The sequence below is a fragment of the Budorcas taxicolor genome, chromosome 6 (assembly GCF_023091745.1).
Source record: "Budorcas taxicolor isolate Tak-1 chromosome 6, Takin1.1, whole genome shotgun sequence".
Taxonomy (NCBI): Eukaryota; Metazoa; Chordata; class Mammalia; order Artiodactyla; family Bovidae; genus Budorcas; species Budorcas taxicolor.
Genome location: NC_068915.1, coordinates 91,096,730 through 91,209,544, shown reverse-complemented (window position 1 = coordinate 91,209,544; position 112,815 = coordinate 91,096,730). Strand labels below are relative to the sequence as shown.

At 43.2% G+C, this 112,815-nt stretch overlaps 1 protein-coding gene and 1 pseudogene across 1 annotated transcript; one reads left to right on the top strand and one right to left on the bottom strand.

Annotated features, from left to right (window-relative positions):
• Positions 1-32,738: 32,738 nt before the first annotated feature.
• SCARB2 (scavenger receptor class B member 2) lies at positions 32,739-109,363 on the top strand. Its single transcript, XM_052641635.1, has 12 exons — positions 32,739-33,104; positions 58,289-58,446; positions 74,062-74,209; positions 75,785-75,973; positions 82,076-82,167; positions 87,567-87,686; positions 91,602-91,771; positions 95,917-96,035; positions 99,203-99,276; positions 101,548-101,599; positions 105,023-105,181; positions 106,630-109,363. The coding sequence occupies exons 1-12, from the start codon at positions 32,988-32,990 to the stop codon at positions 106,666-106,668; spliced, it is 1,437 nt and encodes a 478-aa protein (XP_052497595.1). The 5' UTR covers positions 32,739-32,987; the 3' UTR covers positions 106,669-109,363.
• On the bottom strand, positions 40,288-41,045 carry LOC128049416 (40S ribosomal protein S6-like; annotated as a pseudogene).
• Positions 109,364-112,815: the final 3,452 nt, after the last annotated feature.

The following is a 112,815-nucleotide window of genomic DNA, read 5'->3' as shown; positions in this document are numbered from 1 at the left end:
TCTGAGTGTTCCTGATTTAAATAGTAAGCCTTGCTTCTAGAGGAAATAGCAGCAAAACATTCTCTTCCAAAAATATTGCAATGGTTAAATTGTGTCTGTTATGGTGGGATACTTTTTGCGGCCATTTAAAGATGAGTCCTCCTCAAACTCTTCGGGAATAAATTAGCGTTACATTTCGGCACCTGTTAAATATCTGGATGGTAATAAAGATGCCCCAGCTGTCTCTAATTTCAGCATCTTCACCTGCTGTGTGTGTTCAACGGTCTTTTCTGGGCACAGTGAATGCCTTGGAGTCCCACCACTTGAGATAACCCAGGACTCTGCTGTTTAATAGTTATGCATACAAGGACTCCCCACCCCAATGCCTAAGACTCTGCATACCCAACACTGGGGGGCCAGTTTGCATCCCTGGTCGGGGAATTAGCTCCCTCATGCTGCAACTACGATCCACTGCAGCCAAATAAATAAAGGAATATTTTTTAATGAGTTCTTTAAAAAATTATGCACACACATACACCACTCCCTGGTAGAGTTGCTTAAATTTGTTTTAGTTTCATTGATTTTTCTAGCGGGAAAATAAAAGGATATAAGAAGTAATAACTTATAGGGTTATTGGGAAATTCAGTGAGATGATGAATGTAAAGCATTTAATGCAGTGCTGGGAAGTAGGAATCCCTCAAGAATTACTGAGTATGATTATTATCTCTGGGCCTCCCTGGTGGCTCAGATGGTGTGAACTGGGGATGATAATATTTGCCCAGCTACTTCCCAGGGTTGCTATAAGAGTTAATGTAGAAAACTACAAATGTAATCATGATAAGGGGTCCTCTTAGTTGTTTTTATCATCTTTGATAATACCTTTAATATTGTTGGATTGCAAATTCAAACTTTTTTACTTTGAGGAAATAGGATTTCTCCCTAGGACTGAGGATTAGAGTCATGCCCACCTTGCCTTTTGTACTGTGCATGGCACAGAGTAGGTCATCACTCAACAGATATTGTCTGTTATGGCCTTCCTAGGCACTGGGGATGCAATGGGGAGTAAAACAGCCTTGGTGTTTGTCATCCTGTTACTTAGTTTGTAGTGTTGTGTGAATAAGAAATCACCCGTTTTTCATGACTCTTGCATTCTCACAAGTTGATATTTGCTTCATGTAGCAATTTTGATTTCATATCTGCTCAGTTCAGTTCAGTTGCTGAGTCGTGTCCTACTCTTTTTGACCCCATGCATGGACTGCAGCACACCAGGCTTCCCCTGTCCATCACCAACTCCCAGAGCTTGCTCAAACTCATATTCATCAAGTCGGTGGTGTCATCCAACCATCTCATCCTCTGTTGTCGCTTTCTCCTCCTGCTCTCAATCTTTCCAAGCATCAGGGTCTTTTCCAATGACTCAGTTCTTCACATCAGGTGGCCAAAGGATTGGAGTTTCAGGTTCAGCATCAGTCCTTCCAATGAATATTCAGGACTGATTTCCTTGAGGATTGACTGGTTGAATCTCCTTGCTGTCCAAGGGGCTCTCAAGAGTTTTCTCCAACACCACAGTTCTAAAGCATCAGTTCTTTCTTTATGGTCCAACTCTCACATCCATATGTGACTACTGGAAAAACCATAGCTTTGACTAGACAGAATTTTGTAGGCAAAGTAATGTCTCTGCTTTTTAACATGCTATCTAGATTGGTCATAGCTTTTCTTCCAAGGAGCAAGCGTCTTTTAATTTCATGGCTATAGTCACATCTGCACTCATCTCACATGCTAGTAAAGTAATGCTCAAAATTCTCCAAGCCAAGCTTCAGCAATACGTGAACCATGAACTTCCTGATGTTCAAGCTGGTTTTAGAAAAGGCAGAGGAACCAGAGATCAAATTGCCAACATCTGCTGGATCATGGAAAAATCAAGGGAGTTCCAGAAAAACATCTATTTCTGCTTTATTGACTATGCCAAAGCCTTTGACTGTGTGGACCACAATAAACTGTGGAAAATTCTGAGAGAGGTGGGAATACCAGACCACCTGACCTGCCTCTTGAGAAATCCGTATACAGGTCAGGAAGCAACAGTTAGAACTGGACATGGAACAACAGACTGGTTCCAAATAGGAAAAGAAGTACATCAAGGCTGTATATTGTCACCCTGCTTATTTAACTCAGATGCAGAGTACATCATGAGAAACGCTGGACTGGAAGAAACACAAGCTGGAATCAAGATTGCCGGGAGAAATATCAATAATTTCAGATATGCAGATGACGCCACCCTTATGGCAGAAAGTGAAGAGAAACTAAAAAGCCTCTTGATGAAAGTGAAAGAGGAGAGTGAAAAAGTTGACTGAAAGCTCAACATTCAGAAAACGAAGATCATGGCATCTGGTCCCATCACTTCATGGGAAATAGACGGGGAAACAGTGAAAACAGTGTCAGACTTTATTTTTTTGGGCTCCAAAATCACTGCAGATGGTGACTGCAGCCATGAAATTAAAAGACGCTTACTCCGTGGAAGGAAAGTTATGATCAACCTAGACAGCATATTCAAAAGCAGGGACATTACTTTGCCGACTAAGGTCCGTCTAGTTAAGGCTATGGTTTTTCCTGTGGTCATGTATGGATGTGAGAGTTGGACTGTGAAGAAGGCTGAGCGCCAAAGAATTGATGCTTTTGAACTGTGATGTTGGAGAAGACTCTTGAGAGTCCCTTGGACTGCAAGGAGATCCAACCAGTCCATTCTGAAGGAGATCAACCCTGGGATTTCTTTGGAGGGAATGATGCTGAACCTGAAACTCCAGTACTTTGGCCACCTCATGTGAAGAGTTGACTCATTGGAAAAGACTCTGATGCTGGAAGGGATTGGGGGCAGTAGGAGAAAGGGACGACCAAGGATGAGATGGCTGGATGGCATCACGGACTCGATGGACATGAGTCTGAGTGAACTCCGGGAGATGGTGATGAACACGGAGGCCTGGCGTGCTGCGATTCATGGGGTCTCAAAGAGTCGGACATGACTGAGCGACTTAACTGAACTGAACTGAGTCACATCTGCAGTGATTTTGGAGCCCAAGAAAATAAAGTCTCTCACTGTTTTCACTGTTTCCCCATCTATTTGCCATGAAGTGATGGGACTAGATGCACTAAGTTTCTTTTTATTTCACCACATCCCATGCCTTCATTATAGTCATCACTCTGGGAATCTCTCATTCATTCTCTTCCCTTCTTTCCCTTTTGCACCACAAAGGAAAAATGTGTTACATATAGTAATCTAACTAGATGTTTTTTAAGAGGAAGGATGGAGACGTCCCTGGTGGTCCAATGGTCAGGACTCCTTGGTCTCAGTGCAGGGAGGCCAAGCTCAATCCCTGGTCAGAGATCTAGATCCCCCTGCCACAACTTAAGATCCTGCCTGAACTTCCCTCGTGGTCCAGTGGTTAAGAATCCTCCTGCCAATGCAAGGGACACAGGTTCCATCCCTGGTTCAGGAAGATGCCACATGCTGTGGAACAACTTAGCCCACGCTCCACAGCTACTGAGTCTGCACTCGAGAGCCCCCACACCCGCTGCAACTACTGAGGCTTGTAAGCCTAGAGCCTGGGCTCTGCAACAAGAAGCCAGGGCAATGAGAAGTCCACGCACCGCAACTAGAGAATAGCCCTCACTTGTCGCAACTAGAGAAAGCCCACGCACAGCAACAAAGACCCGGTGCAGGTACAATAAATACAAACATAAACAAATAGATGAAATTCTAAAAACTAGTTAAAAATGGGTATTTGGAAATAGAAAGATCATACTATCAGCCAATAAGGCAAGAAAAAAACACCATCATCCTCACTTTTTTTTAAAATTTGGCTGCACCAGATCTTCATTGCAGCATGTGCAGGTAATGAAGAGAGAAAACAGTCCACAGAATGGGAGAAAATATTTACAAATTATATATCTGATAAGAGTATAACATCTAGAATATTAAAAAAGCTTCTACCACTCAATAACAAAAAGACAAATTAAAAAATAGGCAAAGGACGTGAATAGATATTTTCCTAAAGATACACAAATGGCCAGTAAGCCCATTAAAAGATGCTCAAAATCATTAGTCATTGGTGAAATATAAATCAAAGCTACAATGAGATACTACTTCATGCCAACTAGGATGGCTATAAAAACAAAGAAAATTACATAGATTAGCAATGATGTGGAGAAATTGGAACATTTGTGATTACTGCTAGGAATGTAAAATGATGCAGCCAATTTGAAAACAGTTGGGCAGTTCTAACATAGACTTACTATGGGCTTCCCAGCCGGTGCAGTGGTAGAGTCCACCTGCCAATGCCTGAGGCTCAAGAGATGCCGCTTTGATCCCTGGGTCAGGAATATCCTGGAGGAGGAAATGGCAATCTACTCCAGTATTCTGGGCTAGAAAATTCCATGGACAACATAGCCTGATGGGCTACAGTCCGTGGGGTCATAAAGAGTGAGACATAAATGCGTGACTGAGCATGCACCACCCACAAGACTCACCATATGACCCAGCAACTCCACACCTGGGTATATACCCAAAAGAGTTAAAAACAGGGACTCAGATATTTGTGCAAAATGTTCATGCACCATTATTCACAGTAACCAAAAGACAGAAACATCTCAAGTGTCCATCAACAAGTAATGGATAAAAAAAATGTGATATATACATGCAATGGGATACTATAAAACCACAAAAAGAAGGAAATTCTGATACTGCTACAATATGCATGTACCTTGAAAACATCATGTTACATGAAATAAGCCAAGTGCAAAAGGATACATATTGTATAACTCTACTTATATGAAATATCTGGAATAAGTAAATTCCCTGAGACAGGAATAGAGGTTACAAGAACTCAAGGGGAAGAGGAATGGGGAGTTATCCCTTAACGAATATGAAATTTCTGTTTGGGGTGAGGAAAAATTTTGGAAATAATCTTGATGGTTGTACAACATTAGGAGTGTAATTAATGCCACTGAATCATACAGTTTAAAATGGTTAAAATTGAAAATTTTATGTTGTATGTATTTTGCCACAATTTTAAAAAATTGTTTTAAAAAATACAAAAAAAGAGAAGAAAGGTTGAAATTAGTGAGCTAAGACTCCAATTTAACAATTTGGGGAAATAGCCAAATAAAATATAAAAGTAGTACATTTTTCACACTGAGAAAAAGAAACCAGACTCAAAAGACTATGTACTCTTTGCTTCCATTTACGGGAAGTTTTATGACAGGCAGAATTAAGTTATAGTGATAGATGTTGGTATTGTGGTTATTTGGGGTAATTGATGGAAAGGAGACAGAAGGGAGCCCGCTGGGAGGCTGAAAATGTTCTATATCTTGATCTGGTGGAAGATACACGGGTGCACACATGTAAACATTCGATGAGCTGTACCCTGCAGCCATGTCCAGTGTATTGTGTGTGCTGTAAATGACTAGAGAAGCAAAAAAGATGGAGTGTTTTCTATCAAGAATATAATCCTGGAGAATTCTCTCCGCCATCATCACACAAAGAAGCCAGGATCTTGGGACTCATAGAACACAAAAGTCTGCAGACTTTTCCCTGCACGTCTTCTGTGATACTCCTTCGTGGGGGAGGGTATTTTAAATATTTAACAACCAGTAAGGCTTCCCAGGTGGCACTAGTGGTAAAGAACCCACCTGCCAATGCAGGAGACATAAGAGATGGGGGTTCAATCCCTGGGTCAGGAAGATCCCCTGGAGGAGGGCGTGGCACCCCACTCCAGTATTCTTGCCTGGAGAATCCCCATGGACAGAGGAGCCTGGAGGGCTACAACCCATGGGGTCACAACCCATGACAGTGCACACATGCACACACACAAGGCATATGCAAGAACCAATCAGGGGACTTCCCTGGCAGTAAAGACTTCACCTTCCAGTCCAGGGGCTGTGGGTTCAATCCCTGATCTGGGAGCTAAGATCCCACATGCCTCCTGGCCAAAAGTCAAAACATAAAACAGAGGCAAAATTGTGACAAATTCAATAAAGACTTTTTTAAATGGTCCACATTAAAAAAAAAAAAGAAAGAAAGAAAGAAAGACGAAAGAACCTATCAGGAAAGTGGCAGCCAGGTTGCAACAGCAGGGTTCTAGAGTCCCTGTCCAGGCCAGGCATATATATCCCTTTAGTTGTTGATTTTGGTTGGAAGGATGGCTCCAAGGAAGTGGCTGAGGCAGTCAGGGCACAGCGGTTACTAGGGACGGCTCAGAGCAGAAACTATTGACCAACCAACTCAGTGCTTTGACAACCATCACAGTCTTAAACTGTGTTTGCTGGCTGAATATCAATTCTCTCCTTCACCCACAGGATCTCCCTAGAGATTTCCCTCCACAATTTCACAAGTGGTTTCTTGAAAACTGCCACCAATTGAGTCTGCAAGCCAAATCATAATGAAAAGGGGTAAGGCATGACTAAACCACTTTATCACTTGGTCAGCGGCGTTGAGTATAATGACAAGCAGGGGCTTACAAATAAAACAGATGAGGTTGCTGCCCTCAAGAGGCTATGGCTTAAAAATAAAGTAAAAAAGAGGCTATGGCCAGATGGATGGATGGCCTCTGAGCTCCAGGAGGCTGCTAGATTTAAGGAGATATCTGAGGCATCTACAATAGGCTAGACACATTCTAAGGAAGATGGGAGAGATGTCTACTTTTTGGAGTATGGAGAAGGAAATGGTAACTCACTCCAATATTCTTGCCTGGGAAATCCCATGGACAGAGGAGTCTGGCAGGTTAGAGTCCACGGGGCTGCAAAGGAGTCAGACAAGACTTAGCAACTAAGCAGCAACAGCAGCAGACCATAAAGGGCAGACGGTACTTGGGGACATGCTGCTGGAGGATGTACCTGGTGCTAGTTATTATGGAGAGCAGTCTAGCACAACTGTCAAATCAAATGTGTGGTGTGCTCACAACCCTCTGCCTATTTGTTCCTCACCTGTCCCTGCTCTGTGCTGAAAGCTGCAGGATGCATTTGGGAATGTAGCAGACAGCCCTGATAGGAATGGGGGAAGGGAAAAGTTCAGCTATTTCTCTTTCCCTCTGTCTCCAAGAGGGTACAGTATCTCTATATATTTTTCCTCCTCTTTCAGCTTCCACTGGTCAACCCTGATATGATTCCAGCTTCCTTCAAACTCAGGCTCCCATGCAAGTAATTCCTGCAGTTTGGATGTGGCAGGAGCATTCCTGCTTTTGCTAATGTCTCAGTTACCTCATTGTCTCTGTGACATGTTCTTTGCATTAAAGTCCCTTGGTATTACATGCTTAGAGTAGCTTCTGTTTTCCTGGTCGGACCCAGACTGATACATATATTACCTACACACGAGCATTTCTGCCACCAGGTATTACTGTTCTGTAGGAATGCAGAGAGATTCTCACCTGCAAGGGAAGATGTATGAGGATGTTCGTCACAGCATATATTATCAGTATCAGTGAGTTGAGGGCAATGTGCATGTCCATCTCTGTGATATGGATGGGTAAAATGGATGGATAACTAGGTCCCAAATGCAACAGTATAGATTTTACTCAACTACATGGTTAGATTTCTAAAAAATGCAATACTGGGTAAAGAAAGAGAGTTTTGTGTGTGTGTGTTTTTTTTTTTTTACTATAAGATGATTTATATAAATTTAAAATGTATGCATACAGGACTTCCTTGGTAGAACAGTGGATGAGAACCTGCCCACCAATGCAGAGAACATGGATTTGATCCCTGGTCTGGAAGGATTCCACATGCCACAGGGCAGCTAAAGCCCCTGTGCCACAGCTACTGAACCCGTGAGCACGAGAGCCCAGGAGCCACAACTAATCAGCTGAGTGCTGCAATGACTGAAGCCCATGTGCCTAGGGCCTGTGCTCACAAAAAGAGAAGCCTCTGCAGTGAGAAGCCCGTGCACCGCAATGAAGAGCAGTCATAGCTTGCCGCGACTAGAGAGAGCCCAAGAGCAGCAATGAAGACCCAGTGCAACTAAAAATAAATGAATAAATTTAAAAATTAAAGTTAGTACAAAAAACATATGCATACAAAACAAAGTAGACATTTTACAGAACGCACATAGTGAGCAGGATATACTTAAATACTCAAGAATGGTTGCTTATGGAGAGGGCAGAGGAATAGTGAAAAATGGAGAAGAAAAGGAGTATATGAATGAATGGTTAAGAGAGAGGCTTGTACACCCAAATGCTAATAGAATACCATGAATTAAAGATTAACCAATGTGCTATACCTGAAGCTGAAAAAAGTTGCCAGAAAATAGTTACTAGGTGATACTGAGACATAATTTCCAAGAATGCACTGTGACTTGTGGAATGTGGAAACAAAATCCGCTCTGAAGCCAAGTTGCTGCTGCTGCTGCTGCTGCTGTTAAGTCGCTTCAGTCGTGTCCGACTCTGTGCGACCCCATAGACGGGAGCCCATAGGCTCCCCCGTCCCTGGGATTCTCCAGGCAAGAACACTGGAGTGGGTTGCCATTTCCTTCTCCAATGCATGAAAGTGAAAAGTGAAAGTGAAGTCGCTCGATCGTGTCTGACTCTCAGTGACCTCATGAACTGTAGCCCACCAGGCTGCTCCATCCATGGAATTTTCCAGGCAAGAGCAATGGAGTGGGGAGCCATTGCCTTCTCTGAAAGCCAAGTTAGCTTCAGTAATAAAAACAACACAGGACAGATGGTGAAGCAAAGAGATAGTGACAAGTACTGGAGAAAGTGGGGGTGCTGTCAAAATTCCGTGATAAATTTATGTGAGCCTAGCCCAAAGAGAATTCTGGGTCTGAAATTTTTGTCAGTTGTACTCAAGCATGCGCAGAGATTATGACTTGGAGTCTCACAGCTAAATATAAATGATACCAAAAATTTCTCCTTCATGCTTTTAAAAAAAATTTATTTATTTGGCTGTGATTTATCTTAGTTGTGGCACACAAGATTTTCACTGCAGCACACTGGATCTTTTAGTTGTTGCATATGAAGTCTTACTTGTAGCGTGTGGGATCTAATTCCCTGACCAGGAAGCAAACCCAGGCACCCTGAATTGGGAGCATGCAGTTTTAGCCACTGGAGAAGGCAATGGCACCCCACTCCAGTACTCTTGCCTGGAAAATCCTATGGATGGAGGAGCCTGGTAGGCTGCAGTCCATGGGGTCACTAAGAGTCGGATACGACTGAGCGACTTCACTTTCACTTTTCACTTTCATGCATTGGAGAAGGAAATGGCAACCCACTCCAGTGTTCTTGCCTGGAGAATCCCAGGGACGGGGGAGCCTGGTGGGCTGCTGTCTATGGGGTCACACAGAGTCGGACACGACTGAAGCGACTTAGCAGCAGCAGCAGTCTTAGCCACTGGACCACCAAGGAAGTCCCTCTCTGACATGCTTTTAAGGATCAACTATGGCCTTGAAAAGTGAGCTGCTTTCTCAAATGGGGCTCAAATTATGATCAATATATGCACTAGAAAATTGGAAACAAGAAACATTTGGAATATCTTAACAGAGGGCATGAAATCTTACCAATGTAATTAAAATCTGGGATTTCCCAGGAGGCTCAGTGGTGAAGAATCTGCCTGCCAGTGCAGGAGATGTGGGTCTGATCCCTGGGTGGGAGAGATTCCCTGCAGGTGGAAATGGCAACCCACTCCAGTATTCTTGCCTGGGAAATCCCATGGACAGAGGAGTCTGGCAGACAACAGTCCATGGGGTTGCAAAGAGTCGGCCACAACTGAAGCGATTTGGCATGCACCAGTCCCCTCCTTTCTGGATTTCCTCCCCATTTAGGTCACCACAGAGCATTGAGTAGAGTTCCCTGAGCTCTACAGTAGGGTCAATACCAATCTCCCAAATCATCCCACCATGCCCCCTTGGCCTCTTGGGCTCCAGACATTTGTTCTTTAGGACTTTGTCTCTGTTTCTGCTTTGCAAATAAGTAACTGGAAAAGTTAAATTGTATTTTTCTCATTCATTCTGGTGTTACTCCAAATATAATTAACTCCCTCTCAGGAATTAACATATTTGATGGTGCTTATTTGGGCTTTTACACAATTGCGCATAGCGATGCTAAGGAGATGTTTGTTAAGCTGAACTAAATCTTTGTTTCCATAGACTGTGAAGCCAAAGAAGTGATTCAAATAAAACAATAATGCATTATGGACTTATTAGATTTATTAGGCTCATGGCTAATGACATGAAGAGATGAAGATAATCACTCAAGCTCATGCAAGCAATTAGTGGGGGCAAACACATCCTAACCCAGAGTTCTACACTTGAGACACCCAGAAAAATATTGACTCATAAAGCAAGCTGAAGAAGCAATTTAATATAGTGACTAAGACCAACCCAGGTTTGAATCACAACTCCACCATTTAACCATGCTGGGCAAATCTCTTGCAGTTTCTATGCCTCAGCAGTTTCTTCTTCAATAAATAGACCTAGTAATAGTCTATGTTGTAAGGCTGTTGTGAGGATGCAGAATGGAAATGATCTAAAGCTGTGTTCTCCAACAGAAATACAATGCAAGCCACAAATGTGAGCCATTTATGTAACTAAATTTTCTAGTAGTCATAAAGTAAAAAAAAAAAAACCAGATAAAATTAACTTGAATAACATATCTTATTTATTCCAGTGTATCAAAATATTATTTTAACAGGCAATCAGTGTAAAAATATTAATGAGATATTTTACATTCTTTTTTTTCTTACTGTCTTTGAAATTTAAGCACATTTCAGTTTGGACCAGCCACATTTCTATTGCTCAGGCCACATGTGGCTGGTGACTATCTATTGGGCAAGACAAATGTTAAAGTAGTATCATTCGCTCAGTCATGTCCTATTCCTTGTGATCCCATGGACTATAGCCCTCCAGGTTTCTCTGTCCATGGGGATTCTCCAGGCAAGAATACTGAAGTGGGTAGTCATTCCCTTCTCCAGGGGATCTTCCCGACCCAGGGATCCAACCCGGGTCTTCTGCATTGCAGGCGGGTTCTTTACTGTCTGAGTCACCAGGGAAGCCCAAGACAAATATTGAGTATGTAGCCAAGTTCCTGGTACAAAGGCAGCACTCAGAGTACTGACTCAGAAACATTCCCCGGGCTTATCCACAGATTGGTTGCATTCCTTACTCTATTATAAGCATAGAAAATATTTCTTAGTCACATAAGCTTGAAATCATGTACTTCCTCCATTTCCGTTATTCTTGTACTGTTTACTCCAGGGAATGTTTCCTTTTCTTCCTTCTGACGTGAGCAGAGGGTGGTTAGCTCTGTTAGCTTTTTCAGATTAGGGACTTTCCCTGAGAACCAAGAGGAAGAGTGTAGCCTCCATAAAGGATTTCACAGGACTTTGTCCTTTTAAACAAACTGCATTCAGCTGGGTAGGTATTTAATATGCTTTTATTACCACTGGTATATGCCTGGAGTCAAAATTATATTATAAAATTTATTTCTTTGAACCTGACATGGGTAAACACCTTCCTTTTATCCTTCTCATTATATTTCTCCTAGACTGTCTTGGTAATCTGGCTCCCAAAGCTACAATTAATTCATCTAAAATGCCTCTTTTATGTCTGCTTATGGTGTCATTTAAAGAGGAGGGCATGGCAACCCACTCCACTATTCTTGCCTGGAGAGGAGCCCCCAGCTCCCATCAACAGAGGAGCCTGGCAAGATACAGTCCATAGAACTGCACAAAGTCAGACACAATTGAAACACCTCAGCACATGGTGTCATTGTTGCCTTCCCCTGCTGAATGCCTTCAGCGCCTGGTGATCAGTAGGCTGAGCTAGGAACCCTCCCTTCTGCTAGTGGCTAGCCCAGAGATAAATGTAGAATGAGGAGCCAGACTCGCCATAGCCCTGGCCAGATCTCTTAGAAAGCCCACAAGGCAGTATTCAGCTGTCTTAGAAAGATGGCACATTTGTAGAATGGTAGAAACAGATTCCTCAGGCAAGATCAAAATGAGACAGCAAAGGAAAGTCTGTCCCTAGTCCCTTAAGGCTGAGTCAGGCTTGGAAACACCAGCCTAAGCCAGGGTGACCTGGAGACACTCAGCCTGAGTTAGGTCAGTCTGGATACAGAAAAATCTTCAGTCTTGGCAAACACAGACTAATAATGCCATAACCTTCCTTAAGGCTTCTCAGGTTGACAGTCTGTGGCTAAGTCGCTTCAGTCATGTCCGACTCTGTGCGACCCCATAGACGGCAGCCCACCAGGCTCCCCTGTCCCTGGGATTCTCCAGGCAAGAACACTGGAGTGGGTTGCCATTTTCTTCTCCAATGCATGAAAGTGAAAAGTAAAAGTGAAGTCACTCAGTCGTGTCTGACTCTTCTAGATACCATGGACTGCAGCCTTCCAAGTTTCTCTATCCATGGAATTCTCCAGGCAAGAGTACTGGAGTGGGTTGCCATTTCCTACTCCAGAGGATATTCCCAACCCAGGGATCAAACTCGTGTCTCCTGCATTGGCAGGAGAATTCTTTACCAACTGTGCCACTTGGGAAGCCCCTGTTCTAATGGTACCCTTTACCTAAAAATCCCTCAGTAGTTGGTCTCCATCACCATCTTTCAATTCCCAACTCTAACCATACGTGTTTCCAGAGACGGAATCTTTCCTTCCCTCTTCTACCTCCAATAGAGCTCCCTTGATACTCCCTTCTATTGAGTATCAAGCATTTAGTGTTTTTAGTGGACACTACACACACTACCCCTTCCCCATTATGTAGCAGTCACTCATTTGCAGAGAATGACTGCACCCAGCTCTAATGATTGATACATTGCTAGAAACTACTTTAGTTGAATTTTTATTAAGATAGATTGCTAGGAACTACTGTAATTGAATTTGACTTATGACTGGTTCAAGTATGGACAGCTACCCAGCCCAAGTCCATCAGTGCATGGCATTCCATCAAGGTCTGGTTCAGCTCGATCCAGTATTTGATGTAAATTCAGTGGCTGGGGGAAAAAAAAGACTTTTCTCACACCCTCAGTGATATTTATCATCATAATTTTTTATAGAAGTATAGTTGACTTACATATTGTATTAGTTTCAGATGTGTATCAAAGTGATTCAGTTATTTTTTCAGATTATTTTCCATTGTAGATTATTATAAGATACTGAATATTATTTATTGCATTATATATATAGTAAATCTTTGCTGCTTATCCCTTTATAATTTCTATCCTTAGAATGACTGGACTTTACTTTCTGTGATACTGACAGTATATGAAACAAGATTGAGACAGAGAGGCATCTAAAGGACTAAAGTTTACCCTGAGTCATACACACCTTCGCTGTTGTTCGTACTAGGTCAAGCCAACTTTTAGCTAAATGTGGACTCTACCAGGCTGTAGCAGTTTCTGTGTTCTCACTTCACCTTTGATCATCTAATTACATGAAATAAAGATAATGGAGCAAAGGTCCAGACTTGGTCAGGTCAAGGTCCCAACACATCTAGATTGCTACAGAGAATAAGGAATATTTATAATTGTGTTTACACTGGGGTGAACCATCTAAGTTCTGTTTGTTGTCACTGTTTTCCTTTACTATTCTTGTGAAAGCTAGAAAGTGACTTCACCTGAATAACCAGCCTGACAGGTTTCTGTCAGTTTGCCACTTTACATGTATACAACATTCAAACTGAATATTCCACTTTGTCTCAGTGTCAGAGCTTATATAGAAGAGTGCTGAGAGCCTGAACACTAGTGCCAGGCTCTACTGTTTCCTGGAGAAGGCGATGGCACCCACTCCAGTGCTCTTGCCTGGAGAATCCATGGACGGGGCAGCCTGGTGGGCTGCAGTCCACGGGGTTGCTGAGGGTCGGACACGACTGAGTGACTTCACTTTCACTTTTCACTTTCCTGCGGAGAAGGAAATGGCAACCCACTCCAGTGTTCTTGCCTGGAGAATCCCAGGGATTCTGGTGGGCTGCCGTCTATGGGGTCGCACAGAGTCGGACATGACTGAAGTGACTTAGCAGCAGCAGCAGCAACTGTTTCCTAGCTGACAAGTTCAGGAAAGTTACCTAAACTCTCTATACCTCAGTGTTGTCATCTGTGAAAATGAGACCAGTACCAGCACTGACCTCATTGGATTTTTTGAGGGTTAAAGGAGTTACTATGTATAAAATGCCTGACAACTTCCCTGGTGGTGCAGTGGTTAAAAATCCACCTGCCAGTGCAGGGGACACAGGTTCAATCCCTGGCCCAGCAAGATCCTACATGCCACGCGGCGACTAACCCTGAGCACCACAACTGCTGAGCCCATGCTCTAGACCCCAAGTTCCACAACAAGAGAAGCCCTGAAAGGTTGCTGTTGAATCATCACGCCAGGATTCTTGGCTCCCAGAGGAGAAGAATTCAATCCGGGGCCAGAGACGAGGCTTGATTGCTCAGAGCTTTTGTGTAATAAAGTTTTATTAAAGTATAAAGGAGATAGAGAAAGCTTCTGACATAGGCATCAGAAGGGGGCAGAAAGAGTACCCCCTTGTTAGTGTTAGCAATGAAGTTATATACTCTCCAATGAATCCAAAGAATGTCTGGAGGTTGTAAAGTCCTCACCAGACCTACTCCCATAATTTACATTTTACGATAACAGAATTAGCCAGAAAGTTTAATCCAGAGACTGTCCTCAGGCAGAATACATTGTTGTTATATAATCCTTGTAAAGAGCAGGTCTACTCCCATAATTTACAGAATTAGCCAGAAGGTTTAATCCAGAGACTATCCTCAGGCAGGATACATTATTGTCTAAGGAATGTAGAGAAGGAAAAAAAAGTTTGTCCTTTCCTCCTCCCTGAGAATTCCAGACCCCTCTCTCCTTGTGGACCCCTAGATTTCTTATCAACCTGCCTAGGAAATGACTCTCTCAGCCCCCGCACGGCAACTAGAGAGCAGCAGCCTGGCTCGCCGAAACTAGAGAAAGGCCGCACATAGCAATGAAGACCTAGAGCAGCCAAAAATTAATTCATTAATATTTTTTAATTGCCTGAAACAGTGCCTAGCATGTAATTAAGCTTCCAGTAAATATTAGGGCTGTAATTCAGAGGATTTCTGAAACGTGGACTTTAAATAGAACCAACCAGTGAGTTGCAATGATCTGTGAATCTGGAGAGCCCCAGAGCAGCTTTATTAAACAGCAGGGCATGGTAACAAAGAGGGTGACATGAAAATCAAAACCACTTTCTTTTCCCTCAAGAGGCTGACGGGCTCTCTTGAGCCCTGCACTAAGAACCCATAGCTGTGCCCAGTGACTAGCTTCATAGTCTTGGGCAGATTCTTTGAACTCTCTGCGATTTCCCTGGAATTTTTTCAAATTTAAAATTGGGATATAATCGTTCCCTCAAGGGAGTACTGGAAAGGAAGGGAAACTGTGGAGACTGCTGCCCTCTGTCCCCGGTGCAAGTGGAGACGTGGTCCTCCTCGTGACCACCTTAAGCTTATCCAGGATCGATAGCTTGAAATTCTATTTTAAAACGATTTCCCCAAAATGAAATTGTTCTTCATTTAATTTTACTGTTTGAATCAGCCACAAGACAATTCTAAAGACAGACTAACATTAGGCCAAATGAAATAATGATGGGGGATCATTTAAACAATTTCCAGTGGTTTAAAATAATAACCTAGTAATTGTTAATAAGTATAATAATTATTATAATATATAATAATATAAATATATAATAATAATTAAATAGTAATTTAAACAAATTCCAGTAGTTCATGGGAGTTTTCACCATGTGAAAACTATTTACACAGATACACACACACAAAGATTTGAACTATTGTTTAATTGACTTTATAATTTAACATTTTAAAAGAAAGTCTCTAAGTTATTTCATTTGTACCTATTCAGCATTTCTGTCTGTTAACTTTCTAAAGAGGCATAAAAACAATTTGTCTGGGACTTCTTGGTGGGCCAGTGGTTAAGACTCCACACTGCCCCTGTAGGGGAGTTAGGACCCCGTGTGCCGTGTGATCATGGCATCCGATCCCATCACTTCATGGTGAATGGAAGGGGAAAAAGCGGAAACAATGATAGACTTTATTTTCTTGGGCTCCAAAATCACAGTGGACAGTAGCCATGAAATTAAAAGACACTTTCTCCTTGGAAGAAAAGCTATGACAAACCTAGACAGCATATTAAAAAGCAGAGACATCACTTTGCCAACAAAGATCCATATAGTCAAAGCTATGTTTTTTCCAGTAGTCCTGTATGGATGTGAGAGTTGGACCATAAAGAAGGCTGAGTGCCAAAGAATTGTTGCTTTTGAACTGTGGTGCTGGAGACGACTCTTGAGAGTCCCTTGGACAGCAAGGAGATCCAACCAGTCAATCTTAAAGGAAATCAGTCCTGAATATTCATTGGAAGGACTGTTGCTGAAGCTCCAATACCTTGGCTGCCTGATGAGAAGAGCCAACTCATTGGAAAAGATCTTCATGCTGGGAAAGAGTGAAGGCAAAAGAAGAAAGAGGAGGCAGAGGATGTGAATCTGAGCAAACTCCAGGAGATAGTGGAGGACACAGGAGCCTGGCATGCTAAGACCTTGGGGTCACAAAGAGTTGGACACAACTCAGAGACTCAACAACCATGACAACAACAGTACTGCATGGCACGGCCGAAAAAAACAAACCAAAACAAACAGAAGAAACAATCTGTCTTATCTGAGTGAAGCTTCTTGACTTTTGTAAAGTGTCAGATGAGAGCATCAGCAAGTTTTATCCCTCCTTGTAAACCTAAGTTCTACCCTATGGTAATAACATTTACTGAACAGTTATATAGGACCAGGAACTTTATGTGCTTCATCTCATTTAATCCTTAAAACATCTCCATCAGGTAAGTACTATATATTATTCCATTTTATAGATGGCACACAGAGAGGGTAAGTAATTTGCTTAAGGTCACGGGGCTACTAGACAATGAAAGTAGAAATCAAACATAAATGGCCTTCAGTGTCTACTGACCATGTTGAACTTTATCTGAACCCTGCGCTCCAAAAAAGCAATTGAGATATCTCCTGGACTTTCTACATTCCAGCTAATCTCAAAGTATCACCCTGCCTATGGCAAATAAGATTTATCATCACCCTTCCTCAGGACTCTCTTGTTTACCTGTCTCTATAAAACTCTAGACCTTCTTTTTTTTTTTTTTTTTTTTTTGAGACATTAATCTGTTCTTAATGAGCATTTTCCCCCTTATAATAGCCTGAAGAAGAGGATATCTTTACTTTTCCACTGTGTTTTGTCTTCACATCACAAATCTACCCACTCAGGACAAGACCCCCAATACCTGAGAAAATAAAATCCAGTTTGAAGAGTCCTCAACTTGCAGTCAGGTAGTTAATGCCTTTGCTGGCAAAGTGGCCCACACACATTTCATCCAGCCTGTCATAATCAATTCAGAATTCTTTACCAAAGGGAAGAGAAGACAGATCCCTGGGAAGATGGGAGGTAAGCTTATTTTATAGAAAATGAAGACTGCTCAAGTTGTCTGCTGTTGTTAAAAGAGTGTAAACAGATTTGAAGTTTTGAAATCAGATCTCCTTTCCCCAAATCACTTTCTCTCCACTGCCCCCTTTTCTCCCTTCCAAAATGTCACCCAAATGCAAAAGTTCTCAATAGAAAGCTTTAGTAAAATTCTTGCGCAGCATTTACTAGCATCCATTATGTACCACTGTACTACATTCTTCCCTGGTGGCTCAGAGGTTAAAACGTCTGCCTGCAATGTGGGAGACCTGGGTTCGATCCCTGGGTAGGGAACATCCCCTGGAGAAGGAAATGGCAACTGACTCCAGGACTCTTGCCTGGAGAATCCCATGGACAGAGGAGCCTGGCGGGCTACAGTCCACGGGGTCGCAAAGAGTCGGACACGACTGAGCGATTTCACTTTCTTTCACTTTCACTACATTCTAGGGTGCAGAAATAAGTAAAACCTTGCTCTCACAGAGTTCACACAGAAACAGAGTTCCAGGGGGGCTTTCCTGATGGTCCTGTGTTTAACACTGCGCTCCCAGTGCAAAAGGTACAGGTTTGACCCCACGTGCCATGTGATGTGGCTAAAAAGTATTTTGAAGAAAGAAAAGAAATAGAGTTCCAATTTGGGTATATTCCATCCTAAAGCTCTGTCTATAGGATTGATTCTTGATTATTGAAAATACATTGGATAAGGACAGCTATAGAGGGAGTGCTTTAGAATAATGAGTAATACCAAGTACAGAGATGATTGAGACAAAAGAAGTTTTCATTTTCCCTAAACTAGAACCCTGAGATTCCTCCCACCTTAGTCAAAAGTTTGACATTAAACTTTCAACAGATATTAAGAACCTTCGATGTTCCAGGAACTTTTCTGGGCACTGCAGAAATAATCACAGGGTTGAAACTTTCTGTGAGTCAGTTTCTCCATTCTTATACCATGTCAAGAGTAAGGCACATGTATAACACAATGAAGAGTTCTATCTCCTCTTCAACATTACATTTGCTTTCAATTTCCAGGAGGGAAAACTTCAGGATGTACAGCAAAAACCCCCATCTCATTCCCAGAGGTCTATCATATCTGGTACTGTTATACATTTTTACTTCCTCAAGATCCAGAAAAAAAAAATTTTTTTTTCCTTCCTTTTCTAATATTACCGTAGGTGAACAACAACAACAACAAAAATATATATATATATATATTTTTTACAATATTCTTTGGGACAATCTTTTTTTTTTTTAATTTAGTTTATCATTGTTCTCTTCTTTTTTAAAAGTTTTTCCTCTTTTTTTTCAAATTGAAGGATAATTACTTTACAATATCGTGTTGGCTTCTGCTATACATCAGCATGAATCAGCCATAGGTATACATAGGTCCCCTCCCTCCTGATCCCCTCTCCCACCTCCCACCCCATCCCACCCTTCTAGATTGTCACAAATTACTGAGTTGAGCTCCCTGTGTCACACAGCAAATTCCCACTTGCTATCTGTTTTACATATGATAATGCATATGTTTCCATGCTATTCTCTCAATTCATCCCACCTTCTCCTTCCCCCACTGTGTCTATAAGTCTGTTCTCTGTGTCTGTGTGTCCATTGCTGCCCTGCAAACAGGTTCATCAGTACTATCTTTCTAAATTCCATATGTATGTTCAGTTCAGTTCAGTTCAGTTGCTCAGTCGTGTTTGACTCTTTGTGACCCCATGAATCCCCGTACACCAGGCCTCCCTGTCCATCACCAACTCCCAGAGTTCACTCAGACTCACATCCATTGAGTCAGTGATGCCATCCAGCCATCTCATCCTCAGTCGTCCCCTTCTCCTCCTGCCCCCAATCCCTCCCAGCATCAGAGTCTTTTCCAATGAGTCAACTCTTCACATGAGGTAGCCAAAGTACTGGAGTTTCAGCTTGTTAGTATACAATATTGGTCTTTCTCTTTCTGACTTACTTTCACTGTGTCTAATAGACTCTAGGTTCATCCACCGTATTAGGACTGGCAAATACATTCATTTTTATAGCTGAGTGATATTCCACTGTACATATGTACCATGATTTCTGTTTCCATTCATCTGTTGATGAACATCTAGGTTGCTTCCATGTCCTACTATTGGAAAAAGTGCTGCAATGAACATTGGGGTATATGCATCTCTTTAACTTAAGGTTTTCTCAGGGTATATGCCCAGTGGTGGGATTTTGGGGTCAAATGGTAGTTTTATTCCTAATTTTTAAAGGAATCTCTATACTGTTCTCCTTGGTGGCTGTATCAATTAACATTTCCACCAACAGTGCAAGAATGTTCCCTTTTCTCTACATCCTTCCCAGGATTTATTGTTTGTAGACTTTTTGATGATGGCCATTCTGACAGGTGTGATGTGATACCTCATTGTAGTTTTGATCTGCATTTCTGCAAAAATGAGCGATGTTGAGCATCTTTTCATGTGTTTGTTGACCATCTGTATGTCTTCTTTGGAGAAATGTCTGTTTAGGTCTTCCACCCACTTTTTGATCAGGTTGTTTTTCTGGTGTTGAGCTGCATGAGCTTTTGGAGATTAATCCTTTGTCAGTTATTTCATTTGCAATTATTTTCTCCCACTCCGAGGGTTGTCTTTTAATTTTGTTTATTGCTTCCTTTGCTATGCAAAGGTTTTTAAGTTTAATTAAGTGGGGCAATCTTGGCTCAGGCAATAAAGAATCCACCTGCAATGCAGGGGACCCAGGTTTGATCCCTGGGTCAGGAAGATCCCCTGGAGAAGGGAATAGCAACCCACTCCAGTATTCTTGCCTGGGAAATCCCATGGACAGAGGAGCCTGGTGGGCTACAGTCCACAGGGTCACGAAGAGTCTGACACAACTGAATGACTAATACCCATACACAAGTGGGGCAATTGTAATAAAGCTCTTAGTTAAGATAAATTGGGGAAATGTCTAGAGGGGAACAGATATTGTAAGGTTATTCATCAGCATAGTTATGTCATTGACAAAGTTATCTAGCTTTTGGGCACTGCTCTTTCTCCTTTATTACAGAAATTATGGCCCATTAACAGGACACATGTCATTTCTTAGCAAGGGCTTTAGCTACACTCAGCATTGTTATAGATGTAATAGCAGGTAATATTTAACTTTTGGTGAAACAGTAAATAGAGAATTTGAGAGGCATTCAACATGAGCACAAGAGTCTGGGTTTATGCTGTTGACCCCGTCAAGATTCTGGTGCTTACACAGGAACTGAGAGGCCCATCCTTGACAAAGCTGGGGTGCAGGGAAGGGGGAAAGAGGAAAGCTAAGGAGATGATCAGAGAAATCGTCCACAAGCTGGATACTGTTTGGAAGGACTGGAGGCTCAATTTAAAAAGTGGTATTTTGGACCACCTAATATTAAGATTTTATTTCAGGTAAAGGATTAGGCCTTCTCAGTCCCCTGAAGCCATTATATTTGGTTAGGACCCTCATTCCTCTTTTTAAAACCACTTTATTGAGGCATAATCAACCTATGAAAAGCTGTACATATTCAATGCATACAACTTGATGAGCGTGGAGATAAGTATACACCCACAATTAGTATGATCTGTGATGGCTGGATGGCATCACTGACTCGATGGACATGAATCTGAGTGAACTCTGGGAGTTGGTGATGGACAGGGAGGCCTGGCGTGCTGCAATTCATGGGATCACAAAGAGTCGGACACAACTGAGCGACTGAACTGAACTGTGCCACAAACATATCCATCTTCTCCAGAAGTTTCCTCCCACCCTCTTTATTATTTTATTTTCTGCGTATGATTACATAAGATCTGCCCTCAGTGTTAACTATAGGTTCTATATCTAGGACTTATTTATCTTACACAGCTGACACTTTGTACCCTTGTGTTAATACTTCCCTATTTCCCATCCCACAGCTCCTAGTAACCACTATTCTACTTCGTGGTTCTATAAATTTAACAATATTAGATTCTTCATACAAGTAGTATCGCATGGTATTTGTCCTTCTGTGACTGGCGTATTTCAAGTAGTCCAGCACCCTCCAGGTTCATCCATGTTGTCTCACATGTCCTTTGTGAAAGACAACGATATATGCATACCACATTTGCTTACCCATCCAGCCATCCATGGACTCTTGGGTTGTTTTCATGTCTTGGCTATTGTGAATAGTGCTACAGTAAACATCGGAGTCCAGATACCTCTTTGAGATCTCGATTTCAATCCTTTCATTTATAACCCAGACGTGTGAATCTTGGATCATACAGTAGTTCCATTTTTAATATTTTGAGTAATATCTATACTATTTTCCTTAGTGGCTGCACCAATTCGCATTTCCACCAACAGTGTAGGAGGTGTCCCTTTTCTCCACATACTCTCCAGCACTTATTATTTGTAGACGTTTTGATGACGGCCATTTTGACCAGTGTGAGGTGGTACTTCACTGTAGTTTTGATTTTCATTTCTCTAATAATTAGCGATGCCTATATGCTCTAATAATTAGGCATCTTCTTTGGAGAAATGTCTGTTTAGGTCTTCTGTCCATTTGTGGATTGGGTTGTTTGTTTATTTTGCTTCTGAGTTATATGAGCTATTTGTATATTTTGGAAATCAAGTCCTTGCCATTCACATCATTTGCAAATATTTTCTCCCATTCAGAGGGTTGTCTTTTCATTTTGTTTATGGTTTCTTTTGCTGTGCAAAAGCTTATGAGTTTGATTAGGTCCCATTTGTTTTGGTTTTTATTTTTTGGTTTTATTTCTATTACCTTGGGAGACTGACCTAAAAAAACATTGGTACAATTTATATCAGACAACATTTTGCCTATGTTCTCTCCTAGGAATTTTATGATGTTATGTCTTATATTTATGTCTTTAAGTCATTTTGAGTTTATGTCTGTGTATGGTGTGAGGATGTATTCTAACTTCATTGATTTACATGCAGCTGTTCAACTTTCCCAATACCACTTGCTGAAAAGACTGTCTTTTCCCCATTGTATATTCTTGCCAAGATTAATTGACTGTAGGTATGTGGGTTTATTTCTGGGCTCTGTAGTCTGTTCCATTGACCCACATGTCTGTTTTGTGTCAATACCATGCTGTTTTGATTGCTATAGCTTTGTAGTATAGTCTGAAGTCTGGGAATATTATGCCTCCTGCTTTGTTCTTTTCCCTCTCAGGATTGCTTTGGTAATTCTGAGTCCTTTAAGGTTTCATATAAATTTTAAGATTATTTGTTCCAGTTTGGTGGAAAATGTCATGGATAATTTGACAGTAGTGTAGTGTTTGTTAGTCACTCAGTCGTGTCTGACTCTTTGCAAACCCACAGACTGTAAGATCACCAGGCTCCTCTGTCCATAGAATTATCCAGGCAAGAATGCTGGAGTGGATTGCCATTCCCTTCTCCAGAGGATCTTCCCGACCCAGGGATTGAACCTGGGTCTCCTGAATTGCAGGCAGATTCTTTACTGTTTGAGCTACAGGTAAGACCTATGGATAATTTGATAGGGATTTTATTAAATCTGTATATTGCTTTGGATAATATGGCCATTTTAACAATGTTAATTCTTCCAATCTAAGAGCTTGGGATATCTTTCCATTTCTTTGAATTATCTCCAATTTCCTTTATTAATGGCTTATAGTTCTCAGCATTTAAGTTTTTTACCTTCTTGGTCAGGTTTATTCCTAAGCATTTTTTAATGGGATTTTAAAATATATTGTTTTTTAAATTCCCTTTATGATACTTCACCATTAGTGTAAAGACATGCAACCAATACAGGATTGACATACAGAAATCAGTTGCATGTCTTTGCACTAATGGTGAAGTTCTAGTAGTTTTTATGTGGCATCTTCAGAGTTTTCTATATACAGTAAATTTGAGTACTTTTATTTTTTTTCCTTGCCTGATTGCTGTGGCTACAATTTCCAGTACTGTGTTGAATAGAAGTGGTGAGAGAGAGCAACCTTGTCTTGAGGACCCTCATTGGCTTGGTTTGGTATTGTTCCTATACCACAGTGGCTTGTGGAATCTCAGTTTCCTGATCAAGGATTGAACCTGGGCCCTGGCAGTGAAAGCACCAAATCCTAATCACTGGGCCTCCAGGGACTCTCATTGTTAAATGAGCAGTTTCTTTTTATGGTTTCACACATAGATATTAGCATGCCAGGTAGATCTCTTCAGCCTGTCGCTTATTGTTGAAGAGTCTGGAACTAATTCCACAGAAACACCCAGCATAGGTTAAGAAGTAGGCTTTGTTGATGAAAACTCACAACACCAGGATCAAAGCTGCTGGGTAGCTTCTCCCTACCACTCTCTCTTATATATCCCCTCCCCACAATGGATATCTCCCTTCCAGTAGGGCAAGTGTGAGAAAGTGACCTTTATTCCCTGTAAGGGATAAAACGGATTGCTCAGTGCCAGGCAGGCAGGGTTTAGGGCACTGGCTGTCTACTTGAGTTGATTAGGAATGCCAGTTATCCTGCAGGCTTCGCTGGTAGCTCAGCTGGTAAAGAAACCACCTGCAATGCAGGAGACCACAAATTCATTCCTGGGTCGGAAAGATCCCCTGGAGAAGGGATAGGCTACCCACTCCAGTATTCTTGGGCTTCCCTGGTGGCTCAGATGGTAAAGGATCTGCTTGCAACTCGGGTGACCTGGGTTTGATCCCTGGATTGGGAAGATCCCCTGCAGGAGGGTATGGCAACCCACTCCAGTATTCTTGCTTGAAGAATCCACATGGACAGAGGAGCCTGGCAGGCTATAGTTCATAGGGTCACAAGGAGTCAGACATGACTGGGCAACTAAGCACAGCACATAGCACATATCCATCTGGCACCTGGGGACTTTGGGATGTACATGCCTGTGAGATATGCAGGTACGCAGAGTCCCATGAGGAAGTAAGGAAGGCTTAGAGGAAGTAAGGAAGGTTTAGAGCAAGTCACAGTCCCATGGAAAGTAGAGTGTTGAGTGTCATCGCCCTGCTGAGAGAATGAGGGAGCTCCTTTTTGTTTTCTCCTTGAAGAAAAAGATGCTAGACCTTTCTAGAATTCCCTACCGTCACTGAATTTTCAAAAGATCACATTCCAAGAGTGATTATCACTCAAATCAGAAATGGGATATGAGGAAGAAAAAAAAAAGTCCTTGGAAGTAGTAGTTCATATCTAAACATCTCCTTCTTGTACTCTGCCATCTCCTTATAAAATTCCCCTGTGATTTGCACTTTTATTGAAGTGAAATCCACATATCATAAAACTAACCGTTTTAAAGTGCACAATTCAGTGACAGTTGTATAACTGCCTTGTTGTATAACTACCATCTCCAGCTCCAAAACATTTTATCAGCCCCAAAACTGCATGTTATGCATTGAGCAGTCATTCCTTATTCCCTCCTACCCTTTCCCTGGCAACCACTGATCTATTCTCTGTCTGTAAGGATTTACTTGCTCTGGATATTTTAGATAAATGGAGTCATACAATATGTGGCCTTTAGCGTCTGTCAACTTTTGCCTGACATACTATTTATAAGATTCACCCTTGTTGTAGCACATGTCAGTACTTCATTCCTTGCTGTGCCTGAATAATGGGCCACTGTACATATTCCTACATTTTTGTTTACCCATTTACTGGCTAATAGACATTTGGCTTGTTTCCACCCTTGGCAATTCTGCATAGTATTGCTATGAACATTTGCATACAAAGATTAGTTTCAGTACCAAGTTTCAGTCCTTTTGGGTACGTAGCCACGCATGGAGTTTCTGCAACATATGGTCTGTCTATGTTCAACTTTTTGGAGAATGGTGGTGAGATCTCTGTCTCCTCTGGTTTAATTAGAAATGCAGAAAAACAATGCTGCTCAAGATAGCTTGTAATGCAGTCGAAGCAATCCCTTATGAATATTCTGAAACATTCTTCACTGAGGCTAAAAAGAGTGTTTGCTGTTTAGCAGAGAATTGGAGATGTTTCTAAACTGATAGCTAACAATCTTCTTTGAAGTTGAACCTTTACAGGAGGCTTCTGATTGATAATTGCAGAGACTCAGGAGATGTGATCAGTGCGTTGGCCAGAAGTCCTGCAGGCACGAGGCTAGAGGTGAAATACAGCTCTTCTATTTATCCTTTCTATAGGCTAATACCTTGGCCCCCACCCCTACCTTTAGCACACCCTGTACCCAGCCAAACGCTTCCTCCCTGACACTCACGAAGCCCTCTCTTCACTGCCCATTGGCCCATCCTACTCCCACCCAGAGACAGATACTGAGTATACTTGACTTTCTCATTTAAAACAACTTCTAACCATGGAATACATCATTAAGGAATAACTGTAAATGCTTCAGTGGTTTACTTAGCGCTGATTTCATAATATGCAGGAATCAGACAGCCCTGATATTTCATAATATTCTGGGTTTGCCACACCAAGAGTTGAACAGCTATCTAAACACACACCCCAAGTCTCATTTGCTTCTAGAAAATACCTCCAGACTACCTCGTGACACCAGATTAGAATGCTTTTCACATGACCGCATTCATTGAGGATTTTGTTTTTAGCCAGCTTGTAGTTGAGGGGCACCTGGAGCTCATTCCTGGCCTGCGGTTCTAGTCCATCAAGTCCAGGCAAGCAGAGGACTCTGTCTCTCAAACCATGAATTCTGATCTCACTGCCCCTCCTGGTTGCCCATGTGACTGAGAATGTTGGTACTGCCACAGCTTTTTCACCAATTTTCACTGTTTCTGTTTAGCTCTCAATAAATGCGAAGCCAGAAGTTCCAAGCAATGGTTATGTGGCTAAAGTTTAAGTGTCTGACAGACTGAGATTTCAAAACTCGTCTGCTTCTTACAAGCCATGTGACTTTGGACCACTTTGTCAACCTCTCTCTGCCTCAGTGACCACATTCTTAAAAAAAAAAGAGATAAAGTATGTACTTCATGGGACTTTATGAGGGCTAAATGAAATAATGTAAGTCCAAGATCTAACAGTGCTTGGCATATGTCCACGCAGTGGATAGAATTGTTGACATAGTAATCATTTTTTTTTCCCCAAAGAATCCATACATTTTCTTTCTTTTCTTAAAGTTATTTATTTATTTTTGGCTGCGCTGGGTCTCCGTAGTTGCGCAGGCTTTCTCTGGTTGCGGCAAGCAGGGACTACTTTCTAGTTGCAGTGTCTTCTCTCGTGGCAGAGCATGGGCTCTGGCATGCTCAGGTATTGTAGTTGCAGCATGTGGGCTCAGCAGTTGTGGCTTCTGAGCTCTAGAGCACAGGCTCAATTGTTTTACCCATGAGAGCTTAGTTGCTCTGTGGGTTTAGTTGCTCAGCGGCATGTGGCAATCTTCCCGGATTAGGGATCAAACCCGTGTCTCCTACGTCGGCAGGTGGATTCTTTACCACTGAGCCACCGGAGAAGCCCCAGGGTAACCATTTTTCCCCCAGTGTTTCTTTTTCCCTCTTTTGCCCCTCTGCTTCCACTTACTGCCCACCCGCCCACCTCACCCCAGTCTCAGTTAGAAGAGACTCTGCTGTGGCTTCAGGGGAGGGAAGGAAATAAGATGAAAATGTTTCCTTTTCCTAGTTGTTGTGTTTCAAATACTCTGCAGCTTTAAAGGAACAAAGAAAAGAAACATTTGAAGAGGGAGAATCTCACTTTCCCATAAACCCCAAAAGAATAAAACCAAAACCCAAACCAAACAAACTAGAAAAGATTCCCCTCACTTGGGGCACAAAGATGATAACAGGGAAGGCATACGGTTTCCTGGCTGGAGGAGGCAGCAGACAGACCACGGACAACGTCCCGGCTTCCCCCCTGCCCTGGTTTGCTATGAGTGTGATAGTGTAAAAATGACAAAGAAGCTCTAATCCACGAGCCTGTAACTTGTCTCAAAAGAAGTTGTGTAAATGTGAGAAGTTTGGGATATGTTAAGGGGAAAGGGAGGAGACAGAAATTCTTAATTATGGATCCCACATTGCTCTGGATTAAGGATGCTCCACAAACATTTAAAAATAAAAATATCAGATCACTAGGGTGTGAAGGTACATTTTCTAGACCACCTTCAAATTGCAGTAAGAAAGCTTAAGAGTTTTAGAAACCTCTTGGAGCTGGCCAGTCACAAAGTAAGCAAGGCCTAGGGCCACTTCCATTCTTTTTCAAGCTCCTAGTTAATAAATAACAAAATAGGGTGTTTCAGTTATCCATTATGGCATAACAAACCACCCCAAAATGTAGTTGCTTAATACACAGCCATGCATTTGGCCACATCCCAGTTCTGCAGTGTGGGCGGGGCTCACAGGGACGGTGCATCATCTCTGTTCCGTGCGGCATATGCTGTGGTCATCTGGGAGCTTAGATGGGCTGTGAATCCTCTCTCCTTCCCCAGGGCCTCTCTCCTGCCCCAGGGCCTCTCTCCTGCCCCAGGGCCTCTCTCCTTCTCCAGGGTCTCTGTCCTTCTCCAGGGTCTCTCTCCTCCAGGGTCTCTCTCCACATGGCTTCTCATCACCCAGAGGTGAAATCTGAGCTTCTAACATAAGAGTTGGGGGGACTTCCCCGGTGGTCTAATGGCTAAGGCTCTGAGCTCCCAATTCAGGGGGCCTTGGTTTAATCCCTGGTCAGGGAACTAGATCCTACGTGCTGCCACTAAGAGTGCTCATGCTACAGCTAAAGATCCCACATGCCACAACAAAGATTGAAGATCCCGTGTGTGCCATAACTAAGACCCAGTGCAGCCAAATAAATTAAAACACAAAATGAACAAACACCAGATGGCAGTTACATCCAAAAATGTAAAGGAAGGAGCTACCTAGACCTGGAATGGACACACTCCCATCAATTCCACCACCCATTCTACTGGTCAGAGAAGGGTGCAAGGCCAGCCCAGATTTAAGGGGAGGGGAACAAACACCACTTTTAACTGGAGGAGCTGCAGGAGCCTACAAAGGAAGAGTTGCTGACAGTCACATTTAGAGACTATCTTCCACACAAGATTGTAAAAACTGCAGTGCATTTTAAACGCTGACCTTTAACACATCAACACTTTTCACATAACCATATACAGTTGACTATATAATTAACCTCCTTTGAGTATAATAACTATTTTAAATTTAAAGTGGGGTCCAAAAAGTATTGCTTCCTGACTCAGAGTCTTGTTCTGGAGCCTGTCTTACACTCTTTGCAGGAAGTTCTTTTTCCTTCTGAGTCCTGAGTGATTGTATAATTTGTAGCAGGCATCAATAATCATTCATTCACAAAGGCGCTTGTTCTCAAGTTCCTGTTCTTCTGATTTTAGGTATATAGGGGTCTCTGGGAAATTTTCCGACTACCTCCCTAACAGGGCATCAGTCTTCCTACTCAACAAGTTGCAGCAGTAACCCTCCTCCACCATCTGACCCTCCAGAGCATGGGAGCAGTTTAATAGTCTGTGTACATGCCACACAGCACCCACTCCTTGTAAGCAGAGATGGAGGCTCATCTGGAGGGGAAGATGATTCAACAGCTCAAAGAAAACTAATGAGGCCAGTGAACAGAGAAGGTGACCCATCCTACAGATCAGAAATGAAGAGGATCTCCCTAGGGGCTTTGGAAGCTTGTATGAGAATTTGGGAGGCTGTGGGCCAAGTCTCTATCAGTAGTTACCATGGGATGGAGAAGAGGAAACTGAACAGAAGGACAGCTGGGCTAGGAGCTCAGAAGTCCTCAGCTCTTTATAATAGGAAAGAAATTGCTGTGGGATCACAGATGGCTATTTTGGGAATATGAGTTCTTTTTTTTTTTTTAAGCTGTTTATATTTTCTGAAATTTAGGTCCTTTTTGTTCTCTCTTAGTGTTCAGTATATTTTTAAAATGCTAGTCTGGTCAGCTGTGCTAAGAGGAACCAAGAAAGAGGTTTTTGTCCAGTTTGGACCAGAGTTTTAAAGGGGAAGTGGCTTGCCAGCCACCTGACAAGGTGGAATGCTCTTGTCCAGTGAGAACACCTCAAAGGGAAGGTGAACCGAGAGTAACTGAGTTGGAAACCCTGGTTCAGACGCGATGTGTTTATCAAATCTGGAGCCATCTCTCTTATCCCCACTGTCTGTTACTCCCCTAGTGGCCCAGACAAGAGGCAAGAAGGGACCTCAGTGAACAATGAGGAGCTGTGCCCTGAGGCTGGTGGCCCAGGGCTGAGCAGGTGGGTAACTATGGCATTCCTAGTTAACGGAACCTGCAAACAGAAAACTGGTCTTAGTCTGAAGATGGAGGAGGGGGATTCAACGTGAACTTGGACCACTGGGTGCCGAATACTCAAGCAAGCAGGTTACCGAAACTTTTTTCTAGTTAGTGCAGGAGAGGACACACACAGGCTCAGGCTGCTGGGGAAAGGGATAAGTGAGGGCTACCAGGCTGGCACAGCCCCTGAAGCAAACTGGGGCACAAGACAGAGCCCAGGGAGATAGCTAGAATCCGAAGCAGAGATGAGGAAAGAACAGGCTGTTAGCATGCCAGGACTGGAGGTAGGGAAAGGCTGCTGGTGGTATCAGGATGACTGGGGACCACCCAGACATCCTGGCCATGAGGTTTGGAGGAGCTGAATCATTCCAGACCCCACCCAGGCCTGGTTCTCTAGGGCAGCTGCTGCTGACCTTTGGTAGCTATAGATGAGTAGACCTGGGAATGGGGGCGGGGGTGGGGGGGCACTGTCATTGCCAGAGTCCAGGCTCAGACCTGCCCTCACAATCTGCTCCAGTTATCTAAAACCCAGTAACATGCCCAAACCTAGTGGCTTCAAACAACAACAGTGGTTTATTTTGCATTTCAGGCAGGGCCGGACAAGGCAGGGACCACTCTGCTCCATATGTCTGGGGCCCAAGACTCAAATGGCTGGGGGTAGCAGGAGACTCAGAGAAGGAGATGGCACCCCACTCCAGGACTCTTGCCTGGAAAATCCCATGGGCAGAGGAGCCTGGTGGGCTGCAGTCCATGGGGTCGCTAGGAGTGGGACACGACTGAGCGACTTCACTTTCACTTTTCGCTTTCATGCACTGGAGAAGGAAATGGCAACCCACTCCAGTGTTCTTGCCTAGAGGATCCCAGGGACGGGGGAGCCTGGTGGGCTGCCGTCTATGGGGTCACACAGAGTTGGAGACGACTGAAGCAACTTAGCAGCAGCAGCAGCAGGAGACTGGGGGCAGCAAGAGGCTGGCAGGGCATCACCCAGTGGTCTTTCCCCTGTTCACTCCAGCTTGGAGGCCTCAGGGGAGCTGGGCTTAATGGTGGCTCAGGGCACCAAAAGCTACTATTTCCAGAGGCCCCGGAAGAAACTGCAAGTGTTTATGATCTATCTTCAGAAGTTCTAGGACATGGCGACAGTGCTTTCCATCCCTAAATCCAGCCCAAGTTCAAGGCAAACCGTGTAGATGCTCCTCTCAATAGTGCTGTGTGCTGCCCTAAGTTGCTTCAGTCATGTGCGACTCTTTGAAACCCCACGGATTGTAGCCTCCTAGGCTCCTCTGTCCATGGGATTCTCCAGGCAAGAATACTCAATAGAAGGAGTATCAAAGTTTTTGCCACCATTTTTAATGCATCATAGCATCTCACCAAGTGGTCAGCAAAGTCTCCTAACTGAACCTCCAGGTCCCAGATTCTCATTGATGGCAGCTGGGAGGCAGCAATGCACAGGGTAGAAAAGGGAAGGGCTTTGGAAGCCACCAGGCCTGCATTCTGGTACAGGCAGGATCTACCACTCAGCAACCGGTTGAGCTTGTTAGGTTACTCGCCCCTAAGAGCCTTGTGGTTTCCCTGTGTGTAAAAGAGGATTAATACTACCATAGCGGTCAAGAAAATGTACTTCTCAGATCGTGCACAAATGACCAATGGCCCCAGCTGCTGAGCCCTAAAATCTGTCATCTAGTTCTCATCCCCAGCTTGGAGTAGAGGCCAGTTTCCTAGTGCTGCTCCCAGCCCATGACTAAATACAAGAAGCCTATTCCTGGGAGGCGCTGGGCTCCTGGGACAGGGTAGCTTGGCTTGAAGACTCCCCCAAGGCCTTGCTGAACTTTCTTAGATTTTCACTGTAGCATAAGATGCTTCTTTCAACTCAACCTTCCTTCCTCACCTCTCTCCTTCCTGCACCCCAGGTCTAGCTCCCCAACCCTGTTCCCTCATTAATCTCTAGAGCAGTGCTCCCCTCCAGATGCTTTGGGCAGGGGACCAGGACAAAGAGCCACCAGGCTGCTGCCAGTATTAAATAGGTGTGTGAGCACCTAATCAAGGCCTGGGGTATAGTTGATGTTCATTCAACTGATATTTATTGAGTCTCTGCTGAGTGAGGACTTTACCTGGGGTGACTAGAACACATTGGTGAGCAAAGCAGATGAGAAATGAGGGCCCCCTGCTTGAAGCTTCTTGCTGCCCCCAATGCGGAGGGATAAAGTCCCAACTCTCCTACAGGACACAAGAGTCCTTCAAAGTCTGACCCCAAGGGGCTTCCATACCCCTACCCCATACTGCACACCAGAGCCTAGAGTCAAAAAAGACTTTCCTCCGGCAATCTCGGGTTTTTCAACCCCAATATACTTTTTTTTTTTTAAGTTTTAAAAAGCTTATTTTTAATTATGAAAGCTTAATTATTCTATAGAATAAGTATGTCTATACAAACAAGTTTTTCTATAGAAATAATGGAGAGACCTCTAGCATGGTTGATCAATACAATTCTTTTTTTCCACCCCCCCACCCCCCGCCCCCGATATCTTAACACAGCTTTTTCTTCTCCAAAAGCTTCCCCTCTCCTTTGTACACACCCTTCACATGACAAACCCTTACCCATCCCCCTCGACCGGTTCAGTCGTGGGGTGCTAGATCACCAGGGTAGAGGTGCTTGCTGACACAGATCTCCTCATCCACCTCTGAAAGCACTAGTTACATTGTGCTTTAATTGCTGTAACAGTGTCCCGCTAACTTGTGAGCTCGTGTAGATAGCAGGGGCAGCGTGTATCCATCCTGAATCCCCGGCGCTCGGCGCTTGGTAGCCCGCAGCTCGTATCTTGGGGAGAGAGTAGAGACGGGGAGAGCAGGCGATTTTCCCGCGGTAACCGCGGGGCCTGCGGCGAGAGGGCGGGGGCGTCGCTGGGCGAGGGTCAGGGGGCCGCCGGGGCTGGGCGGCCCCCGGGAGCGGCCGCGGGGCGCTCGGGCCGAATCGCGGCCGCTGCCGCGGGGCACATGACTGCGGGCTCAGCCTCCGCCCCGCCCGCTTCCCCGCGCAGCTGCCGCCTGTCGCCTCCCGGGGTTGCGGCGGGCCGGGCCGGCGAGCGTCTCCGCGCTGCGCGCTCCCTCTGCCTCGCGAGCTGCGCCAGGCGGGCGCCGCGGCGGCCGCGGCCGGAGAAAGCGAAACCAAAGCGAGACTCCCTCTCCCCTCCGGCCGCCCGGGTGCAAGCGGGGCCGCTCTCGCCCAGTCGCGGAGCCGGGAGCCGGGCCCCTCTGCTGGGCCGCGGGCGCCCGAGGGTCCCGGGTCTTCCGGCCGCTCCGCCGGCGCCCCTCCGTCTCTCCCTCCTTCCTTCTCATCCGGTCGCCGGCCTCCGGGCCCTGGAGCGGTGCGCGGAATGGGCAGGTGCTGCTTCTACGCGGTGGGGACGCTGTCCCTGCTGTTGCTGGTGACTAGCATCACGCTGCTGGTGGCCCGAGTCTTCCAGAAGGCCGTGGACCAGACGATCGAGAAGGTGAGGCGTGGCGGGCTGTGTGTGTGTGTGTGTGTGTGTGTGTGTGTGTGTGTGTGTGTGTGTGCGCGCGCGCGCGCGCGCGTGAGCCGGGTTGGGGGGGACACTTTCAGCCCACCCTCCCACTGCTGAACCTTGTGCAGGGTGGATCTGCACCCGTTATGACCCTAGTCCAGAGGCTAGGGCCCTCCTTTCTTCCTTGTCTTCTTGGGCTGGGTGGGTAAGAGTTAAGGAAGGCTGGAGAGGAATAATTCTGTTCCTTTTAGAGTAATAAACAAGACTGTGGGTCTAGACTTTGAAAGAAGGCTTTCACTTACATTGTCATTTGTTTTCTGGGCCCTCCCCGCGCCCCAATCTCTGTTGGGCCCAAACTCATTTCCCTCCCACTTTATGAAGAAAAACTAAATGAAAGACACCGCCACCCCGCAGGTGTGTTGGCTGCTTGCCCTGGCCTTTGAAGTGGTGTGAGATGGGGATGAGAGGCTGGTGCCTCGTCTGTTGTGTTCCTGCCTTCCTGGGCTGAGCCCCGCACTTGGTAGCCAGGCCAGGCCTCTGGGCTGGGTGACATTTCAGTTCATCAGAGCCTGTGCTGACTAGCTGACTTAGCAGCTTGGTGGCTTGTACCAGCAGTCTGTGCTGCTTTGTCTCAACATGGATTTCTTGCTCTTCTCAAACAACCCTGCTGCTGCTGCTAAGTCGCAAGAGGACTGGAGTGGGGTGCCATTGCCTTCTCCGCAAACAACCCTAAGCTTAGGCAAAGCTGCATTTAAATTCTTAATCTGAGCCCATCTCTTCCTCTCAGATGAGTGGGCTGGAGAGCTGGTCACTTAAGACCTCTCCATCCTATGATTTCACCAGTGGTCATTTCTCCTGCCCTTTGACCCACATCCACCAATCTGTGTGGAAAGAGGAACCAGAGAGAGTTACTGGGGTCACTTTTTCCTTTTAAAAAAGTTACTGGAGAAGCCTTTCTTGTTAGCACCCATCACTGCCTGATTTCTTCCACTCATTTACACTTGCTGTTGGCTAGATAATAAAAGCTGGGGCCTCCTCCAGAATTGGTCACTACCGCTCCCAATTAGCAAAATTGTTTCATTCCAGGTGGCAACAGACCTATTTTTTAAATAGAGGTTTCTAAAAGCCATCAATTACTTGAAATCTGAAGCCACTTAAAAAAAAAAAAATGCCCTGGCAAAGCATAGTTTAATTTTTTAAAAGTTCACATTGTCAAGGGGTGACAGAACCCACTGTCTGAGCTTCTCAAAGGCCATTGTTCAAAGCATGTTCAAAGAAAAAACTAAATTGAATCTCTCCACCCTTGTCCACCTGTCCTTGGCAAGGTAGTTTAAGGATGTAACCTCTTTAAGGATATAACCTCTTGCTTGGGTGTCTAGAGTTAAGCAATCCAGTGATAGTCAATTGGATTTTCTTGTGTGGCTTTGAAACGCTGTTTCAGGAGAGGTCTTTGAGATGGGTGATCTCCCCACCCTGTGCCTCAGGCATTGTCAGCCTTTGGATGCTCTGTGGGTCTACATTCGTGGGCAGTGGGTAGGGAGGTGGTGGGGGTGGAGGGCAGTTGTAAGGCAGCTGGGCTGCGGCTTAAGTTTGCACTGATATTTGGTGATTGGCTTTTAAAGGTGGTTTTCTCCATGAAGAATGGACTCTGATCTGACTGTAAGTGAAAGTACAGGAGAAGTGAACTTTCAGAACTGGCTCACCCTGTTAAGGAACACTGCACCACGTGGTGTGTGAAACTAATGACAGGGCTAGGTGTGGACAGGTGTGGAAATATGGTAAGACAACCAGAGGTCACACATTACCATCACTACCACTCCGCTTTCCTGGGTTGCCTGTAGGGGGGTAGCATGAGATGGTGGAAACAGTAAGGACTTTGCAGGTTAATTCGCAGGCATGAATCCGGCTCCACCGTGTACTAGCTGGATAACCTTAGGCTAGTACTTAACCTTTCTTAATTCTAGGCTTTTCCATCTGTAAATGAGGATAACAACTATTCATGTAAATAGAAAAATTATAAGAATTACTAGAGAAAATGGGTGTACTTTTCATGGGATACAGTAGTATGTATAGTTATTTGTAGGGCTTCCCTGGTGACTCAGCAGTAAAGAATCCACCTGCAATGCAGGAGACATGGGTTCAATCCCTGGGTGGCAAGATCCCCTGGAGAAAGGAATGGCAACCCACTCCAGTATTCTTGCCTAGGAAATCCCATGGACGCAGGAGCCTGAAGGGCTCCAGTTCATGGGGCGTCTAACCACCAGCACCACTATAGTTATTTGTAAATGATAGCAGTTTTATTTTTGTTAGAAGCAAATAAAAAATACATGAGATTGGAGGTTAGATACCCTATGTTCAAATCCTAGCCCTGACATTTCTAGGCTGTTTGCCTTTGGGCAAGTTACATAACTTCTCTGAACCTGTTTCATTCCTGAGAGAAATGAGAATGTTAGCCATCTTGGGGGTGCATTTACCATGAAACTCACAAAGCTTACACTTTGGGTCCCTCACTTGCATGGGCCCTTCCAAGGCCCTCTACCTAATTCTGTGTGCAATGTTTTCTTTTCTTAGGGACAGCCTCCATACACTGTATGAGCTTCACACAGACCTAGGATCTGCCTGTATGTGTGCTGTTGTGAAGCTGAGTGAGGTCACCTGTGTAAGGCACTAAGCAGGTGTCAGGCTTGGAACAGGTGCCCAATGACAGCTTCCATCATCATTTCCATTAACGTTGTTATGGAAAATTCATTCATAACTTACTTTAATATACTTGTAATACAATCTGATATTTCTTGTTCTTAATTTTTTTTTTCCTTTGAAGATTGTCCATTTCCTGCTTTGTCTACATCAAAAAGAGGAGAGAGAAAAAGGATGAAAATCAAATGAGTAGGTTGGGCTAATTGTGAGAAGCTTAGTAACATAATTCCTATTAGAAGACTCTGTCTCATTTGATAATTGTCTTTGGGGCCCGCAACAGCCAGAAATGACTGAAGGGAGATTTTGATCTCGGCTATTGAGTAGAGTGGAAGGAACCAGGACAGTCTGGTTCCATTCTGGGCTTGTTATAGTCTGCCTTACATTGGGAAAGCCCTGTAACTGTTTGTCTTTGTTGTTGTTATTTAGTCACTCATTCGTGTCTGATTGTTTTGTGACCCCATGGACTTAACCAACCAGGCTCCTCCCTCCATGGGATTTCCCAGGCAAGAATACTGGAGTGGGTTGCCATTTCCTTCTCCAGGGGATCTTCCCAATCCAGGGATCAAACCTGCATGTACTGCATTGGCAGGTGGATTGTTTACCACTGAGCCTCCAGGGAAGCCCAACTGTTTCTTTTTACTTTTCTCAGTTGCAGAAGAGGCAGAGAAATTTTTCCCTTCTTGGCTGCTCATACCCACATCCTGGAGGATACTCTGAGCATGGGCCAGGCCCTCTTTATTGAGCATTTTGACCTCCCTGAAGACAGAGCTTTGCAGGGACCCAGCAATCTCTTTTTCTGTCTAGAACCTAGAAGGGCACGGTTTTATGTTACATTTCATCTGGTAACTCCGCTAATTGTCCTAGCAACTAGGGCAGTGCCTGGTATGTGGTGGGTAAGCTAACTGCCTGCTGCTTCACTTCTAATTGTTTTAGTTGAAAGAACAGTGTCCTAAGAATCAGCAGAGCTTGGTGAAAACTCCTTTTTCGGTCACTAACAAATACTTGGATTAAATTGGACAAGCCAAGTAGCAAATTATTGAACCCCCTCAAAACCTCAGATTCCTCATCTTGAAAATGCGGGTCATAAGAATACCTACCTTTGAGTTGTTGCAAGAATGAAATAAAAGGATTGATGTAAAGCATATAGTACAGTCCCTTCCTGGTGCCTGAATTTGTTATCGTTATTTGTATAGGCAACATATCTGCACAGCCAACAATAAACATTTATTGTTTCCAGCTGTTCTTTTCACAGACAGGAACTTTAGATAAAGGTCCTTCTAGCTCCAAAATCCTAAGATTCCATGACACAGGTACGTGACCTGTGCTTGAGAGCAACTCTGCAGCGCAGGATATTAAATTTGCCTTTCAGCTTGCTGACAGTTTGAATATCTCCCAGAAATGAGGGCGCAAGCTGGCCAAGGGCAAAGTTGGCTAATAAGAGATGGGCTGGCAGGGGAAGCAGCGAGAGGGCAAGAGACTGTTGACACTTTGCTTCCTATTCATAGACCAAGGAAGGACGGCAGCATTAGGGCTCAGGGATGGGACGAACATAACAGAGTCACCTACCCTTCACTGGAAACCTGAGACCCTGGGCAAATACCAGCTGGCCTGTGCAGGGAGTGAGAGCAACCTTGGAGCTCGAAGAGATAAGATATAATCCCTGACAGTTTAAGCAAGTAACACTGATTGGTGAAGCTGTGTGATATTTTAAAAGAGTCAAATGAGTAAAACATCTTCATTTTTGTTTATATAAAGACAGTCAACTATATATAATCTTCAAGGGCTCCTTCTTGCCTAGCAACCCCATTTCCTGATTTGCCTTTCTTCAGGGTTATAAAGACATAGAATCTTAGAGTAGGCATCGCTTAATCTGTTATTTTCTAGTCAAGGAAACGGAGACTGTAAATTCGAATATAGATAGTGGTGGGTATCAAATTAGGAGCTTCCCGGAGGCGCTAGTGGTAAAGAATCTGCCTGCCATGGAGTAATCTAAGAGATACAGTTTCGATCCCTGGGTCAGGATGATCCCCCGGAGGACAGCATGGCGGCCCATTCCAGTATTCTTGCCAGGAGAATCCCATGGACAGAGGAGCCTGGCGGGCTACAGCCTAGAGCCACAAAGAACTGGACATGACTGAAGCGACTTAGCACACATGCACATATTAGGGTATTGAATTACATTTACCCCTATATGACCCTGGAAACGTAGAGAAGTGACTTATCAAAGACCACATGATGAAGTTAGGTGCACAAACTGGGTCTTCTAGTTCACTTTTCCCATCCTGAAGGTGATCATACATCCCATTGCCTGTGACAGTTCTGGCTTATTTACACCTGTTATCCTAGAGCAATTACTAGCACCTTCTTCCCTTTCAAAAGATTCCTGGTGACCGTAAATTCTACCCTCACACATCACATCGTCCTCCACTTCTTGACATTAAAGAGGAGCTGTGCTGTCAGAGGAAATGAGGCACCCTCACGCTAGCTCAAGAAAGAGGATTTTTTTTTTCTCTAAGATTGGAAGAGGAAGCTGGTAGAAATCAAAGGGTGAGAACCACAGCACAGTAAGGCCTCCTGCGAATCCAGTAGAAACTGGACGGTCAGCAGGATCCAGGCCCAGTGTGTCTCTCCCTCTTCCTCTGCCTTCCCCACCAGCTTCCTCTGTGTCCTCGAGCCCAGGCTGGTTCCTCATCTGGGGCTCCCCTAGCCGTGACCTTCTGTGATGCTCCAGCTGCTGAGCCTCCCATGAACATGCTTCATCTCTCAGTTCTTCCTTCCAAATTCGTGACGGAGTCATGTGATTGGCTCACCACCAGCAGAAACCATAGCTCTATAAACAGAGGCCGTATCCTTGCCGGAGTCTTTAACTCCTCAACAGAATCATCCAACTTCTCCCTGGCTTTTGGAAATGTGATCTGGTGATATCAAAATCTTATGATGTTTTTTTCAGCATCTTACTAATTCATGGTGACTGTGGGTGTATGGAGTACTAAAGGTTAAGACAAGGGAGTAAGTTGTTCTCAGTGTTTTTCCTGGACTCTAGGTAACCGCATCAGAATCACTGATGGAAAAAACCCGGACCCCACCAGCCATGCTGAATCAGAGTCCCTGGGACTAGCACCCAGGTCAAAACTGAGACTGATTCTGTTAACCCATGTTTTCACTCCTTGAGATGGCAATTCTTTTTTTGTTTGTGTTTTATTGTTTAAAAAGAAAGTATTTATTTATTTTTGCCTGCACTGGGTCTTCGTTGCTATGTGTGGGCTTTCTCTAGTTGTGGTGTGTGGGAGGCTACTCTTCAGTGTGGTGTGCGGGCTTCTCATTACGGTGTCTTCTCTTATTGCAGAGCACAGACTCTAGGGCACACAGGCTTGATAGCTGGGGCACATGGGTTTAGTTGGTCCACGGCGTGTGGAATCCTCCTGGACCAGGGATGGAACCCGTGTCTCCTGCATTGCAAGGCAGGTTCTTAACCACTGGACTACCAGGGACATCCCTGTATTTTATTCTTAATTTTTGCCTGTTTTTCTGGTAAAGACATATATACGCCATTGTGTAAAGTCAGACACAACAAAGGAAAAAAAAGAGAAACAAAGAAACTACTGTTAAATATACTGTTGATTAATCCACATTTTTTCTTTGTGCATTATAGTGGCACATATACTTTACAGAAATGGGGTGCTTCTGTTCTCACCCTGTATTTATTTTTAATTCCAACTGGCATGAGTAGCATACAAAGGAGTTGATAATTCTAGTTGGGGCTATTATTCTTAGTAATTACTACTGTTCTGCAGGTTTACATCAAAGAAAATATCTTTTGGGAGGGAGGGGAAGGTCTTTGCTTATGAGAACTGTTTTTTGCTTTCTTGTTTCACTGTCAAGCCACAGTGAAGGGGCCATCTGTTCTGCCAGACACTTGCTTGTTTGCCGGGGAGGAATCAGCAGGTGGGATTATAAAATCATTAATGAAAACACATGATATTGGCCAAGTGATTAGGCATTTATGGTCTATATCATCAAGATACATAGTCTATATCCATGACATATTACATGAAGCAACCATTTATCAAAGCTGGTAGCTAGTCAAAAGCAACTGAGAAAAATAAAGGCTACTTTCAGTGTTTCTTCTCTATATCCAAAAGCACTTTTAGGTATATTCTTTGGCAGTCATCCATTTATTTAGGAAATATTTACCGAGTATGAATCCTTTGTGAGGCAGTGTGCTGAGACCTATGGGTACAATAGTAAATGAGATAGAGTCCCTACCCTTATGGAATTTATAATCTAATTCAGAATCCTGGGACTCAGATGCCTTTATTCTCTTAAGGATTATTGAAGACACCAAAGAACTTATGTTTCTATTGGTTACATCTATCAATATTTATAATATTAGAAATTAAAACTGATACATTTTAATTTTTATTTATTTATTTTTTGATGTCTGATCTTATTTATTTGTTACTCTTAGAACATCTCATTTTTGACTGGTCTCAGACTCAGAAGTAGAAGCTCTCAGAGAGGACAGCCTCCGTCTCTGGGCAATCTGTTCCTGCCGTTTTCTTTGGCCTCCTTCATTCTCTTGGCCAAAAGTTTAGCATATTCTGCAGCCTCTTCTTTATTTTTCTTAGTACACTGTTTCTTCAGAGCAATACGCCGGCGTTCGTGTTGCAGAGCTCGTGGAGTCACAAGACGCTGAATCTTGGGTGCTTTAGTCCTAGGTTTCTTACTGTCTTTGTTTAGGGGCTTTCACACAACATATTGGCGGACGTCATCTTCTTTAGAGAGATTGAAAAGTTTGTGGATTCTGCTAGCTCTTTTGGGACCCAGGCGACAAGGCACTGTAGTATCAGTGAATCCAGGAATATCCTTCTCCCCTTTTTTCACAATGACTGGTATCCACAATGCAACCCCGTACAGATTTGCCCTTTCTCCAGTCCTCCTTGGTCTGTAACAGGAATGCCCCTTACTCAGAAGCAGGCGAACTCGGCCATGGGTCAAGACACCCTGCTTCATGCGGAAACCCTGCTTATCGTTCCCGCCACTGATTCGGACCACATAACCCTTCCATTCTTCACCCAGAGCGTGAGCAGCAACTTCTGTGGCCATACGCTTCTCGTAGAAGGTATGAAGTTTTTGTTCATCATCCACTTCAATGAGCTTCTGGCAGCCAGTGGCCGCGAAAGAGATGTTCAGCTTCATTCTGAGGCGGCCGACAGCCTCCGAGGCGCCATGAAAAAGAGCTGATACATTTTTAAAACACAAGTATGTGCATGCTAAGTCCCTTTGGTTGTATCCAACTCTGTGACCCCATGGACTGTAGCCCACCAGGCTCCTCTGTCCATGGGATTCTCCAGGTGAGAACAATGGGGTGGGATGCCATGCCGTCCTCCAGGGGATCTTCCTGACCCAGGGCTCGAACGCCCATCTCTTTCATCTCCTGCATTGACAGGTGGGATCTTTACCACTTGTGCCACCTGGGAAGCCAAAATACAAGTATACATGAGCACGTATTTCATTAGCTGTCAGAGCAATGACATCATTACAACCTGTGTAACCTTTAAAAAGTTCCACTATAGGGCAGATAGTTAAATGTTATTACAGAAATAGTTTTGACCATGAGGAATCCCCTGAGAGCGTCTTGGGGCCCCTCAGGGGTCCTCAGACCACCCTTTGAGAACTACTGATCTGGTTTTCATTTAATTAATTTTGTTGACTTCTAGAATTTTTAAAATGACATAATATACCTGCTTTATTTCTGTAAGGCTACTTTGGGAACTATGTTTTTAATGTTTTCAGACCACCAGGGTCTTGTTTACTTTGTTATATATTTATATGCTTGTTTGGTATCCTCATGGGTCCAGCGTGAAGAACAGTAGGTTTGGGCCATCAGTGAATCAGGTTCAGGGAGTCTCCTGTCTTTTCCTGTGTGTTAATCAAATCAGACCAGAACATTAGCAGCTCCATAATTGAATTCTTCAATAATTCCCTTCTAGCCTCAGCCCTGCTAAAGATTCCCTATCCACAGGACATAATTCAGTATTTAAAGCTAGCCCCAAAGTTCTCTTTGAAGGTAGGGGTCCGGCCATATGTAGCTTTGTATCATCTTCTCAACCTGTTAAATGAATGTCATACAAAATACATAGTTATTAAACATCATGAGGATGAATGGAGAGATGAGAACTTAATATCTTCAGGATGATTTTGGTTATATATTGTTATTATGCTACACGTTTTTGTTCCAATGGTCGCGTTTGCCTTACTAATAGTTTATACCTTTAAAATCTGGACATTTCGCTGAATAATCCAGCTTTCCAGCTTCTCTGGGAACATGTGACCATTTGGGTGTTTTTTGTTGTTCGTTTTGATTAATTTTTATTGGACTGTAGTTGCTTTTGTGGGATTCCCCAGTGGCTCAGCGATAAAGAATCTGCCTGTAATGCAGGAGATAGAAGTTTGATCCCTCAGTCAGGAAGATCCCCTGGAGAAGGAAATGGCAACCACTCCAGTATTCTTGCCTGGAAAATCCCATGGACAGAGGAGGCTGGAGGGCTACAGCCCATGGGATCACAGACAGTCGGACACGACTTAGAGACTAAACAACAGCAAACATAGTTGCTTTACAACGTTGAGTTAGTTTCTGCTGTGCAGCAAAGTGAATCTGCTGTACGTACACATCTATCCCCTCTTTTTTAGATTTCCCGAATATGGGTCTTTTGCAGTACTGGCCCCGTCACAGTCTGGGTGACAGCAGCTGGGGCAGAATGGAGGCTGCCCTTCAGACAGGACCTCCCTCCCTGCCCCCACCGCCATCACACTCCTGTTGTCCCCGACCCCAGGGTCCAGGGAAGGTGCCCTTTGTCATGGGGTTTGCTCTGCTGTCTTTCACAGAGTGGAGAAATATCTGTTTGTATCTGATGCTCTTTGCCACAAGAAGGAAAATGAAAAGATAGCCTGAAGAGGTCATTCGTTGTTCAGCCACTCAGTTGTATCTGACTCTTTGTGACCCCACGGACTGCAGCACACCAGACTTCCCTGTCCTTTACCATGTCCTGGAGTTTGCTCAGACTCATGTCCATTTAGTCAGTGATGCTATCCAACCAGCTCATTCTCTGTCACCCCCTTCTCCTCCTGCCTTCAATCTTTCCCAGCATCGGGGTCTTTTCTAATGAGTTGGCTCTTTGCAGCATGTGGCCCAAGTATTGGAGCTTCAGCTTCAGCATCAGTCCTTTCAATGTATATTCAGGGTTGATTCTTTTAGTATTGAAGAACTTAACATGCATTTAACAAAAATGGGAGAGGGCATATTTCTGTGCAGAAGTGAATATTAATGCTAGGGTTTGGCATGCAAACATGCACAGACACCTGTACCTGCTTCATTCCTTGACCTTCCCCACGTGGCTCCTTTAACTTCAGAATTTTACATTCTTTCTAAAGAAAGCAGGACAGAATGCCTTGCTTCGTTGTTACAGGAATGTCATCATTACTCTTGCAAGTCCCCTTTTAAGGATATTGCTTCTAATATGATTCTTCTGATAATCCACAGTAATGGAAGGAATAGGAGATGTAGATATAAACAGGTGAGGGAAACATCCCTTATTTCATCTTTGAGAGATATAGTCACAACCAAACAGGTTGTAAAATAATAAGACTGGCTCTACAAGTTATACAGAGAACCTGGCATTATTGCCATGGCTACACTTCTTATTTACTCACATCTTAAAATCCTGCTTTTCATCCACTCATTCAACTGTTCCTACATCTCCTCACCCCCATCCCCTGCCAGAATCCACGTATATCTCCCCACTCTTCACCTCATCCGTTTGATTAAGTTTCTATCCGGTGGCGGATTTTTCTCCCTTCAGGCTGGCAGTTCTCGACCTTGGGTTCACATTTGAAATTACCTGGAAGTATTTACAAAGTATTCTACTGGGTGTTTTGTAGCAGGAGCTTTTTCACGGTAACTGTTCTACCCTCTTGTCCTAATTGTGACTTATAAACAGAGCAGCAGCTGACACATAAACTGACATTGGAGCCTCAACTGTCAGATCTCATTAGCTGCAATTATTGGAGTTGCAATTAAAGCAGAATGAGTTCAATAACAATGACATAAAAGAAAAAAAAAAGAAAACCAATGCTTTTGTTCCTAAGTTAAAAATAAGGTCAGAGAATAAGGGTAAAATGTTAATGGCAGCATATTTCTTTTACCTCAACAGAGTATTTAGAAAGATAAATAGTACAAACTACTTATATTACTCCAAGAATCTGCCCTGGGTTTGCTTGATTTCAGGGAGAAATTTTAAAAATAATGCCAACCAACTGGTGTTTTGATATTTGATGAATTTTATTAATGTGGAATCCAATGAGAATCTTCCACACACTATTAGATCAGGTTTTCTCAAAGTTGGTCTGCATTATCTCCAGGTAAGTTTAGACTCTGTAGATGGCAATGTGGATGCTGAATTTGTGTTTAATTATTAAGTAGCACTTTGTTGAACTAAAAGTACAAGCAGCAGTGCTCTTGAGGCCTGAAAGTTTCTGAAAATATTAAGTTACTTGCATTAAAGCCCAACGCAGTTCCCTGAGGGCTTATTCTTATCATCTGCATGTGGCTTTTATCAGGACAGCTGGTTCCTCAGCCATCCTTCTGCTGCTTTCCCGAAAGATCTCCATCAGGCTGCTGTGGATGTGTTATGTCGTGTGGCTGTACCAAGTCATGGGCTTCCCTGGTGGCTCAGACAGTAAAGAATCTGCCTGCAATGCAGGGGACCCAGGTTCAATCTCTGGGTTGGGAAGATCGCCCGGAGAAGGAAATGGCAACCCACTTGCCTGGAGAATTCCATGGACAGAAGAGCCTGGTGGGCTACAGTCCATGAGGTCACAAAGAGTCAGACATGACTGAGCAACTAACACCTCTCAGCAGAGGCAGCTAATCCAGTCATACCTGGGAGAAGGTGGAACACTCCATGTTGCTGGTTCTTAAAGGGCCTGTTGGGATGGCAGGTGATGGGCTGAGTCAGGTCCCATGGACTGACGTCTTGGGCTGCATCAGGACCTCAGAGTTTATCCTATTAGCAGTGGATAGAGTGTCTGCCCTGATAGGCACTTTTGATGGAACTCTCTGGAAGCTGATATAGATAACACCTTTGAAAGGGGCAAAGCTGGAGAAAAGGGCACCAGTTGGGAGACTACCTAACACTGAACCATATTACCGCAGTCCTGGCCAGTAATGAGATGAAAGTGAAAGTGTTAGTCGCTCCATCATGTCCAACTCTTTGCAACCCAATGGGCTGTAGCCCGCCAGGCTCCTGTGTCCATGAAATTCTCCAGGCCAGAATACTGGAGTGGATTGCCATTTGCTTCTCCATGGAAACTGCCCGACCCAGGGATCGAACCCAGGTCTCCTGCACTGCAGGCAGATTCTTTACTGTCTGAGCCACCAGGGAAGCCCAGTGATGGGATAGGCACAGGAAAAGAAATGGAGAAGAGGAGGAGGTAGGACTCCTCTCATCAGTAGGACTGAGTGATTAGGGGAGAAATCATGAGCCCCTTTTTGGTCACATTGATGTTGAGCAGCCTGCGAGGTATCCAGATGGGAATTTTAGGATGAAAGTGTAGGTCCCTCAGTCATGTCCAACTCTGTGACCCCATGGACTGTAGCCTGCCAGGCTCCTCTGTCCATGGAATTCTCCAGGCAAGAATATTGGAGTGGGTTGCCATGTCCTCCTCCAGGGGATCTTCCCAACCCAGGGATCAAATCCAGGTCTCCCACATTGCAGGCAGATTCTTGACTGTCTGAGCCATCAGGGCAACCCATGGACCCATACAACTGATATTATCCCAGTAATTTCAGGCATAGCCCTTCTTTGGGCCTTGCAATGAACATTCACTGTTACATGCATGTCAATGTTACGTCCTTAGCTAAACGTCTTCTTGAAACAGGGCCTATGCTTGTTGGGCACAAAGAAAGCTCTCAGTATATACATATTGGCAAATTAACTGAAAGGTAGGTTTTTCAATCCAGATGATTGACCTGGCTTTGACATGGCAGATTGACCACATAACTCAATCATCTTTACAATATTTCTCTTTTTTGAATATTTATTTATGTATTTAATTTTTGGCTGCTTTGGGTTTTTGTTTCTGCATGCTGGCATTCTCTAGGTGCTGTGAGTGGGGGCTACTCTCTAGATGCGGTGTGCAGGCTTCTCATTGCAGTGGCTTCTCTTGTTGCAGAACACGGGCTCTGGGGCACTTGGGTTCAGTAGTTGTGGCGCCCAGGCTTAGTTGCTCTGAGCCATGTGGGATCTTAATTCCCAGACCAGGGATCAAACCCATGTCCCCTGCATGGGCAAGTGGATTCTTAACCACTGGCCACCAGGGAAGTCCCTCCAATATTTCTTCTGATGGTAGTAGTACCACATTACGCCTGGAAGAATTCATCATGTTCTGCACTATCCAAAGTCACATGGTAAAACTGATTTGGAACTTTATGCTGATTTTTAATTTAGCATAAGTGGAAGACTCTGCTGGTTGCAGGGTTATCTAGTGGCTCAGGGAGGTCTTGGAGTCCAAGTGATGGTTTCTCCACAGTTTCATGGTCTTTCTGGGGTAGGTTGCCAGATAAAATTCAGGATGCCTAGTTAAATTTGAATTTCAGATAAACTTCAAGTAATATTTTAGTGAGTATGTCTATGCAATATTTCGATTCTCTTCAGTTTGTCAGTTGTTAGCATCCTGCTGTGCTGACTTCATCTTTCTCTTATATACTCTTTCTTGAATTTTTTGAATGCAAGTTGCAGATATTACAACACTTTGCCCCTGAATCCTTCAGCATTGTATCCTAAGAATTAAAGCATTTTTGACATAGCCTGTGCAATATTTTAGGCTTTCCAGGTGGCACTAGTGGTAAAGAACCCTCCTGCCAATGCAGGAACCACAAGAGATGTGGATTCTATCCATGGGTTGGGACGAGGCCCTGGAGGAAGGCATGGCAACCCACTCCAGTATTCCTGCCTGGGAAATCCCATGGACAGAGGAGCCTGGCAGGTTACAGTCCATAGTGTCGCACAGAGTTGGACACGACTGAAGCTTGGCACACACGCATGCAATATTTGGGATATCCTTGGGCAGCCTGTGTTTTTACTCACTAAATCTGGCAGCTGTACTCTGGAAGTGTGATGGGGTAGCAGCTCCTACAGTGGTCAAGCATGGACTTTGCAAACCCACAGACCTAGACTTGGTGGGATTTGACTTGACTCAACTGGCTCTGTGAGTCTGGGAAAGCTGGTGCCCCCATTTCCTTACCCACAAAATGGGAATTCTTCCCTTGTGGGGCCAATGGAAGGCTTAAAGTGTCCATAATGCCCAGCAGAGCACCTGCCTCCTGGAGACTTTGAGTCAGTAGCAGCCTGGTAGTAATGATAATTGTCCTTCTCTGAATTGAACATCAGGGGAGGAGATAAAATAAAGAAGCAACTGTTTTAGAAACGTTGGCAGCTGTATTTATAAACTGCCTTCTGTTCTCTCATTCCTCTTGTCTACTTAGTGTGTACACACACACACACACACACCCCACACCATCTACTCTGGGATTTACAGTGTACACTAGGTTCCTTGCGGGCCATTGTGAGTGGGGAGGTCGGGCGCCAGGGGACGCATTAAAGGTGCAGGAGGGAATTCCCTGGAGGTCCAGTTTCACTGACCCTAGAGGTCTCCACTTTCACTGCTGAGGGCATGGCCAAAAAAAAAAAAAAAAGTACAGGAAAAACCAATACTCTTGAGAGCAAAATTTTAGTGGATTCAAAGTCAAAGATGGTGTGAAGCCTGTAAGGATGTTGACTCAGCTAAGAGTGACCGGGGAGAGACCAGGGGTGGGGGTGGAGGCCTACAGAGAGGAGAAGTCCCGATTGTAACAGCACGTGCTGTCAGTGTGGCTCTGGCAAGCTGTCAGGCATTGGTGTTTTTGTTGTTGTTGTTAGGTTTTTATTTGGTTTGCTTAGCGAAGGACTCCAGTTGACCAGATATTTACTTCCATCCTGAAACTTTGTCATCAACTTGAAACTTGTAGAAGTAAGTTCAAGTCAGACTGTCATGAGAACAGCCAGTTTTACCCTCTTTTCTGAGAACGGTTTTACCTGCCTTCTTTCTGGGAACTCTTCCTCTTGTCTTCAGACTGTTTTTTTTTTTTTTTTTTTTTTTTACCTAAACTGGATACAAACCAGGCAAGATAAACTCAGGCAGTTTACCATCCCTTCACTCACACTGACTGGCTCTTTGGGCATGGATAATTCTGAGATGATTTTCTTTACTTTAATAAATAAATGAGGCTGCAAATCTTTTCTTTTTTTCCTATTGAAGTGTAGTTGATTTATAGTATTGTGTTAGTTTCAGGTGTACAGCAAAGTGATTCAGTATGTGTGTATATACATATACATATTCTTTTTTCAGTTCTTTTCCATTATAGCTTATTACAAAATATTGCATATAGTTCCTGTGCTATACAGTTAGTCCTCCTTGTTTATGTTTTTTATATAGACAAGCGTACGTCTGTTAATCCCATACTTCCAGTTTATCCCTCTCCATTCCCGCCCTGCTTTTGCTAACCGTAAATTTCTATTTCTATGAGTCTGCTTCTGTTTTGTAAATAAGTTCATTGGTATTACTTTTTATATTCCATGTGTAAGTGAAATTATATGTTTATCTTTTTCCGACTTATTTCGCTTAGTGTGATAAACTCTAGGTCTTCCCATGTTGTCGCAGCAAGTCTTTTCTCACTCTGGAATGAGTGAGCATCCATATCTTGTCAGAAAAAGCTGGCCAGGAATACAGAGTGTTACATCAGCTATCCTGACAACAGTAGGAGGAGCAATACTGCAAAGCCCAGTGTGGGGGATGGAGGCCCTTGGCCCTGGTGAGGGAGAGCTGACGACAGCTGATGAGGCATCAGCCTCTCCTTTGTTTTGCAAGGACAGAGGCAAAGCTAGATGAAATTAGTCCTCTGTATCCACTTCTGCCTTCCCTTGGGGGTCTAATGAATATATTTTATAGAATTGAGTTCCTTAGATTTTTCACTTAAAAAAATATGTATAAGGGAACAGTTATTTTTTCTGCTTATGGAAGTAGTTTATTTTTGTTGTCAAAAAAAAAAAAAGAATCCAAATAGTGCAGAGAAACATCACAGAGAGACTGGAAGACCCCGCCTAACTTTGTTCTATAGAGATGAATGCTATTAGACATCTAGTGAAGGCTTGATGATTTTGAAGATAGCTAAAAGATTGAAATTGTTACATTATCTACACATCACCCCCCTAACGTTTTCATGTTTGCATTTTATCTGCTGTTTTTTTCCACACCTAAACATATTTTGCGTTGTCTGCTTTTACCAGTTAACATACATCATGAGCATGTTTCTTCCTTCTCCAGGGGAATCTTCCCAACCCAGGGATCGAACCCGGGTCTCCCACATTGCAGGCAGACGCTTTAACCTCTGAGCTACCAGGGAAACCCTCCTTATTTCTATGTAGTAGTTTTTATAATCCTAATGATTGCTTTCTACTCTAGTCTGTGAATTATTATAATTTACTAAGTCATTCTTGTCCTGTTCAACATTTTAGTTATTTACAATTTTATGCTAATTCCTTGTTATTTCAACCTTAACTGAATCTTATGTAGGCTATTTTATGAAGATAGTGACCAAAAATTTTTTTTTCTTTCTTTTCTCTTTTGTTTAACATTTGTTGGGTTGTCTGTATTTGAGGAGACTCATGGAAGTGACATGATTCCTTTCTTTTCTTCAGACAAAATCTGGAACCGTCTCATCCCCAATCTGGAGATGGTGATAGTCAACGTCACAGTCACCATTTATTGAGTATTTCAAGTGGGACTGGAGATAAGCACTCTGCTTAAGCCTCGTTTAATCCTTATAACAATCTTAGCCAAGCCCTCCTTCCCACGTGTGCCAGTGTTAGTTAGTTCAGTTGCTCGGTCATGTCCCAGCCTTTGCAACTCCATGGGCTGCAGCACACGAGGCTTCCCTGTCCGTCACCAGCTCCCGGAGCTTGCTCAGACTCATGTCCATCAAGCTGGTGATGCCATCCAACCATCTCATCCTCTGTCACCCCCTTCTCTTCCTGCCCTCAATCTTTGCCAGCATCAGGGTCTTTTCAAATGAGTCAGTTCTTTGCATCGGGTGGCCAAAGTATTGGAGCTTCAGCATCAGTCCTTCCAATAAATATTCAGGACTGATTTCCTTTAGGATGGACTGCTTTGATCTCCTTGCAGTCCAAGGGACTCTCAAGAGTCTTCTCCAACACCACAGTTCAAAAGCATCAATTCTTCAGTGCTCAGCTTTCTTTATGGTCCAACTCTCACATCTATGTATGACTACTGGAAAAACCATAGCTTTGACTAGATGGGCCTTTGTTGGCAAAGCAATGTCTCTGCTTTTTAATATGCTGTCTAGGTTGCTCATAGCTTTTCTTCCAAGGAACAAGCGTCTTAATTTCATGGCTGCAGTCACCATCTACAGTGATTTTGGAGCCCAAAAAATAAAGTCTGTCACTGTTTCCATTGTTTTCCCATCTATTTGCCATGAAGTGCCAGTGTAAGCTTCCAAAGTACTTCTCAGTGGTGTCAATGCAAAATAGGCAGCTTGGCACAATAGGAGTGTCAGATAAAAAACAAATCTGACTTTGATAAGGGGAGGCTGTTTAGAAGGATTATTGTAAAGGAGAAAGGACCTGGTGGTGGGGGGAGGGGATCTTGTATTTGGGAGTACATCTGACTGTATGATCTTCAGGGCCCCGAGGGTTAACCAGAAGGCTTTTCCTTTTACAAGGTGTTCTTGTGGCTGGAAAGGAGAGAAACCTGAAGTCTGATTAATAGCATTTTTTTACCCAGCTTTATTGAGGCCTGTGCATGTACGTGCTCAGTTGTGTCTGACTCTTTGCGACCCCATGGATTGTAGCCCACCAGGCTCCTCTGTCCATAGGATTTTCCAGGCAAGAACACTGCAGTGAGTTGCCATTCCCTTCTCCAGGGGATCTTCATGACCCAGGGATCGAACCCAGGTCTCCGGCATTTGCAGGCAGATTCTTTACCACTGAGCCACCAGGAAAGCCCCAAGTATACAGCACAGTGTTATTAACTGTAGTCACCGTGCAGGCATTTGGCTACCACTGATCAGTGGGGTCAGGCTTGTCCAGCTAATTGATTATGAGGCAAAAAATGGGAATCTGGAGGGTCAGCGTCTGGCCTTGTCTTAGGTAAACAAGAGACATCTGTGATTCTAAGTCATATGGGGAAGGGTGTTTCTTTGAAGCCAGCTATTTCCCAGAACACAGAAGCAAGGATTCTAGAACCATTGCTGTTTTCCAGGAGTACAAGGCTCTGGTAAAATTCAGGGTTGCCAGGAGCACAGGTTTGCAGTGAGTCCTGGCCTGGGAGGCAGGCTGCACCCTCTACCAGTACAGTAGACATCAAGCATTCACCTAACCTCTTTGCGCTTTGGTTTCCTGAGATGGAAAACAAGGAAGATGATTTTCCTTTTGAAGACTACTAAGAGGACTGTTGTTGTTCAGTCACTAAGTCATGTCCAACTACTCTTTGTGACCCCATGGGCTACAACACACCAGGCTTCCCTGTCCCTCACTATCTCCCTGAGTTTGCTTAAACTCGACCCATTGAGTTAATGCCATCCAACCATCTCCTCCTCTGTCACCCCCTTCTCCTCCTGCCTTCAATCTTTCCCAGTCTTTTCCAGTGATTTGGCTCTTCACATCAGGTGGCCAAAGTATTGGAACTTCAGCTTCAACATCAGTCCTTCTAATGAGTATTCAGGGTTGATTTCCTTCAGGATTGATTGGTTTGATCTCTTTGCTGTCCAAGGGACTCTTCAAGAGTCTTCTCCAGCACTGCCATTAAGAGGATTGGATGAGATAAAGTGACAACACAACCCTTGGCTCTTGATAGTATTCTGCAGCTCTGAAACCTTCCATACTCCTTCCTTATACATCAGATAAAATCTAGACTTCTGTGACCCTAACGTACCTCTCTAAATGACTCTCCCTGCTCCCTATAAAATCCACGCCCAGTCAGACCTAATACCATCATTCCTCTGGATCTTTTATTGTCTCATTCTCCATATCCGCTCTTTCTGATTAAACAGAAGGCTCCAGGAGAGATGAACATAGATCAAGCACAGAGGAAGGGCTCACTCTGTCGGCCAGACAGGATAGTGGAATCAACCCCAGCTGTCCAGAAGGCATCCACCCCCATGAACTTCTTTGCTTGCCAAATTTTTATTCCTTCTTCCTGGCTCACATTAAGCCCTACCCTTCTCCGTCTCAGTTTGTAGAATTCATTGTCTGAACACTACAGAGACCACTGTTTGGTGTGCTCATCGGCCATATATTACCTGCTACTTTACATTGTTTATTATCTTGCATGTGTATATCACCATCACCCAGATAGAAGGTAAACTCCTGGAACACAGAAACCACGCCTGTGTTGCTAGGGATCCCCAACCTGCAATGCCTGGCACACACACGTATAGTGTTTGGAGGCATTGCATGCCTAGTTCTATAGTTTGCAAGAAAACCATGGTTATAGCATTGCTTTAAATAATTGTTCTGAAAAGAGATCATGGAGGGACACAGATTTTTTTTCCCACCCATGAAAGGAACTGGCTGTGTTTAGCTCTTTGTGTTGTGTGTGTGTGCTAAGTCACTTCAGTCTTGTCCGACTCTTTGGGAGTCTATGAACTGTAGCCCGCCAGGCTCCTCTGTCGATGGGATTCTCCAGGCAAGAATATTGGAGTGGGTTGCCGTGCCCTCCTCCAGAGGATCTTCCTGACCCAGGAATTGAACCTGTGTCTCTTACATCTCCTGCCTTGTCAGGCAGGTTCTTTACCACTAGTGCCACCTGGGAAGCCCCTTAGCTCTTTAGGGTGCTGAAAAAAGTGAAAGTGAAGTTGCTCAGTGGTGTCCAACTTTTTGTGACTCCATGGACTGTAGCCTACCAGGCTCCTCCGTCCATGGAATTTTTCAGGCAGGAGTACTGGAATGGGTTGCCATTTCCTTCTCCAGGGGATCTTCCCAACCCAGGGATCGAACCTGCATCTCCCACATTGCAGGCAGATCCTTTACCATCTGAGCCACCAGGGAAGCACAAATTAGGGTGCTGGATTACCAAGAAGATACAGAAACTAATCGGTGCTAGATCTGTGTGTTTCTGATTCTAATGTATCTATCTGAATTGCTTTCTCGTATCTGAATGTGGTGGCTTCTCATATCTTCCCTGGTGGCCCATATGGTAAAAGCGTCTGCCTACAATGTGGGAGACTCGGGTTCGATCCCTGGGTTGGGAAGATCCCCTGGAGAAGGAAATGGCAGCCCACTCTGGTACTCTTGCCTGGAAAAGCCTATGGATGGAGAAGCCTGGTAGGCTACAAACCATGGAGTCACAAAGAGTTGGACATGACTGAGTGACTTCACTTTCTTTCTTTCTTTTCTTTCTTATCTGAATGTGGCTGAAATGGCAGGGGAAACCGCTTCCTCTGGGTACCCTTTAAGGGCTCCTTGGACTTATAGCTGTCAAGCTGCTCTCACAGGACCTTGACTGTGGCTTTGGCTGTGACTGTTCATGCCTGTCTTCTGCTCTTCTCTGGTTGCCCATCATGGTCTTCTCTCCCAGCATCTTATAAGCAAAGCTGATGGAAAATATAGTTTTCTTCTACTATGTTCTGTTGACTGAACCAATATTTCTCCAAAACCTGCATTGTCCTGGAGGAGTGGGGAGGATTAAAGAAAAAACAAAACCCTACTCTTTTTCTGTAGGTCAGCACCAACAGGTAACCTAACATATTCCAATATTGAGTAGCTGCACTTCTCGTTTTTGGCTGCTAATATTACGTGCGTCATGTTGCTTCTGAGTAACCTCAGTTTTTAGAAGATATTTTCCATCCTGAGTACTTTTTTCCCTAAGAAATTCCTATATAATGTGTTATGAGATTCAAAAAAAATGAATGACCCATCCAGTTAAGGGGGAGTCTCAAGGACTTCACAAAGGAGGAGAAATTACTGCCCTGCATTTTCCTGGAAATTTCTGGGTAAGAAAAAGAGGTTTTTATTTGAAGCAGATAACTTGAAAGGTGTCTATGGGAGATACACCACAGGATGCCAAGTTTTAGTAGTCCAGGCCTCCAATTCAAAATCCTCTAGGAGACAATTATTATTTCCGTGTTACACTTTTCATAGTTAACATACCAGTTTTAGGTAGGTTTCGTTCAGTGTTAACTGAGCTGTTTCTAGGGGCTGTGTGTGCACTTCATACCAGAGAAACTCTGGTATATCTCTCCCGCATAGCGTTACCGTATAGAGCCTGGCTCTGACACGAAGAGACACAGACCCTTCCTTGTCCTTCTGTGGCCTCTGGGTTCTATCTGGTCAGCCTCTGTCAGCTGCTATCCCCCATCTCTCTCTCTCTCTCTGGGCCTGACTCTCTCCCTTGCTCCTCTCAGATAACTAAGACTCCCATTTAGAAGATAAGATAAAACACCACAAAGCTCTTAAAAAAAAACCAAAACTGCCTAAAATGATCAATTAGGCTGCTCTATGGCTGGGGTGGGGAGAGATCACTGTGTGTGTGGCAGGGGTGGGGGGAAGGGGAGGGGGGTGTTTCCCCAACAAGTGAGTCTGAGCTGGATCCCAAGCTTGGAAGGAAAGGGTTTTTGCGGTTTCTCTTTAAATTTTTCCATCTCACCAATCTGACCTCAAATTGGTAAATCAGTACCGATAGTAAAGGCCAAGAATATTTTACTAATGTGCTGTTTGGATAAAAATCAGATGATTAGATGTTCCAGCTGGTACCAAACCACAAGGAGCCCCCAGTCCTATAACATGGCCGACTCACGGACAGGAATTGATTTCCAGCCCGCCAGACGACTGTGTTAGCTCTGACAATTGTGGGTTTTCTGCGTGCATTTTATTTCAGCACCACTTTGTTTTTCCCTGCAGAGTCTTGAGATATTTTCCACTGAGAACTAGAGTAATATCATTAAGTTCCCTTACAACTCCGCTTCTGTTACATTGGAGGCCTGGACTACTAAAAACTTGGCATCCTGTGGTGTGCTGTGTCACAGGGCGTGGTTTCCGTCCTGTTTCGAGGCCAATGTCTCTGTTTATCATGATTCAGATCCTCACCGCTAGAGGGGTTTCAGGTGATGTCATTAGCTGCTTCTTATGCAATCTAGTTATTGTTTCATTAGTGGGCTTATACTCTTTTTATCCGTAGATCTCCTTTTCCTCTCTTCTTTTAAAAATTTTTCTCAGTGTTGGGAGTTCCCTAGCTGTCCAGTGGTTGGGACTCCACACTTCCACTGCCGTGTGCACAGGTTTAATCCCTGGTTGGGGAAGTAAGATCCCACATGCCGTGTGGCACAACACCCCCCAATTTTTTTTCTCAATGTTGTTTTTTTTTTATTCATTATAAACATTTGGAAAATACATAATCTCGTCAAGGAGAAAATAAAGAGTCGGACACGACTAAGCAACTTCACTTTCACTTTTCACTTTCATGCATTGGAGAAGGAAATGGCAACCCACTCCAGTATTCTTGCCTGGAGAATCCCAGGGACGGGGGAGCCTGGTGGGCTGCCGTCTATGGGATCACACAGAGTTAGACATGACTGAAGCAACTTAGCAGATCCCAACAGCTATCAGATCAAAATAACAGCTATCAGATCCCTGATAGCTCAGTTGGTAAAGAATCTGCCTACAATGCAGGAGACCCTGGTTCGATTCCTGGGTTGGGAAGATCTGCTGGAGAAGGGATAGGTTACCCACTCTAGTACTCTTGGGCTTCCCTTGTGGCTCAGCTGGTAAAGAATCTGCCTGGAATGGTGGGGTCTGGGTTCGATCCCTGGGTTGGGAAGATAACCCTGGAGAAGGGAATGGGTACCCACTCCAGTATTCTGGCCTGGAGAATTCCAAGGACTGTATAGTCCGTGGGGTCTCAAACAGTCGGACATGACTGAGCAACTTTCACTTTCAGATCCCAACATGCAGAGTTAGTCACTGTTTGCATTCTGGTTTATTTATTCTCAGTCTCTGATCGTATCTTTCTTAAGCACCTCAATGATCTTAACTTTTTAAAAAATGAATTTATTTTTAGTTGAAGGGTAATTGCTGTACAAAATTGTGTTGGTTTCTCCCAAACATCAACATGAATCAACCATAGGTATACATATGTCCCCTCAATGATCTTAACTTTAAAAAAGCAGTTTTTCCAAAAAATACCAAGACAATACCCAGATCAAGTCCAATTCCAAAGCAGTAGTTATTTAACTCGCTTCAATTTAACAGTACTTCCTTCTCAACTTTATGCCTTATCTCTGTTCTTCACTCACTAAGCTGTGTCCAACTCTTTGAGATCCCATGGACTGCAGCATGGTAGGCTTCCCTGTTCTTCACTATCTCCCAGTGTTGGCTAAAACTCTTGTCCATTGATTTGGTGATGCCATTCAACCATCTCTTGTCTTAGCTCGATATTAAACTTAATTAGCTAAATCTTAAAATGCAGTTTTTCTTTAATAACAAGTTAGCTACTAGATATTAGGTTTATGTGTATTAACCTTGGGTGCAGTATTAATCAGGCTTCTCTTATAATGCTGGATAACAAACAATCCCCCAAACTCAGCAGCTTATACATGTTAGGAAGTAACATGTACTTCCTACTCCTTATGGCCAGGTTGGCTGCAATTTGAGCTGAGCTATGTCAGCTGACTTAGGCTGGACTCCTGGCACCATGGCTGGTCTACACATGACCATTTTAGGGCCTTGGCTGAAGGGTCACCAACTGCCTGGGACAGGGTAGCAGAGGGTGGCTGGTGGAAATTTGCCATGCCTTTAAGGCCTCAGCTTGAAGCTGGGGCATTCCCATTCCACCCACATTCAGTTAATCAAGTCAAGTCACTTGGCCACACCTGAAATCTGCAGGGTGGCAAGGTTACTCGTTACATAGAAGGGCCAATGTGTATTAGTTTGGGACTATGCTCTATTTGTTTGTGAGGGGTGTCATAACAGTAACCACAGACTGGGTGACTTAAGCAACAGAAATGTATTGTCTCACAGTGCTGGATACTAGAAGTCTAAGATCAAGGTGTCAGCAAGGTTGATTTCTTCTGCGGCCTCTCTCCTTGGCTTGTATGTGGCTGTCTTCTTCCTGTGTCTTCACATGATCCTTATATCCTAATTTCTTCTTATAAGGACATCCTTTATACTGGATCACAGCCCACCCTAATGACTTCTTTAACCTTTCATTTCTCTTTAAAGACCCTGTATCCAGGGAATCTCTGGTGGTCCAGAGGTTAAGAACCCACCTTCCAGTGCAGGGGATGTGGGTTTGATCCTTGGTTGGGGTACTAAGATCCCATATACTCTGGGGCAGCTGAGCCCCACACTCCAGAGCCTGGGTGCCACAACTAGAGAGAGGTCTGGGCAATACAACAATGACCCGACAGCCAAATAAATATTTTTAAAAATAAAAGACCCTGTCTCCAAATACAGTCACATTCTGAGGTACTAGGGGTTAGGACTTCAATATACAAATTTGTTGGGGGGCGGACACACACAGATTAGACCATAATACCTAGTAAGGATGGGAAACAAAGGAAAGATTGTAGACAAAGAATACCCTAAGCACTAGTGCAGCTTAGCTTTCTCATCTTTAAGTCAGGGATAGGTAAATCTATGCTAGGGGTCTGCTGGGGACTGGATGAGAAAATGCATTTAAAGCCCCTAGTGGTGGAAGTGGTAGGAGTGGGTGTGTGTTAGTCACAGTCGTCCAACTCTTTGTGACCGCATGGACCATAACCTGCCAGGCTCCTCTGTCCATGAAATTTTTCAGGCAAGGATACTGGAGTGGGTTGTCATTTCCCTCTCCAGGGGATCTTCCTGACCCAGGGGATAAAACCTGGGTCTCCCCCATTACAGGCAGATTCTTTAATGTCTGCACTGCCACGGAAGCCCCAGGGGTGGGTGTGGTTCTACCTCAAGTGGAAGGACCAGCTTTCTGGCCCTCTGGCCCTGTTCTGTCACATGGGTGAGCTGGGAATGTATGCAGCTTCTCAGAGTGGCCTGACTTCCATGGAAGCTATCCGACCACTAGACTCTTGGTAACAAAGCAAATAAGGCCTTTCGGTACTCAAACTGTGGCCTTGGTTTTGGTGATGCCATGTCTCCATCCATGAGCTATGGCTCTAGCTTGCACCTTTTCTTTACCACACATATTTATTGAACACCTGTTATGGCTTATAACAGTTGTGGGCTCCATACTGGCACAAGGCGCGGCCCTGCTCTCAAGAGACTGCAGCCTGTGAAAAAAATAAGTGAGCTGGGAGGTCAAAGGAGAAGGTGTCCCTCTCTCTACCTCTGTGTTCAGAGCCTTATGCTATATAAATCTCTTTTGTCCTCCTCTAGAATATCGTGTTAAGGAACGGTTCCGAGACCTTTGACTCCTGGAAGAAGCCCCCTCTGCCTGTGTACACCCAGTTCTATTTCTTCAATGTCACTAATCCAGAGGAAATCCTCAATGGGGAGACCCCTTGGTTGGAAGAAGTGGGGCCATACACGTACAGGTGAGTCCTCAGCACCTGCCTGCCCTGCCAACCAGAAAGTGGAGCGGCGCCGCCTGTGACCTGAGCCCCCGTCTCTTCCCACGGGCCTCCTCAGTGTGCTGCAGGGAAGCACAGGTTCTAACTACATCTGTCTGAAGCGCTGCTGGTGGTGGGCACACAGCTGTGAATGAATGGCTTTGTGGATGGGCCAGTCCCAGCCTGTTGTGTTTAGAAATGCAGCTGCTTCTTCCTGAGCTGGAGAATGTGGTTACTAAGCCATGAATAGCTGCTTCTACTCCTGACCCTTTTAAGGTGGCCCCTGATTTTCTATGGCTTCCTGGGCGGCTCAGTGGGTAAAGAATCCGCCTGCAATTCAGGAGATGTAGGTGGACATGTGTTTGATCTCCAGGTCGGGAAGGTCCCCTGGAGGAGGACGTGGCAACCCACTCCTATATTCTTGCCAGGAGAATCCCATGGACAGAGGAGCCTGGCGGGCTACTGTCCATAGTGTCACAAAGAGTTGGACATGACCGAAGGGACTAAGGACGCATGCTCATGATTTTCTATAGTGACCTTTAGGGTCTTTCCCTTGTTCTCTCCTCACATACTTAGTCTTACGCCAGTTCCCAGAATTCACTGTTAGTCTGAAGACAGGCCTTTCTGTCTCTTCTTTTTCTTTTTTAATTGAAATATAGTTGATTTATAGCTTCCCTGATGGCTCAGTGGTAAAGAATCCGCCTGCCAATGCAGGAGACCCAGGTTTAATCCCTGGGTAGGGAAGATCCCCTGGAGAAGGAAGTGGCAACTCACTCCAGTATTCTTGTCTGGAAAATTCCATGGACAGGGGAGCCTGGTGGGTTACAATCCATGGGGTTGTGAAAGAGTCAGACAGGACTGAGCATGCACAGATGAGATGATAGTTGATTGACCATGTACTAATTTCTGCCATACGGCAAAGCAGTTCAGTTATACTGAATGTATATGTGTACATTCTTTTTTATATTCCTTTCCATTGTGGTTTATCATGGGATATTGAATATAGTTCCCTGTGTTACATAGTAGGAGCTTGTTTTTCTATCTCTTCTTATTTACTTCTTTCTCCTCCCCTCCTGAGTATAAGAGATAACCAGGTGGCAGGGTGGGTTAGAGTCGTTGGCAGTGACCACTGATTGCAAGCATTGGGGAGTTAGAATTTCTTTAATCATTTTTTAGAAAGATTACTAGAGGGAGGTGCTTGGGGATCTTACGGTCAGAGTATTTTCCCCACTGTTGCAGTATTTCCCGCACCTCCAAGACAGTAACCTCCCCCACAACCTTTGCAAACATCTTTCCAACAAAGCTTCTCTTTACCAAGTTACAAAAATAATAATATTAGAGGAAGCATATAGATCTTTCTTCAGAACTGCTGTGTGGTAAAAATGCCACAAGATTCCGTCGTAACCTATTGCTCAATAAATGGTTGCTGACTGATTCAATCATTGTGAGTCAGGATTGTCTCGATGCTGGAATTCAGAGGTAAAAGTTCTCTGTCCCTGCCTCAGGTGCTAAGGGTCTGACTCTGGAGTCGAATGGCCTGTTGTCAGTCTCCCCTCAGCCACTTACCAGTTCTCTGTGCTTCTGTTTCCTCATCAATAAAGTGGGGATAAAAATGGGACTTCCACCAGGAGATTGTTATGAAGACCAAGTCAATAGGTCAGTATTTATAAAGTGCTTAGACTAGTGTCTGGCATGGAATTAGTGCTAGTTAAGTGTTTCATGTTATTATTAGTCTTAGTGGATTGCCTTAGTCTGTGTAAATCAATGCCCAGAATTGTAAAGATGAGCTTTATCATTATGAAGTGAAGTGTAAGTCGCTCAGTCGCGTCTGACTCTTTGTGGACTCCATGGACTGCACAGTCCCTGGAATTCTCCAGGCCAGAATAGTGGAGTGGGTAGCCTTTCTCTTCTCCAGGGATCTTCCCAACTCAGGTCTTCCGCATTTCAGGCAGATTCTTTACCAGCTGAGCCACAAGGGAAAGCCTGTATTATCATTGTATAGTAGAATTTGAAAAACAAAAAAAAAGACAACACTTTGGTCCTCATTTTAAAAAGCATTTTTGTACATTTAATGCCTCAAGAAACTCCATGGACTAGGTTAAGCAAGGCCTGCATTTGAGGGTGTACAGCCAGGGGACTGAAGTTGAGCCAGAATTAAGATTTTTGAGTGTCCTGTTTGTTTTACAGTTTTAACCATTTTTTAATGATGATTTAAAAAAAATAGAAAATATACCATCTTTACCATTTTGAAGTGCAATTCAGTAGTTTTAAATATATTCATATCGTTGTAAAAACAGACCTGCAGAACCTTTTCCTCTTGCAGATCTGAAGCTGTTATAGCCATTATGTCACACCCCTTCCTCCTCTCCCCTCAGCCCCTAGGAACCACTATTCTGCTTTGTTTCTATGAATTTGACCACTGTAGATACCTCATACAAATGGAATCATACAGTATTTGTCTTTTGCTGTGTTTAACTGAATTCCTTTGAGTGGGGAGGATGACTGACTCCCTGTAAGAATAAACTCACCCGAGAACTAAAGGAAAACCCCAGCAGTCTTCCCTCTGGGTCTTCTGGGCCTGTTCCTGTCATCGTTATCCTCATCTGAAAAAAAGATGTAGGTTCTAATCATAACCCAACGAAATCCAATATTTCATGAAGACACGTTGTGGGCCATGGCGTCTGCTGCCTTTATGTGCTGTTGTAGATGTGGTCATGGGGGTAAATCCTAGAAATGAAATACTGTCCAGCTGTCACCATACTCCCTAATGTTCCCATCTTCAGTTCAGTTCAGTCACTCAGTCGTGTCCGACTCTTTGCGACCCCATGAATCGCAGCACGCCAGGCCTCCCTGTCCATCACCAACTCCCGGAGTTCACTCAGACTCACGTCCATCGAGTCCGTGATGCCATCCAGCCATCTCATCCTCGGGATCAAACCTGAGTCTTCTGCAGCTTCTGTGTTGGCAGGCAGATTCTTTACCACTTTGCCATCTGGGAAGCCCCAACTTGATTAACTGTCCCAAATGTTACACCAAGCAATTGCTAGTCAGGTATCTTGGTGTAATTTTCTTCCAACATTTTTTTAAAACTTTTTAACTGGGGTAAATAAATCAGACTTGTTTGGGGCCCCTTTAATGTTGGGGGGCCAATAGGGGCCTCTTTGGCCCGTTTAACTTTAGGTAGTGTTGGTTCAGAGCCTTTGTTTTTTGTTTTTGTTTGTTTGGCTGTGCCATGTGGTTTGTGAGATCTTAGTTCCCTGATCAGAGATTGAATCCAGGACACTGGCAGTGAAAGCCCAGAGTCCTAACCGGTAGACCACCGGGGAATTCCCTAAAGCCTTTGTTTTAATCTCATCAATGTCCATTTTTTTAAAAATCCCATTTTTAAATTACCATCTAAGGATTTCTATCCTGTTGGGATGATGTCTATCCTGTTGGGATGAGTCCCTATAAAATTGTCACCTTGTTGGGAAGCAGTCTCTTGACTTTCTCCTCAGAGTTTCCTATTCCCTTGTTAATTAACCTAATGTTTTTAGTAGTACCCTAAAGACCCATCAAGGGAAAGCCATGACCATAAATTACGCTTTCCAAATAGTTTTGTTTTAAAATACGGGAATTCTTAAGTTATATTTTTTTGTATCTGCCTTTTAACTTGCTCTTTTCATGGGCACCAAGAAAACAGCCGTTTATAATATGAGCTCCCTAAAAATTTACCAATTTAGAAGTTTCTTCAATTTAAAGGACCATTGTCTGGCACTGATAAGTAGTATCTTAATAGTGATAAAGAACGAGTAAGACACAACGGTGCTCAGTGGCTTCAGTGGTGTCCGACTCTGTGACCCTATGGACTGTAGCCCGCCAGGCTCCTCTGCCTGTGGGATTCTCCAGGCAGGAATACTGGAGGGGGTTGCTGTGGGTTCTCCTACAGGAATCTTCTCCACCAAGGGATTGAACCCAAATCTCTTACGTCTCCTGTATTGGCAGGTAGGTACCTGGGAAGCCCTAAGACAAAACCGACGCCCCCAGCAAGAGTGCAAAGGATGCGCCTTCAGCCCCTCTAATGGGCTTTTGTTACCATTTAGTGGATCTGATCTCTGTCACTTGTGAATTTGCCATTGTTTCCCTACACAGGAAAGACAGAACATTCTGGAAGCTCTGCCCCACCCCCACCCCCAGCCATTTAATAGTCTCTCAGGTTCCCTCCTGACTGAGTCAGCTGTGTGTCTGCAGAGAAGGGGAGGCCTTGTGGTCCCCTACTGGTCAGTGTGGACTGGTCTGGGGGTGGGAGTCTGTGCGGTGGGGGAGACCACACTGGGCAGTCCCGGGCTTGACTGATTGATTGGATACAGTTTACAGTGTTACGTTTTGTAAAGTTGTCACATAGTCATAAGTCTAGAATATTAATTTTTATGGGAAAATATGGTGGAAGTTCCACATGTAGATTAAAAAAACAACAAAATGGTCAGTCTGGTTTAAGGAACGTACGTGTTGTTTACATTTTTATTAAGCTGTGGATTGAGCAGTCCTGGGACAGGTCTGTTGACACAAAGTTAATTTGCCTTGTGATCGTATTGCTTGGTGACCTATTTGCCTAAATTTGTGTATTCAGTGACTTTTGCATCCTTTTTGAGGTTTTTCATTTTGTCAGGTTTCTATTTTGCCTGCTCTTTGACATTTCAAGCATTTAAAAAATTAATTTGTCCAAAGGCCCTCTCAAGTCAGTTTCATGTTACTAAGATGTAGTTGCTAAATTTACAATATCCCGGTAAGTATCTCCTTTTTTACTTTATGAGCTTTGCTGTTTGGATTGTTAATTCCTTTTATAAGGTCGTATTACTGCTTTGATAGTAAGGAAAAAGATGTGAGGGATAAGTATTTCATCAGTGTTTTTTTTAATTCACTGACCATTAAGTTATACTGAATTATAAAGTAATCAACATTTACAGTGTCATAAACAGCATTATCTTTAAAAGTGTAAACTATATTTTATGTTATAAAAATAATATATATAAGCAGCAAAAATAAAGTTGAAAGCACAGTAAATTAAAAAACTGCTGCTACCCTCCATGGTTTCACTGTCTCTTAGATAACCAGTGCTAATGGCTATATTCTCGTTTTTCCATGAATGGGTTTCCCTTTTGCATGGTTATACTGTTTATACTTCTTTATGTTCATGTGTGTGTGTGCACGCTCAGTCACTCAGTTGTGTCCGACTGTTTGTGACCTCATGGACTGTAGCCCGTCAGGCTTCTCTGACCATGGAATTTCCCAGGCAAGAATACTGGAGTGGGTTGCCATTTCCTGTTCCAGGGAACCTTCCTCACCCAGGGATCAAACCTAAGTTGCCTGCATCTACCTGCATTGGCAGGCAGATTCTTTACCGCTGCACCACCTGGGAAGCATGTTCATATACATACATGTATATTCTACTCACTGAATATTACGTGATAGGTATTTTCCCATGTATGTCTTTGTCTTATTTATATAAATACATTTTTGTGATAATATTCAAGAGATAGAAGGAATATATTACTACACTTCCCCACTCGCTTCTTCTTAGACATATTGGTCAGTTCTTGTTCCATCCTTTGATTACCAAGTGGATTGAATGTTTGCCAACCAGTTGTGTTTCTGCTTTGTTAGTTCTTGTCCTTTCACAGTTTTCCTATCTGGGAACTGGGTGTGTTCATGGCACTTACAAACTTTTTATATAATAATGATATTAATCCTTTGTTATAATTGTGGCAACTGCTTCTCTATTGTTTGCCTTTTAAAAATTTACATGTAACCAAATCTCTTCTTTAATGAACATTTCTATCATTTCTGAGCTTGAAAAGTCATACTTCCTCCAAAGGTTTGAGTCTATTTTCTTGTATTCTTTTTTTTCCCCCCACATTTAATTTCTTATGGATTTGTTTCCTTGCAATTTAGCCAAGGTAGGAATTCTATTTAAAGTTTCAAATGCTATTCTGTTATTCCTTTGGTCCTTACCTCAACTCTGAGCCAAACTGTATAAATGCCAAAGAGATGATAGACAAAATTTAAATGCCATGGTTATTGTTTCCATTATTTTAACAGAATGCTTATCTCTTTTTCTATAAACCCGACTTGCTCTTTTCTGGTATCTTTTTTTTTTCTCAAAATAGAAATAGAAGTAGCTTTAGCTAAATCAGTTTTTTTTTTTAAAATCAAAAGTAAGAAAAATACCTGCCTTTTTCACTTTCACTTTTCACTTTCATGCATTGGGGAAGGAAATGGCAACTCACTCCAGTATTCTTGCCTGGAGACTCCCAGGGACAGAAGAACCTGGTGGGCTTCCGTCTCTGGGGTCGCACAGAGTCGGACACGACTGAAGCGACTTAGCAGCAGCAGCAGCATCCTGTACAAAAAAGGAAGTGACCAGGTGGGCTTTAAATGCACGTGCATTCCTGGTGAGCCAGTGGAGACAGGGTAGCACTTGGGGGGTGGGGGAACCATTTCCATCTTCAAGAGTAAAGCTGTTTCTTATACACCTCTAACAAACATGGGCTACCCCCACCCTGGATCCAGTGCTTTTTCTCTTTGACCTGCTCTGGGCTCTGGTTTTCAGTCTTTAACCCAGCTGACCAAGGCAGTGAGGACAGAAGGTTCTGGACCGCGCGGCTCAGACCTGGACTTTGGCCCGCCTCCCCGCTCCGCCCTGTTACCCGGGCCCTCCCATCGACCCTGGCGGCACGTCCCTTCCCAGCCACGCCCCAAGCTGCGGGCTGCTCTTGCGGAACTGCCTCCGCATTGTGTAACCGCTTCCGCAGTGTGTAACCTTCCGCCCCACCGCACTTTTCTCACCCTCCACTGGAGAAACGCATCCTGTGCGGTTTCGTGGTGCCGCCTGCCTTATTCTCGCTCTGCTTCTGTTCGGAAACCCTGTCACTTCCCACCTTGGGGGAGCTGACTCCTTCCAGAACTAAGTGCGTTCAGGTCCCGCATTCCCTCGGGGCGCCCTTTCTAGTCGCCGCCCCTCCTCTGAACTGACAGCTTGGGGTCAGCTTCAGAGCTCTTTCTACCTGTGAGGTAGCCCTGTAAACAGCAGCCTGCTGTGCTCTGCCTTGGATTCTCTGAGGACAGGACCCAGGTCTTAACATCTCTGCATCTGGAGAACTTACCACAAGCCCCTCTCGCGTTGGGTTCAGTTCAGTTCAGTTCAGTCGCTCAGTCGTGTCCGACTCTGCGACCCCATGAATCGCAGCACGCCTGGCCTCCCTGTCCATCACCAACTCCCGGAGTTCACTCAGGCTCGCGTCCATCGAGTCAGTGATGCCATCCAGCCATCTCATCCTCTGTCACCCCCTTCTCCTCCAGCCCTAATTCCTCCCAGCATCAGGGTCTTTTCCAGTGAGTCAACTCTTCGCCTGAGGTGGCCAAAGTACTGCAGTTTCAGCTTTAGCATCAGTCCTTCCAATGAACAGCCAGGACTGATCTCCTTTAGAATGGACTGGTTGGATCTCCTTGCAGTCCAAGGGACTCTCAAGAGTCTTCTCCAGCACCACAGTTCAAAAGCATCAATTCTTCGGCACTCAGCTTTCTTCACAGTCCAACTCTCACATCCATACATGACCACTGGAACAACCATAGCCTTGACTAGATGGACCTTTGCTGGCGAAGTAATATCTCTGCTTTTTAATATGCTATCTAGGTTGGTCATAACTTTCCTTCCAAGGAGTAAGCGTCTTTTAATTTCATGGCTGCAGTCACCATCTGCCGTGATTTTGGAGCCCAAAAAACAAAGTCTGACACTGTTTCCACTGTTTCCCTGTCTATTTGCCATGAAGTGATGGGACCGGATGCCATGATCTTCGTTTTCTGAATGTTGAGCCTTAAGCCAACTTTTTCACTCTCCTCTTTCACTTTCAGCAAGAGGCTTTTTAACTCCTATTCACTTTCTGCCATGAGGGTGGTGTCATCTGCATATCTGAGGTTATTGATATTTCTCCCGGCAATCTTGATTCCAGCTTGTACTTCATCCATCTTGGCATTTAACACTATGTACTCTGCATATAAGTTAAATAAGCAGAGTGACAATATACAGCCTTGACGTACTCCTTTTCCTATTTGGAACCAGTCTGTTGTTCCATGTCCAGTTCTAACTGTTGCTTGCTGACCTGCATATAGGTTTCTCAAGAGGCAGGTCAGGTGGTCTGGTATTCCCATCTCTTTCAGAATTTGCCACAGTTTATTGTGATCCACACAGTCAAAAGCTTTGGCGTGGTCGATAAAGCAGAACCAGATGTTTTTCTGGAACTCTTGCTTTTCCATGATCCAGCAGATGTTGGCAATTTGATCTCTAGTTCCTCTGCCTTTTCTAAAACCAGCTTGAACATCTGGAAGTTCACGGTTCATGTATTACTGAAGCCTGGCTTGGAGAATTTAGAGCATTACTTTACTAGCGTGTGAGATGAGGGCAATTGTGTGGTAGTTTGCTCGTTCTTTGGCATTGCTTTTCTTTGAGATTAGAATGAAAACTGACCTTTTCCAGTCCTGTGGCCACTGCTGAGTTTTCCAAATTGGCTGGCATATTGAGTGCAGCACTTTCACAGCATCATCTTTCAGGATTTGAAATAGCTCAACTGGAATTCCATCACTTCCACTACTTTGTTCATAGTGATGCTTGCTAAGGCCCACTTGACTTCACATACCAGGATGTCTAGCTCTAGGTGAGTGATCACACCATCGTGATTATCTTAGTCGTGAAGCTCTTTTTTGTACAGTTCTTCTGTGTGTTCTTGACACCTCTTAATATCTTCTGCTTCTCTTAGGTCCATACCATTTCTGTCTTTTATCGAGCCCATCTTTGCATGAAATGTTCCCTTGGTATCTCTAATTTTCTTGAAGAGATCTCTAGTCTTTCCCATTCTGTTCTTTTCCTCTATTTCTTTGCATTGATCGCTGAGGAAGGCTTTCTTATCTCTCCTTGCTATTGTTTGGAATTCTGCATTCAGATGCTTATATCTTTCCTTTTCTCCTTTGCTTTTCCCATTGGGTACTAGAAGCTAATGTTTCGTAAAGCACTTGGTGTGTGTTCGGTAGTATTCTGACTGGATGACAAGCTTCTGTGGATTTAATTCTCATGGCAGCCCTACAAGGAAAGTGAGAGTGTTAGTCTCTCAGTTCAGTTCACTCGCTCAGTCAAGTCCGACTCTTTGCGACCCCATGAATCGCAGCATGCCAGGCCTCCCTGTCCATCACCAACTCCCGGAGTTCACTCAGACTCACGTCCATCCAGTCAGTGATGCCATCCAGCCATCTCATCCTCGGTCGTCCCCTTTTCCTCCTGCCCCCAATCCCTCCCAGCATCAGGGTCTTTTCCAATGAATCAACTCTTCGCATGAGGTGGCCAAAGTACTGGAGTTTCAGCTTTAGCATCATCCTTCCAAAGAAATCCCAGGGCTGATCTCCTTCAGAATGGACTGGTTGGATCTCCTTGCAGTCCAAGGGACTCTCAAGAGTCTTCTTAATACCACAGTTCAAAAGCATCAATTCTTTGGCGCTCAGCTTTCTTCACAGTCCAACTCTTGCATCCGTACATGACCACAGGAAAAACCATAGCCTTGACTAGACGAACCTTTGTTGACAAAGTAATGTCTCTGCTTTTGAATATGCTATCTAGGTTGGTCATAACTTTCCTTCCGATGAGTAAGCATCTTTTAATTTCATCACTCAGTCACATCCAACTCTTAGTGACCCCATGGACTGTGGCCCCCAACCCCCACCCCGCTCCTCTGTCCATGGTATTCTCCAGGCAAGAATACTGGAGTGGGTAGCCATTTCCTTCCCCAGAGGATCTTCCCGACCCAGGGATCAAATCTGGGTCTCGTGCATTGTAGGGGGATTCTTTACCGTCTGAGCCATTAGGGAAGCCTGCCTTACAAGGAAGGAATGATATTATTTCCATTTTATAGATGAGGAAACCAAGACATGAAGCTAGTAACAGATGAAGCCAGGATTAAATGCAAAGCCTGGCAGTCAGATCTCAACCCACACTCTACCCAGTGTGCTCAGCCACTTCTTACAGGCATCTTCAACAGAGAGCCTTGTGTGAATGGAGGACAGAAATGGCAAGGGAGATAGGATTATGTGGTGATATTGAATGTATCTAGTTTATCCAACACCTCTGAGAAATTAGATATGGCAGAGATGTTAGTTTTTCAACTGATTAAAATTTTTCCTTTTGATTTCCTGATCTCAGGCATATTGTTTGACTTCTGTGAGGTGAGGTTTTTGCCTGAATCTTCAGGAGTTTAAAAAAAATTCTTTTTGTTTGTTTTAAAAAGTAAAAACTTCTTTAAAATGGTTTTAAATGAAGTAATCTCAATCATTTATTTTCCTGCCATATTAAAATAATTCATGGGGCATAACTCAACCTTTTCTGAGTGACCAGGACCATCATTGTGATTCAGTTCAACAGTTCAGTCACTCAGTCGTGTCCGACTCTTTGCGACCCCATGAATCGCAGCACGCCAGGCCTCCCTGTCCATCACCATCTCCCAGAGTTCACTCAGACTCACATCCATCGTTCACACGGACTCATGCCCGTGGTGCCAACCAGCCATCTCATCCTTGGTCGTCCCCTTCTCCTCCTGCCCCCAGTCCCTCCCAGCGTCAGAGTCTTTTCCAATGAATTAACTCTTCGCACGAGGTGGCCAAAGTACTGGAGCTTCAGCTTTAGCATCAGTCCTTCCAAAGAAATCCCAGGGTTGATCTTCAGAATGGACTGGTTGGAACTCCTTGCAGTCCAAGGGACTCTCAAGAGTCTTCTCCAACACCACAGTTCAAAAGCATCAATTTTTTCGGCGCTCAGCCTTCTTCACAGTCCAACTCTCACATCCATACATGACCACAGGAAAAACCACAGCCTTGACTAGACGGACCTTAGTCGGCAAAGTAATGTCTCTGCTTTTGAATATACTATCTAGGTTGGTCATAACTTTCCTTCCAAGGAGTTAGCGTCTTTTAATTTCATGGCTGCAGTCACCATCTGCGGTGATTTTGGAGCCCCCAAAAATAAAGTCTGACACTGTTTCCACTGTTTCCCTGTCTATTTCCCATGAAGTGATGGGACCAGATGCCATGATCTTCATTTTCTGAATGTTGAGCTTTAAGCCAACTTTTTCACTCTCCTCTTTCACTTTCATCAAGAGGCTTTTTAGTTCCTCTTCACTTTCTGCCATGAGGGTGGTGTCATCTGCATATCTGAGGTTATTGATATTTCTCCCGGCAATCTTGATTCCAGCTTGTGTTTCTTCCAGTCCAGCGTTTCTCATGATGTACTCTGCATATAAGTTAAATAAGCAGGGCGACAATATACAGCCTTGACGTACTTCTTTTCCTATTTGGAACCAGCCTGTTGTTCCATGTCCAGTTCTAACTGTTGCTTCCTGACCTGCATACAGATTTCTCAAGAGGCAGGTTAGGTGATCTGGTATTCCCGTCTCTTTCAGAATTTGCCACAGTGTATTGTGATCCACACAGTCAGAGGCTTTGGTATAGTCAATGAAGCAGAAATATATGTTTTTCTGGAACTCTCTTGCTTTTTCCATGACCCAGCGGATGTTGTCAATTTGATCTCTGGTTCCTCTGCCTTTTCTAAAACCAGCTTGAACATCAGAGAATTCACAGTTCAAGTATTACTGAAGCCTGGCTTGGAGAATTTTGAACATTACTTTACTAGCATGTGAGATGAGTGCAATTGTGTGGTAGTTTGAGCATTCTTTGGCATTGCCTTTCTTTGGAATTGAAATGAAAATGGACCTTTTCCAGTCCTGTGGCCACTGCTGAGTTTTCCAAATTTGCTGGCATATTGAGTGCAGCACTTTCATAGCATCATCTTTCAGGATTTGAAACAGCTCAACTGGAATTCCATCACCTCCACTAGCTTTGTTCGTAGTGATGCTTTCTAAGGCCCACTTGACTTCACATTCCAAGATGTCTGGCTTTAGATTAGTGATCACATCATCATGATTATCTGGGTCGTGAAGATCTTTTTTGTACAGTTCTTCCATGTATTCTTGCCACCTCTTCTTAATATCTTCTGCTTCTGTTAGGTCCATACCATTTCTGTCCTTTATCGAGCCCATCTTTGCATGAAATGTTCCCTTGGTATCTCTAATTTTCTTGAAGAGATCTCTAGTCTTTCCCATTCTGTTGTTTTCCTCTATTTCTTTGCATTGATCGCTGAAGAAGGCTTTCTTATCTCTTCTTGCTCTTCTTTGGAACTCTGCATTCAGATGCTTATATCTTTCCTTTTCTCCTTTGCTTTTCGCTTCTCTTCTTTCCACAGCTATTTGTAAGGCCTGCCCAGACAGCCATTTTGCTTTTTTGCATTTCTTTTCCATGGGGATGGTCTTGATCCCTGTCTCCTGTACAGTGTCACGAACCTCATTCCATAGTTCATCAGGCACTCTATCTATCAGATCTAGGCCCTTGTGATTAGCAAGTAGCAAACTTTATTCTGAGCCTGTGCTGTCCTGGGACTTTGACATCAGTAGGATTTATTATCAGCTTCTAAGTAGCAGGGACCACACCAGGTAGTTTTAAGTTGTTATTGCTCAGTTGCGTCCGACGCTTTGCAACCCTACAGACTGCAGCGCACCAGGCTTCCCTGTCCTTCACTATCTCCCCGAGTTTGCTCAAACTCATGTCCATTGAGTCGATGGTCCCATCCAACCATCTCATCCTCTGTTGTCCCATTCTCTTCTTGCCTTCATTCTTTCCCAGTTTCAGGGTTTTTTCCAGTGAGTTGGCTCTTCCCATCAGGTGGCCAAAGTATTGGAGCTTCAGCTTCAGCATCAGTCCTTCCAATGAATATGCACGGTTGATTTCCTTCTGGGTTGACTGGTTTGATCTCCTTGCTGTCCAAGGGACTCTTAAGAGTTCTCTGTGAAATCAAAAAGGATTGTGTGGTCAAACCTTTGGAAGAGCTGTGCAGTCTCAGATATTTATGTTACTGTGCCTAACTTGCTGTTTAGTACTAGAGAAGAACAGAGACTCGTCTACCTTCATGCACGTGTAGGTAGGCATTTGTTTCTTGTTTGTTTGTCTCTTTATTTTAAAATCTAGAACAGGTTTAAGAGGCATCCTGATTTCTTTTCCTTCCCACCCCCCTCTTTTTTTTTAATTGTAGTATAATTGCTTTACAATGTTGTATTCATTTCTGCTGTACAACTATGTGAATCAGCTGTATGTATACATAGATCCCTTCCCTTTGAACCTCTCAGCCCACCCCTCTAGGTCATCACAGGTGGTTTTTTGTTTTTTAATTTTATTTATTTATTTTTCGTTGTGCTGGGTCTTCATTGCTGCGAGGGCTTTTCTCTGATCGCAGTAAGCAGGGGCTGCTCTCTAGTTGTGGTACGCTGGCTTCTTGGTGCGGTGACTTCTCTTGTTTCCAAGAACAGGCTCTAGGCCTGCTCGGCTTCAGTAGTTGTGATTCCTGGCCACTAGACCACAGGTTCACTAGTTGTGGGGCACGGGCTTAGTTGCTCCAAGGCAGGGAGCAACTTCTGGATCTTCCGTATGGATCAGGGATCAAGCCCGCATCTCCTGCACTGGCAGGCTGATTCTTTACCAACTGAGCCACCAGATTAACCCCATAGAGCTGTTTTTGATAAATAACTATATTAAGTGATGAAATGATTATATCTGAGAGTCTTCAAAACAGTTTTCAGATTTATATTAAAGCATTAAAATTATCCACATACCCTTTTCCAAGGGAAAAAAAGACTTACTTACAATTTACCTGAGATGTTAAGATTATTCATTTACAATCTAAGTAATGTCATTAAGCAGTTTATGACTGAGTGCCAGAGGTGTGGTATAGGGATGAGAAACCCAACTTGTGACTGTGGTCAGGAAAGGCCTCTGGAGGAGGTGGTGAGTAACCCCGTTGCCCAATGCCTGTGTCAGAATTATAAACTCTAAATTAGCTCTGTTCAATGGAAATAGATGTGAATCACCTATGCATTTCAGATTTTTCTAGTAACCACATTCAAGAAAGTAAAAAGAAACATGCAACTAATTTAAATAATATATGTTTATTTTACTCATTCTAAAATAGTATCATTTCTGAATGGATAAAGATGTGGTATGTATACACACACACAAACATACACAGATACAATTGAGTACTATTCAGCTATAAAAAAAGAACAAAATTTTGTCATTTGCAATAACTTAGATGTACTTAAAGGGCATTATGCTAAGTGAAATAAGTCATAGCAAGGTAAATTACCGTATGATATCACTTCTATGTGGAATCTGAAAAATACAGCAAATTAGTGAATATATAACAAAAAAGAAGTAGACTCACAGACATAGAGAACAAACTAGTGGTTACCAGTGGGGAGGGAACAAGGGCCAGTCTAAGGGTAAGGGAGTAACAGGCACACACTATTAGGTATAAAATAAGCTACAGGGTTATATTGCACAACACAGGGAATGTAGCCAATACTTTATAGTGACTATAAATTAATTTTTTAACTTGTGAATCACTATATTATAAACCTATAACTTATATTGCACAGCAACTATACTTCACTTTAAAAATAAACAGAATAAAATAGTATCTTTTAAACATGTAATTGATATTAAAACATTGGATATTTTACTTTTTTCTTTTTGGTACTGTTTTTGAAATCTGGTGTGTATCTCATCCTTACAACCCATTTCAGTTCCAATTAGCCCCAGTTCAAACGTTCAGCAGACACAGGCCTACCAGGTAAGACAACACAGCCCTAGATGGAACAGGAAGAACAGTATGCAGTCATGGGAGAGAAGGAAAAACATGGGAATTTAATGACCATATACTGTGGACCAGGCAGATTCACAACGGGCATGAGGCATTTAATGAACAAAACATCGGTCCTGTTTTTATGTAAAATTCTGATATTTTGTTCATCATGAATTTTTGGCATTAATTTTGATTTTTAAAATTGCATTAAAATATTATTTATTTTGATTACAGAGTGTTTGGGCCCCTCTTACATTTTGTACCCAAGACAGGTGCATCCTTTCCCTCACCCTAATCCCAGGCCTGGCAATAGGCACTTCCTACCAACTTTGCCAATACCTCATTTGGGGGCACTCTCCCGAACCAGGCTGAACTGGATATCAAAACCATGAGTGAACTCCTCTAATTGACTGAGCCTTGGACATTCATTTTGTTAAATTAATTTTCAATTGAATTCAACTAAATGAAAAGACACTGGTAGACATATTGAAATGGAAATTGAATCTATAAACTGAAAAATCTGAAAATGTTTTGGAACCAAACTATAACCTCAGAGAGAGTTATTGGCTTTGATTGCCTAGTCAAAGTAACCCCATATTGCTTTTCCAAATTATGAGTGAAAAGAAGGAAAGCAACAGGTTTTTTACTCTCTCTGGGGTCTTATTTCCTTCCCACATTATAGCTGGAATCTCCAGTGTTTAGGGGGGTCAGTATCTGCAGTTTCTCCCAGTATACTGAGAATGTTATATTGAAAATAACTTTAGTGATGAAAGAAATGAAAATTGTATTACTTAACAAAGTGTTGCCTATTTTCAACAAGATCCTTTTCTTTCTTTTAGGGAACTCAGAAACAAAGACGAAATTCAATTTGGAGATAATGGAACGACAATATCCGCTGTGAGCAACAAGGCCTATGTTTTTGAACGAGACAAATCTGTTGGAGACCCGAAAATTGACTTACTTAGAACAATAAATATTCCTGCATTGGTAAGTAGGCATTTTAAATCTCATTATTGTGGATTTTAGAAGAAAGGAAAAAGCTAAGCTAAGTCCATTACAGTTTTACTTTTCAGTTCCGTCCAGTTCAGTCACTCAGTCATGTCCGACTCTTTGCGACCCCATGAATTGCAGCACGCCAGGCCTCCCTGTCCATCACCAACTCCCGGAGTTTACCCAAACTCATGTCCATCGAGTCGGTGATGCCATCCAGCCATATCATCCTCTGTCGTCCCCTTCTCCTCCTGTCCCCAATCCCTCCCAGCATCAGGGTCTTTTCCAATGAGTCAACTCTTCGCATGAGGTGGCCAAAGTATTGGAGTTTCAGCTTTAGCATCAGCCCTTCCAATGAACACCCAGGACTGATCTCCTTTAGGATGGACTGGTTGGATCTCCTTGGGGCTTTTAGGAGCTATTAAGTTATATATGTAGGTGTATATATATATTTTTAATATGTACATATTTTAATTTTTTAATATGTGTATGTGTATATATGTATCTCCCCTTCCATTCTTTAAAGTTCATTTTAGACTTTTTGAGGTTTTTCAAATGTGGTCTCTTCAAATGGTGACAAAGTGCAAATTTTAAGAATTTTTTTTTCAGTTTCTTCCTGTGTGTTCAGGATCAGACTTGTGCAAATAAGCATGTCTCTAGGATTTTGGAGGGTAGCTGATCATATTTAAAGTGTTTATTTTACCTCTTGTTTTTGTTCAGAAACTCTAGCAATAGAATTTGCTTGCTACTTTTTTTTCTTTTTAGCTCCTTATTTTGTATTGAGGTGTATCTGGTTCATAGTGTTGTGATAGTTTTAGGTGAACGGTGAAGGGTCTCAGCCATATACAGACATGTATCCATTCTCCTCCAAACTCCCCTCCCATCCAGGGTGGCACAATATAACACTGAGTAGAGTTGCAGTAGGTTCTTGTTGGTTATCCATTTTAAATATAGTAGTGTGTACATATTTAGCTTCCTATGATGGATTTTTTTAATCCTTAAAATATGTATTGACTTTCCCCCATCTCCTTTTAAATAGCAGAGACTAGGCTGTTGAAGACAACCTAGTATTGGGCTTTGTTTTTAACGGCAATTATAGCTAATAGAAATACATGAGACCCAAGAAACTTCTACTCATTCCCTCGGAGGCTCCCATCCTAACTCCTAGGTGACCACTACATATGCGCCTGGACCTGGAAAGTATTAGACCCCAGATCAGGCCCAGCCCAGCTGCCTAATGGGGCAGTATATGCGGGCATCCCCAGCCTCCAGCCCCGATCAGGAGGAAGATAGTGCCATCTTGTGGCAACGATGCCAATGCACCGCAAGAGTTGTTCCCTTTCTGTGGTTCCTGGGTTGCAAGTGAGGATCTCATTTACGAAATGTAATACTGAGAAAGGACAGTAAGTGAAGAGATTTATTCTTCACGCTCAGCCAGAGAGGAGCTCACTGGCTGATTTTTCAGCTGTTTGAGCTCAATACTTACATTTAGGTCTGCAGCCCCCTTTGCTGAAGGGACGGTAGGTGGTTGGGGTGCAGACACAGCTGTCTGAGTTTGCCTGTGCTCCTCAGACCGCCATGGAATGGAGCCAGCTGCCCTTACTCCGGGAGTTCATCGAGGCCCTGCTGAAGGCCTATCGGCAGAAGCTCTTTGTGACCCACACGGTGGATGAACTGCTCTGGGGTTACAAAGATGAAATCTTATCCCTCATCAGCGTTTTCAAACACGACGTCTCTCCCTATTTTGGCCTGTTTTATGGGGTAAGTCGATTTTTCTTTTCAGAAACTGTGTGTTCAGCTGAAGAGGAGGGCATTGCAAGCCAGGTTATATCTTCACTTTGGGTGAATTACTTGGCACTCTTGATCTCTTGTAGAGTATGTGAAAAATAAGAAAGTGCTTTAGTAGGGGAAGAAAAACTTCTAAAATTTCAACATGCTACCAGCACTGACTTTGAATGAGTGTGAAAAAATGTATGAAGTGGGGCTGTGCCATTAATCTTTCAAAGTGTCATAAATATGAGTGATCAATGTCAAGTTTCGATGGCTTAGTGACTAAACCCATGGATCAGCCTGACAAAGGCAAACGAGAAACTAAATAGGGATGTGATAGTACGTTAGGGATGGGAAGTACTTATTATATTTTAAGACATCTCATTTGTGAAAGATGTTGGATAATTTGAAACTCCATGTGCCCTTCACCTATGATTTATTTAGCTTATAAGTGGAATTTTGCATCATTTCTTTGCAGATTTTATTTACTTTGATTTGCAACCCCCAAAATGGGCTTCCCTGGTAGCTCAGCTGGTAAAGAATCCACCTCCAAGGCAGGAGACCCTGGTTTGATTCCTGGGTCGGGAAGACCCACTGGAGGAGGGACAGGCTACGCACTTCAGTATTCTTGGGCTTCCTTGGTGGCTCAGCTGGTAAAGAATCTGCCTGCAGTGGGTTCAGTCCCTGCATTGGGAAGATCCCCTGAAGAAGGGAAAGGCTACCCACAACGGTATTCTGGCCTGGAGAATCCCATGGACTGTGTAGTCCATGGCATTGCAAAGAGACGGACATAACTGAGCAAACCAAAACTATCAGCATTCAAGTAATTATTATTTGAAGTATATGTTATTAACTGCTTGAGCTTGAAATAAACAAAAAGTGAAAGTGAAAGTGTTAGTTGCTCAGTCCTGTCCAGCTCGTGGCAACCTCATGGACTGTAGCCCTCCAGGCTCCTCTGTCCGTGGGATTCTCCAGGCAAGAATATTGGAGTGGGTTGCTGTTCCCTTCTCCTGGGGATCTTCCCCACCCAGGGATCGAACCCGTATGTCTCACATCTGCATTGGAAAGTGGGTTCTTTACTGCTAGTGCCGCCTAAAAGCAATTAAAGTCTGTATCCCCCTGCCCGCCCCCCCCCCCCCCAAAAAAAAAACTTGAGTAAAATGGATAGTTGAAAGGTTGATAAATGACAAACTTAAACTCAGGAAGAGAGGGTAAGTTCAGGGCAGGATATGTAATTGTGATTAATTTCCCCATCTTTAAATTTGTGGTTATTCTCTGGCTCTAACTACTGAAGAATATCACCTCATCCTATAATCTCTTAGCATTTCAGTTGGTAAATGGTGGCAACACAGCCCCTGTACTGTCAGGGATATATAACACTTAAAAACTATGGTTAACAAAATGGTTAACAACTTTTAGATATTACCTTCACAAGAGGAGGAGGGTCCTAGGACTCGGGTCCTACCAACCCTAAATCCTTCACTCTGGGCAAGCAGACCCAATCGATGTTCCCTGGAAGGTTCCATCTGACAGGAGCCCAGCTTCCATGGGACCAGAGGAAGCACTGATTTCTTGTTGTGACTAAACTCCTGTCTAGAAATAATTTCAGGGAAACTCCCTACAGAGAGATACAAAGGCTACCACCCATCTGCCAAGTAGATTCTATTCCTCATACCTCAGTATTTCTCTGATAATTTTCATTGTATAGCTTGCTTTTTGTTTTTACACTGACCTCATCAGACTTATGGGGCTTCCCAGGTGGCGCTAGCAGTAAAGAGCCCGTCTGCCAACACAGGAGACATAAGAGATGTGGGTTTGATCCCTGGGTCAGGAAGATCCCCTGGAGGAGGCCATGGCAACCCACTCCAGTATTCTTGCCTGGAGAATCCCATGGACAGAGGAGCCTGGTGGGCTACAGTCCATGGGGTCACAAAGAGGTGGACATGATTGAGGCAACTTAGCATGCATGCATGCCTCAGACTTATAACTAATATCCTTAAATACCTTTTAAAAATGTAATTCACATTTACAGGCTGATTTAAGAAATTGGTAGTTTTGCTTTCCCACAGGAAGAAGGTGTTGGTTTACTTTATTTTTTCTTCTTTCTTTGCCTCCACTGTAACTCTATAAAACCTCATTAGTGAAAAACCCTAGCATTGCTCAGTTGGATTAGTACCTGGCATGGATTTCCCACATTCAGGAAAAGAGCGTGAGACATCGACTCAGAGGGGCTGGATCCACGTCCTGACTGTTTAATAACCAAGGGACTTTTCTGACCCTCAGTTTCATCATTTGTAACTTGAGAATAAAGGTATCCACACTTCAAAGCTTGTTTGAAATAGCCAAAATGAGAGTCCACAAGAGTGCTTTGCAAACTATAAATTGCAACACACATTTCAGGAGCCGGTTTTTTCTTTTCTGTGACTCACTCAGAAAACAAGACCCTGAATTACTAATAATATGAACGACTGGTATATGTTTCCATTTTGGAGCTGAATAAACTCTCTCTACTGTTGTTTTTAAAAAGGCAAAGGTGTTTTTTGTTCAGTTTTTTATCTGCTCTAGCCAAATACTGACTCTGTCGCCAGCAGTACAGAGATCCACACTTGGGCTGCCATTCATGCAAGACTGGGACAGACCGTGGGCTTGTGTACTTTGCTGGCACCTACTGCTCTGCACCTGTCTGAGCCTGGCCTCCAGTCTTTCCTTAATCCCAGTGGTATCTACCACATATCCCTCTGATCCCCTAGACCATTCCACCAGCTTCACTGCACCTTGTGACTAAAGAAGAAAACCTTAGTTAAGGCCATCGAACATTTTTTCCTTAAAGACTTTAGTGATGAAACAATCAAATGATTTGGTTGTTTCATCTTTAAATGGCAGCACAGAATGTAAGAGTGAGTAGGAAGAGGTGATACAGACAAGGTGAGAGCAAGACAGCTCCCAAGAGCAAGAGGCCTGGCTGGGTGTCTCTTAGTTGCCTACTGGAAAGCCAGTCAGGATATCTGTACCTGTTGATTTTAAGGTACCTCTGTTTTCCTCCCATAAAAGAGTTCAGGCACCTCCCAGTGAGTGTGGATTCTTGGATGTGTTATATAAAATGATGGTGGCTGGGAAGGATCTTTGAGAAGTCAGCCAGTCCTATTGCATGGATGGATTATGCATTTATTATGCTAGGAGTATGAATGATGTCTTATTCTCAGAACATTTTTCAACCTCCTGCAGTAATATGTTTCTTGTATGCAACCCACATCCCTACTGCAGTAACACAAAACCTACTTATTCCTGTTTGTCTTCAAACAACAAAAGTTTTAGTGAGTAACAAGGAAGCATTGATATTCTGTGTCTGACTCTTAGGCTACTAACAGTTGGGGAGAACTCTGAGTGACTGAACTCTTTAAATGCTTACCCACTTAGCTTAGCCTACATTTGAGTTAGTTGTAGGACTGCAAGAAGTAAAACACGTGTCTTTTTAAAATTTGGTGGTTCAACATTCTTTTGTGTGAGTATGCTTCTACGTTATTGTATGTTCACATTGTTGCTCTCAAAGAGAGGTCCCTTCTCATATCTTAAAGTCATGTAAAGCTTCATATGTGGAACACAATGTGACTATTATGTATGTGGACAGTGTTGACATACTGACATAGTTAGTGAAATAATATTGTGATGAAAAGGACCCAGGTAGGCCAAAAAAAAAAAATTGAAAAGAGAATTCACAAAGGGTATGAATGTTTTTTAAGGCAAAGGATTGAATGAAAAAAGAATTCAACCTCACTGAATACAGAAATGCAAAAAGAAATAAGAAACCCTTTTTTTTTTGTTGACTCAATAAGCAAAGTTTAACAAAAGGCATCTGAGGAATGTAAATTGATATATCTTGCTCTTTCCACTGAGTGATCTTGAGCAACTTGCTAATGTGTTTCAAAAGCTTTAAAAATGTTAATGTTCTTTTAGCTAGCAATATCACCTTTAGTGGTCTATTTAGAAAATAAAAAGTTTTTAATCATAAAGATATACATACATTATTCATAGTAGCAAAAATTTTTAAACTAAATATTTAGTAATAAGAAAGTGGTTAAATTATTTCCACCTAATATGAAGTCATTAAGTTGAACCTAGGAAGAACTTTTTTAGGAAGAACAGGAAATATACAAATAACTAAATAAATTGTATATATGTATAAAAATTGTGTGTGGCTTATGCCACACATATGTATATTACATATATATGTATAAGTTCTATAAACAAATTTTCTGTAGAAAAAAGACTAAAAAGAAACAGACCAAAATACTGAAAAAAAAGTGTATGTTGCTTCTTAAAGTCCTCCACTTAACTCAAATGTGGTCTAAGCTAAGTGGTTAAACATTTAAATGTTTCAGAGTAACTCGTGCATTTCCCATAAACCAAAACTCCATCTCAGGTGAAGAACTTGTAAGAATGTACAGAGTATGTGTGCCATTAAGAAGTGTAACCTGGAAAGAATATACAACTCAAGAAAATTTTGGTTGAAGAATGGAATTATATTAATATCACTTTCTTCTATTCAAGTGTAGTCAGGTCCTGGCCCTGGATTTATGCTTTTTTTTTTTATTTTTTAATTGAGATAGAATTCACTTAACATAACATTCAGCATTGAAAAGTATACAATTCAGTGGCTTTTATTATATTCACACAGTTGTGCAAGTGCCACCAGAACAATTTCATCACCAGTGTAATTCCAGAACATTTTCATCACCTGCCCCAAAACCCACAGACTGTTAGCAGTCTCTTCCATTCCTCATTGCCACCAGTTCCCGGTAACTTGAATCTACTCTCTCTATGTATAGATATGCCTATTGTGGACATACATATAAATGGAATGGAATTTATATGAAATCATATAAATGATTTCGCACCCATGTTGTGGCATAATATCAGCACTTCATTCTTTTTCGTGGCTGAGTAATAGTCTATTGTATGGATATACCACACTTTGTTTATCCATTCTTCAGTTGATGTATATTTGATTTATTTATACTTTTGGCAATTAATAATGCTGCTATGAACATTAGTGTACAGATTTTTATATGGCCATTAGAGATAAATTTTGGAGTAGAATTCTCTTGGGTATATTATAGAAGTGGAATTTTGGAGTCTTATGGCAACATTATGTATAACTTTTTGACTAGCTGACAAACTGTTTTCCATAGCAACTGCCACATTTTACACTCACACCATCAGTGTAGAAAGGCTCTAGTTTCTCCACATCTTCACCAACATTTGGTCTTTTCCTTTTTTTAAAATATCCCTCCTCGTGGGTATGAAGTTGTATCTCATTGTGGTTTTGATTTGCATTTTTCTAATAACTGATAATATTGAGCATCTTTTCATGTTTTTATTGGTTATTTAGATAATTTCTTTGGAGAAATGTCTCTTCAATTCTCTGTCCATTGTTTAATTGGGCTCATACTTTTTAAAACCATAAAGTAATAATATGGCCAATATGGGATTTAACAAATAGTCACTCTATTCCCTAGTTCTGGTTCAGTCTCATGAGGCATGTAGGTTCCACTAGGGCAGTTTCATAAAGATTGAATGTGCTAGTTACTGTATCATTTAGGGTTCTCTAGAAAAACAGAATCAGTAGAGATTTGTATATTTATTGAGGGATTTATGTTGTGTTGGCCAGAATGTTCATTTTGCTTTGCCCCTAGGGTGTTACAGAAAAACCCAGATGAACTTCCAGCAAACCCAGGATTAAGGAATTGGCTTATATGATTGTGGGGGCTGCCAAGTGGCAAGTATGAAATCCGTGGGACAGGCTAGCAGGCTGGAAACTCAGGCAAGATTTCTATGCTGTAGTCTTAAGAAAAGAATTTTTTTTCCTCCAGGAAACCTCAGATTTTGCTTTTAGAGCTTTCAGCTGATTAAATGAGCCTATATTCATTATCAACAGTAATCTCCTTTACTAAAACTGAACTGATCACATCTACAATATATAGCAACATCTAGAGTATTGTTTGGCCAAACAACTAGGCACCATAGCCTGGCCAAGTTAACACATAAAATGAACCATCACAGTTATCTTAAATAACCATATTCACTTATTTTCAGAAAAATGGGACTAATGACGGAGACTATGTTTTTCTAACTGGAGAAGACAATTACCTTAACTTTTCCAAGATTGTGGAATGGAATGGAAAAACGTAAGTCTAATGGCTTATCAGTATAATTATGTTTTCAATTTTCATTTAAATTGAATGTCCACTTCTGCTTTATTTTTTTAAAAAATTAGCACAATCATTTTTGGGTAAAAATATATCAATTAAAAATCTATAATTATGTAGAATATCCTATAATATAAATAATATAGTCTAAACATGTAAAATTATTATTTTGTAAATCAGGATTGGGGTAAGGTACTCCACAGATTAAATACTAAATTATTAATATTAGTATACAGTTATTAGTATTAGTATACAATTACCATATAATGATATGTAGGTTTCTCATGGTTACAGCATGAATCACAAGCCAGTGAAAAGTTTCACTTTTCCACTTGCTATTGTTTGTTGCTGTTTAGTTGCTCAGTCATGTCTGACTCTTTTGCAGCCCCATGGACTGTCCTCTGTCCATGGGATTTCCCAGGCTATAGTACTGGAATGGGTTGCCATTTCCTCCTCCAAGGGATCTTCCTAACCCAGGGATCGAACCCACATTGAGTGATGTGTCTCTGTTGGGCAAATATTTTTCAAATTGCTGCCTGTTTGTGGGGAAGGAAAGAATTTTTTTCTCTTTTTAATTTAATTTAGTGATTGTACATTGTGTCTCTTTTATGATGAAATACATTTCAGTTCATTGCTATAGAATTTCAAAATTATTTCACATTTATAATTTGTAAACAAACCAGCTCCAAAACCAAATTTCTCCAAAAAGGAACTGAGGCAGCTTGCAATTAAGTCACACATAAAGCAAAATAATTTTTTTAGGTCATAGAAATTAGAAATCTTCAAGAAAAAGGAGGCTAATGATTCAGGGACTGTGGTAAGAGAAATTTTCTTCTTGAATGTTAAATTTACTTTAAAGCTTTCCAGAAATACAGGCAAGAAAACTGATGTGGAATATTATCTTTACAATTCTCTATAAAGCAAAAACTTGTTAAATTAAAAAAACTTTTTATATTTGTTATAACACATATATCCAGGTGCATACACATATATTTACATACACATATACACACTCCTTCCTAAGGATATAAGAACCCTGAAAGAATATAAGAAACTGGCAAAAGTGTTGCCTTTGGAGGCATAACTAGATGACTGGGTACTAGGCTAAGAGAGAAATTAACTTGTAAACATAATATAGCTGGATTTTGTTTTAAAGCCAATCTGTTGTTTTCTTTTAATAGAGTTTAATCCTTCTAAATATGTGTTGTAACTACTGATACAATTACTGTATAATGATATATTATTTCATATATTTACACTTATTTCGACATTCTTTTTCACCCTTAGCTGGTTATGTCTATTCTACCCTCAGATTATACTTAATAGTTTTTTTTTTTTTCTAACAGAATCTAAAGTTAGCTATTATCTTTCTTCTTCCAATGAAACAATACCTTTACCCATTTCTTAACACAGTGTCTGTGTTATTCTTGTCTACAACTTGTTTCACCTTTTTAGGAAGCCAAATATAACTTAAAAGTTCATTATTTTTATAGTAAATTAAAATACCAATGTATTTTATTAATTTGTTGGTATTTTTCTTCTCACATCTTCCCTTTGGGTTTAGTTTTCTTATTGCTGAAGATCATTAGTACAGTGGTTCTCAAACAGGGGCAGTTTTGCTTCCCAGAGGACACTGGGTGATGTCTGGACACATATCATCACAACTGGAGGTCGCTACTGGCATCTACTGGGTAGAAACCTGTGATGCTGCTAAATATCCTGCAGTGTACAAGACAGTCCCCTACAGAGAGTTCCATCAGTTCAGTTCAGTCCAGTTGCTCAGTCGTGTCCGACTCTTTGCAACCCCATGACTGCAGCATGCCAGGCCTCCCTGTCCATCACTAACTCCCGGAGTTTACTCAAACTCATGTCCATTGAGTCGGTGATGCCATCCAACCATCTCATCCTCTGTCGTCTCCTTCTCCTCCCTGCTTCAATCTTTCCCAGCATCAAGGTCTTTGCAAATGAGTCAGCTCTTCGCGTCAGGTGGCCAGAGTACTGGAGTTTCAGCTTCAGCATCAGTCCTTCCAGTGAACACTCAGCACTGATCTGCTTTAGGATGGACTGGTCCATCCTAAGGACTCTTAAGAGTCTTCTCCAACACCACAGTTCAAAAGCGTCAATTCTTCGGCACTCAGCTTTCTCTATAATCCAACGCTCACATCCATACATCGGGCCCAAAATGTTACTGGGTTGTTTGTTGTTGTTGAGTTGCTAAGTTGTGTCCGACTTTTTGGACTGCAGCATGGACAACCCCATGGACTGCAGCACCCCGGGTTTCCTTGTCCTTCATCATTTCCCAGAGCTTGCTCAAGCTCATGTCCATTGAGTCGTTGATGCCATCCAACCATCTCATCCTCTGTTGTCCCCTTCTCCTGCCTTCAATCTTTACCAGCATCAGGGTCTTTTCTGATGAGCTGGCTCTTCACATCAGTTGGCCAAAGTGATGGAGCTTCAACTTCAGCATCAGTCCTTCCAATGAATATTCAGGGTAGATTTCCTTTAGGATTGACTGGTTTGCTCTCCCTGGGACTCTCAAGAGTCTTCTACATCACCACAATTCAAAAGCGTCAATTCTTCTGCATTTTGCCTTCTTTATGGTTCAACTCTCACATCCATACATGACTATTGGAAAAACTGAAGCTTGGCTATACTAGGTTGGGAAATCCTATATTAGTAGTTGTTTCAGTAAGGATCTGTGGGTGGTAAAATTTCTTAGACTTTGCATATTTAAAAATATCTTTATTTCACATTCAGTTTTTAATGATTTTAGTTTGGTATAGAATTCTAGTTTGACAGTTCAAAATTATGAAGATACTACTCCATTTACTTTTGATTATCTTTTTCCTTGACTTTACTGCAGTTTTACTACAACATAATCCAAATTTGAATTTATTTTATTTATTCTGTTCAGCCCTTGGAGCATACTTTAAATCTAAGGCTTTCTATCTTTCTTAAAATTTGGAAAACTTTGAACAATTATCTCTTAAATTATTGCTTCTCTGTTATTCACTCTATTCTCACTACCGTCCCCCAAACTCTCACTAAACGTTTATTGAAGCCTCTTGATATAGTCTCTATATCTTGATCCTTCCATTTTTAATCTTCCTAAGATTATACCTGTGTAAATTCTTTGAAGTAATATTTCATTTAGCCTGTTCTTTCCAACTATGTACAGTCTAGAGTTTATCCCAATAGAGAGTTTTTCTTTCAGAAACTGTTTCTATTCTGAAGATTATCTACTTTTTATTCTTTGGGTCTCTCTAGAGAAGACTCTTGAGAGTCCCTTGGACTGCAAGGAGATCCAACCAGTCCATCCTAAAGATCAGTCCTGGGTGTTCATTGGAAGGACTGATGCTGAAGCTGAAACTCCAATACTTTGGCCACCTGATGTGAAGAGCTGACTCATTTGAAAAGACTGTGATGCTGGGAAAGATTGAGGGCAGGAGGAGAAGGGGACGACAGAGGACAAGATGGTTGGATGGCATCACTGACTCGATGGACATGGGTTTGGGTGGGCTCCAGGAGTTGGTGATGGACAGGGAGGCCTGGTGTGCTGCGGTTCATGGGGTCTCAGAGTCAGACACGACTGAGCGACTGAACTGAACTCTTATTTTATTCTTCCTTTTTTATTTGTTAGTAGTTTTACTGTTCCTTTTGAAGAATGCTGTTCTTTCATTTGTGTCTTTGAGGATACTAAACAGCCTATTTATTAACCAGATTGTTCAATTACTTTAATTTCTTCAAAAGTGAATTCATCTTATCATTGTTGATTTTGTTGCCTATCTCTTAGCATAAGTTGCTTTCATTAAAAAAATGTTAACTTGCAGAATTATTTTCATTGGTAAGTCTGTTATCTATCCATCTGCTCATCCATCCAACTATCCATCCATCCTCTCACCTCTCCCTAGGTAGCAGGTATGCAGTAGTCCACCCAGTAACCCCTCAAACCAGTATACATGGTGGACCTCCACCTCAAAATTATGCAGAGCATGAGAAAGTTAGATACCATCACCGACTCAGTGGACATGAGTTTGAGCAAACTCTGGGAGAGAGTGAAGGACAGGGAAGCCTGGTGTGCTGCAGTCCATGGGATTGGAAATAGGCACCCATGACTTAGCAACTGAACAACATCACAGATCTGGCCAAAAAATCAGCAGGCATCTTGGCCCAGGGTCTGGTTATAAGGTGTCTGGAGCTTTCTGCCTCCCTGTGACTCAGCTTTGCTTTCTTCAGCCTTTCTTGCTGAGCAGAAAAAACCCCTGCCCTAGATCCTGATTTCAAGCCCTTGACGGACCACCTTTAATCCTCACCAACCTCAGAATCTAGACCTGCAGATCTTTCTCCTGGCTTCCATACCTGCAGCCCAGTAGGCCAGCAGCTTTACCCTTCTCACTACTTGGCATTTAACACCTTTCATGGTCGAAAAAGATGTTTGTGCTTGAGTAGAGTATAGACCTTTTAAATGTTCCCTTTTATGGTTTATCAACCACTGCTCTGTGATTTTACTTGGAAGAGACCCTTAATACCTGAATTTAGAATTTCACCTTGACCAGAAGTTGGGAGAATTCCTATTTTTTGCCCATTCCTTCCTATCTTTTGCATTTTATACCATTGTTCAAGGAATTAATTTTTAAAAACCTGCTATCTCAACTGTGCTCTTAGTGAGTATAAAGTCGATTCAAAATTAAGCTTTCTTGTGACCCAAGAGAAGTTAATTTTGGATCAGAGAGCTGTTTGGAGGGGAGACAGTTAATGACCTGTTGTGAATATTATCTTCTTGAACATGTCTGTCCAGAGTTCATCTGACTGTGGGCTGGCTGTGAACACGGCTGTTGTGAATGGCAAATTGGATCACTGCTTAAAGCACATGGATATTTCTAAATCTTTACAGGAGATCCTCAGTTTTGAAGGAAGGGAAGAAGGATGTTTGACTGTTTTCTCTGTCAGAACTCATATTTGGAAATCAGGGCCCTGCTTTTCCCCTCTTCATCCAATTCCCAACCAATATCGCCCTGGTGTCTGCATGTGAACAAGGTTCTGTGGGTAGCCAGCTCCCAGTTAGGTCTTGAAAAGTCCAGACCATTATTTAAAAAAAATAGCCTAGGGACTTTGCTGGTGGTCCAGTGGTTAGGGATCCTCCTTCCAATACAGGGACTGTGTGTTTGATCCCTGGCCTGAGAACTAAGACCCCACATGCTGCAGAGCTACTAAGCCTGTGCACCACAACTAGAGAGCCCACATGCCGCAATAAAGGGTCCTTGTGCCACAGCTAAGACCCGATGAAGCCAAAAATACATAAATAGATATATGTATCTTTAAAAATAGCCCAAAATCCAGTGTGGCCATCTGGACTCTTTCTTGTTTCCCTGTGACAGGTCGCTTGACTGGTGGACAGCAGATGAGTGCAATATGATCAACGGAACAGATGGAGACTCTTTTCACCCATTAATCACCAAAGATGAAGTCCTTTATGTCTTCCCATCTGATTTTTGCAGGTAAGAACTTGAAATGTGACGACTATACAGGCGCCAAAAATATGAGGGATGTATATAATTGCACTTATTTAATGAGGATATTTGCGCTTAATGAGTGACCAGCAATAATGGCATATTGAGAAACAAGAGAAAGTGTAGCCGTTCACAGACCAGCTGTGTTGGTTGGAATACCAGCTCCACCACTTACAGCTGTGTGACCTTGGAAACATTATTTAACTACTGTTTGCCTCACTGTCCTCATTTATAAAGTAGGGACAGAAATAGTTGCCTACCTTGGGAGTTGTTTTGAGGATAAATGAGTTACTTTAATAAAATACTTAGCCCAGGGCCTGTCACACAGTAAATAATATTAGCTCTTCATTATTATGATGTCCTCTATCAGGTGTGAAATTTGCTCTGGTCTTCTTCCAGTTGGTGCATAGAAGATAAATCATACCGTGGTCCATACTTCAGAGTTCATAGGTCTTTGCTGAGTGCTAACCTTCCCGTTGAGCATATCTGCTCACCCTTGCCCACACCTATCCCTCTCTCCCACCTGCTGTTTCTCTCCAGACACCCATGATGAAGCCCCCTCCGTGGGAGGAAGGCATCCTACTCCACACCCTGACTCCCATCTCCCCGTCGTTACCTCTCCTTCCGCCCTTCACCATCACACTGCTCAGATGAGTAGCTGATCACACAGCCTCCCTTTCCTCTCCCGCACCCTCCTGCAAGGCTTTTTACGAGACTTCTTTTCAGTTGGACGTCACCTAGTTACCTTTGACTCTGTGGGGTCTACATTCTCAAGAATGGCTGTTCTTCTGACTTTCATTTATTGTTCAGTCACCAAAGTGTGTCCCTGACCCCATGGACTGCAGCCTGCCAGGCTTCCCTGTCCCTCACCATCTCCCAGAGTTTGCCTAAGTTCATGTCTGTTGAATAGGAGATGCCATCCAACCATCTCATCCTCTGTCGCCCCCTTCTTCTGTCCTCAATCTTTCCCAGCATCAGAGTCTTTTCCAGTGAGTCGGCTCTTCGCATCAGGTGGCCAAAGTATTGGCGCTTCAGCATCAGTCTTTCCAAAGAGTATTCAGGGTTGATTTCCTTTAGGATGGACTGGTGTGATCTCCCTGCTGTCCAAGGGACTCTCATATTTCACACAGTTGAGCACCTCCCCAGCCAGCCCTGTCAGAATCACTGTAAATCTCCCTCATCTCTTGCACTAAATTAGCCGCAAATGCTATTCATCCTCCTCAGAAAGAGCTCTTCTTTCACTCCCCACTCTGTCGCCCGTCTCTGTGCCACAGTGCAGGCCTTTCCAGCTCTGGAGCGGACTATCAGTCACCTTCCAGCCAGCTGTTCTACCTGGTCGGTATTTGCGGAAGGACCGAAGAAAGAGAACATGTTTGAGTGCAATGGGTGAGACAAGGAAACCTAGAAGGGCAGGAGGGGCTTATTAAAGATTTGCCACAGAGGAAACTTATTCTTGTCTGCAACCACCACTTGTGAAGAGCCACTTGGCAGCGCTTAGCAATGCCAAAGACCTCCAACCCCATGGTTTCACACGCCTCTCCAACATGGGTTCCCTAGCCTGAAGAACTTGGGTACCTATGTGAGGGAGACTTACACGTCGATTGTAGTTAAGAAAACACTGGAAGTGTTGCCAGAAATAACCAATAAATGATCTATAATTGGCATAGAAAAGTTCTAGTCGAGCCAAACTGAGGGCTGTAGCCCAGGAGACGCTAATTCAGAGAGCACTTGAATTGTATTTTGTCGGACTACAAAATGTGGGAGGTGTTCAAGGCAAAAACCTCAAGGTTACAGTTAGTTACATGAGTTGTTTATCAAGAAATATAACTGGACCTGTCAAGAAGTAAGGGTGCTTGTTAAACAAGGGTTGGCTGGGATCTGAAATGTTTGCCTAATTGCAAGGGGAGACCTTGACCCTGCAAAGTTGCAGCTGACCGCTGCTAGGAGATACTGTTTTGAGAACAGCTAGTGGTGTCCTTGAGTTTAATGCAGTTCAGAAAGTTCAGGTTTTCAGTGATGCCGGAGTGTGTCTGAAACCGCATCCACAGTGGTCACCCAATTGCCTCCTGGATGTCTGAACCACAGCTACTCCATTTTGGTTTTTAAATACATTCTCTTCATTAATGGTTAAAGCAGATGTACCATGCATGTTTGACAGGCCGTAAGACAGGCTGTTCTCGTTAGCATAAAGTGTAAGTTAATTCAGGTATAAGCCGAAATCACTTCCCCATATCTCAATATGTAAAAATTTCTTCCATCCAAAGTAATCTGAGTGCCTATGCAAAGGAGAACATAAATAAATAAATGGGATCTTTGTATGATAGAATATCATATAAAAAGTAAAATATAGCAACCAGAGCCATGTACTTTAATGTAAGACATCTTAAAAATAAAATGTTGAAGGAAGAAGCAAATTACAGAAAAACAATATGGTATACTATTATAATAACATTTAGAAATAACAAACAGTGCCAGATGTTGTTTATGAGTATGTATGTAGGTAAAAGTATAAAGGCCTGGGAACTTCCCTGTGCTCAGTGGCTAAGATGCTGTGCTTCCAAGGCAGGGGTCTCTGGTTCGATCCCTGTTCAGGGAACCAGATCCCACATGCCACAACCAAGTGTTCATGTCACAACTAAAAATGCAAAGATCCTGCATGCCAACTTTGATCTGGCACAGCCAAATTAATTTTTTTTTTTTTTAAAGCATAGTGGCCTGCATAGGAATGATAAACCCCAAATTCAGGATAGTGGTTACCTCTGGGGATGCAGAGAAAGATCAGAATCAGGAGTATTACATAGAGAACTTCAGTTGTAGCTGTAAATATACATTTTATTTATCTGAGTGGTTTTTGTTATAAAATGTATTTCTTATAATATTTTTCTCTATTTTTCTATTTGCTTAAAATTTTCATTAAGAAATGCTGCAGGGGTGAGATGTACAGTGGAAGGCAACTCCTACATTAGTCACAACCCGGCGAGAGATGTGTCCCACCTGTGGTTCAGAGATGAAATGTGAGGCCCCCCTCAGCCTTCAGACACCCTCAGATGCAGGGATGAAGGCTCCAAGACAAGGCCTGTGAAAGTGCCTTGGCTGTCACTCAGAGTGAAAGTGAAAGTCCCAGGGACCATACAGTCCATGGGATTCTCCAGGCCAGAATACTGGAGTGGGTAGCCTTTCCCTTCTCCAGGGGATCTTCCCAACCCAGGGATCGAACCCAGGTCTCCTGCCTTGCAGGTGGATTGTTTACGAGCTGAGTCACAAGGCAAGCCCAGCGGTCACTCAGGTGCTATGCAAATAGCTGGGTGGTTTGTGTTAGAAGGAACCACTGATAGAAACTCTAATCTCTGAGGGCAGAATTGATGTTCTACTCTGTTGAAATAAATAACCATGGCAAAATATGGAAACTATTTTTACTTGGGGGAAATGGGTATCAGAGTACATCTAATCAAGTATCTGTCTAATGGGGCGCTTGTCCAGGCCTTCGGGAATCTGTGGGGCCATGCCTTTTGTCACCTCCTCTGCTTCTGCTTTGTCTCGGCTTCTCCCTGGCTTTCTTTCCTTTGCTTCTGCTTCAGCCACACTGGCATGTGCCCGTGCTGGTCTGGACGACGCATCTTTCTTTTAGCATAAGCATCCATTCTAACTCATTGTCTTGGTTTTCTCAGTCTGATGTTAGCACAGTTGCTGCCTCTTAAACATCGTTCACTGCAGTCCATCTCCTACTTTATTATACACTAAGTGGCTTGAGCTCCTCTCAGTCTTTCTTTGGCCTCTTCATTTCCCGTGTATCCTGTAAGCATTTAGCCATATTACACCTGAGAACAGTTGGTTGACTTACTGATTCAGGCAGACCATGCTGATGGGGACCCGAGCTGACTTTTTATCCTTACTTCCTAACAGGTCAGTGTATATAACTTTCAGTGACTTTGAGAGTGTCCAGGGACTGCCTGCCTTGAGGTATAAGGTGCCTGCAGAAATATTAGCCAATACCTCAGACAACGCTGGCTTCTGTATACCTAAAGGAAACTGCCTGGGCTCAGGAGTTTTGAATGTCAGCGTCTGCAAGAATGGTAAGAATTCAGAGAGGGGATGCAGGTGGCGGTGTGGGGGGTCTGGATGTACGATTGATGTTCCTCAACAAAGAAGGTTGTCAGCCCAATAGAAAGAGCAATTCCAAGCTCTTAGGAATAATGTTTTGTTAGAGACAGACTCACAGATGTAGAAAACAGACTTATGGTTACCAAGAGGAAGCAGAGGGTATAAATTAGGAATTTAAGACCAGCAGATACAAATTACTATATATAAAATAAAGAACAAGCTCCAGGGAACTGTATTCAATATCTTGAATACATATGTATAACTGAACCACTTCACTGTACACCAGAAATGAGCACATTGTTAATTAACTACAATTTTAAAAAAAGTTTTGTAACATGACTATAGCATAGTTTTTTTTAAAAGCATTGGCTTTCCTGTAATGCTTTTATTGCTAGGATGCCATGTTGTGTTTTCTCTGGGCAGTAGTTCAGGAGTGGTTTTGGCTTTGTTTTCAAGCTGGCCCTGGGCTAGGAGTGGCTCGTGGCCGCCTGTGCTCTGGGGGTGTCCTTGGTACAAGGCGCTGGCCTGGGGAGCTGGACCCCGCCCCAGCCTGGGTCTCCTGCACATGCGCATGGCGTGGGTGCAGCGCAGCTCCACAGGGGACAGGGCCGTAGCTTAGGCGTCCTTCTTTTTTTTCCCCTCGACTCTTCAATCTAGCACATTTTTGTTTCGTTTTTTAGTTTTTTTGTTGGAGTTGATTTACAATGTTGTGATAGATTCTGCTGTATAGCAAAGTGAATCAGTTATACATATATGCACTGTTTCTTAGATTCTTTTCCCGTATACATTTTTACAGAATATTGAGTAGAGTTCCCTGTGCTATGCAGTAGGTCCTTATTAGGTGGTCTGTTTTATATATAGTAGTGTGTATATGTTAATCCCAGCCTCCTAATTTATCCCTCCTTCTACCCTTTTCCCCTTTGGTAACCATAAGATCATTTTCTTCATGTTACGTGATTCCTGTTTTGTGAATAAGTTAATTTGTGCCATTTTTTAAGACTCCATATATAAGCGATATCATGTGATGGTTGTTTTACTCTGACTTACTTCACTCGGTATGACAATCTCTAGGCCCATGCATGTTACTGCAGATGGTATTATTTCATTTTTCTTTTTCAAATGGCTGAGGATATTCTATTGTAAATATATACCACATCTTCTTTATCTGTTCATCTGTTGGTGGCCATTTAAGTTGCTTCCACGTCCTGGTTATTGTGAATAGTGCTGCTATGAATATTGGGGTGCATGTATCTTTTCCAGTTACAGTTTTAATAGAAATAATAGTTCATATTACTAGCAGCTTACTAGTATCAGTCACTGTTGTAAGTGCTTCACATATTTACATATAGTTAATACATGTAAAGTATTAACTAATTTCATGTTCAAAACAAGGCTGAAACAGAAAGTAAAGACTTAGGTAATAGGAAAGTTCATATCATACCTTAGTAATGATTCTCATTACTCTTAAAACTAAGAGTTAATTTTAAGCAGAGTTAGTTTTAAACCCTGACCACAAAGTTCCCAATGTTTCATAAAAATGTCTGAGCTAACCTGCTCCTTTTTGTGAATGAGGTGAAATGACCAGCAGTGCAGCTGACGAAAGGATTTTCTGCATCACAGGGATAGTTTTCACAATCATATGCTGCAAAAATAGCCTTGTTAGATAGACAACCAGTGGCCTCTTTTTATAATTGTGGAAACCAAGGCTCAGAGAAGGAATAGGATTTTTTTTTTAAATAAAATCTTTATCTGAGCAAATTCTTGCTAGAATGTAGGGTCTTTTCATATTTGTACTGTGATGTTTCTTGGGCTTCAATTCTTTAAGTTTCTGTTGAGAAACTTGGTAACCCCTTTCTCTTGATTAAAAAAAACTTTTTTTTTTTCTAAGTAATGTGGTGACTTTCACCCCTTGTCCATGTGGTTTGGAAGTTCCCTTTGGGCTAATCCTCTCTTTCCTTGGCTGTTGAGATCATGGCTCACAAGACTGGCCATACATCAAAATGATCTGGAGAATCATTAAAAGCATCTGTCCCAGAGCCCACATACTAGGGCCCCAGAATCAGTATTTTTTAATGGGCTGCATATGATTCTCGTGAAGATGATGCCTGCACGATTAGGAGTGACTGTTCTGGGGAGCACACACCCCAACCCAGAGATTAGACCTCTCCTGCAAACTCACTGCGGGGTGGTCCTGAAGCAGCACGTGCCTGATCAGCCCATGGTTCTGTGGTTCAAGGCACACATCAGTAACCTTCTGGTTCCTCAAGAAGTTGATGTCAGAACCCCCCAGAAGGATTCTATTTTACAACGAATTTCCTGCTCTAGTCCTTTTCCTCTTGCCTCTTCTGTGTTCCCAGATGTGGACTAAAATGGTCGCCTCCAGGACTGTCCTCCAGTGTTTTGAATTCCTCAGGGGAACATGTTGGCCAGTGGGATGAGTGAGGGTTCTGGAGTCAGAGGAATCTGGGTTTGAATCCTATTCTGTTTGTTAGCAAATTGGCCGTGTTGCTGAAGGAGGGTTCCAGACAGCAGTTTTCTCATCTGTAAAATGGGGAATGATTATAACTTCCTTGGAAGGCTGTGTGAAGGTGAGAGATAAATGTATGCATAACACTCAGGACAGTGTCTGGCCCTTATTGTCTTCAACAGATCTTTAAAAATACATTTTAAAGGTCAGCGTCCTTTAAAGAAGGAAGGAAATCGTGTCTTTGTGAAACTGTGTAGCAATAGAGAACAGAACTCTATGTGTGACAAGTGAGATGGCTGAGCCATGGACTCAGACTTCAATTACTTGCTGTTAGGTAGTTCAGATGGTAAAGAATCTGCCTGCAATGCAAGAGACTCAGGTTTGATCCCTAGGTCGGGAAGATCCCCTGGAAAAGGGAATGGCAACCCACTCCAGTATTCTTGCCTGGGAAATCCCATGGACAGAGGAGCCTGTTGGGCTACAATTAGTGGGGTTGCAAAGAGTCAGACACAACTGAGCAGCTAACACACAGGCTAATTTTTCCCCAAATATATTTTCCTGGCAGGAGTGACTGGGTCCCACTCTTCTTTTCAAGAGCAAAACCTAGAATAGGTTTCCTTTAATAATTTGCTTCTTTACTTATTTCTTAAAAGGAATAGAAAATATTTTTTAAAAAAGAAAGAAAGAAAAGAAAACCAGTGTCTTCCTGGGGGCAGACCTTGATCTAGTCAGAGGCTGGGCCGATGGCAGGACCAGGCAAAGTCTTAAATAAAATCTGCATAGGGAATTCTCTGGTGGTAGAGTGGGTTAGGACTCCATGCTTTCACTGCTGAGGGTGCAGGTTCAACCCCTAGTTGGGGAACTAAGATCCCATGAGATACAGCCTCCCCACCCCCCACCAAAAAAAATTCTGTATCAACACACGCAGGAGAACAAAGCCTATCTTGGGTAAAACAAAAACAGAAAAGCAAGCAGGTGAGGAGGGCAGTGGGGAAAATCCACTTACGGATAGAGAATTGCAGGTGAAACAAATGCTTGAGGATGAGCTGACCCTCATTCGGTCAGAATTCTGTCTCCATCACCTGATAGCTGAATGTCCTCAGGAAATTGTGTAACTTCTCTCAACCTCCCCTTCCTCAAATGCAAATGGAAGGTAATAGTTCTAACTTCATAGGGTTTCTGGGCATGTCAACTAAAATAATGTGTATAAAACACTTGCACTTTATAAGTACAGAACATATTAGTTGAAAAATGAATAATTCAGCTAGTAGTAGTAGTGTTAGTTACTCAGTCGTGTCCGACTCTTTGCCACCCTGTGGACTAAGCCTGTCAGGCTCCTCTGTCCATGGAATTTTCCAGGCAAGAATACTAGAGTGGGTTGCCATTCCCTTCTCTAGGAGATCTTCCTGGCCCAGGGGTCAAACCTGAGTCTCCTGCATTGGAAGGCAGATTCTTGTGGTAAATGACATGTCAGAAATTGAAGTATAAATCCCAAGCTAGGACTTTTAGCCTGACCCTCTCCTCCACTCAAGTTTTCTGTATCCAGCTTTCCACCCCTCACTGAGGAACCAGATTTGTGGTCAGGAACTGTATATTCAACTTAGACTTGAAAGAACCACACCATTCATTTCTGTTTTCCTCACACTGCAGGTGCACCTATTATTATGTCTTTCCCACACTTCTACCAGGCAGACGAAAAGTTTGTCTCTGCCATTGAAGGCATGCATCCAAATAAGGAATATCATGAGACGTTTGTGGACATCAATCCTGTGAGTACACACGTCTTCCTGGTTAAAAAGCAGACATTTTATTCTGTCTATACGGTGTTCACCAGTTTAGCCCTGAGCACTCTTGAGAAATATATTGTCTTCCTTTCATTTATATATTCAAGTAGAGGGAACTCGGCTCAGTGCAATGTGGTGCATAGTCTCATAACCCGGCCATTAGAAGGCTAAGTTCTATGAAGCTAATATGCAGAAATATCAGCAAATCCCCTTTAACACAAAAGCAACAATGAAAGTTCCATCATTGGAAACCACTGGAATCAGACACGGTAACCTGGATCTTCTTCTGTTGCCGAAAGAGTGGCCTGAACATATATATGCATTCCTCCCACTGGGCCACAGATCAGCAGGGTGAAGATATTCCTCTGCCTACTTGCTGCCAGGAATGTTTTAGTTGAAATTTAAATATATATATATATATAAGCTTTAGTCACTTTTGGCAAAACACTTTATACAGGTGTTTTTGAGAGTTTATGATAACATTAATTTAAAGGGCATCAGATATATATACACTGTAATCCCATGTTCACAGAGGAGAAAAACTAAAAATCATGTTAAAAGGATGTGAGTATCATTTCATAGCATGAGGGCCCCTCACTGTAGGGACTGAATGCGATATCGTCTTTCTTGGGATTCTGAACACACGCATAGAACAGTCATACAAGAGCAAACCCATTCTTTGAGCACAGCAATTTATGGGCATTTCACTCATAACTACTCATTGCATTTACATTTGAGAAATTTGTGCCCTTATCTTCTTAGGAGGGCTTCCCAGGTGGCTCAGTGGTAAAGAATCCACCTGCCAGTGAAGGAGATGAGGGTTAGATCCCTGGGTTAGGAAGATCCCCTGGAAGAGGAAATGGCAACCCACTCCAGTATTCTTGCCTGGACAATCCCCATGGACAGGGGAGACTGGCAGGCTGCAGTCCATGGGGTCACAAAGAGTCACCACTGAGCTACTGAGCACATGCAGCACATCTTATGAATAAGATCTGGTGTGGTTTTCTCCCTTTTCTGTCTTAGCCATCAGTCAGTTCCTTTTCAGCAACCAAACTGTTTGCAGGTGCTTGTCACCAGGGCAAGGCACAGCCCCACACCCTTGGTGCAAAGGTGGAGTGGCCATGGGGGATGGTGCTGCATCTGCCCTCTGGGCTTGGTGGGGTGGGCCTGGCTGTGCATGGGCACCATTCTCTGGCTGTGCCCATATCCTCCTCATAGTGGTCTGACCCTCTGCCTGTATACCCAGGCCCAACAGTCCAGTTCAGTCCAGTCGCTCAGTCGTATCCGACTCTTTATGACCCCATGGACTGTAGCACACCAGGCCTCCCTGTCCATCACCAGCTCCCAGAGCTTGCTCAAACTCATGTCCGTCGAGTCGGTGATGCCATCCAACCATCTCATCCTCTGTTGTCCCCTTCTCCTCCTGCCTTCAATCTTTCCCAGCATCATGTTCTTTTCCAAGGAGTCAGTTCTTCACATCAGGTAGCCAAAGTATTAGAGCTTCAGCTTCAGCGTCAGTCCTTCCAATGAATATTCAGGACTGATTTCCTTTAGGATTGACTGGTTGGATCTCCTTGCAGTCCAAGGGACTCTCAAGAGTCTTCTCCAACACCACAGTTCAAAAGCATCAATTCTTTTGCGCTCAGCTTTCTTTATAGTCCAATTCTCACACCCATACATGACTACTGGAAAAACCATAGCTTTGACTATATGGACTTTTGTTGGCAAAGTAATATCTCTGCTTTTTAATACACTGTCTAGGTTGGTCATAACTTTTCTTCCAAGGAGCAAGCGTGTTTTAATTTCAGGGCTGCAGTCACCATCTATGGTGAGTTTGGAGCCGAGACCCGACAGGGTATCTGTTAAATCTCCTTGCTGCCCAGGTCCTCTGCTGCTGCTAAGTTGCTTCAGTCATGTCCGACACTGTGCGACCCCATAGATGGCAGCCCACCAGGCTCCCCCATCCCTGGGATTCTCCAGGCAAGAACACTGGAGCGGGTTGCCATTTCCTTCTCCAGTGCATGAAAGTGAAAAGTGAAAGTGAAGTCGCTCAGTCCTGTCCGACTCTTAGCGACCCCATGGACTGCAGCCTACCAGGCTCCTCCATCCATGGGATTTTCCTGGCAAGAGTACAGGAGTGGGGTGCCATTGCCTTCTCTGGCCCATGTCCTCTAGTGCTTTGCTATTCAAAGTGACAGCATCCTGGGCTTCCCATGTGGCTCCGTGGTAAAGAAGCTGCCTGCTAATGTAGGAGACGCGGGTTCCATGCCTGGGTCAGGAAGATCCCACATGCTGTGGAGCAACTAGACCCATGTGCCGCAACTATTGAGCCTGTTCTGTACAGCCTGAGAGTTGCAGCCACTGAACCCTATGCACTCTAGAGCCCATGCTCCACAACAAGAGAAGCCACTACGATGAGAAGCCCATGCGCTGCAACTAGAGAGTAGCCCCATTTGCTGCAACTTGAGAAAGTCTATGCAGCAACGAATACCCAGCACAATCAGAAATAAGTAAATAAAAATAAAATTATTTAAATAAAACCCCAAAGTGACAGCATCCTGCCCAATCTCAAGCCCCAACCCAGACCTACCAAATCAGAATCTGCATTTTAACAAGGTCCCCAAGAATTCACATGCATAGTAAGTGTGAGAAACATTGGTCTCCCAGGCTCCTAACCCAACCCTCAGTCCTCATTCTGTCTTGGGGAACAGTTGTCCCGTGCTCCACTCTCCCTAGCAAGCATGGCAGTGTCTTCCCTGTTTATCAGAACCACACAGAAACGGTGCTCTATTGAACAAGATTCTGTGTGTGGTTTTAAGAAGTCCTAATGGAGATCAGCCCTGGGATTTCTTTGGAAGGACTGATGCTAAAGCTGAAACTCCAGTACTTTGGCCACCTCATGCGAAGAGTTGACTCATTGGAAAAGACTCTGATGCTAGGAGGGATTGGGGGCAGGAGGAGAAGGGGACGACAGAGGATGAGATGGCTGGATGGCATCACTGACTGGATGAATGTGAATCTGAGTGAACTCCGGGAGTTGGTGATGGACAGGGAGGTCTGGCATGCTGCAATTCATGGGGTCGCAAAGAGTTTGACACGACTGAGCAACTGAACTGAACTGAATGTTTTCTTTCTGTTTTTCTGATTTGCAGTTGACTGGAGTTATCCTAAGAGCAGCCAAGAGGTTCCAAATCAACGTTTATGTCAGAAAATTAGATGACTTCATGTAAGTTTTGCTTCTTTCTGTAGAGGCAGAGGGTGGTTTTGCTACATTGACTTTCTGGTGGGGTTGCTGTCGGGAGGGGGTACAGCGCACTTCTAAGTCTGTTCACCCTTGTCCTTCAGGGATGAGGCACAGTCAGCATTTTCATGGGCTGCCTTGGTCTTAGAATTTACTTATTTTATTTAAGCAAACATGTATAGAATTCTTTCCACGAATCAGCCATTGTTCTAAGTTCTTTACATACTTATCTATTCCTTACAATAACCCTGTGGGGCTTCCCTGGTAGCTCAGACAGTAAAGAATGAAGATCCCCTGGAGAAAGGAATGTCTACCCACTCCAGTATTCTTGCCTGGATAATCCCATGGACTGAGGAGCCTGGCCATGGGGTCGCAAAGAGTCAGGCACAACTGAGTGACTAACTTCAGTTCACTTCATCTCCATTTTACAGATAAGAAAACTGAGGCACAGAGAGGTTTAATAACCTGCTAGAACTAGAACTCACACAGCTAGTAAAGTTACAGAGGCTGTTCTTACCCATCCAGTAGCATTTCCCATGGGCTTCCCTGGTAGCTCAGCTGGTAAAAAAATCCACCTGCAACACAGGAGACCCTGGTTTGATTCCTGGGTCAGGAAGATCCTCTGGAGAAGGGATAGGCTACCCACTCCAGTATTCATGGGCTTCCCTGGTGGCTCAGGGAAGGCTAGATGGGATTCTCCAGGCAAGAATACTGGAGTGGGTTACCATGCCCTTCTCCAGGGGATCTTCCCGACCCAGGGATTGAACCTGGTTCTCCCACATTGGAGGCAGACGCTTTAACCTCTGAGCCTCCAGGGAAGTCCTAGATATGGTAGATCTAGCTATTATATAGATACCATATAGATATGGTAAGGAATCCACCTGCAGTGCAGGAGTCCTGGGTTCCATCCCTAGCGTGGGAAGATCCCCTGGAGGAGGGCATGGCAACCCACTCCAGTATTCTCACCTAGAGAATCCCTATGGACAGAGGTGCCTGGAGGGCTATGGTCCATGGGGGTCACAAAGAGGCAGACATGACTGACTAAGCATAGCACACAGCAAACGTTTCCCACACCATGGCTCTGGTTCCCTTCCTCTCTTCCTTTCTTTCCACTGCTCCCACCCAGGGCCAGCCATGAGCTTTCCTGTGGGTGATTTAAAACTCTGTGGAGTTCAGTGTCCCCACACACCATCTAAAAACCACTACTTAGTTAGGACTCCTGAGTACAGTCTCCTGCTGAGACTTTTCAGTGGACACTGAGAAAATGCTAATTATGATTTAATGGCAAATGAAGAAACTGGATCCAAAACTGTAGTATGTATCTATAATATCATATTTATCATTTTTTTCTGTCTGCCTGTCAATCAGACTTGGTTAGTTTCCCCCATCGAATTTGCCAGATTTAAGCCCAGGTGTTTTGCATCTTTTTAGGAAGCAAGTGTGGTTTGTAAGAATGTATTTTTTGTGTGTGTATTTCTGAGGGAATATAATTTAGTAGTTACGATCTAGAGCCTTAGAATCAAAATGGAACTACAGTCCTGGCTCCAGCCCTTCTTTGTGGTAGTTCTGGGCAGCTTACTCTGGCCATCATTTCCTTGTCTTAAACCTGGGGCAGTAATACCTCTGCATGTGAGAATTAAGATGTGTTCCCAAGACGCCCGGGGCAGAGCTGGTGCTTAGTGCGTGCTCACTAGCTGATTGCTCCAGGCTCTTGGATAGACAATATTTAGTCAGTTCAGTTCAGTCTCAGTCATGTCTGACTCTTTGCGACTCCATGAATTGCAGCATGCCAGGCCTCCCTGTCCATCACCAACTCCCAGAGTTCACTCAAACTCACATCCATCGAGTCGGTGATGCCATCCAGCCATCTCATCCTCTGTCGTCCCCTTTTCCTCCTGCCCCCAATCCCTCCCAGCATCAGAGTCTTTTCCAATGAGTCAATGAGTCTTTTCCCATGAGGTGGTTGGAGCCTTCCCTCCCATAACTCTTGGGAGTATAGTTTTCATTTTGATGAATTTGCTTTCAGCATCTTGTGCTTTGGTAAAGACACTTTCCATAAATGTGCAACACTTCAAATTGCTAGACTGTTTGTGATCTAACGGCTGATTGTTATGTGTTTGCAAAGGTAAGAAGGCTGCATAAATTTGGGGTAATTCAATTTTCATGCTGGAATTTTCATATACACTTACCTCATCGGGCCAGTGTGCCATCATAATGAGGATGTCTATAAAATAATCTTTTTTGTTGTTTTTATAGTGAAACAGGAAACATTCAAACCCTGGTTTTCCCAGTGATGTACATCAATGAGGTAAGTCCTAGGAGGGAGCCATGGGTATATTTCACCTATGGAAGCTTGGGGACCTTCCATTATGGTGTCTGTGATTGTAGCTATGTGTAATTTTAGATGTGAGAAAGGGCAAAGGTGATTTTTTTTTTAAACCTGTTTGTCCTCAGAAATTTTCTGTTTATATGTTTACATGAATCTGTCTGTGAGATTTGAAAACGTCAGAAATTTCCCTTGTCAAGAACATTATGTGGGTGAAGCTCCTTTCTGGAAGCTGGTTGTGTAAGAACCAAAATGTAAAGGTGATCAGTTTACCATTTATTACTTGAGAAAAAGAGTGAAAAAGAGCATGAGCTGGTTGAGAAATGATTAAATAAAATGGGATACTTGCCCATTGATTGCAGTGATATGTGGTTGCCTTATCCTTCATCACAGCATAGATGTCTTTTCTACTTTGTGATAAACAAGCATACATCATGAATTATAGGAAACAGATCCTGTCTTAGTTCAAACAAAAGGGGTTTCTCTGAAGAAATTTCTTTGACAGTGTACCCAGAGAAATACTATCCCTAATTGTTAGGTATAAATTGAAGTTTTGTAAATAAAGCATATTCTGAAGGCTCAGAAAACACTTACCCACTATGTAAAATACCTGTGATAAATTTTTCTCTGAATCACATATCACACTTACTATAGGGATTTCTCCTCAATTTCCCTTCTCTCTTTCACCCAGTTTTGAGAGAAAAGGTGCAGGATCAAGTTCTTGACTGGACTGGCTTCCAGTGTTAACAGTAACATTTTTTAAAGTTTTGTGATTTTTCTATCTTCCATAAAAATATTTTTTCTTTGCAGAAGATTTAGTAACAGAGCTTAGCAAGAAAAGACAAATTAAAAATGATTTCTCACAAAACCTGAGCCAGACTGGTAAACTGTTTTTAACTTGCTTTATTTTCCTCAACAATGTGTTATAAAAACCGTTCTCCAAAACAGCTTTGTAAAAATAATTTGATGTTTTGCATTTTGTAAAAATAACACATGCTCTTTCTGGAACTCTTGGGAAATTAAAAATAACATTTAAAAAGTGAACTGCTTAATAAGCAAGCCCATCCCTCAGAGAAAAATGCAAGTGACATCTGCTTACACTGCCTCAGTATTTTTCTGGTTTTGATATTACAAACTTGAGACCCATACAGTAGATTGAGCTTGATATCTTTTTTTTTTTTCACTTAGCATTGTATTAGTAGCCACACTGATAAACTTTTGAAGGGTTTGTGATTACAATTCTAAGACAAGGCTTTTATTGTTTCATAGGAAAAATTCAGGCAGTATTTACCATTTACAGGACCTATTTGCTGTTTCTCCTGGGTCATTACTGTTATTGTTTGTGGGGAGCGCCTTGGAAGTAGGGCTTTGTGAGAGTATGGCAGGGCCCTGTTCTGCCAAGTTGCAGCATATCTGAAGTCCCCTACACCTGAACCTTTGCTTTGACTTTTTGCTAAAGACTGCATTGTGTCCGGGGAATGATGGAGTGAAACCTCGTGCTTTTGCTCCCACCCAGAAAGAACTTGACTTTTCTCTAGGAAAGTAAAACGTTAGACCTGGAAGCGACCTTGGAGACTGCTCTCTCACCCCTTTTTTCCAGAGGAGACTCTGATGGGCCTTCACCTGCAAATTGAGCCTAAATTAAGCCTAAACTCCCAGTTGTTGCTAATAATTGTTATAGCATTAAGCTCTTCAGAGTACATCATGAGAAACGCTGGGCTGGAAGAAGCACAAGCTGGAATCAAGATTGCCAGGAGAAATATCAATAACCTCAGATGTGCAGATGACACCACCCTTATGGCAGAAAGTGAAGAGGAACTAAAAAGCCTCTTGATGAAAGTGAAAGAGGAGAGAGAAAAAGTTGGCTTAACGCTCAACATTCAGAAAACGAAGATCATGGCATCTGGTTCCATCACTTCATGGGAAATAGGTGGGGAAACAGTGGAAACAGTGTTAGACATTATTTTTTGTGGCTCCAAAGTCACTGCAGATGGTGACTGCAGCCATGAAATTAAAAGACGCTTACTCCTTGGAAGAAAAGTTATGACCAACCTAGGAAGCATATTGAAAAGCAGAGACATTACTTTGCCAACAAAGGTCCGTCTAGTCAAGGCTATGGTTGTTCCAGTGGTCATGTATGGATGTGAGAGTTGGACTGTGAAGAAGGCTGAGCACCGAAGAATTGATGCTTTTGAACTGTGGTGTTGGAGAAGACTCTTGAGAGTCCCTTGGACTGCAAGGAGATCCAACCAGTCCATTCTAAAGGAGATCAGCCCTGGGTGTTCTTTGGAAGGAATGATGCTAAAGCTGAAACTCCAGTACTTTGGCCACCTCATGTGAAGAGTTGACTCATTGGAAAAGACTCTGATGCTGGGAGGGATTGGGGGCAGGAGGAAAAGGGGACGACAGAGGATGAGATGGCTGGATGGCACCACCAACTCGATGGACATGACTTTGAGTGAACTCCAGGAGTTGGTGATGGACAGGGAGGCCTGGCGTGCTGCGATTCATGGGGTCGCCAAGAGTCGGACACAACTAAGCAACTGAACTGAACTAAGCTCTTCAGATACCTCAGCCATGACAATTTCAGGTGATAATACCTTTGCCTTTCATCCAGAAAGTGTTATTCTAGAATATTCCTTATATATCAATACCCTGTGCAATTCTGGTTAGCCTAGACTTCTCTGAACACTCTCTGTTGAGATCTCTGGTCCCGATTAGTATAGCTAACTAAGAGAGAAATTATACTTTCTACATGCCATTTGTTGGGAGTATTTCATTCATTTATTCATCTAATCTGACATTAATTGAGCACCGACTGTGTGTGGGGTGCTATATCAAGCTTTTAGTTGACTGAAATTAAAGTCTTGACTTCAGGAATACTCCACAGTCAAGAGGAGACAAATAGGTAAATAGGCAGTTACAATGCAGAATGTGAAGACAGTGATGGAGGACTTTAGAATGTGAGATGGCAGCTCAGAAAAGAGGCCTTGAATGAGGCCTGATGTGGCCAGAGAAGACTTCTGGAAGGAAGTTATGCTGAGCTGGACTTTGAAGGATGAGCTGGAGTCTGATACAAAAGAAAAGCTGGTATCGTCCCAATATTTCCCCCTCCTTTTTCAGGAGGAGGAAATACTTCCTGGTATTATCTGAATATTTTCTCCCTCCTTTCCCCCACCAATTTAGAGTAAAACACGCTCAGGAGAAAAGAGGAGACATTAATGACTAAGTGCCCCCTCTGGCTATTCTAACTTATAAATGGATTTTCAGTATCTCTGGTTTGCTGACAGGAGGACATACCCAAATTGTGTTTAATGATTTGGAAGAAAGATAGCGCAAGAAGCTTTACCCCCTGGATATTCATTAGTAATCAAGGGAATACTATTTTCTTGCTCCTCTCCGCAGAGTGTTCTCATTGATAAAGAGACTGCAAGTCGACTGAAGTCTGTGATTAACACTACTCTGATTGTCACAAACATACCCTACATTATCATGGCGCTGGGTGTGTTCTTTGGTCTAATCTTCACCTGGCTTGCGTGCAGAGGACAGGGATCCACAGATGAGGTGAGCAGTGGCTGGAGGAATGTCTGCCTTACAGGATTATGTTCAGCTGTGCTTCACTGAAGGGGTGTCAGTGGGCTCATTAGGGTGGACTCTGAGGTTTGATGCTGGGCACAGTGATTTCATGGTTGTGTTACTTAGGCTGAGCTGAGCCAAAGGAGAGGCAAGGGAAGTGTGTCAAAGATGGAGCGGTGATAGAATAATACTCTTCAGTGTTTCAGACTCTCTTGTTGGGACTAGAACCCCTGGGAGTAAGGATTACATCTTTGGAAAGAAGAATATAGAACAGCTGAGCACCCAGACTTTGGTGTCAGAATGTCCAGGTTCAAATTCCAGTTTTGACTCTTAATAGCTGTATGACCCTAGAAATCATACCTTAGTTTCTCCATCTGTAAAATGGGATAACTGAGCCTCACTTAGGAATATTTTGTGAGGACTTGATGATACTTTAAACCTAAAGCACTTGGCCCAGTGTAAACACTTAGTAAGAGCTCAATAAATATTAGTTATAGGACAAAACAGCTCCATGATTACAGAGCAAGGCAGCCAGGGATCTGCTTGGAAAGAATCCCTGGTGTATCAGGAGATACCTACCACTGAGTCGTTACTGCACAATAAATGGTGGGCACAGGGGAGTGGTTCCTTTTCTGGAGAGATGGGAACATCCCCAAATGGATGGGATAAATGGTCAGGTTGGCTTCCCTAAGTGACCAACAGGCCAACCCAGGGGTCTAAACACCTTCGATGAGCCTTTCTTAAATACCCACCAGCTTTCCAGTTGGCAGCAAAGGCTTTTTCCCCTTCTCTCTTCACCACCTCCATTAAATGTCTGAGGCAAATACGAAGTAGGAAATGAAATAGGCTGAAACCATCTAAATCATGTTAGTTCAGATTTCCCTGTGTGCTCCCAGTATGCCTCTCGACCCACGCCCATCACATTAGCATGAATTAGGGGTGAGGCAGCAATCTTTCCATCTCTATCTATGGATCTTAAAGTCACTCTAAAATGGATCTTACTGCCACAGACACAGATGAAAGCCCACGTAAGTGTCATGAGTGCTGCTACAGTTAACCATCTTCACATATTCACAAGCAAACAATTACTGCACCCACCGCCTCCAAGACATTGTTCTCTGATGGGTTTCCCCTTGAAGGAGGCAAATTAAATAATGTATGATGAGGATTATGTTTCACGTCGACACAGGGAAGGGTACTGCTCCAGTGTCAGGGTGAGGATTTTAGAGCAGGCCTCCTGGAGAGGATTAGAGCTGAAAGTTAAAGAAGGAACAGGAGGAAGCAGGCCAAGAGAAGAGAAGGTGAGAGGATGACATCCTTCCTAGCGGTTTCTCCTCTTTCCACCTTCCTCCATCCCCTCCCCACACCTTTTGTATCTGGGAAGAAGCCGGTGATGTGACCGCCTAACCCCATTGTCCTCTCTCTTCTGGTCTCAGGGAACTGCAGACGAAAGAGCGCCCCTCATACGAACCTAATCAAACCACGAGCCGTGCTTGGGGAAGGAAGCATGCACACTGTTGTGACCTGGGCCGTGATGACATGGGGCAACCGCCTGTGTCCTCACGGACTTGCCGCCTGGTGAGACAGGAGGAAGACGCGCTCATCACGGTGCTCCGGCGTGTGATGAGCACCTTCCGGCAGAGGTTCAGGAACAGGCTGACCTGGTTGGCCGTTAGGATCCTGTGGTCCCTGACAGATTGTTTTCTTTTTCATGTGTCTAGCAAGTATTTAATAAACGCTTGTAATTTTTTGTTATTGTTGGGTGCTGGTAGCTCCAGAATTTTGTGACCACTGTCGTGGTTATAATGTCTTTGCATCACTTGTTAATGCTACTTGGTCTAACCTTATTCAATACTCTTCATTCACCAGACTTTGTGCTCAGAATACATACATATTACTTTATGTTGTTTTCCTCCATTCATTTCATCCACCAAACAGAAGTAAATAAGAGTTCGGAATGCAGGGTAAAATGGTAAACATCATTCAGTAGTATTCAAATGCATTTAATTTCCTCTTTTGAAAAAGTACATATTGCCTTTCTTGCAAATCTTCAGTTCATAATTCCTCCAGGATAATAATTCAGTCTTCTGACCAGCTTTCACCCAGGATGGGAATAAGTGGGGAAGGGGTTGTTGGGGTGGTCCCCATGAGTTGATAGTGACAAGCACCTGAGGATTTTTGACTTGTACTTTTGTGAATTGAAAGAATGCATAAATAATGTTGGTGAGGACAAGTACAGATATTTCAAATAGAATAGAGTGCTAGTTATGACTTTTGTGGGTAGTTTGTTTCTTTTTTTTTTTTTTTTTAGTCAGAATGATCTTGATGTGGAAAGGTGTTTCTGGGAAAATGTAATCAGTAACTGATATTTTTTGCCCCCGAACCACCCTTGCCAAGTATGACTGTATTAACTACAATACTATTGAGTGATTATTTGTAAAATTATTTATCAATATAGGAAATCCATCTATCCACAACCTAACTTACACTTAAATTTCAGGAAGTCTTACTGCACTAAATACACATTTCTTCTGGGGCAGTCTTCTTGGTAACTCTGAAATTGTTTCTGAGTTGTTCTCACCTCAGATTCAGTTCCTTCTGATGTTTTGTGGCTCACTATCACTCACTGAGTAGAGAAAAATGTCCCCTGTGCTTCCCTGTGACAATTGTTTTGCTGACAGAGTGATGGTGTTTTAAAATATTGCACAGGAAGTACTTTTAAGAAAGGTCTCTTGGTGTCAAAAGCAGAGCCACCTGTCTGCAGAAGACCTCTTGACTCTCAATGTAACCTGAGTCAGGATTGAGAACCATCCATTGTCACAGAATTCAAGCATATTTAAGGGCAGTTTCTCTGATTCTTAATGCTCACTATTCATTTTGGATTGAGAAACTTGTACAGTTAATCTGGCAGACCGCACAGAGAACTTCTCAACAACTGAATCATTCTGCAGGATTTTTTTTTGTTTAAAACGAGATTTCAGTGTAAGCAAATGAGGGGGAAAAGCCACAGATTTCACAAATATAGCTTCTGATCCCTGTATGGAGCCAATAAATCATTTTCTTGCCCCAATTTTCCCACTCTCTACACTAAAGCAATATGTAATGTTTCCCTTTTTTGAAGGAGCAATTCATTAAACTCTCAATTTCTCTATAAATTAAGATAGAACCTATAGATACCCCAAATCACCAAAATGTGAGATGCTAAATTGAAGTTATTTTGTCTTTAGTAATGCCAAATATCTAGATGTTTCAATTCATCAACATTTAACTAGATAATTGGTACATCTTATTGTTATGCACCCACTTATTCACACAAATAAAACTGATAAGTCAGTGCATACCCATTGATTCATTCTATTATCAAGATATAATCATCTGAGATGAAATTTTTAAATACTATGATAACAGGTAAAGATGTACACGTTTTGATTGAGTCCCACACAGCCAGGGACCCCAAAACATATTATTTTCATATGATTCTTAATAGTTACTTGGCTTAAAAAAATCACATTTGATAATTTCCTCCAAAAAAATCTGTGGCAAACCCATATGCTGCAGTCAAGATTACAGATTGGTTAAGAACGAATGTACCTATTTGGTTTTTGGTTGAAAATAACAAACAGTTCCTCATGATCATTTTTGTGGAGCTGTTATCCTAGACAGGCTCCCAAAATCTTTGTGATTGCCACAATCAAAGAATACCATGTCCTGTACTATGATGCTCAATTTACAGAGAAACCCAACAGAGAGAGGTTACCTCCCTTCTCTCGAGGAAAACTGGGAGTTGAACACAGGACAGGAAATGGGCTTTGCCACTTTCCACTCCAGGCTTCTCCCACTAGACTTTATTCTAGAAAGATCACTAATGGTCAAGCAGGGCAGGTACTACACAACTAACTTCTATTGGGGTTTTTACTCAAGAGAGACTAATTCTTTCTTTCAGTTGCTTGAAATGAGAGTTCTGTAAAAGGTGACCTCCATCCTCGGCCCTCTGGACACTATCACTGGGATTAATTACTTGTGACTAGTAAAGAGAATGCTGCCCAGAATGTTCTTCCTGTAGTTTATACTGCTGGCTCCTTTCATGTGATTCTTGACATGTGTATTTCTACCCTTAATGCAATGGACTATTTCACTAATAAAAAACTTTATATGAAATTGCACTGGAAACTGTATGTTATGTCATCAAGTGTTCAGTGGTCCATGGAGTTTGATTTGAAAGGTGCTCTTCGCCCTGTGGATGGAATCAGGCTTGAGTCATACCTCTTAGGCCACCTCCAATTTGAGCTCAAACTGTGGTGGACAGTTAGAGGCAGCCTGACAAGCCTCACTTCAGGTAGGTCCAATGCTGTGCTTTTTTGCCTCAAGTCTTTCTCCAGAGCCCCGGAAGCCCCTCAGGAGCATGGGGGTTAATACTCCCAATTACTCATGCTCTGGGGCTTCCCAGGTGGCTTAGTGGTAAAGAATCCGCCTGCCAATGCAGGAGATGCAAGAGATCTTGATCCCAGGGTTTGATCCCTGGATCGGGAAGATCCCCTGGAGAAGGAAATGGCAACCCCCTCCAGTATTCTTGCCTGGAGAATCCCATAGACAGAGGAGCCCGATGAGCTACAGTCCTTGGCATCGCAAAGAGCTGGACAGGATTTAGTGACTAAACAGCAACAACTGATGCTCAACCAGAGTGGGCAGGAGTCAACTGCTAAGGGTGCCAGGTCTCAGAGGGCCAGTTCTCAGGCTCACTCTACTCGGTCCCTCAGCTAGGGTTGCCCGGACCAGAAACTGCTCCTGTTATAATTCCTTCATCCCCAGCCTGACTCTCCTTACCCCCGCACAGCTGCCTCCAACCAAATAATCTGCCTGTTTTAACCCCCCTATTCAGGTCTGTTTCCAGGTGAACATAAAGTGAAATGCAGACAAATCCACCCAGAGGGTGCAGCAAGATCAGAGAGCTGTTGAAGAACTACTAGACTTTTGTGTCTGCAGACATTTGGACTGAAGTTATTAGGCCCAAAGTTTAGATTCTCTTTAAAACCTTTACCACGCCAATAATAGTGCAACTTAACTTCTGAAGTCAGAGCCAATCCAGATCAATCATATTTAGCTCAGTGTTACAAACATCCTTATATTATTAAGGATGCTTGAAAACCTCAGTGTATGTGCTTCCTAGGGACCCCCAAAGCTGATTTCAACTGGCTTAAGTCATAGGAGAAGTTGTGGGATCATAAATGTAAACTTTCAATGAAGTTTCAAGATGTTCTGGGAACCTGACTTGGAGCTGAGGGAAGGCTTGACTAAGGAAGCAACATTTGACTGAGACTGAAGAACAGGCAAAGCGAAGCATTGCAGACAAAGGTAACTGGACGCGCAGGAGCAAGAAGGAACATGTTACATGTGACTGAGGTAATATTTGTCTAGAATTCAGAGGAAGAATAGTGGGAGATTAGGCTGGAAAGAAAGGCAGCCTTGTTGTGCCCTGTTTAAGATTGCGTTACATATTGTATGATTCTACTTGCAAGAGGTACTTAAAATAGATTCATAGAGGCAAAGAGGAGAAAGAGTGGTTACTGGGGGCTGAGAGAGTGGGGTTATTGTGTGCCCCAGTTGGTGTCCAACTCTTTGTGACCCCACTGACTGTAGTCCAGCAGGCTGCTCTGTCCTTGAGATTGTTCAGGCAAGAAAACTGGAGTGGGTTGCCGTTTTCTCCTCCCAGGGATCTTTCCAACTCAGGGCTCACACTCACAACTTGCGTTGGCAGGCGGATTCTTTACCACTAGCACCACTATTTCTAAGGCCAACAGGAGGAACCCATTAAAGGGTTGTGAACTGGGCTGTTGGCCAGTGCAGGACAGGGAGAAGAATGGGATATGTGACAGGTTTGTTTAGGAAAAACTCACTCTAGCTGCAGGGTGAATAAACTGGAAGAGCCAACCTGGATACAGGGAGGTCAGTTACGAGGCTGTTGTGTTAGGTGGTTTCTTTGGGGTCCCCACTGACGTTTAAGATGGGTTTTGTCGAGGTATCATGAACTAGCTGGCAGGTGAATTCCACAAAGCTGCAGAGCATGGGTTAAGTAATGGGTTTAATATGGAAAAAAAAATTATAGAAAAAGGAGACAAGAGATACAGGTTCCATCCCTGGCTCGGGAAGATGCCCTAGAGGAGAGCCTGGCAACCCACTCCAGTATTCTTGCCTGGAGAATCCCATAGACAGAGGAGCCTGGCGTGCTACAGTCCATGGGGTTGCACAGAGTCCCTGTATCCAGCTTGTGCTCAAATCCAGTAAGTAAAGCAAGGAACTCATTTTTTTTTTCTCATCTTCCTCCCAAGTTCCAATGTCATCACAGTGTAGCTGGCTATACAAGCCAGGAACCAGGGACTCTTGCTAGACTCCTGCTTGCCTGCCTCTCCACACCCACCAATCATTAAGCCCACCTGTGCTTCAGTCTCCATCTTCCTGTCATCCCATGGACAGGCAAGCTGAGGGTCAGAGCTCTGTTTGGTCTCAGTGCAGAGAGCATATTTACCTTTTTATAGGACGAATGTGAAAAAGCAGTCTTGTTGATGGAGGAATACACAAGCAAGTGAAAACAGGCAGTTGGGACTTGGGCTGCCTATGGAATGTTACAATCTCCACTGCTGGGGTGAAGACACCAGTTACATGGGACATATCATTGGGTGCAGCCCTTCCCCTCCCCTAGGAGAAGGGGGAACCCCCAGTGACAGCTCGTTCATTCACCGGGCAACCTAGAATGAACATCCAAGGTCACAGTCTAACAGTCCTGCTCTTTGCATAGCACAGGCTACTGCAGTAGTCTAGGCAGGAGCTGGAAAACGTTTTTTCTGTAAAAAGCCACTTAGAAAATAGTTTAGGTTTTGCAAGCCTCTTTGTCACAACTACTCACCTCTGTTCTTGGAGCATGAAAGCAGTCATAGACAACGTGTAAGTGAATGCGTATGTCTGCCACCCAAAGAAACTGTGTTTACAAAAACAGCAGCCCACATTTGGCCCCTGGGCTGTCATTTGCTGATCCCAGGTCTGGGCAAGAGGTTACAAAAATTTGAATCAGGGAGATGGCAGGAAATGAAGTATTTTTGAAATATTTAAAAGATAAAACATATAGGTTGTTGTTGTTCAGTCGCTAAGTTGTGTCCGACTCTTTGCAACCAAAATAACGGGACTTGGAGATAAAAATGGGAAAGGCAAGGGAGAGAAACATGTCAAGGAAATCATTCATTCACTCCACAGTACTGAATAAGAGCCTGTCATGTGGATGGGCACTCTGTTAGCATTAGGAACACAACCAGTAAACAAAGCAAAGTTTTCTGTCCTCATGGCACTAAGATTAAGACCACACGTGCTAAGTCACTTCAGTCCTGTCTGACTCTGTGAGACCCCATGGACTGTAGCCCGCCAGGCTCCTCTGTCTATGGGATTCTCCAGGCAAGAATACTGGAGTGGGTTGCCAGGCTCTCCTCTAGGGCATCTTCCCGAGCCAGGGATGGAACCTGTATCTCTTGTCTCCTGCATTGGCAGATGGGTTCTTTGGTGGTGGTAACTGCTAAGAATATTAAAGTAATTATTAATATTATTTAATATTAACAATTATATTTATATTATATAAA

Excerpts from the sequence above, each read along its gene's own strand:
- SCARB2 (XM_052641635.1), top strand. The coding sequence starts at position 32,988 with ATGGGCAGGTGCTGCTTCTACGCGGTGGGGACGCTGTCCCTGCTGTTG. Across the intron at positions 74,210-75,784 it reads CAATAAATATTCCTGCATTG|ACCGCCATGGAATGGAGCCA; the intron begins GTAAGTAGGCAT and ends TGTGCTCCTCAG. Across the intron at positions 87,687-91,601 it reads TTCCCATCTGATTTTTGCAG|GTCAGTGTATATAACTTTCA; the intron begins GTAAGAACTTGA and ends ACTTCCTAACAG.